Here is a 121,896-nt window from a genome sequence, read left to right on the forward strand (position 1 = left end):
GTAAAATACTTCTTAGTAACTAACATTTGAAATTTTATTTGAACAGGGTATTTTTACAGTTGTAGGATGGCTTATTGTCTTGTGTCTGTCCTATTGTTTTGTCCATCTTATCATCTGCTTTTGCTCAGTTATTCACATTCACAGCAGGCATCACTAGTTATTGACTAATGCATTACCCATATCCTACTTTTTCATGCTATGCACTTGCATCTGGACCTGCGATTTCACAACATCTGCTCAGTCAGTGAGCCTCAGGGCCTCACCAGATCAGCACTGGTTGAACTTCTATACAGGTCTGAGCTCAGTCATACAATTGTAAAAAATAATAATGTATTTTTTTCAATGGAGCACATTTAAATGGGTCATGATATGCCTTTTTTTTATTATCATTTTAACATGTTCCTTGAGGGTCACTTTATGATATTAGTAAGATTTTGCAAAAAAAAAAAAAAAAAAAAAGGCAAACCTTTATAAAACATGAACATTTTCCACCCTCATTTTGACCCTCTGTCAGAAACACTCAGTTTTGGTGCTGCTTCTCCTTTAAGATTTGACAGTAAATGCCCACTGTTATATTTGGCTCTCTGCTCTTTACTGACCTGGGCTGTGTTTCCCAAAAGCATCGTAAGCTTAAGTTGATCGTAGAGAAAAGACTGCACCAATGGTTTCTACAATCTACTTAGGCTTACGATGCTTTTGGGAAATGCAGCCCTGCTTTCTCCTTGCCATCTCACTGTTCACCGCTACTTGGCAGGCTACGGAAGTGATAAAGTATTCGTTTGAGATCACAATATGGATGAAGTAGAAAACAAGTCGTTTTGGCAGCTTGGTTTTAACAAATGTTCTTTTTGCAGTGAGGAGGAAGTTTTGAGTTCTGAAACTTACAGGATGTTTTAATAGTACAATGACCTCTTATATTTCAAAAGATAGAAAAAAATATATATTCCTAATGTTGGGACCCCTTTAAAATAATGCAATAACCCTCTTCTTATAATAATAACAGCACCGTGTAACAATTATTATTATTATTATTATTTATTTATTTATTTATTTATTTTTTGGTTCCTGGGTAGTAAGTGTTATTTACTACTTGCTTATGCCTCAAAAGTATAGAAAATGGTTATTATTCCCCACAAACTTTGCTTTTGTGACCAGGACAGTGATATTTTGAAATTTAGCTATTTTCCAGAACATTCCAAATAAATTCAGTGCTGAGTAAACTTTGAGTAACTTCTAGAACTTTCTAGTAATATAAATAGTAGTATAAATACAGCGGCCTTAAGCCAACCAGTTCAGTCTAGTTCCAGCAGCCTAAGTGGATACATATCTGCATTTTTCTGAGATGGCATCAAGAGGCTGCAAGCATTCGGCAGACGCATTTTGCTATGTCTGTGGCCAATTTATCGAGACAAGAGCGAAAAAGTACTCCGTGGAAGCATGAGATGTGTGAGGCCTACAAGACATATTTCGGCATGCCTGTCAGGGATCAAGACAAACCCTGGGCACCTCATTTCACCTGCGAGCACTGCAAAAACTCTGGAAGGTAAGATGGACAATTGTTGCTTGGAATTTTATGTTATAAAATGTGTTAATTTTTAAAATGGTAAAAGTTTTTAATTTTACAATGTTTTACAATTTTTCAATGTTATTGAAAATTTATATCATATTAAAAAGGTATTTTTGTAGGATGGTACAGAGGGGAAAAGAAAGCCATGAAGTTCGCTATCCCAAGAATTTTGCGGGAACCCACTGACTACTCAAGCAACTGCTACTTCTGCATGGTGGACCCTTCCAAATATCAGACTGGCAAGAATGCACCTGCTATCACGTGTCTGGACCTTCCTTCATCCATCGTCCTGGTGCCACACTGCCATGAACTCCCCGTACCCACTCCTTCAGAGAGAGAGCAGACGTCTTTTGAAGAGAGCAGCAAGTCAGAGAGCGAGGAAGACACTGTAGATCCAGATGACAATTTCACAGGTGGAGATGAGGAGAGAAACCCATACTACCCCAACCAAAAAGACCTCAACGACTTGATTAGAGATCTTGGTCTCACCAAGTCCAATGCCGAGCTTTTGACGTTTAGGCTCAAGCAGTGGAACTTGTTGGATGAAAGTGTGCAAGTCGCAGATCAGAGGAAGCATCACAAACCTTTTTCCAGCTTCTTCACCCGTCAAAATGGGCCCTGCTTCTGCCACAATGTGACCAGTCTGTTCGAGGCAATTGGAATCGCCTGTAACCAGAATGAGTGGCGCCTCTTCATTGACAGCTCATCCGGGAGCCTCAAAGCCATGCTGCTCCATAATGGTAACAAGTAACCGTCTCTTCCCCTGGCTCACTCGGTGCACCTCAAAGAGGATTACAACAGCAGCAAGACCTTGCTGGATGCCTTGAAGTATGATGAGTACAGTTGGTGGCTGATTCGTGAAAGTGATTTACAGTATAATCGTAATTCTTGAAAAACTACTCACTTCTAAATCTTTTGTAGTCATTTTTGTATTATTTTAGTATAAATACATGTTAATTTGGATTCATGTGTTGTTTTTTCTGACTTTGTGAACGAAAAGACACAAATTCACCTGTTTTCTCATTGGAACGGATATATCACTGTCCTGGTCACAAAAGCACATTTTGTGGGGAATAATAGCCATTTTCTATACTTTTGAGACATAAGCAATTAGGAAATAACACTTACTACCCAGGAACAAAAATTGTGTTACATAGTGTAATAAAACTACTCCAATTCAATGTGTGATAACGCAATGATTCTCCACCATCCTAAAGTGTGAGTACTTCAAAGTTATTTTTATATTTTATTATCCATGTCTTCATGCCTCACATGTCACATTTCTTGTTCACTGCTTGTCTCTTGCTAATGGCACATCATTCTCTCACTTCAGGCATGGATGGCACATGCAAGAGAGGTGCATCTATTAATAAAGTGAAAGGAAGTGCTGGGGAAGGAGAAAGAGACAGAGAGGGAAAGAGAGGAGGTTTATTATGGGAGAAGGGATGTCACATGCACAGATTTAGAGGGAAATGGAACTGTCATGCATAATGAGTTCTACCTGCCATCTGTGAGTGTGATTGGTGATGTGGACCAAAAGCTGTCATTCTGTGAAGGATTTCTGTAACTTACCTATTCAGGGGAATTAAGTGATTGTCATGACTGACAGTAGGTGGTATCTTGGAGAAGACCTAAAGAATGCCTGAATGCAACATTAAAGGGATAGATCACCCAAAAATTCTCTCATCATTTACTCACCCTCATGCCATCCCAGATGTATGATTTTATTTATTTTTCTGAACATAAATTAAGTTTTTTAGAAGAATATGTTAGCTCTGTAGTTCCTCACAAAGCAAGTGAATGGGTTTCAACATTTTGAAGCTCCAAAAAGCACATAAAGACAGCATAAAACTCTACTCCAGTGGTTAAATCTATATCTTCTATCTTAAGCAATATGATAGGTGAGATCAATATTGAAGTCCTTTTACTTTAAATTCTCCTCCCTGCCCAGTCGGTGGCAATATTCATGAAGAATGCAAATCAAAAGAAGAAGAAAGTGGAGATTGATAGTAAAAAAAAAAAAAGGACTTGAATATCTGTTTCTCACACACACGTCCACCTTATTTTTCAGCGTGACTAAGGTGCTGCCATTATCCTCCTTGAATGTGGACCTCTTCCGGTATAAGCATCCTCCAGCTATTTTAGCGACATGAATACTACATTATGTTGCTTTATATTGCAGGCTGGCAATATATGTCATCGTATTATTATCATTAATCATTATTTTCATAAACACATTTTGTAACGTAAATAGTTTGATCATTTATCGCACGTTGCCATCGTTTTATGACACGCTGTTGCACAGGCAGAATGAATGAGAGTTCAGGCGCTGATCGCCTTTTGAAATTAATAAAGGCATAGGTTTTGGAGATAAATATGAATGGAGGTTTACATGGAGACTCAATGTCTCTTCTCTTTACAATGTCACACTCTCAGTAAAAGCAGCAGATTTTATTATCATCTCTTCAATAACACACAGGAGCAAGTGAATATTTACATGTAATCTTTTACTATAAATGCTGACTTTAGAAAAGTATCCAACATTAGGATATTATTCTGCTGTACATCCTGTGGTTGTGTCATAGTTTAGAAGCCCATATCACAAAAGTCTGGTCTTATTCTAGTTATTTACATTGTGTTCAATTGCAGCGGAACTTTGTCACACTTGCCGGAAACGCAGCCACTTGCTTGCTTCCGCGTTGCAAAATAAGGTGGATATCGCTTTAGATGACATGGATTTAACCACCGGAGTCATATGGATTACTTTTATACTGCTTTCATGTGTTTTTGGACCTTCAAAATTTTGGCACCCATTCACTTGCATTGTGAGGACCAGCAAAACGGAGATATTCTTAAAAAAAAAAAATCGTTAAAAGTAAAAAAAAAAAAAAAAAAGTTAAACACTTCAAAAATTGCGTTGATTCAACTTAGTTTTGTTATCTTTGCTTTGACTCAAGTTATATTGACTTTATATATATAAAAATACACATATAAATTCAGCAAAAAAAAAAAAAAAAGAAACTCCTCTCACTTTCAACTGCTTTTATTTTCAGCAAACTTAATGTGTAAATATTTGTATGAACACAACAACTGAGACATAAACTGAACAAGTTTCACAGACATGTGATACACCCACAGGTGTGATATTCGGATGTACCGATCCTGTGCAGGTGTTGTTACATGTGGTCTGCCACTGCGAGGATGATCAGCTGTCCTTCCTGTCTCCCTGTAGTGCTGTCTTAGGCATCTCACGGTACGGACATTGCAATTTATTGCCCTGGCCACATCTGCAGTCCTCATGCCTCCATGCAGCATGCCTAAGGCACATTCATGCAGATGAGCTGGGACCCTGGGCATCTTTCTTTTGGTGTTTTTCAGAGTCAGTAGAAAGGTCTCTTTAGTGTCCTAAGTTTTTAAAACTGTGACCTTAATTGCCTACCGTCTGTAAGCTGTTAGTGTCTCAACGACTGTTCCACAGGTGCATGTTCATTAATTGTTTATGGTTCATTGAACATGCATGGAAAACATTGTTTAAACCCTTTACAATAAAGATCTGTAAAGTTATTTGAATTTTTACAAACTTATCTTTAAAATACAGTGTCCTGAAAAAGGGACGTTTCTTTTTTTGCTGAGTTTATATATATATTAACTCTAGAATTGACTTGCTTTGTTCAAATAATAAAATAATGAAACATGAATTTTACCTGCTTTAAGCAAAGTACACAGTACATTTTTAGTCTTTTAAGGCATTAGCAAATTGCTGAGTTAACTCAATATGTTAACTATGGAGGGAGGCACAGAGACCTCAACACTTGACACCTCAGTAATGGTGACAATCAACAAACATCATTAAGTAAAACGATGAGCTCTGAACATCATCACACAACTATTAACCAACAATGATGACAAAAACAACAACAGCACAGATAAAGTGTGCAAACAATAAGCCTGTAACACTACTATTCATACCGCATTAAATGCTGGGATCTGGCATTGTTCAATATTAAATATTTTGTTTAGACAAATTAGTTAAGTTATTTGGGACAAAATTTAGGGTGTTATTGTTTGTCTAACGTGATTATATTCAAAGTATTTTACATTTGTCAGTATCAGAGATTTTGCAATAAATTATGAGTTTATTTGATTCAACAAATTTTTTTGAGTTGATTTGGCAAAAACACTTTTTAATTCAACATAAGTATGTAAACTGATTAATTGAGAATGGACTAAAACAAACTCAGATAAATTGATTGAACTGAAAAAGTTATGGCATCATTTTTATATCAACAGAACCTGAATTTGACAATGCCTCTGAATTCATGATCTTGAAAAAAGACTGGGTGTAATTTGATGTTATTGAAAATCTTTGCTTTTAATTTTAAATGTTTAAAATAGGACAAACGGAAACGGAACATAACATGGTTGCTATGACAGCACGCCACTCTTTAACAAGCGTGAGCGCTTTGAGTGAGAAGGAACAAAGTCCCATTAGAAGGGAATGTATGAGGTACATTTTAGGAGAGTTATAATGATGTAAAGAGAAAAGAAAATAGATTTTACAGGTGTACTTTTAGTCTAATACTTTATTTTAATTATATATTAATATAATTATACATATTATATACTCTGCACCCATCTACTGAGGTACTTCAACTTGGGAATTAACATTACTTGCGTTTGAACATCATATTTACAGGCAAATTAGCGTAATTTTTTTTTGGGACATTTCCGTTGAAGCAAAGAATTGTGGGTTGTGAGTGCCCACGAAGGATATACCTCATGCATCCTCCGAATTCCCCTGAAAGAAGGTCGCATTCGAAGGCTGCATTCGAAGTGTCCTACTCGCTTTTATGAAATGAGACAGCCTCGATGACGTATGCAGCTGACAAATGCAACATATATAAATTTACACAAGGTTTATTTCTATTTCTTCTGCTCCAAACTTACTTCAAACTTACTTCTCTGTCTGCTTGTATGAATGTAACACATCATAAGAAAGTGTTTCACCGCTGTTCAAATGCACTTTGGATCACATCATTTAAAGTAATCTCTTCAGTAATCAAAATACTTTTTGAATGTAACCGTATTCTAATTACCAATTATTAAAATTGTAACTGTAGTGGAATACAGTTACTTATATTTTGTATTTTAAATATGTAATCCCGTTACATGTAATTCGTTTCTCCCCAACCCTGGCTATAACAATGCAAAAAACACTTACCAATTTACTTGAAGTGAAAATCAGCCCTCCTTTCCTGTTTAATTAATCAACTGATCGATCGTGCAGAACATCTCAGGTTTTTAAATCCATAAGGATCTCTTTCTCAACGGCAATACCAGCAGTGATGACAGTCAACTCGTCAGACAGCTTGATCTTACACTTTTCGCTCTTGAATTAAGTACATCACTTAAAGCGTGTTTGTGTCACTCAAGGCCAGCTAGAAGGCCTCGACTGGGACATATCCTAAAGACCACACCACAAGAACAAATAAATCAATCTGATTGGCTGATGAATCTGACAATCTGACTTTAGTCGCTCATTCATTTGCACTGTTGAGGGATTCTGTGGAAATTCTGAAGGCCTGATGGGGTGGAGCTCAGACTCACGCGCTTCCAGCATGCAGTTTGTGAAACAGTTGTCACACTTTGCTTGTAAGCATGGAGGAAAAAAATCTGATTGGATATATTTTTAGTTTTTTGCTATTAATTTGTAGATGAATTAGGAGTGGAAAGCGATTGAAAATACATAGGCAAAAAGGTAAATGAGAATGAAAGGATGATTTTTTTTTAAATTTATTAGGCATGTTAGTCCAGCAGAGAAGGCTTTGCTGGCCCTGAGAAATCGACACAAACAATGTCAGGGATAACAGTGTTGGGTGGCATGAGTGTGAGTAAATGATGAGAGAATTTTCATTTTTTTGGGTGAACTATTCCTTTTACATTGGCCTTGCTAGGGTAAACCTGAAGTGCAGGCGATATGTGAGTTGGGGGAAAGAAAGACAGTTTTGACAAAAATAATGTGATATGAGATATTCAGCAATGCCTCAGTGTTGTTGGTGGAGTATTAGGGATGTTTGGCGCCAATGCCTCGCGCTGACAGACAGACTGCTTACGTCTGAACACAAAGACAAAATTGTAAATACGTGCATCGAATCAGCTGTCAGAAAGGTGGAAGCAAGGGCAGGCATAAAATGTAAACGTAATAGCAACAACAGTCGGTAGAATTTATATTTAGTATGGCGCGTGCAAAAAATGCCTGCCTTTACAAAAACAGCAGCATGATACAACGTCTTTTTAGGAGCGAGGCGCGCATCAGAATGGAATATGCGTCTGCTTCTCCTGTGACCGACGAGCTCTAAAACAAGAATTGCGATATTAATAGTAATATCAGCGCTAACTGAGCGAAAGTGCGCCGCCACCGCCGACATATCTGTTTGTCTGTGGGTTGTGCATTCATTACCGTGGAATCGTCTCGCGGTTAGTCTGCAGGCGCTAAGACCATTCCACAATATCTGCATTTGTGAATGGTTCTATGGGCCTGCTTTGAACGGATGTTTTTTTTTCTTCCTCTTCTTTAACGTCGCAGTGAACTGCACCATGGATAGCGAAGCGCTTTCGTGTGCTCCTCGCTGAGAGTGAATGGGGATGAGGATGTTGTTTACAAAAAGCAGCCAGTCGTCAGCCCACTGACGCTCGCTCTCCCGAGATATAATTTGGCATCTAATCTTTTGTGACACGTTTGGAAATTACTGTCACCTCCGTCTTTCCTCTATGAAGAGGGCAATGTCATCGTCAGCAGACCGGCGTGGATTTGTTGTTGTCTGATTTTACTACTAGTCCTCTGCCATTCGACTTCACACCGTTTATGTAAGTCAATCTATTTTGCAGCATTTCATCATTAATTCTGTGCACACAGATATCTTTAAATCATACAAACTGTGACGAAATTCGAACTCAATTGGTATTGACTTGTTTGTGAATATATCATTACAAACATCTGGGAAGGGATATACAATCTCCCACAGAGGAATTGGCCAAGAACCTATAGGCTACCTCCTCTTATGTATGTCAATATATGATTTTTCATGGACAAAATATGTTGTATTTTTTGTCAAATTATAGCCCTGGAAACTGTTGAACTGTTAAACCAGGGGTGTTTCATTCTTATGGCGACGTCTTGTAATTTTCCACCAAAAATAAGAAGTGTCGGCTGATTTGTGCGTAATAAGCCGTCGATGTTTCCTCCGCACAACCCAGCCGAGTCTTTTGGAGATGATGGAGAACAGTCAGTGTTGTTGCTGAGAACCTTTCTCGGCGTCATGCTGTTAAAAAGAAAATGTGTAAAGCCTTGCGCTTGTGGGAATGTGATCATTTGAGCGGAGATAAGTGACGCGTCTTGAGGAGCGTCTTCAGGGATGGTGCAGGGTGTGAGAGTTTTAAGAGTTGGTTGCATTGCTGCGCGGGTGACTTATCAAAGATTACATGAAGTTTATTATTAAGATGAGTGAAGATATAGAGCTCTTTTTCTTTTAGGCCTATTTTTAATTAGTCAGTCATTTGCTTGCTCATTATTTGTGCAAATGGTAACCGGCTTAGCGCACCGGTTGTAATGGTGAAGACCTTTGGGAAGTCTACCGACATATTCGTCTCACGTAATGTCTGCGTGAACTGCGCGCGAATGTGGCATCAGAATGCCAATGGCACGTGCGACAAGCTACAACCGCAGCCAATTTATTACAGTCGTGATGTGATAGTAAGGCGTGGGAGGCGTGGCCGCGTGCGTGCGCGTGTATGTCTGTGGCGGGATTTGTACTGCGCTTGTGCTCGTGTGAACCTGGAGACGACTGGTGAACCGAGGCACCTTGTAATCGCTCTTGTGTATGGCTGGTAATGATTAATTGCACTCAGTTAAATTGACCAACAAAGACATTACTCAGAGATTAAAAGCAAGGGGTTGGCGCGGGGAAAGCCAGTTAGGCGATGAGGTGTAGACTGTAATACACTGCAGACATGAAGAGACCGGCGGCCCCACCTTAATGTCTGGGGGCTCTGGATGTGTGGAAACGTTTAAACAGGGCTTTTAGCAAAAGTGTAAAACAACACGCAACGAATTTGTGTTCAGTTAGACAGGATGTACCAATTAATCATCATTGGTTTAAAAAAACAAAATGGGGCAAGAAACAAAATGCAGTGAAAATATGCTGTATTCTGTATTTAAAACAACATGTGAGAATCAGTTTTACTGTCAATCAGTCCTCCAGTTAATCATTCAAACAGGAATTAAAGGAATAGTTAACCCCAAAATGAAAACTCTCTCATCATGTACTTACCCTCATGTCATCCCAGATGTGTATTACTTTCTGTCTTCTGCAGAACACAAATGAAGATTTTAGAAAAAAATCTCAGCTCTGCTGGTCCATACAAAGCAAGTGAATGGTGACTAGAAATTTGAATCTCCGAAAAGCACATAAAGGCAGCATAAAAGTAATCCATAAGACTCCAGTGGTTTAAGCAATATCTTCTGAAGCAACTCCTTTTTCTATGTACATCTTTCCATTGCAGTCTTTAGGTAGGATCATGATTTCAAGCTTGATTAGACTTCATTGGGGTTGACTCATGCGTAGAGCACTAGAGAACGCTAGGAAGTGTAATAAAGTTTGAAATAATGATAACCAAGGAGACCGCTGATGTCAAGATTTATAGTGTAAATGGAATTATATTTTGGTCTGTTCTCACTCAAAACTGATTGGATCCCTTCAGAAGACATGGATTAAACCATTGGAGTAGTATGGATTACCTTTATGCCTTTTAGTGCTTTTTGGAGCTTAATTTTGGTCACCATTCACTTGCATTGTGTAGACCGACAGCGCTGAGATATTCTTCTAAAAATCTTTGTTTTTGTTCTGCAGAATAAAGAAAGTCACACTCATCTTAGATGGCATGAGGGTGAGTAAATTATTAAAATATTTGGGTGAATTATTCCTATAATATAAGTAGTTCAGTGATATGGATTTCCCTTTTGGGAGTAGAATTAAAGGGATAGTTCACGCAAAAATCACTTACTCATGTTGTTTCAAACCTGTGCAACTTGCTTTCTTTAGTGGAACACAAAATGATATGTTAAGCAGAATTTTAGCCTCAGTCACCATTCACTTTCATTGCATAGCTGAAGCAAACATTATGCCTAATATCTCCTTTTGCATTCCATGTTAGAAAGACAGTCATATAACTTTGGAACGACATGAGAGTGAGTAAATGATGACATAATACAAATTTTTGTGTGGACTAAATTTAAAATGATATGTGTTAGGTGTGTTCTCAGATTGGAGTTAATCTGTGTGTGCTGGGTTTGTTAGTTGAGTATTTGTGGGCATGTAAATGAGCAACTGTAATTGTGTTGTGTGTGCTTATTATTGTTTTTATGAGTATGTGTGTGTATGTATGCAGGCTATATCTAGTAACCTCTGTGTGTGAATGCCTTTTAACTACATTCTGGCCACAACTTAAAAACACGCAACACGATCATAGTGACTTCTAGTGGCTGGAAAGAGAATACCTACAGTCCCTCTATCTCCATCTCTCACCAACTCCATGTCTGGTTTATTCACAGCAGCCATTAATTTGTCTTTGATATTTGATGAAGCAGCACATGACGACAGCATGTGGGATGGAGTGAGATGGAGAAAGAGAGGAAAAGGGTGATTAAGAATGAGGGAACAGTAAGAACTTGAGTTATGGATTCTAAAATAATGATCAGATAGGTTTAAAGACTGTGTAATTGGGAAGACAGAAACCATATGACCTTAAGAGATGTAAGGATTAATCAGGAAAGAATTGAGGAGAAGGTGAGACTGGGTGTTTGTGGTTGTGAGAGAGAAAAAGAGGGCTCTGATTAGACTTTGACAGATGCTCCCTTGTAGGCTAAAGCAAATTTTTCAGGTTGGGCTTTAGTCCTGTCGTCTGACTGGAAGATTCAGGCTCAGGATTTACGCTGTAGATTTCCTGAAAGGACCGAATTAAATTTTTATGGCATATTTGCACTTGAGCACCAATATGATGTCTAGTTTAGGTGATATAGGAAGGATTAAGAAGTAGAGATGAATCGAGATGAATCTTCTGTGGCGTGAGACCAAATTAGTAATAAAAGAAGTTGGGTTAGGGGTATATTGGAGTGAACACTTAAAGGATTAGTTCACCCAAAAATGTAAAATTTTACCCTGATGCCATCCCAGTTGTGTATGACTCTCTTTCTTCAGCAGAACACAAATTAAGATTTTTAAAAAAATGATGATGATGTTGGTCCTTATAATGCAAGTAAATGGGTGCCATCAGGCTGCAGGCTATTTGACGGTCCAAAAGTCACATTTAGGCAGCATAAAAGTAATCCACCCGACTCCAGTCGATCAATTAATGTCTTCTGAAGCAAATCGATACGTGTGTAAGAAACAAATCAATAATTAAAATGTTTTTAACTTTTAATCGTTGCTTCTGCCCAGCGCTGTATTGCTGTTTGGAATGAACTAACTCTCGCGTGACATAGAACAGGTCTTCCTCAGGAGAAATATATAAAAAAAAAAAAGCACAGAAGTGAAGGAAGATGTTTGGTAAGAGGCCAACATCATTGAGGACCCTGACAAGCAACATCAATGTTTCAGAGAAAGATTCAATAGAGCATAGCTTGTATACAGACTGGAGGAACAAGAGTGAGGACATAAAATGTTAATGTTTTTCGTTAGATTTGCAGAGCTGGTTTCTACTGAAGGAATTTAAAAGCAATACATGGATGACCACAATAGTTGTGTTCTGGGTCAGGATTGGGAACTGCTCTGTAAAAAGTTCTTTCAGGCTGTCATCTTTTTGGTTGCTCAGTAATGTCTTATGTTTCAGTGTAGAAACACTTTCAGGTCACATCCCATTATTGAGCATGGATGCAAGGAAGTGAGCTCAGGAATGGCTCAGTCTATGTTTGCATTAGTTAGTTCTGCATTAAATGTTTGGGGGATTTGCTTTACTGGATGTGCATCATGTGACTTGATCTGGCATCTGTCAGACACAGGCACTGGGCTGCTGTGAAATGGGGGAGTCCTTTGCAACTGGGACAATGCAGGTTACCATGTAGTTTCCTCTATTAATGGTAATACCTTTTTCTTGTGTGTTTATGTGTGTTTCAGTATGTCACATTTTTCCTTGGTTGCATGGCTGTTTTAATGCATAATAATTAGTGTATGTGTAGGAGGGTAAAGGGGTTACCTTTACTCCTTTACTTTAGGACTGAAATACATTTTTTGCTTTTGTCATCACAGCACCCACTCCCTTATCCTTATCCCACCTTTATGCAATGCAGACACACACAGACAAGCAGTTCTTTGTTCACTTTGTAGGCTTAGTTTGAAATACATAAAAGTCAGAACTTGGAACAGATGTGCGAGAAAATATGCACACACACTCTTACAGTACATTATATACAGAGCAATACTCAAAACAAAGTCTTCCCTTGGGATCAGCATGTGAAGGGGTCCATTACTCCACCGTCTGCCCAGTGGCTTAGCATGTGTGAGTGTGTATCACTGTGTGCGTGTCTGTTTGTGTTTGTGTATATGTACATACGTGCAGTGGGTTTGCACAACACACAAATGTACCATCATTTTCATGCTCTGACCTGCTCCTACCCAAAATTCAGAGATTGATTTGTGAAATCAAAATCATTCGAATATTGTGCCTCGGTGGAAAAAAAACATTAATTAATGCATCCTGGTCTCATAGAATCACGATACTATACCTTAATTTTTGCAAAATGATTTTTTATGTGGCTCGTTTGCGGCAGTTTCCTGGTGAAATGAACACTAGAGTGCTACGACAACAATTACTTTTTTTCACTTTCACACAAATCACAAGTAAAATGGCAGATTATCAGTTCAGTACGTTTCACCCTGTTCCTCACACAATGCTGTCTTATGACATCAAAACACTTTTGCTATAGCATACCAATTGTACAGCGATACATTTTAGTGCTTGCATTACATAACCAACTTGATAGCTCAACTGATAGAGCATTGCACACTTGTGATGTACAGGGCCGGGGTATAAGTCCTGGATAGCCAATCGACATGTTAGCCGAAAGTGTCATAGAAGCATTGCAACATGACTTGGTTGCCTCAGAAATAGCGTTTTACATCAAACATTTGCTTTTATGACACTATCGCCTTGGTTTTATGTCTAAGGTAGGGAGGTCGATTTTGTTCATTTAAAACTCAATAGAGCATAAACATTTTTGCTTTTTATGACACTACCAGTTAGGTTTAGGTTTAAGGTTTAAATTTGGGAGGTCAGTTTTGGTTGATTTAAATCTCAATGGAGCATTAACCTTGACAATCTTATCTGTTTTAGAGAATATACTGTATATATACATATATATAATATAACTTTGCAAAAATGTTGCCACAGTCACATAATTGTCATGAGATCAGAGTCTATGAATATGTATGTTTCAAGAAGTCTTTCATTTTTGGTGTAGTGCTCACCCACGCACACACAAACATAACAATTCATTGTCGACTTCATTGACCAGTACAGATAACTAGTGGGGGTGGCTGATGATCAATATAATGAAGTTATAGTGTATATACTTTATGTGATATAGGCTAATAGTATTTAATTATAATAATTGAGATGGACACAGATGCACTGAATTTTCACATAACATTTACTTTAAATTCACAAAAATATTTTCAAACAAATTGTGCATTATGCATTAAAAAGCCTGTTAGTAGATTTTGTAACTGACATACGGAGTAACTTAAGAGCCGTTCACACCAAATGTGTCATTGTGTCTGTCTGCGCTCTTATTCCATAGTTTTTCTATGTAAACAAGTGTTAGATGGATGTTTTTGATCGTTGTGCCATGCCCAGCTGTTTTATCAGCGTCTTTCGTCGCAGCAGCTCCACGTTTTTTAAGATGCCATTGTAAAATGAATGTCAACTTTCAATAGTGTGTCTTGAAACACCTGCGTTCTGTTATATGCATTGCGCCTAGCTTTTTTTAGTGTAAGAATGCATTCTGTCTGAACGGCCCCTAACACTTCTGTTAGTCGTCCAAGTACTGAAGACACAGTTATCGGCCGATGCAGATAATCTCAAAGTGGCCAAACATTTGGTTCATCATTATTTAAAGTGTGAGAGTGTGTTGCCTTTCGTTGCATTTTGGATTTTTGCTCTGGCAGGATGTTTCGATGTTTGTGTGAGTGTGTTTGCTGTATGTGTTTGCATATGTGTCGGCATGCGTATGTTTGTGGTGCATCACCTTGATTACTGCAGAATCCAATGAACATCATGGAGCCAAGGGCAAACTAGGAGAAGGAGAGAGTGAGAGAACAAGGGAAGGAGAGAAGGAGGGGGAGAGGAGGTCAGTGAGTGCTTCTGTGAATAAAGTGAGAGCAAGTGAAAATTGGATGCGGAGAAAAAGCGAAGAAGAGGGTAAAAGAGCAGTGGAGAGGAGAGGAGGACTGATATAGGGTCATGGAAAGGAAAGATGTTTTGTCAGATAGCAGAATAAGGCTAAAACACACTCGGACACACGTTAAGATGAGTGGCGTGTCTGAGGAAGGGGCTGCTCCTCCACTGCTCCTCACTAATTGGCAGTCTGCTGCAGAGCTCAGTGTGTGTTTGCGTGTGCTTGATTGTGTGTAAGGGGGTTTTCCAGATGGTGCAAACACACACAGCTTCCCTCTCACCGGAACATTACTTCACTGGACAGACAGACTGACAGCCTGCAGCTTGTGTGCACTGGGGTTTTCAGTTGCCCAGAGATGCAGAGTATTAGTGTGAGAGATAGCAATCTTGACAGAGTGATAAAGAGAATGCAGGTTTATTTTTAGTTCAGACTTTATTAAATATTAATTTATTGAATTTGTTGTTAAAATGTGTGGTAAAGGAAGAGCAATAATGTTTATTTGTCTGTGTGTGTGTTTCTGTTTCACCTACATTGTGAGGATCTGCCAACTGTCCTAATTCAAACAGCTTAGTAGAGGGACTAAAAAATGGTTTAATTAAAATCTAAAAATGTCAAAAGATTTCAGTTAGGTTTAGGGGTAGGTTTAGCGTATAGAAAATATTGTTGGCTCACTATTAAAACAATAGAAGTCAATAGAAAGTCCATAATTTTAGCAATAGTTTCTATCTTCTTAAACAATATGGTAATTGATCATTTTTACAAATTTTTTTTTTACACTTTTCTTGTGTATATTTAGTATTTTTGTATAAATAAAACGTTATGCTCATGTTAAATATCATTTGTCTACGGGATCTACCAGTTAACTTATTAACTTTTTTTTTTTTTAATTACCGTTAAATTATGAAGATTTATTTAGTCCACACAAGCATAGTAAAGCCTGAAATCACCTTCACTTTCCATACAGAGCTATGGTACTCTCTGTACCCCTAAGGAAATCATATATACTGTATAAATCATATATACTATTCAGTGTTGGCAACATATATGTGTTTTTTGTGAGGGTTAGGTTTAGGGGATAGAATCTGTAGTTTGTACCATATAAAAATCATTATGTCTACGGAGAGTCCTCATAAGGATAGCCGCACCAACTTGTGTGTGTGTAGGTTTCACTATATTTGTGAGTGCCAAATAAAAAAAAAAATAATGTCCTCACTAATATTTTGAAACTTGTTGAGAACCCACTAGTGAGGACAGTGGTTCTCACTAGTAAAAAAGGCACATAATTTGGTCAAATAATTATATATCACACATATACAGTGAAATTCTTTTTTTTCCACATATCCCAGCTAAGCTGGGGTTAGAGTGCAGGGTCAGCCATGATATGGCACCCCTGGAGCAGATAGGGTCAAGGGCCTTGCTCAAGGGCCCAACAGTGGCATCTTGGTGGTGCTGGGGCTTGAAACCCTGACCTTTTGCTCAGTAACCCAGAGCCTTAACCGCTGAGCCACCACTGCCCCTAAATAATGTTTAGCTTTAAATCTACTGATGCGCACAGGTTTCTGTGAAGGTTAGGTTCAGGGGTTAGTGTTAGGAAAAAGAAAATATCATTAGCCTGCTATGAAATCAATGGAAGTCTATGAGATATCCTTACTTATATAGTGAAACAAACGTGTGTCCCCACAAGGATAGTAAAACCTGATATCACCTATCTTGTGAGGCCCAGCCGGTGGTCCCCACGCTTATTAAACATACCAAATGATTTTTTATTTGAAAATGTACAAATGCAAAAAGGTTTCTGTGAGGGTTAGGTTTAGGGGTAGTGTTAGGGGATGTAAATTATCTTTAGATCTGTATAAAATGCATGGAAGTCTATGGAGAGTCCCACAATGATATAAAAACAAGTGTGTGTGTGTATGGGAGAAACACAAAAAACTGTGATTTCGGGTGATGTAAGGTGTTGCATTAATCAACAGACTGAAAAATACAGGGATCATCCCATAATACCTCCCATAAACAAGCACTGAATATACAAATGTTGCTGCGTGAAGAGAGAGAGGGCAAGATGAAATGAGATAGGGGAAAGAGAGGAAGGTCAGATAGGAGAATTTCTATTAGCATAGAGTGTTAACATTATACAGTACGAAAGGACCTGATCAAAGCAGGTCAGTGTGCCACCATTAGCACTATGCTGACAGAACACTCACATGCACAAAAGGCCACAGCACCAAGCCAATAACCTGCAATTATACATTTTGAATTTGGAGTTTGGGAACTTCCAAATTTTGATGGTTAAAATATTTATGTTTGTGGGAAATTATACACTCTGACCTTTAAACCTTTCCTAACACAGAAACAGAAGGTTGTAGCAGCATTTATTATAAGGAATAGTCATCATTTACTCACAATCATGTTGCTCCAAACCCGTATGACTTTCTTTCTTACGTTGAACAAAAAATTTCAGCAGAATGTCCAAGCTGTTATTTTCCATACAACAAAAATGGATGGTGATCCACCAACATAATTACGCGGAAAGACGAGATGTTGCTACCGAATGTTCTGTATAGCCTGTCATAGACCTTGTTCTGCTGAGTTACTGACAAGCACCATCTCTCATCAGATATTTTTGCATCAATTCAAATTTGTTTACCTTTCTCTGAGGCACTGCTGAAAGTGGTTGTGTCAGCAGCTTCAGAGACACAGGTTCTGTTCCCATAAAAACCAGGAAGTGCTTAAGTTCACATAATCAGTGGTAAGCATAATTAGGAGGTTGCATTTTCAACTGAAGATTTTAATGGTATGGTTTAGGGTTGGGGTTTGGGCTAGGTCGGTATGGTTAATAAAATATGCATTCCTCTTCACTGTATTACAACATTTACAACTAAAAACAACTCACTTTATAGCTCGCTTTTGGTGCCACTCTGTGGACATTTCATCCAGAAACTGAAGCTCATGTGTGTCCATATTACACTTCCCGCTTCAGCCACTGGGGGCAATGGTTTAGTCATTGAGCATTTTCATGCACGTTCCTACACGATTATGCTTAATAAGCTGACAAAGCGTGTGGTCATGTAAAAACAATAAACAGTGTTCCTTTATAGTGTAAGGTCATAAATTCCGTAAGAATAAACTGATCGACATGGGTAGATTTTGCCCATTACGCCAATTGCGCATAGTATGTAAACATCTTAACCGGCATTGTTACGGTTTATCCAGTGTGCGCACATGTTGTGCGCATGCCTCTTCCCAGTTTGACGTCGAAAGCAGAGAATAATGCGATGATTTCAAATGCCTTATAAATACGGATGTCATGCTTTATCCGATTTTTTAAATAAGCTGAATTTTGGGAGTAATCAGCGTATTGGTGTGCATGTAAACATGCTCATTTTCATTCAACATAGACTGATTTTAGTTAAAAAAGTTTTGACCTACTGTCACCAAATTCACAGTGAGATGACACTGTTGAGCTCCAAAAGGACGAAAATCTATATTTTCTGATACTATATTCCAAGTCTTCTGAAGCCATACAAAGCTCTGTGTGAGGACCAGACCAAAAATCAATATTCACTGAAATTCAATTAGGGGACGGCACTATATTTCCCTCTCTCGAATATAACTTAATGTGCTACATTTTGTTTTAAATTAGGCCATCACACACACATTAACATCATTCTAAGTTTGCCCTATTCCATCTGTAGTCTGTATTTTGTTTTCCCACACATTGCGGTTTTTAGCACTGTGTGTCTTCATTGTAGAAACTGAGTAAAGAGTCCCACAGCACACACACATCATTCTTGACGTTATGTTTGCACAACATTATTGTACCTGTTTGCTAACATATGCATACTTATGCTTCATTGTGTATGTAATAATTATTGACTTCCCTATGGGTGGCATTCCTAGCATGTCCCTTGTGTCTTTGCTTTTTCTTCTTCCTGCTTTTGACTGTAGTACATGTGACAGTTTTGTCTGGTTGGGTTGGTGAGTATGTTTTTAAAGCACAGTTGAAGGCTTAATAGAATTAGTGACTCTGTAAACTAAAAGTAAAATACAGAGACAATATGCACCCACACACACATACACACACATTCTGGAATCCTACAGTGTGTGCATTGATCTAGAAGCGAAGAGAGATGTGGAAGGCAGTAGACACTGTTGCTAGGAGACCGCACACAGTGACTGGTGTGAGAGACACCGTACCACATCCCTCCCCCATTCCTGCAACACACTTCCTATTCTCTCCGTCTGTTTTTTTTTTTTTCATGTCCATTCCTGTGTTCATTGTCACCATATTCCTCTCCATTCATCTTTCTGCAGTTGTCCCCCAGTCTGTCAGGTCTCATCTTTTTATCTGCTCATTTCTCTCTTCCTTTCTGAGCACCTCCTGCCAGACTCTTTAACCTTCCCCAACATCTCAGAGTCTGTCTTCTCCTTCCTTCCTTCCTCTTTTTTTTTTTTTGTACACCTCTCTGTCTGCTCTCTCTCTCTCTCTGTGTCTTATAAGTCTCTGTCTTTCTCCCTCTTTCATTCACATTGTTGTTTTGAACGAAAGTGCTCAGAGGTTCTGAAGTGACAGGAGAGCAGTCGCCAACGCGACAGCTGGCCAGTCACCATGACAACAGCCAGGTGCAGTATAAATGAAAAGGACAATAAGTGAGTAACGGGTTATGGGACTTTACGCACATAAATCGTATTCAAGTGCATATAGCTTTTAAGAACAACCGAAAAGGTGACTGCAAATTCAGAAAAAAACTTAATTGTGCGCATACAACAATCAAATGTGCATTTGTTAAAGGGATAGTTGACCCAAAAAATTCAATTCTGTCATCATTTACTCACCCTAATGTTGTTCCAAACCCAGATGACCTTTTCTCTGTGCAGCACAAAACAAAATGTTAGGGAGTTGCTTCCTTGGTCACAATTCACTTTCATTATTTATTCCATGAAATGAAAATCAGTAGTGTCTGAGGCTGTCATTTAATCAAACATCACGTTTTGTGTGCCATGAAACCTCATACAGGTTTGTAACAACATGAGGGTATAACAACATTTTCAATTTTGGCTTGAATTATTAAGTTTGTTTTAATTTTTTGTCTATGTCTTTGTGCTTTTTTTCTTTGTGTGTTGTTTAGTCTCTGTGTGGGTGTGCTTATTTATGCAGAGGATGTATTGGTTTGTGTGTGTATAATGTGTGCACATTGGGGTCCCATCTGCTCCTGAGCTTTAATGATCTGTATGAACTGACCTTGTGACCCACACATCAACAAAACAAGTGTGTATATGCCTTAACTGGACATAGCAGCTATGTAAAAAGCCTGAAGGAATGTTATGTTTAACTATGTATACAGCATTTATGTACAGTACATAAATAAGGCTTATGTGAGTGTCTGTATGTGTGAGGCCATGTTTTTATCTCTAAATACAGTTGTCTTCAGGCCTATTCACCAAAGCAGTAATGATATAAAATTAGAGCAGTCAATCAAAAAAATGTAATCAAATTATTTACATGATGCGCTGATTAACAAAATGAATCACAAATAATCGCAAAGTGCAATGATTGCTGAAAAAAGTCCACAAATGAAGATAATTCAAAGACATTATTGTGGTAGACAACTAAAGCACTGAATATACATGACAAAATGTGGCTTTTAAAGTCAACGTATTTGTTTTTTATTTTCATATAATTGAATATAAGTGTATCACTGGCTTATTAAGCGTATCTACAGTCCACAACAATGCATTTTGCAACAAGTTTGTCAATCTTAACCTCCTGAGACCCGAGCACGACTGCTGTGTGCATTTTCCATTTCCCTTTTTGATTTGTATCTAGTAGCCCCTTATAAATATTAAAAACAAAAATTAAGAGCAAATAGTTTTCCTAAAAACTAAAAAATGAATGTCCTCATATGGGGTGAAATTTTGTGAAATTTAAAATAATACCAAGCTAACAAACAAACAAGTGATAGCCAGTGCTGAAGCATTTTACCAGTCAGAAAGTAGCATAATGAATTCTGATTCAAAGTTATGGCCAGTATCGTGCAATCACTGCCGACCATGTTAAAATTAAATTTAGCATCATAAATTCTGAATCTATGTACTGCTTACCATTGTCCCATGTCTGCCAACCATGTTGAGTGGTGCAAAAATCATCTGAAGCCTGAAACTGAACTTTTGACTGGAAGTTTGGAGTGTATGCACTTGGCTGCATAGGAAATCTATAGGATGCTCCCTTGCTCCCTATTTAGTGAATGACTTAACCTCCAGTGTGCTGTCTGTCTGCACCAGTCTCAGTTTGAAATGCACCTTATTTTCATCCTAACTGCGTATACAGCCTCTGAAAGCAACATTTTTCAGATTTTGGATGCATCCATTGATTCTCAGTGTGAAAATGCACAGTGAAAATAGGATTTCAAAAGGGAAAATAGTCCTATAGTCCATGTCTGCGGTCATTGTGTTTAACAGCGTGCCATTTTGTGATAAATCAATTACATTTTCAAAATGGCATATTGGATGAACCTAGAAACTCAAACATGTTTCAATTTAAAAACTTAATGAGGTTTCTTACCAGATGTAGTTTTGTTATCATTTCTACCAAAGACAAACTCTGCTGTGATCAGCACATGTTGTTTTGTCACATGACTTGGTGACAAAAGTTTAACCCTTTATTGACAGCCCAGAGTGTCCTGAACTGAGATCAGTCGATTTAAATGAAATTAAATTATGTATAGTGAAGACAAAACATAATGTACGCACATGAGGACGCGGGGTCGCAAGAGGTTAAAAGTGTTTATTGCATTCCATTTGCTTTGTTTTTAAGTTGTTTGTCTATTTACAAAGTTAAAAGTAGTTCAAATTTTTAACTATTTTTGGGAGTAGCATACACCCCCCTAAAGTGGCAGATACTCTTGAAGTGGTGATTACTGCTTTTGGAAAAGGTCATGAGGCATCAGTGTATTACTCCCTGTTAATTCAGAGTCTGGGGGACGGAGCTTCAAGTTCTCTCAAGAGATTATGGGAGAAAGATTTAAACTTGGTATTGGAGGAGGGAGAGTGGGCTAGGATTCTAAAAAACATCAAGTCTGTATCTAGAGATGCAAGGGTGCGCCTTATGCAATTCAAGATTTTACATCGATTTTATTGGACCCCCCTCTAGATTGTATAGGCTTGGTCTTAAAGACACACCCACCTGCTGGCAATGCCAATCAGAGGATGGAGACATAACCCATGTCTTTTGGGGGTGTATTAAGATCCAGGAGTTTTGGTTGAAGGTTCAGAGTCTTGTGTGTGATGTATTTGGCACTCTGCTTTCATTTTGCCCCAAACTCTGTATTTTGGGCGATGGGGCGGTCATTGACATTGAGAATAGACACATAAAGACTTGGGTCTTAACTAGCGTTATGATCGCCAGACAGATTCTTTTAAGGGGTTGGAGGTCAGCTGGAGTACCCTTATTTCAGGAGTGCTGCTCGGAGATGGGGAGGGTGGCTGCCTTTGAAGAAGGGTCTTTTAGAAGACTAGGAAAATTGAATTTGTTTATGGAGAAATGGGGGCAGATATCTGACGTTGCTGGATGTGTAATTATTATTATTACTATTACTATTATTATTATTATCTTTTTATTTTTGTGTATATAATCATGTGTATATACTCATATGTGACCACAGGGATGTTTGATGGGAGTCAGGGCGGGGTTGGGGATTGGGAAGGGTGGTTGTGGGGTTTAAATGTTGATTCCATATATATGTTTTGCTCTTGTATATATGTTTTGTAGGAATCAATCAACATTTTTAATTACAAAAGTAGTTCAACTTTTTTTAAAAAGCATCTCAAGACCCCATCATTCTGTTCCATTCCGCGGCATTCCATCTTGCTGTTTTAGAACACTGGAACACAACCTGTGCGAACGGCTTCTTACTCGTTTTGTGCTGCCTACTCACTGTATGTGTGGTTTGGCAGGTCAGGGGTCATGATCAAATGCGTTATAAATCCATATATCCACCCTCTGTGTTGTTCAAAGCTGTATGTGCTGTATTTCTGCTGAAGTAGCCAACATCTTTGTATAGATTACCATGGGAACAGTTTGGCTTTGTTACTTTTTGCACTGTTGTGTTTGAAAATGTATCTGTGTGATGCTATGTTTGGAATTAGTCTTTGTGCTCAGTATAGTAACAATATCTGTGTGGTTTTTTTTTTAAGGCTCTTTTTTATGTATAGTATCATATTCTATGTTGTTGAAAGTTGAAATTGATCTCTGAGTGTGGCATCAGTCTGTTTTGGGTATAATGTTTGAGGCTTAAAACAAAGGTTTGAGAGAAGCATTTTCATGTAATCCCGCCACGCAAAACACTAAGCATACAATTCTTGTAATTCTCCTAATATCTCTCCTTCCCTGCAAATCTTGCCTGTATAAACATAGTTATAGCCTAGAGGGGATCTTGCATTGGTTCCCATTTTCAAGTATCTCTCTTACAGACAGCAAAACAAACCTGTCTACCCCGATCCACAGCTCTCATATGTTTCATGGCCCTGTCCCAAATGGCACCCTAAGCCCTTGCGGTCCTCCTCTGAGTCATGACTTTGGTGACGTAAGCGAGTGCAGACAGAATTATGACCATACGTCCTCTTTTCACGGATGTTTCCTCTTTTTGTCTAACCTTAAAAAGCAACCAGTCTGGATTTCTAGATTCCCTAAATGTCATATTGAACTGCTAAAAAAAAACCGAATTAAATCTAGCACATCATATACGTGAATACTCTCTCTCTCTGTGTGCTGTATGTCTGTCTGTCTGTCTGTCTGTCTGTCTGTCTCTCTCTCTCTCTCTCTCTCTCTTTCACACATACACACATATATACAGGACGCATGCAGAGAGCGCTAGAGCTCAGTAACTTTACCATTTTTAAATGTGTGTGATTGTGTACTTATCTATTCAGGAATTGCCGTCGAAACAATGTCCACACGCGGCCTTTAGTGAGAAAGGGATTTACGTTAAGTAAACACAGACTGTTCACTCGTTTTTGACTGTTAGTGATATATCAGTGCTTGGTAATGGGAATAAGCTGCGAAGCAGAAGTCTGAAGTCTGGGTAATTTTGCTGCCTGTGGAAAAAAGTGGATACATGCAGTTTTACAAATGAAACATTTAAAAAGTTATGACATTGATAGATAGGGTGAAGGACTTTAACTCTTGGATATATATATATATATATATATATACAGGGTTGGGAGGGTTACTTTTGAAATGTATTCCACTACAGATTACAGAAAAACATGCTGTAAAATGTAATTTGTAATGTATTCCGTTAGATTACTCAAGGTCAGTAACGTATTCTAAATACTTTGGATTACTTCTTCAGCACTGGTAGATTTTTTCACTTGTTTTAACTATAAAAACTCTGCCAGTACAGTAAGACAAAATACACATGTTAAAAATACATTCTCTGAAAAACATAAATATCTTATGCAGTGTTGTTTGTAAAATAAGATCAATCAAATGTATCTTGTTTTAAGGATTTTTAGATATTTTTACAGGAAAAAAATACAAAAATTATTATCAAGAATATGATTTTTGCCCTAATATCAAAGGTCTTACTAAAAAAAAAGAAATTATGATCCAACGTGAATTTTCTTGATAAAAAATATGATCATGCCTGGTAACGTGCATGTAAAATGGCTAGAAATAGCATTTTAGCTTAGCATAAAGCTGACAATTTACACAAGGTTTATTTCTATTTCTTGTGCTCCAAACTTACTTCAAACTTACTTCTCTGTCTGCTCGTATGAATGTAACACATCATAAGAAAGTATTTCACCGCTGTTCAAATGCACTTTGGATCGCATAATTTATATGTATAAATGTTTTCCATCTGAAAGGACTAAATTTTAAATGAAACAAATGACAATAAAATGCAAAGTAATCTCTTCAGTAATCCAAATACTTTTTGAATGTAACTGTATTCTAATTACCAATGATTTAAATTGTAACTGTAGTGGAATACTGTTACTTATATTTTGTATTTTAAACACGTAATCCCATTACATGTATTCCGTTACTCCCTAAACCTGTGTGTGTGTGTGTGTGTGTGTGTGTGTATATATATATACAGGTGCATCTCAATAAATCAGAATGTCGTGGAGAAGTTCATTTATTTCAGTAATTCAACTCAAATGTGAAACTCGTGTATTAAATAAATTCAGTGCACACAGACTGAAGTAGTTTAAGTCTTTGGTTCTTTTAATTGTGATGATTTTGGCTCACATTTAACAAAAACCCACCAATTCACTATCTCAAAAAATTAGAATATGGTGACATGCCAATCAGCTAATCAACTCAAAACACCTGCAAAGGTTTCCTGAGCCTTCAAAATGGTCTCTCAGTTTGGTTTACTAGGCTACACAATCATGGGGAAGACTGCTGATCTGACAGTTGTCCAGAAGACAATCATTGACACCCTTCACAAGGAGGGTAAGCCACAAACATTCATTGCCAAAGAAGCTGGCTGTTCACAGAGTGCTGTATCCAAGCATGTTAACAGCAAGTTGAGTGGAAGGAAAAAGTGTGGAAGAAAAAGATGCACAACCAACCGAGAGAACCGCAGCCTTATGAGGATTGTCAAGCAAAATCAATTCAAGAATTTGGGTGAACTTCACAAGGAATGGACTGAGGCTGGGGTCAAGGCATCAAGAGCCACCACACACAGACGTGTCAAGGAATTTGGCTACAGTTGTCATATTCCTCTTGTTAAGCCACTCCTGAACCACAGACAACGTCAGAGGCGTCTTACCTGGGCTAAGGAGAAGAAGAACTGGACTGTTGCCCAATGGTCCAAAGTCCTCTCTTCAGATGAGAGCAAGTTTTATATTTCATTTGGAAACCAAGGTCCTAGAGTCTGGAGGAAGGGTGGAGAAGCTCATAGCCCAAGGTGCATGAAGTCCAGTGTTAAGTTTCCACAGTCTGTGATGATTTGGGGTGCAATGTCATCTGCTGGTGTTGGTCCATTGTGTTTTTTGAAAACCAAAGTCACTGCACCCGTTTACCAAGAAATTTTGGAGCACTTCATGCTTCCTTCTGCTGACCAGCTTTTTAAAGATGCTGATTTCATTTTCCAGCAGGATTTGGCACCTGCCCACACTGCCAAAAGCACCAAAAGTTGGTTAAATGACCATGGTGTTGGTGTGCTTGACTGGCCAGCAAACTCACCAGACCTGAACCCCATAGATAATCTATGGGGTATTGTCAAGAGGAAAATGAGAAACAAGAGACCAAAAAATGCAAATGAGCTGAAGGCCACTGGCAAAGAAACCTGGGCTTCCATACCACCTCAGCAGTGCCACAAACTGATCACCTCCATGCCACGCCAAATTGAGGCAGTAATTAAAGCAAAAAGGAGCCCTTACCAAGTATTGAGTACATATACAGTAAATGAACATACTTTCCAGAAGGCCAACAATTCACTAAAAATGTTTTTTTATTGGTCTTATGATGTATTCTAATTTTTTGAGATAGTGAATTGGTGGGTTTTTGTTAAATGTGAGCCAAAATCATCACAATTAAAAGAACCAAAGACTTAAACTACTTCAGTCTGTGTGCATTGAATTTATTTAATACACGAGTTTCACAATTTGAGTTGAATTACTGAAATAAATGAACGACATTCTAATTAATTGAGATGCACCTGTATGTATGTATGTATATATATATATATATATATATATATATATATATATATATTTTTTTTTTATTGAATGATTCCAAGCAACACACTGACATTAGAGTATTTAATCAAGAACCTTGAAAAAGAAAGTGCACATATAACATACAACAACAACAAAACCCCATCATTTTAAATATTTAGAGAACAAATAAACAAGATTCAGACACCTGGATTGTTGCAGGCAGGTGCTTAGAACACAGTTAAATGTATAGAAAGAACATACGTCTCACATACCGCCATAGATCGCAAAAATCATTATTAAATGCACACAGCCACACTTCTTCAGGTGTATACTGTATATTGCCAGTAGACCGAACATAGCTATTTAAATAAATATAATTAATCTTAAAATTTTTCAAGCTACAGCTATGTGCAGGAATGTTCTCCCTCATGTCTTAATCCTCTTTGAAACAACAATAACAAAGGTTTAGTGTTAGGTTACGTACTTTTATAAATGTAAAACTCCCCTCAGAAAAAAAAAACTATTCAATAAAAACTGAATAATTCTGAATAAAAAAAAAACTAAGTTTTGAGCCATTTATACACATCAGCCCAGAATCAACCACCTGCTCCCATGGCGCACTGTGAATGACGCAAACGAGTCGGTCTCCCTTCACCCTCAAACTACTTATTTATTTGTATATTGGGATATTTTGTAATAAACATAAACTATATTGGTTCAATACTTATCAACAACCTAAAATCAATAGTTTTATATATTTCCATCACTTTAAATACGATTACGTAATTTGCAATAGTTCATGGATTTGTAGTTCAAGCCTTAGTGAAAGACGGTAGGTACACAGTGTTGTACCATTGTCTTTTTGTCAGATTTTCAAATACTTTTTTGCTTCAAAACAAAGTTTGTAATGTTGTGATTCTTCTCAGAGCTAGTTGATTTGGTTCATGGCTTAGAATACTTTTATGAAGAATTTTATGAATAGGAAATATACTTCCGGAACCCCGGTGGCTGAAAAAGTGGGTGGGCACTGTTACGCTCTATAAACTCTTTCCAAAAATAGAAACCAACTAAACTATTTTAAACTCCACTCCAAACTGATTAAACATCTCCCCTCCCTGGTTTTTATCCCTGTGGGTGCAACCATTTTCCCGAACCAAAATAATTAATACATTGCAGGAGAACATTATCATCAATAATTTCATACTCTACACATCATAATTAATATTATAATATACACAATTCTTCAACATTAGATGTGAACATTTTATATCATTATTAAAATATTTATTTTAAAAACCACAAACAACACCTGTTCCATCCATACCTGGTATTTCCCCTCTAAGTTGAAGCAACACCCAATATATACTGTAAGACTTTTTGGGATCTTTTAATCATTCCTGCAAGATGTCCTGTAGCTCATCTGGTATAGCATGGCACTAATAACCCCAAGAGCATGGGTTTGATTCCCAGGGAACACACAAACTGATAAAATGTATTCACTGAATACTCTATAAATCACTTTGGATAAAAGTGTCTGCCAAATGCATTAATGTAAATGTCTGCCTCTACATACTGTACCAGTCCTGTCTGTGCACACTGTTATGAGTGTGTTTAATCAGTTTAGCAGCTGGAACATTTCTTAATCTCTAGGCCCTCATTGGGGCATCAACAAAGTTTTTAAACTAAGTTTAAGGTTACATGCATAATTTAAGTGGAACATAGGAAATCTGGAAGGAAACTGAGCTGATGTAAGTAAATCTAGAGGTGTCCAGGGGAGGTATAGCAGACACTGGTACTGCGAGTTAGGTCTTGACTTGGGGGAAGAGGAATTCGGTCTTGTCAGGATTGAGCTTAAGGTTCTGACATTGCAGATGCAGATACACAATGAGGAAATCATTTGAAGAATTTAGAGTCATCAGCATAGCAGTGGTAGGAGAAACTGTGTCAATGGACCATTCCAAGCAGTCTTGTTTGGAAGGTGACAAGAACGGGTTCAAGCATTGATCCCTGTATTATTCAAGTGGTGAGCATGCAGGAGTTATGAGAGTGAGCCTTTCCAGCTGACTTAGTAGTACACATTATTTGAGTAGAACATAAACCACTGACCAAGAAATGGCAATCTAGCCTGGAGATCAGAAGTGTGTGATTTACTGTCAAAAGCTGCAGATAGCGCCTGCAGAATTATCGCTAATTTAGGGAAGAACACACTGTAGAGTAGTAAAACTGGTCAGTAGTTTCTGCCTTCAAAAGAGTCTAAGTTGTTTTTCTTGACTATTGGGGTTATGTTGGCTGGAAGGAACAGTGGAACAGCTCCACTAGACAAGGATCATAGATGTACTGTATATGGCAAAGCTGAGATGCCAACTCTGGACATACGAAGGCACTTACATTGGTATAATAAATGGTTTATGGTTTACTTATGAATTCATTTGTGGTTTAACACTCATTTATTTATCATCTTCCCTCTTTGTTAGTATTGGACATTACAATTGTCACTCAATCAGCACTGTACTTTTCAGTGCTGTTCTGCTGTACTGCACACAGTGTTCAGACAGAACAATGGCAAAAATGGCTTTCATCAACCTACAGGAAAATGTAAACTATACACTTCCATCACTGGCTGAATTAAAGTGCTTGTAAAAGATCTTGAGGGCAGCTCTTGGGAAATAGTTCTTGTGATCACTGAATTTCTGGCATTTTGTCCATAGAATCTTTTATTTTTAAACCTCTAGGGGTGGGCGATATACCGGTAGACATGATAAACCTGTAGAGATTTGGCGACCGGTATACATTTTGGATTATCGTCTGCATAGCTGTTACGCAAAACCACCACAGCATGGCAAGAAATGTGCACCTCATTCTGTTCACGTCACATGAACGTGGTACACATTCGGTCAGAGAAATGGAGGAGGAAGGCAGAGCGGCTTTATGTGAGACTGAGAGAATTGAAGAAACAGTGTTTTTCAGGTATTGACAAATTCAGTGATATCAATCTCACATTCTGAATATGCTTCTCATCAGACACAAGCAGCTGTGTTAGCATGAAAGTGCACGCGAGTCCAGCAGGCTTCCAGATTCCATGAGTCCGATCTAGGGCTCTGCAGACACTAGTGCTACTCAGACGGTTTCTCGCTATCGTGGCACAGAATTCAAATCCTGCATGACCCGTTTGAATTCTACTGAGTTTTGAGGGGGTTTTTTACCTTAAAGCGCTATGGAGGAAGTCAAACATCTCAAACCGCGAGAGAGCCTGACATTCTAATCAACACTGACGAGGATAACAGCTAAAACAACGTGTCATGCGCCAATTATGTGTTATCTATAATGAGGATTTTTTAAACTACACGTTATCACCCTTAATAAAATTCAGTTTGAATGATGTTAGATATTAGAAAACAAACCGGCTTTGCTTTCAGATAATTAAACCATTAAGAGCCTAATAAAGTGTTTTATAATAATACAAGTCAACAACATCAGACTGAAATTTGAAATTTAGCATTGTGGTAAAGTTGATTACCACTTTTTGAATACCACCAATTGTTTTTTTTACTATGTTTGTCAAGTCCCAAATAAAGAGAAAATTATATAAAAGGAAGTAGTTTTCATTTATAAGTATATAATTCAATGAGTGGATAAATGTTTTTTAAAAAAAAGCATTACAATATGGTTAATATAAAAAAAAATTATTGATTTTTTTTGGTGAAACATTTAACTATATCTTGATATAAACTCAGCAGTAATGAAACGTCCTCTCACTTTCAACTGCTTTTATTTTCAGCAAAATTAACATGTAAATATTTGTATGAACATAAAAAGATTCAACAACTAAGACATAAACAGAACAAGTTTCACAGACATGTGACTAACATAAATGGAATGTGTCCCTGAACAAAGGGGGAGGGGCGGTCAAAAATCTAAAGTAATAGTCAGTATCTGGTGTGGCCACCAGCTGCATTAAGTACTGCAGTGCATCTCCTCCTCATGGACTGCACCAGATTTGCCAGTTCTTGCTATGAGATGTTACCCCACTCTTCCACCAAGGCACTTGCAAGTTCCCGGACATTTCTGGGGGGAATGGCCCTAGCCCTCACCCTCCGATCCAACAGGTCCCAGATGTGCTCAATGGGATTGAGATCCGGGCTCTTCGCTGGCCATGGCAGAACACTGACATTCCTGTCTTGCAGGAAATCATGCACAGAACGAGCAGTATGGCTGGTGGCATTGTCATGCTGGAGGGTGATGTCAGGATGAACCTGCAGGAAGGGTACCACATGAGGGAGGAGGATATCTTCCCTGTAATGCACAGCATTGAGATTGCCTGCAATGACAACAAGCTCAGTCCGATGATGCTGTGACACATCGCCCCAGACCATGATGGACCCTCCACCTCCAAATCGATCCCGCTCCAGAGTATAGGCCTCGGTGTAACACTCATTCCTTTGATGATAAACGCGAGTCCGACCATCACCCCTGGTGAGACAAAACCGCGACTTGTCAGTGAAGAGCATTTTTTGCTAGTCCTGTCTGGTCCAGCGAAGGTGGGTTTGTGCTAATAGGCGACGTTGTTGCTGGTGATGTCTGGTAAGGACCTGCCTTAAAACAGGTCTACAAGCCCTCAGTCCAGCCTCTCTCAGCCTATTGTGGACAGTCTGAGCACTGATGGAGGGATTGTGCGTTCCTGGTGTAACTCGGGCAGTTGTTGTTGCCATCCTGTACCTGTCCTGCAGGTGTGATATTCGGATGTACCGATCCTGTGCAGGTGTTGTTACATGTGGTCTGCCACTGCGAGGATGATCAGCTGTCCTTCCTGTCTCCCTGTAGTGCTGTCTTAGGCATCTCACAGTACGGACATTGCAATTTATTGCCCTGGCCACATCTGCAGTCCTCATGCCTCCACGCAGCATGACTAAGGCACGTTCTTGCAGATGAGCAGGGACCCTGGGCATCTTTCTTTTGGTGTTTTTCTGAGTCAGTAGAAAGGTCTCTTTAGTGTCCTAAGTTTTTATAACTGTGACCTTAATTGCCTACCGTCTGTAAGCTGTTAGGGTCTTAACGACTGTTCCACGGGTGCATGTTCATTAATTGTTTATGGTTCATTGAACATGCATGGAAAACATTGTTTAAACCCTTTACAATAAAGATCTGTAAAGTTATTTGGATTTTTACAAAATTATTTTTAAAATTCAGTGTCCTGAAAAAGGGACGTTTTTTTTTTTTGCTGAGTTTATATCGTTATCGTGATATAAAATTAGCACTGCAATAACATTTTTTCAAGACAAGTATTTTTGTCTTGTTTTCCAGTAAAATGATCTAAACATTCTTAAAATGTGATTTATTTACTTGACAAGAAAACTTCCTAAAAATTTTAAGTCTTGTTTTGAGAGAAATCGAACCGAATCCAGTAAGATAAATGTTTAAAACAAGAAAAAACTGTTTGCAAATGGGGTAAGAAAAATAAACTCAATTCAAAGGCAAAAGTTAATTTTTATTACCCCATTGGCAGATTTTTTTCTTTTTTTTTTTTCTTGTTTAAGTCTAAAGTTCACTTAATTTTGTCAGATTTATCTTAAAACAAGACATATTATCTTATGCCATTTTGCTTGACAAGTAAATAAATCATGTTTGAAGAATGTTTAGATAATTTTACAGGCAAACAAGACAAAAATACTTTTTTGCAGTGAGTGATATAAGATTTTGGTCATATCGCCCACTCCTACTTTCATCTTTTATTTCTGTTTTTCTGTAATTGTCATTAACTGATCTGTTTTTTATGTATTTTTTTATTCTTCTGTTGATACAGAGAGTTTAAAAGGGCAATGAACTGGTCAAAGGGCAGCAGGACGGCTTTGAGGATACAGCAGAGAGGGCATCAAGTGTTGTTTAGAGGATGGAGTTCAGGGTGAATGTGGACATGTCAGAGAAAGTCAATGAAGGTGATGGTGGGGAGTGCTGAGGAGAAGAAGGCCTCGAGGTTCTTGAAGAACATGGGTGTAATGGGTGGGAAGAAATTGAGCTATGTAAGTAAAAGTACTATCATTTAAAGATCAATGAAGGAAATGCAATCTCCTGGGAAGACTGAGAAGAGTGTGCAGTACATCCGGAGATGTGCCATGATGGCCAGGGCAGATAACAAAAAGACAATGTGTAATGGGATGGGTGATAGTCAAGATTATGAGATTCAAGGGATCAGATGGTGAGCAAGATATAGACCTTTCATGATGGTGTGTTAAGCAGACCAGTACCCCAACCACAACCTGATACCATGGGGGCGTGAAAGTTGTATGCTTAAGTTGAGTTGCTGAAGTTCCTGAATCATTGAGTGGCCGCTAATGATTGGGAGTCTAATCTATGTAGAAATGTTTAGTGAAGGACAGAGGAGGTTAAATGGGTTTCAGTGGTGGTGGCCTGAAGTCGCATCACTTCAAGTTGGGTATACGACAGCAGGAAACAAGAGCATATATTCTCTTGCCTGTTGCTAATAGTGATGGGTCATTCATGTCGTTATATGACTTGGAATAACAAGTAGCCTCAGAGAGTGATAAGTTCATTTTGTCTTGGCCCGCATGCGCAAAATCCGTGCTCATGTTTCATTCATTTGATGCAGGAGAGTCGCATAGGCTCTGTACAGGAAACAGAAATGATTAGTTCACTTCATGAGTTGGTCTGAGTCTTTCGTTCATTGTTACATGACAGCTGCATAGACTCTGTATTGGAAACAGAAGATTAGTAAATACTCCCAACCTTCCTTAAATACAAGTGGTTAGTTTGATTGTATTTTTGCCTTTACAGTTTCACGAAGCGTTTCTGGTCTTAAATTTGAGCTTCTTTATTACTTGCAGTGTATACATTTGTGAACGTTTCTGTCATGATGGTTCTTTTCCATAAAGATTTGTTCATTTTGCTGAATGAGATTCAAAGATCAAAGTCAGTAAAATGATCTGATCTTCCCATCACTAGTTGCTAATGGAAAAAGCAAATGAACAACCATTCAGTTGAAGCGCCAACAATCCAAATCCAGTTAAAATCCAACATTCTGTTTGGAATGTAGTCACAAAAGGTCAACATGTATTTACTGAACTGTATCTTTTTTCCTGGACAAGAATAGTGGACATGTTTGCAGATTTTTTTAGCCAAGACTTTGAGGTATGTGGCTATGCAGAAACTGACTTTCAAAAATAAACCTACTCTGAGAAATATTCACTGGAGTGAAAAGTGCAGCAACTAGTCTCAGTCTCCCCAATAGGCCATTGACCACCAGTGTTCCATCCATTGATTTCCAGGCCTGGAAAGGTTAAAACATTCACTGTAGATTCTAGTTGATCTTAGCTTTAAAGTATGTCAGTAGATAAATGAAATAAAGTCTCTATAAAATGCTTTTTAAAAACCTTTTAGTGATCACAAACAACTGGAAATGTCATGCCATGGAAATTCATTGGTTAAAAGTTGTGGGAACTGAATATGAATATGTTTCTCCAAAGCTTTCATTTTGAGCTCCATCCATTCATGTGTTGAGCACAGCATCAGTCTCTGTTTTGGTACAGTGTAAATGTCATTGTTGGGTCATTGATCAGTTTCTGTTTTCTTTGCCAAGTAACAGCATCTGCGTTTGGTGTTGTATCATTATCTGTGTTGATAACTTATTTAAAGCCCCTAAATGCAAATAAATATAAGCTGCATATCTCTATGACACTCTTTATTGCTACATATTCTTCTCCAGCTCCTCTCTGCTGTAAGCTCTGACCCAATTTATTATGAAGTTTAACTTTCAGGCATGGGTTAAATAAGTTATTGTATAAATTCATACATTTTTCATTCAAAGCTCTTCTAAAAGGAAAAATACTGGAAATGAAAACTTTATTTGTGATCTAAACTAGACTACATTTGTTTGTGTGCATAATTTGTGTGTTTGCGTGTGTGTTTGGTCATGTGAGTGAGTTTATGAGCATGTTAGCAATGCATGACTGCATAAGTGGGTGCCTGGATGTGCATGAATCATTGTGTGGTGTATGTGTATATAATAAATGTGTTTGTTGACAATAGGACAATAAAACAGCCTGAAAATTACAACATGAGGCATTCACACTTCTATATTTCCCTGCTCCACAGCAATACTGCTGATGCGCTCTGCACACATACACATATCTGCACATTCAGCAACATACTCATCTAGCAACATAAACCCACTCACCTTCTTCTCGTCATTGCTCTCTATCTCTCTCTTTCTCTCTCTCATCCCCTATCTCTCTTTCTCTCTATCCCTCTCTCTCTCTGCTGGGAAAAACACTGGAAAAGCACAGCAGTTGACAGCTGTATCCTTTTTAGCCAATCAGAGCTCTTTCTCGCACTACCCGGTGCTCAAACTCAAAGCACTCTGTAGAATATCTGCCCCACAACAAGAAGCTCGAATGCTCTCCCTCTCTCTCCTTCTCTCTCTTCTCTTGCTTTCTCACTCTTGCCAGAAAGCCTGTGTGTTCTACATGTGACAAGCTGCATTAAAGACTGCAGATATTTACACAGGCACAGTCAGGGCAGCCTGGGGGCCTGCAGCCAACTGAGCCTCACATGCTTTCTTAGAACCTTCCACAGAAAGAAAACTTAATGGTACATGGACTTTACAGGCTGCTGTGATGAAGATGAAGGTGTAGTGCTGATGGGGATGCAGGAACATTGCATATGAAGGTTTACATTTTTAGTTGAAGTTGAAATGTGTAATTTCTGCGCCACCACACAAAATTGCAAAAATAAATATTGTTTCCAAACAGCTTTCCAGAATAGTTCCTACACCCTTCCGCTGATTGAACCCCAAACTCATGTCACTGGTTCAGTCAGTGTTATGTGTCAGAGGTCGGGATGCTCAAACACACAAAGCAGTATTTTTCATAGCGCCACATAGACTCTGTATTTACAGTTTTCGAGGAAATCAACCTACGAATTACCTACTTATAGTTGTCTATGCACAAGGGCCACAACCTGAAGTTTTTCCTCTTGTACATATGTAGTACATACATTTCAAAACATTTAAAAAATTGTTCATTTTCATATTATGTAACATACATTCTCCCAAATAATAGTGGAATTTAAAAATATTTGCATGTATGCTCAAATATATGAACTATAATTTTATATATGTTCATATATGGCCATATATCTGATATCAGTAAGGAATTGTCTCCAATGTACTGTATGTCATGTAGACTACATGATAAAGTGCAGACAAGTACATCACTCGAATGCTTATAGTACAATACTGTACATTTCATTGCATTTTTCAGCATGAACACTCACATTTCTAGTTCTGCTATGTTTTAATACCTGCACATTTCATGCTGCAGCAGAGAGTTTATGATTGGTCTTTGGGTTTCACTGGCTGCTGTAATGTGCCTTTATCTCTTCAGTCATGTTTATGCAGGACAACCATATCTGAATTAAAGCTACTTCTCATTGTGTGAACTAAAGGATTATGGGAAACCTCAGCAGAAAGCTCTAGAGACTGCTTTATAAACCAAATATAAAACCACTGGAGCTTAGGAGAATATTGAAAAAAGGTTTTGAAAACTTTGTTTAAACTAAAGCAGGGGATAGCATTTAGCATAGAACTAAATGGAGCTCCTGAGGACATTTTTAATGAAAGCATGTGCTTGTAATCCACTAATCACGATAACAAGGGTACATCAACAGCTATTTACCTTTCAGACAGTTCTTCTGGCATCCCTCCTCCAGCCCAACTTGGTTGGGATTTTAGGTTATCAGAAATATTGGAATTACTGTGCATCATATTGGATAACTAATAATCAACTGTATTTCTCTCTTTTTCAGGTAACTGGGACGGGGAAAACTTTAAAATCCCCCCCCCCCCGATCCTTACTGGTCCTCTATACCATGAGCTCTGGCTCCGCCCAGGATGTGGCGGTGGAGAATTTCCTGCGTGACATAGAGAGGCGGGGCCAGTGGCTGCACTGTGCTGTTATTGGCTGTGAGGAGGAAGAGGAGTATCCCCGTGGCGACATGAACCTGCTGTACCGCAAAAGTCGAGTGGACTGGAGACACAGAGACCAGGAGGGCAAGAAAAGGTAAGAGGGAAAGATGAGATGAGCTGATCAATAAACACTGATTTTTGGAGGAGGTCTATAGAGATGCTAAATAATAAAGGAAGGAGTGATAAAGAAAAAGAAAGAAAGAAAAAAGAAAGAAAGCACTGTAAGGAGATCGTAAGATTGAAGGGGTTACAGATGAAAGGTAAAAGAAAGAAGGGTTGGAAAGAAATTAGCAAAATTCTCACTTTATAGAGAAGGTAAGAAAAAGGTCAAATGGGAGGAGGGGAAGAAGAAAGACAATAGAATAAAAAAAATAGAGAAAGAGTGAGATGGAGGAATAATTCCTGATTAAATTAAGAACAGTCTTAACTAAACTGAAATGAACACTTTAGTCTTTCATATTTTATGCAAAGCATCCAAATCTTCCTTCCAACTCAATAGTGGAGAGTGCAGGATTGTAGCCTGAAGTATTCAGGGACAGTCTGCCCCTCTGGTGTCCCAGTAGATCAGCAGACCCTGGCATGAAAAGCAATCAAAAACAGCTGGAGGTTTTTAAAACAGACTTTTTGTTTGCAACTAAAATACTTACACTTTAAATACTTTTCAGTTCCATATTACAGCTTATGCATTTATTTTGGTATTTTCTTAAGTAAGGTTTAATTCTATCAATAAATCACTTAATGTTCCATTCATTAATATTCAATTAGTCTGCTGAATTTTAGGGATGCACCGATACCACTTTTTCTCTTCCGATCCGATTCCCATATCAGAAATCTCAGTATCGCCCAATACCGATCCGATACCAGTGTTGGTTTTATTTTGCATAATCAGTTTAGAATATCTTTACATTATTGTGTGGATCTAATTGGGTGTGCTCTTTAATATGTAAAGAAACACAAACCTCTAACTGCACATTATTTCAGTATAAATGTATTATTTATCAAGAAAAACTTTATTGTTAACTAGTATACTGGATAATGTAGCAGCAAAATTGACAGTAATTCCAGTATAAGTCATTTCAACTTGTATCTGGACTTTAAAGGATTCAGATGTCTTTTTTGTTCAATTTAGTTGTAAGATATCAGCTCAATTTTCATTCACACAGTTATTTTTTGGAACCCATTCAACTTAAATATTATTATAATTTGTAAACAAATGATAATAATAATAATATATTATAATAGTAATATATATTAAAATATCTCAATCCTGCACCTTTAACTTTTAAACCCTCACGCTTTTATTATGACATTCTGAACTCTCCAGGAAGTCCTGTAAGTGTGTCTGTTTGTAGGCAAGTTCACAGTAGTTTAATTTGCTTCTTATTCAATTTCTGGTAAAAAAAAAAAGCACCTCCAGTGCCATTCTAAATGCATATTATAAGTGAACCGAACTATTGAGCATCTACATCTGAGATGTTGTTCGTGAGTAGCGCTCAAATATTGTGCACCGTGTGAAGGCTAAAAATAGCCGCGAGTGTGTGTGTAAACAGAGCAGCGCCATTCACTGACGCGCTGAGCTGCGTGTGCATTTTATATATTTACTTATTAAACACAGCCTTTTGTGATTCACAGAGCTATTGCACATCTTCAAGTGGCTTTGAATAAAATGCACGAGTCATATGAACTACTTTAATTGTGTTTTTATGGTTCTTTTATGTCATATTTTGATCTTGACAGTAACGAACATGACTAACACACAGTATTGGATTTGGATCGGTCTCGTCGGACCGATAACTGATCCGTCTAAAAGCTTCAGTATGATCGGTGCATCCCTACTGAATTTTAATGCCATTATTAACTACACACATAAAAACATGTCTTCACACATCCTTTTTGGTTTATGTGTAACATGGCAAAAGTGTCTTGTTTTCTGTCCTCCATACACATCTATTCTTCTTTTTATCCACCTCTAATTCTTTTCTTCTGTTAAAACACTCTATGCATCCTTGACACTTCTATTGCTTTTATGTCCATCTCTTTTGCACTCACACCACATGGTCCTTATGTAAGTCCATATAATGCCTTAAAGGAATGTTCCAGGTTCAGAACCATTTAAGCTCAATCAAAGAATAGGAGCTGAGCAGAACCTTTTCTTTAACAAAAGGAATGCGGACTGGGCTCACGGGAATATGGGGTTGACCTTGTTAGGATCCATACAAATACCCTTGGACGAAATAATGAATCCCAGAAACAGAACCGACTGCGTGTGGAAAAACGCACTACATAGGTCCAACTTTGTAAAAATAGTCGCCCCCTGAGAGTTCGAAAGCTGAGGACATCAACGGCAAAGGATAGCGATTCTTTACCATGATGTCATTCAGCCTACGATAATCAGGGTCTGAGCAAACCATCTTTCTGCTCCACAAAGAAGAACCCCGCCCCCACCGGAGAAGTGGAATGACGGATGAGACCGGCTGCCAGAGACTCGTTGATATAACTTCATGGCCTCCCTCTCAGGAACCGAGAGGGTGATGAGGAGGCAGGGAACCGGCATGGGACTGACTAAACACCGCCCCCAGGTCATGATAGGCAATTGGCACCCCGGACAGATCAACCGATTCACCCTGTGACACAGAACAAGACTCGACGGGGGAACAACAGATGACAGACAATTAGATAAACAATAAGGATTCCAAGCCAAAACAGAATGGGATGACCAATCAATATGAGGATTGTGAATTACCACAATACAATGTTAGCATCCTAACATGACAGGAGGAAGATGAGTCAAGGAGGAGGAAGGTGATGAATTCAGTGTGGATTCCAGAGACGAGGGAGAGAGGCCCAGTGGCGTGGGTAACTACTGACAATGGAGTGCCACATAATGTGTGGGTGGTGATGGGCTCTTCCAGATGGACAGTGGGGACATGCCACTTGGGGGCGAGTTGGCGGTCCATGAAGTTGCCCTCGGCTCCGGAGTTGACCAGGGCAGAGATCTGGTGACTAACCGACCCCCACTGCTGCCTATCAGGAAGAAGTGTTCTTGATGCAGGGGATTTGTTTAAAGGTGTAACGCTTGCCAATATTCCCTCCACTACTGGCGAGCTGTACCTTTTAATGGACAGGATGCGGAAATGTGGCCGGGACATCCACAGTAAAGACACAAGCACTGGGAGAGGTGACACTGCTTCTTCTCAAGAGGTAGACAGATCCATGTGACCTGCATGGGCTCAATGTCTGATGAAGACTCCAGCAACCCGGCAGCTGACGGAGATGGGGAAGGACATGTCAACTCACCAGGCTTGGCAGTGCCCCTCCGGTGGCGTCAGAGGTGGAGCCATTTATTTACTTGTGTGGCCAAATCCACAAGGTTGTCAAAACGTGGGGGAAGGTCCATGGAGTAAATTTCATCCAGGATACTATCAGCAAGACCATGCAGGAACCAGTCCCACTGAGTCTGGTCTTTCCAGCCTCGAGAGTGTGGAACTCAATGGCAAAGTCCACGATAGACCGATCACCCTGAGTTTAACTGGAGAGGGCTCTCGCGACGTCTCTTCCCTGCGTGGAATGGTCGAATACCTTGCGGAACTCATCAGAGAAGGCTTGGAACGACACGCAGCAAGGATGGCGGTTATCCCACATGGTGGTACCCCACTCAGGAGCCCAATGACATAGGCAATCTTGGTAGTATCTGATGGGAAGGAGGAAGGTTGCAAAGAGAAAAACATGGTGCATTGTGACAAAAATGACCTACACGAGCCATCCTCACCTGAGTAGGGTGCTGGAGGGTGCAACCGAGGCTCGGTCTGTCCAGGCATAGGGGGTACTGCCAATGAATAAGTGGGAGGCTCAGTGTGCAGACCGGCATCAGAAGGGGAATGAAGCTGCTGGTGAACTGTCGTCAATTCTGCCAACTGTGAAGTGATCACTTCCAGGGCTTGTTTGGTGGAGGCGATATGCTCTTGTTGATGTCCCAGCAATGCACCCTGTTGTGTGAGGGCAGAACGGAAGTTGGCTTCCTCTGCTGGGTCCATTGGTGGCTAGATCGTAATGTCACAGTGGTACAAGGAAGGACCCAAGATGCAGAGGAACAGTTAATGCAGTTTAATGACTGTGATGAGGAGGAGGGTGTGGCCCGGCCGTGAATGAGCATGGCTGGCGCTGAATCATCTGATCAGCAGGAGAGTGAGATAAGGGGCAGCCGGAGACGCCGGTTTGGGAGAGAGAGATGCACGCGGCCACGCTGCACGTTTGTTTATGTTGGTTTTAAGTTTACCATTAAAATTTATGTTTACTGTTCAGCCGGTTCCCGCCTCCTCCTTGCCCATCCTTTACCTGTTACGGTGGTGCCAAAACCCGGGAAGGAGGAGGGATGCACTGCCGTGGAGTCCTCACCGCTTCCATCTGCCATGGGGAGCAGCTGTGGCCATCTGCCTGGGGATGGAGGGGTCGCTGCCGTCCACCAGGGGCCAGAGGACTCGCTGCCGTCCGCCGGGGGAGGAGCGAGCTGGCATCCGCCAGAGAGCGGCGGAGCGGTTGAGGACCAGGCACCAGCACATCCGGGAGCCGGCGAGCAAGTGCTTCTCTCTCTCTCTCCTCTCTCTCTATGTGTATTTCCACTTGCCCTTTCCCTCTCCCCACGTTTTCCCTTGTCTCTTCCCCCAGGTTCACAGTAGGCGGGTGGACCACTGGCTGACAGAACGGCTGGAAGAGCAGCGTTAGTCAGAATGGTGGTGCCCCAGCCTGAATCGGGCCGGGGAGGAGTGTGACGAGGAGGAGGGCATGGCCAGGCCGTGATGGGACATGGCTGGCGCTGAATCAGCTGATCAGCGGGAGAGTGAGATAAGGGGCAGCCGGAGATGCTGGTTTGGGAGAGAGAGATGCACACGGCCGCGCTGCACGTTTGTTTATGTTGGTTTTAAGTTTACCATTAAACTTTGTTTACTGTTCAGCTGGTTCCCACCTTCTCCTTGCCTGTCTGTTATGTGTTACATTGACAAACAGAGAGGCAGTTCAAATAACTGAAGAATATAAGTCCAAAAGGCTGCATTTAGGGTGGGGGATGAGGAAGCGGCTGAAGAGTGATCAGTGCGAGGAAGGGCTTCGATGGATCACCCCTGGGGGCGGGAACAGGCGAGTGGAGAGACTGGTGGTGGCACGGGCAATAGAGAAGTCCAATACAGGAAACTGTCAACTGACTAGAGCCAGACAAACACTGAGAGACATCACAGCTGGACCGAGGCTGGAGAGTAAGGTAAGTAGCACTCAACACAAACTATGATCTAGCAATGAATGAGACAAACACAGAGGTATAAGTAGGAAGAGGGAAATAGAGCACAGCTGCCACTAATAAACAAACGAGCAGCATGATCAGCATTGCCGTAGCAACTCTAATCACGAATGAGAAGCGGCAGCTGGGGAACATGAGGGAGAAGAAAAACAAACACACAGAACAAGCCTGATGAACCAGCCTGTACTGTGACAATGTGAACATGATTTTAGTGTGATAAAATCAAGGATTTACCTGCGTTACAGCATTTTGCCAGATTACAGGATTTACCAGTGTTACGTCACCATGACAAAAAACGTTAAAATATCAGTTATATCTACACAGTAAGATTAGTTAGCTATTTTATCACATTGAAATCATGTTAACATGTATAATGTTCACATCTTGTGTCTATAGTTTTGAATACGTGTGTATTTTAACGTTTATTGACTGGCTCCATTTACTTGGATTGTAAGTGTATTATTGTAATTGCAATCTTTGCTTTTTTTTAATTAACAAGGGACGATTCAAAATTACTTTTGTGGTAACCATCATTATGTCACAAATGTTCTCGATTGACCTTAACTTGTATTGAATCTGGAACATTCCTTTGTATCTACAGTTGTGCTCAAAGTTTGCATACCCTGGCAGAAATTGTGAAATTTTGGCATTGATTTTGAAATATGATTGACCATGCAAAAAAGTTTTTTATTTAAGGATAGTGATCATATGAAGCCATTTATTATCACATAGTTGTTTGGCTCCTTTTTAAATCATAATGATAACAGAAATCACCCAAATGGGCCTGATCAAAAGTTTACATACCCTTGAATGTTTGGCCTTGTTACAGACATAAAGGTGACACACACACAGGTTTACATGGCAATTAAAGGTTAATTTCCCACACCTGTGGCTTTTTAAATTGCAATTAGTGTCTGTGTATAAATAGTCAATGAGTTCGTTAGCTCTCACGTGGATGCACTGAGCAGGCTAGATACTGAGCCATGGGGAGCAGAAAAGAACTGTCAAAAGACCTGCATAACAAGGTAATGGAACTTTATAAAGATGGAAAAGGATATAAAAAGATATCTGAAGCCTTGAAAATGCCAGTCAGTACTGTTCAATCACTTACTAAGAAGTGGAAAATTTGGGGATCTCTTGATACCAAGTCAAGGTCAGGTAGACCAAGAAAGATTTCAGACACAACTGCCAGAAGAATTGTTTGGGATACAAAGAAAAACCCACAGGTAACCTCAGGAGAAATACAGGCTGCTCTGGAAAAAGACGGTGTGGTTGTTTCAAGGAGCACAATACGATGATACTTGAACAAAAAGGAGCTGCATGGTCGAGTTGCCTGAAAGAAGCCTTTACTGCGCCAATGCCACAAAAAAGCCTGGCTAAAATATGCCCGACAACACCTTGACACGCCTCACAGCTTCTGGCACACTGTAATTTGGAGTGACGAGACCAAAATAGAGCTTAATGGTCACAACCATAAGCGCTATGTTTGGAGAGGGGTCAACAAGGCCTATAGTGAAAATAATACCATCCCCACTGTGAAGCATGGTAGTGGCTCACTGATGTTTTGGGGGTGTGTGAGCTCTAAAGGTGCGGGGAATCTTGTGAAAATTGATGGCAAGATGAATGCAGCATGTTATCAGAAAATACTGGCAGACAATTTGCATTCTTCTGCACGAAAGCTGCGCATGGGACGCTCTTGGACTTTCCAGCATGACAGTGACCCTAAGCACAAGGCCAAGTTGACCCTCCAGTGGTTACAGCAGAAAAAGGTGAAGGTTCTGGAGTGGCCATCACAGTCTCCTGACCTTAATATCATCGAGCCACTCTGGGGAGATCTCAAACGTGCGGTTCATGCAAGACGACCAAAGACTTTGCATGACCTGGAGGCATTTTGCCAAGATGAATGGGCAGCTATACTACCTGCAAGAATTTGGGGCCTCATAGACAACTATTACAAAAGACTGCATGCTGTCATTGATGCTAAAGGGGGCAATACACAGTATTAAGAACTAAGGGTATGCAGACTTTTGAACAGGGGTCATTTCAATTTTTTCTTTGTTGCCATGTTTTGTTTTATGTTTGTGCTATTCTGTTATAACCTACAGTTGAAAATGAATCCCATAAGAAATAAAAGAAATGTGTTTTGCCTGCTCACTCATGTTTTCTTTAAAAATGGTACATATATTACCAATTCTCCAAGGGTATGCAAACTTTTGAGCACAACTGTATGTTTCGTTTACATCTTAAATCTTGTTCTTTGTTGAGTGCCGTTTGCGTTCTGTTATTCCTCTCAGCTGGGCAGGTTTGGATCACAACTTTTACTTTCCTCTCTCTCTCTACATCTCTGTGTTTCTGGATGAAGAGGAGAATGTATTTAGATTATTGTCTGTGACACCTGTGCAAATGGACATCAAAGCGCTTTTCATCCGTGCCGTGTTCTACATTCATGACACACGCAGAACCCCCAACACATCCTGACCTCAAAAAACATGCTTGCTTTTAGCTACCTTTGCATAAATTGCTCACAAATTAACACATATAGTGTACATACAGATGTAATGTCACATCACACATGTACACTCATGTGGACTTTTATGTGTGCTTTATGCAGTTGAATGCATGCAGTTATCTTGACTCCCTCCACTCTTTACAAACGTAAAAAGATACACAAGAGGTCACCTACGCATGCTCTTTCTCTGTCTGGAGGATCCATCCATTTCCTCTCTCATCCTCCCACTCCTTTATTCAATCCCTCCATCCTCCTCCTCTCTGCTGCTGAATGCAGATGATTCTCATTCAGTGATACATCTATCCTTGTACACCTTTTCCCTTCTTTCTTTACACATCCCTCTCAGTCTTTATATTTGAGTAGAACAAATAAATGAATCAGTCAAGTTAGCTAATCAAGTTAGGAACAGATACAGTAGTTCTGATTGGATGAGCCACATTCAAAGCACACCATACATTCATATAAATGCACACCTGTGACTGCACATTTCATATTAATGCGCCAAGTGGCTACATTGCTTAACAACTGCAAACTTCTCCTTATAATATGCTAGTACATTTATACCATTTATACAATTATATTACTTACTATATTTTTTATATATATTACTGTATAACTATAAATTATATTACTAATAATAATGTAAGTATTAATTAAATTGTTTAACCTGGTTTTTATTAAAGGAATAGTTCTTCAAAAAAATAATAACAATCATGTTGTTCAAAACATGTTTTACTTTCTTATGTGGAAAACAAAAGTAATCATTTTAATTAATTGGTCCAGAACACAACCTGATTTGGTGAGAAACAACCTGACATTTCAGTGATTTTCAGTGATTTTATATTACACTAGTACATTTATACCATTTACACAATTATATTACTTACTATATTTTTTTATATACTGTATTACTGTATTACTATGAATTACATTACTAATAATAATGTAAGTATTAATTAAATTGTTTAATCTGGTTTTTATTAAAGGAATGGTTAAAAATGAAAATTTTGTCATAATTTACCCTCATATCGTTCAAAACTTGTGTTACTTTCTTATGCGGAAAAACAAAAGGAATCATTTTAATTAATAAGTCTGTCTTTTTAATACAATGGCAGTGGATATTACCTCACTTTTAAGCTTAAAATAGGAAAAGTATCATAAAAGTAGTTAATGTAGCTTGTGCGTTATATTCCAAGTCTTCTGAAGGCATACCTAAAGAAATAACATGACATTTTAGTGATTTTCAGTCAGATTATTGATGTCCATGAGCCTTATGAGAGAAACTCGTTCACAGTGGCATTCACGAGAGAACCTGAGTTGATTTTGCGCTTAACATTGTAAGTTCTCTTGTGAATGTTTGAGACACTGTGAAAGTAAATATTTATTGAACATTGGTGTATATGTATATCACATTGCTGTTGCTGCCATTTTATAAATGTCCAATTAAGTTCAATTAGGAAACTCTGCATGGCACAGGCTGATAGGTTCAGTTTCTGACACACCTCTACGTAAACCAGTCAGGCAATTACAACCTTCTGTGAAAACATATAAAACTGGTTCTCACCACAATAGCTTTGATTCAAGTCCAGCAGCACAGACTTTGCAAAGCATTTACCCTCCTCCTCCCCAGCTTCACAGGTCTAGATCTGCTTTACATAAGGGGAGTTAAGTGATTTTGTTCAGCAGCATGTCTCTCTTGTCTCAGTTGCAGCACATTTCCAACAGCAGCAGCATATTGACTAATGTCAAGCAGTAGCATCAGCAGTAGCAGCGTACTTAAAGCAGATCTAGTCCAGATGTAATTTAGACCAAACCTATTCCAATGTCATTTACATTAATAAAATATTTAGAAAACTACTCAGAATGTTGTCCTAACTGAATAGCAGTAATCTACTTTTGCCTGTGGGCCCCATTTTAAGAGCGCTAAGTGAACTGAGTTTGGACTTTGCGCCAAGATTAGACATAAACGTCTTAGCGCAATGACCAAATTGTGCTTTGCATCACTTCATTAACATATAATACACCCACAGTTTGTGTGCATACACCCACAGAGAGCACAAACTCTCCCACCCACGCCCACTTGCACTTCACGTTGGCACGAAAATTGCACTTAGAATTAGCACTCTCACGAAAATTTGATTAAAATTTGTGCAAGGCTGGTACGCATTGCACTGCGCCTAGCACAGTCATGAAAATAAAGCCCTATGTGTTACATAGAAATTTAACAACACTTATGAGGTGTTCTTTGGCAGCAATTGAAACAAAGTCTCTAAGAACACCCCTTAACTATGATAAAAATACTGTAATGCATGGTCCCTCGTGATTGCTTTATTAAATTTCAGACTCCGAGAAAGCCATATAAGAGCCATGTTGTGCAGCCTTAAGCAAAACAGCATAAATATTCCTCCCCCTGCTTATCAGAGCAAACATGAATCGCTTCAGTTCCCTGTACCAATGAGCTTTTATTCTACCATGTGAAGTATCGTGTCAGATGAAAGTGAACAACCTATCTCGTGAACTGAGTGAAGAGGAGATAAAGAGAAAACAGAACATGTGCAGCTTACATAGAGCATACCTCATGTGACTCAGTCTGTTCCCTCTTACATACAGCTCTTCATCAGATCAGAAGATGCACTGACCTTGCTGTATGTAGTTAAACACTGATCTGGTGTGGAATTAGAGATTTATGAGAACTGGGAATGTCTTCAAATAAACATAAAATCATAACTTTGGGGGGGGGGGGGTGCCTTCTAAATGTTTTAGTATGAAGTGTGTGCAGCTGAAACCATGTGTCCTTCATGGATGTAATGATGGGATTATTAAAAGGGATAGTTCAACCAAAAATGAAAAATATGTCATCATTTGCTTCAGCATCATGTTGTTCCAAACCTGTATGACATTCTCTCTTTTATGGAACATAAACCTAAAAAGAGATATAAACTTAATATCCAAACTGCTCTTTTCCATACAATGAAAGTGTTTTATTGTATGGAAAAGAGCAGCTTGGACATTCTACGTTACATCTCCTTTTTCTTTTTTCTTTTTTCCTCCATACTAATAGAAAGTTTGGAACGACTTGAGAGTGAGTAAATGATGACAGAACTCATAAACCCAAACTTTTCTCTCCAATTTCTGACCAGGAAGATGGCTGTACTGTAAAGCCTTCATGGCAAGCTCATATGCTATGTATCCTTTGCATCATATCCTGGTGCTATTTTTTTGTGTTAGCATGTGTCACACTCTACTAGCTCAGCATCTTCTCTGCCCTCTGCCTGACAACACACACATGAACACTTAAACATACACACACACACACACACACACTGCAGAACAGTATATTGGTAAGTTGCTTCCATCTGGGCCTTTTGTTTGCCAACCTTCATAAAGGTCAGAGGGAGAAAGAGAGGGAGTATACGGTTGTCTCTAGACAATGTTTACACATCTTATAATTTGACAGGAGAAAAATTATGAAATTTTAATATGACAGTTATGCCCGTAGGAAAGAAAAATCACAAAGTAGATCTTTTTAAAATCTCTATTGTTTCTCCTAGACAGCAGTGAGATTAAATGGAGAGCAAATAGAATATTTTTCTTAAGTTTCCTGCTTCTCAGATACTGAGCAAAGACCCCAATAATATCACATATAGAGAATAGTCTCCTCAAGAGTGTAACACACTGTGCTTAGATTTGCCAAGACACCAAAATATGCAATCAAAAGTCAGACATTTCAAAATGATCTCAATCATTTATCATTAAATACTTCCAAGACCTATCTTGAAGTAAGCTTATACATGCTTGAAACAAGAAAAAAATGTTTGCCATTGGGGTAAGAAAAATAATCTTAATTCAAGATTGATTAATTTCTTTCTTACCCCATTGGCAAAAAGTTATTCTCGGAAAAAAAGTCTTAATACCTCCGCAGTTTTGCTTCTCAAGTTAATTCATCTATTTTTAAGGATGTTTAGATATTTTTATTGGAAAACAAGACAATAATACTTGTCTTGAAAATAAATTTTTGCAGTGTGTCTCATTTGTGTTTTTTATTTTTCCAAGTAAATTTTAAGAGAAACATCTGAGCAAGGTTCTCGTGGTCATGGAAACTGAAAATATTAGGGAATTTTAAAATTGTGATTTCTAGAACTGGCAAAGTCATAGATAATAAAATCTGAAAAATCATGGAAAAGTCAGGGAAATTTCTGTAATGAAAATAACATATTATAGTTATGCTTTTTTCTTAAATATTTCATCAGCTAAGCATTACTCTTTGTGATACTAGTGATTGTGAATAGTAAAATTTGGCCTCGTCCATTCATCCATTGAGCTACATTATTTTATTTGTTATATTTTATTAGAGACATTTGCAATGCATACTAAGTATGTAAATCTATTAATTAAAAGTATGTAAACATTCAAATCTGTTAATTGGAAATTTAATGGAATGTAACATGTAAATATGCCACATTAACCTCAGTAAAAAAGATTTTTAAAACCTTATCTAGTTACCACAAATGACTGGACAGGTCATGCAAAAGTCGTGGAAATTCATTTGTCAAATGGAATTGGAACACTGTCTGAGACAAAGTGAATACTTCACTAAAACATAACTACTTAAAAGCCTTTTGAGCTATAAAAAGAGCAATATCTGACCAACATAATTTTTCTCAGAGTGATTCTGTTAAATGGAAATAAATTCATCTAATTCACCCTTATTATATCCCAGAAAACTTCATCAGTAAATGTCTTCAGTTAGTGTGTGAGTTTCCACTGATAGCAACCCACTACTTTCCACCCACAATATGCTGTCTTGCCACACCAGCCTGTGTGTGTGTGCATGACCCGCCCCCTCGTCATTGTCGCCACGCCTCTTAAGGCCGTCCTTCAGCCATGCTCACAGTGGGAGTGGGCTGTAGAGAGGAGAGGTGCAACTTAATGAGCCTCGTTTGGGCAGCAGATGATGAGGCACACCTGATGTCAGTGGAGCCTCCTCGCTGCTGCTATTAAAATGCAGAGCATGTCTCTCCTCTGGAAACTGGCTTCTGTCTCCTTGTGTGCACACACTGGCATCCTAGCAGGTCCAGGAGCAGAGCGGGGAGGGTACCGGCCGAAATTGATGCACCGCCAGACCTGCTCCCCGTACCCCTAGCGCGAGTTAAAGCTGTCGCCGGGGTTGACAGCACGCATTGCAGCCGACAGGCATGGATGCAATGCCCTTCCCCTCACACACCACAGCCTCAGGGAAGACAAGCTGCCAGAGAAGTTGCGTCCCCTCGCGTCCCTGAAGGAGGAGAGCATGTGTGGCCATCGGACCTTGCCTCCATCCTGGACCATCCTATGGACACTACCACTGCCATTCACCATGAGGGCACCAGATCCCCCTTTATTTTGGACACTTACCCCTTGGACACTTTTTCCCCCCTTTTTAGACATTTTTATGTTTATTATTAATTCCAATATATGCCCCTCCGAGGCCTGACGCTACACCAACTTTGCCTGTCTATTGCTCACCCCGCCACTGTGTGTGTGTGTGTGTGTGTGTGTGTGTGTATACGTGTGTGCATATGCCAGTGTGTGTGTTCTCAGTTGTGTGTTTAGAGAAGAAAAAAAAATCAGCAAACAATAAACAAATGACAGGCTAGTTGCCATGGAAACAGAGGGAGTGCATGCTTGCAGATACAGGAGAATGAGAAAAGATGCAGAGATAGACACGGCCTGTGGAAAAGGTCTTTATTTGTTTATTTGAGAAAGAGAGAAAGGAAGAGAGTGAAAGATCAGCTGATTAAACAGTTTGGGAATATGTAATAACTGAGAGAGATTAGTAAAGGGTTAAATATTAAAGGGTTAGTTCACCTAGTAATGAAAATTATGTCACTGTTTACTCACTTTCATGTTGTTCCAAACACATATGATTTTCTTTTTGCCGTGAAACACAAAAGGAGATGTTATGCAGAATATTAGCCTTTGTCATAAAAAACAATACAAGATGCAGTTAAAGTAGCTGAGGTCATGTCTAAAATTAATGTAATAGATTTAATGTAATTAAATTAGCCTTTTTAGGTGAACTATCCCTTTCAGGATGTGGGAATGATATGAAACATGGGAGAGTTGAAAATTGAGAATTTGAGAAAGAAAAAATGAAAAGAATAAGAAAGTGGGACTGAGGATAAGAGAGGAGAAGAGAAGGATGGGAGGGTGATGGAGGAGGAGGCTGTTGTGTTTCTCGCAGGCTGGCATGAACCACTTCCTCTCTCATCATTCATCCTGACCGTGTGTGTGTTTTGTGTGTAGGCATTGGTCTGTGTAACTGTGGTAGTGTGTGTGGTGGTTGGGGGTATGTTTTAACTCAGAAAATGAGCAGAGGAGAGTGTAAAACAGGGGCTGTAGAGACAAAAATGAAATTGTCTGTGAGCTATTAATAGACCCTTTTAGTAGGAACTCAGAAAATGAGGAGAGAGAGAGAGTCAGAGAGAGAGAAAAGAATAAAAGGTGGGATGCCTACAGCACAATGAGAAACAAAGGTATTCTAATCTCATAAAGCTCTCCACAGAGAAATAATTCCCTTTTACCTCAATTTCTGATTCCATCTCTCATCCCCAGACCTCAATTTCTTGTCCTCTCTCTGTATTCCCTTAGCTCCAGTTATAAAGATGCCTCCTCTGCGACTGTTGGGAAGGTTCGTGATCTGGCGTCATTCCGCCGTCATTTCCGAATGGGATTTATGACGATGCCGGCATCTCAGGATTTGTCGCCCCACTCTTGTGCGGCCGCCATGGCCCCACGCTCCCAGTCCTGCCACGCTGTGGGCACCGGTGAGGGAGAGGAACTGGAAAATGGTTATTATCCAAACTCGGACTCCCAAAACCAATCAAATCCATCCCGCTGCCCCCCAGCCAAGCCTAAACGCCACCCCAATACTCGTCTCAGCTCCACACCTCAGCTGGAGCATCCTGCCCGTGGGGTCCATGGACCACCTGACACTCCGCCACCTCCACCTCCTAATCACCCACCCAAACACACAGAGAAGCGCAATGGTAAGTGAGGGTGACTGAGGCATATAGAGTTCCAGTTTCATTATCAAAATCAATTGTACATTCATGTTAAAATTTGTATTCATAAAGGAATAGTTTTGTCATTATTTACTTACTTTCATTTTGTTCCTAACCTGTACTTTGTAATCCATTCAAACACAACTTACTTTCTTTGATGGAACACAAAAAGAGATTTACTCAGTCACCATTCACTTTCAATATATAGAAAAAATATGCAATGAAAGTGAATAGTGACTGAGGCTGTCATTCTGCCTATCATCTCTTTTTGTGTTCCGCATAAAGGCTAATTCATATTTACTGGGAGAACAGGCTTCTTTTAGCTTTTGTTCTGATATGGTGTTTGGTTGGTGACATTTTCCCTGACATCCCTGAAATTCTTGACCAGGAAAACTTGGTTTGTCAAAGAGCATTGATGATTGGTGGTTTGGACATGACATTCTTTATTTATTTGCCACAACAAACTAATTTTAAATTGAACAACATGAAGGTTAGCACATGATGACAGGATTTCCCTTTAAGAATTGACAGAAATAACAATCCGACTGGTTATGTCGGTGCATAGATGAGTGAAACTGGATATTCAATTAGAAAAAAAAAGTTACATACCAGAATACAGCCAAATTGCTGGAGGGGAGGAGTTAAAAAGTAAGAGTGCTTGATCATGCCAGCCAAAAAAGAAAGCTGTTTCAAAGGTACAAAGACAAACTTTTTTTATTTAGAGTAACGTGCACCCATGAATTATGCACAATATGAACAGGAAGGTGCATTAAAAAAGTAAATAATGTCATGTTTGATTTCTTGTTAACTTGAAACATGAATGATAAAATATGTGAATCACAAAGCCGTACACACATGACCTATGATGTATTTATTTGACCTATTTTTCATCTTTTTGTTTTCTTCTGCTTTTCTTTGATTGTCCACTTGAATAGCAATGAAGAAGTCAGATTCAGGTGAAATGTCAGGACGGAAAGTTCCTCCATTGAAACCAAAACGGAGTCCAAGTACACAGCTCTCCTTTGACCCCCCGCCTGCTCGAGTCCCACCCCCAACCACGCCTCTTAACTTCCAGAGCTCTGAACCCTCTCCACGGGGTGAGGGGGGAGACGATGAACCTGTTTACATTGAGATGGTGGGCCAGGTGTTCACCCGAGAGACTCACTGTGCTCCCACTCCTCTCCCCCTCACACCATCTGCCACCACGCCTGACTCAGACTCAGACCAGGGAGAGGCCATCTATGAAGAGATGAAGTATCCACTACCAGATGAAGCAGCTCGAGATGCCCACCGCCACTTGCCACTCAAACAAGAGCGTATCAAGTCCTCTAAATCTTACCACTCCTCTATCATTTCATCTGCCTCTTCCTCCACCTCCTCCTCTCTCCCGCGCCCCTCATCCTCTTCTCCGGCCTGCTCCTCCTCCAAGCCTAAAGTGACTGTCTCCACCTCTCATTCCTCTCCTCTTCCATCATCCTGTTCTTCTGCATCCTCCACTCCCATACCTCAACCCCTCTCCTCCTCACCTCACCCTCCCCGTGCCCCCACACCCTTCCTGTTGCCAGGAGCAAAGCCTGAACATGAGTCCAGCTCTAGTAAGATTCCAGCACCCTTTCCTAACTTGCTTCAGCACAAGCCCCCTCTTCTGGCATTTCCTCAGCCAGCTGCTGCCTCCAGTGGAGTGGGGGCTCAGCACAAGTCCAGCTCGGCCAAGATCAGCGTGCAATCAGCCTCCAGCCTGCCAGTGTCAACCAGCACCTCCTCCGGCACTAGCTCCACCAGTACTTCCAAAGAGTCCTCTGGAATCGAGAAGGAAAAGGAGAAGGAGAGGAGGGATGGACAGCTGGGACCGGCACCGGGACTCAGAGCCCGGAGTCATTCCACTCCTCTTCCTCCATCGTCGAAATCCTCCTCTCCATATTCCCACCACCATCATCATCATCACTCACACCACCGGCCTTCCCACTATCATCATTACCGCAAGCCTGAAAAAGAGGCCTCGTTGACAGGCAAAGGGTCAGGGCAAGCTCAGTCCTCCACCCAGATTCAAACACAGTCTAAGGAGGGCAAGTCAGTCAGCTTCCTGCTCAAGTCCGAGAAACCTGAGCGAGACAGGGAGAGGGAAAGAGACAGAGAGCGGGACAGAGAGAGGGATCGTGATCGAGAGAGAGACCTGAGCACGCCATTGTCCAACCACTCGGATACCCCATCCTCAAACACATATACACACACTTCTCAAACCGGTACTAGCACCACGCCGACCTCGAGTCTACCACAATCATCAACAGCAGCCACAGCACCTTCCTCCTCCTCTTCTTCCTCCACCCAACGTCCCCCGTCTCGTTCTCATATGCACCGTTCACACACACCCCACTTGTCTCATGGCCTTCCTGCTTACAAACCTCCCTCCGCCGACAGTCCCCTGCTCTGGACCTACCCTTCTGTCGGTTTCCGCCGCCCACCTGCCTACGACAGCCTGCGTGGGGGCTCGCAATTGCCATCCTTGCACACAGATCCAGCAAAAACTGGATCTGCAACCCTGGCATTGCAGGCCAAGGCCGGGTTCATTCCTTGGGAGAGTGCAGCTGGAATGGGGCTCACCGATGAACAGGCTTACTGGCCCATGCACAGAAAATTATCATTCAGTCATGGGAGCCGAGACACAGAGAGTGAGTGATGGGGGAGAGAGGGTGAAATTAGAATGAATGATGATGGAAGAAAGATTTCATAGAGGGGGTTATTGGGTATGAAAGATGGTAACTTTAGCACAATACATGTTTGGAAAGTTTGCCTTTAGCTTTGTGTTTAGTAAAATTATTTGCAAATTATATACAATGGCTCCAAGTTGTAACTGGACACTTTTAAATACTTTTTAAAGTCTTCATGATATTGTATTAGATAAAAATATGAAATCAAGTTGCATAAGCAAGCAAATAATGCTAGACCTTATAACTCTCAGAACTAAATTCACTTGTTTTTTTAACCTCTAAAAATGACTTCGACACCAGCTTTTAATCACTAAAATGGCTTTGACTCCAGTTTTAAACCAGTAACCACTGTTTTAGTTCATCGCATTAACTATAGTATGGACAAGTTCCACTACGTTTGAAAACCAGAAAGTGTCCAATTACATTTTCTTATTATTTATCCTTTGAAACCTAACACATTTCTTTTTTATTGTAAAAAGTATGTATGTGCTGTTTCATTAAAATACAGTTTTTGAATACATATTAGAATACATTTTGTTTTATTGAATGTTTAATTGTGTATTCACTAATGCTGTGTAGAGGAAGATGGAAGCGTGTGGAACGGCAGCTCAGAAGCTCCTATAAGGAGAGAAAGGGATGACATAGGAGCAGCCATGCGGGGTGGAGGACACTCCGGGATCCCTGTGCGGGCAACAGGGAGACACAGTGAAAGTTTGGCAGGGGCGGACGGACCCCCAGGGCTGAGAGGACTGATACGAGCAGGACTGCCCTCACCCTGCCAAACCTTCCCAGCATGCCGCAACGGAGGTGAGATCCAATTGAAATGACACAAGGGCAAGTCTTTATCTCGGCAGTTAATCAAGATCAAGGTTGTTAAGGTCAAAGATACATTTGAATATTTGTAGACTTGCTGCTGTGATCATGTTTGCAGTGATTTGTTTGGAAAGCAAATAAAAATAAAAATCCTGTAGTCTACAGCAGGGATCCTCAAAGTCTGGCCCATGGGTCATATCGGCCCCCCATTGGCCTGTCCACCAAAATTAAAACTGTTAGAATTTATTTGAGAATTCAGTTGCCACTTCCATCTTGCACTGCAACAAAACTAGTACACTCTCATTATAATGAATTGAAGCTGTCAACACTGAAAGCAAGCATTTTTATTATAATGCATGGTAGACATTGTCATTGATTATGATGGGAGTGTTCTAGTTTTGCGTTGCTCACTTGCAGAGGAGTAAAACTTATATTACATATTTTACATAACTTACATTGAATTACATATATTAGAACTTAATTCACATGTGCTTGGTTGATTAATCCATTTAAATCGCAAAAGCTGTTGCAATGTTTTGAAAAACCCACAGTCAACCTCAGGAGAAATACAGGCTGCTCTGGAAAAAGAGGGTGTGGTTGTTTCAAGGAGCACAATACTTGTTGACCTCTCTCCAAACATAGCGCTTATGGTTGTGACCATAAAGCTCTATTTTGGTCTCGTCACTCCAAATTACAGTGTGCCAGAAGCTGTGAGGTGTGTCAAGGTGTTGTCGGGCATATTGTAACCGGGCATTTTTGTGGCATTGGCTTCTTTCTGGTAACTCGACCATGCAGCTCATTTTTGTTCAAGTATCGTCGTATTGTGCTCATTGAAACAACCACACTGTCTTTTTCCAGAGCAGCCTGTATTTCTCCTGAGGTTACCTGTGGGTTTTTCTTTGTATCCCGGACAATTCTTCTGGCAGTTGTGGCTGAAATCTTTCTTGGTCTACCTGACCTTGGCTTGGTATCAAGAGATCCCCGAATTTTCCACTTCTTAATAAGTGATTGAACAGTACTGACTGGCATTTTCAAGGCTTTGGATATCTTTTTATATCCTTTTCCATCTTTATAAAGTTCCATTACCTTGTTACGCAGATCTTTTGACAGTTCTATTCTGCTCCCCATGGCTCAGTATCTAGCCTGCTCAGTGCATCCACGTGAGAGCTAACAAACTCATTGACTATTTATACACAGACACTAACTGCAATTTAAAAAGCCACAGGTGTGGGAAATTAAACTTTAATTGCCATTTAAACTTGTGTGTGTTACCTTGTGTGTCTGTAACAAAGCCAAACATTCAAGGGTATGTAAACTTTTGATCAGGGCCATTTGGGGGATTTCTGTTACCATTATGATTTAAAAAGGAGCCAAACAACTATGTGATGATAAATGGCTTCATATGATCACTATCCTTAAATAAAAGACAGTTTTTTTGCATGATCAGTCATATTTTCAAAATCAATGCCAAAATTTCACAATTTCTGCCAGGGTATGCACTGGTTTTGAGCACAACTGTATATATATATATACTGAACAAAAATATAAACGCAACATGCAACAATTTCAAAGATTTTACTGAGTTATAGTTCATTTAGGGAAATCAGTCAATTGAAATAAATTAATTAGGCCCTAATCTAATCAATGCGTATGGAAAATTTCTGGGATCTTTTATTTCAGCTCATGAAACATGGGACCAACACTTTACATGTTGCGTTTATATTTTTGTTCAGTGTGTATATATATATAGATATATATAGATATACAAAATGGACAGATAAATTTGCCTTCATTTTACCATTTCATTGTTATCCTAAGCCACTGAATCAATTACTATGAGAGAGCACCACCCATAACTTTACATTCAATGTAAATTTGTGTTCATGAATATGAGGTATAAGATATATTTGCATCTAAAATAAACATTATTTATAAGTAAAATAAAAATAAAAAAGTATTGTTACCCATTAACAGGTCATTTTAATAATTGGACCCTGCTCACCAAGCATTTCCTAAATGTGGTCCCCAAGCTAATTTGAGTATCCCTGGTCTACAGTGTCATTGAAAACAGCAGGTAATATTGAAAAACACACTCTGAGCTTACTGAAAAAAACCATGAAGGAAAAGTCAGACTTACCCAGACATTTACTGTATTATCCACAATATTGTAGTTTGCTGGCTAGCTAGTGTCCTGTCTGTCACAGCCATAGACCTCATGAATCTCTGAATATTAAACAAATAATAATTGTACCACATGATAAATTCAGGGGTGAATGCTCTAAACAGTTTTTTTGTGCACAATATTTCAGCACCCACCCTTTGTCAAAGTCCAACTTAACCAGACTGATTCATGTTCCTGAATCCTACATGGCAGTGATAGAGCAATGCTTTAAAAGTCCTATTAAAGTATGTCAGAACATGGTAGTCTGCTGCATTCTCTGCAACCTAGCACTTACAACTGGCTTGCAAATTGTGATCAGCAAATGTTTTGCAGATTTACCTGATTTGCATGATTCCTTTTGTGAATCAGATGTGAAATAACACAGACAATGCACCCAAATCACCAGCGCTATCAGCAGGCACAATTCATTCTCAGTGAATTCCCCCCTCAGTTCTTCTGAATGCTGCCATGTAGAGTTTAACCATGTTCATTTTGTGAACCAGCAAGATGGCAAAAGCAATTGGTTAATGTTAGGTTATGTTTATGTTTATCGTCTATACTGTAGATAGATTGATAACTAGTAACTTTAGATGTGACGTCATTTACACCATACTTTAGACCAGGGGCCGACAAAGTATGGCATGCGTGCCAGCATTGGCACACAGAGTGGTAATCACTGGCACACCAGCAACGGCGAGAGAGGAATAGAATATTTTATTTAAATAAACTCCACACCTGCATTCCAATCTACATCTTGATGTAATCATTCCTCGTGATCACGCAGCTTGTTTTCATCAGCTGAATGGGAGGCTACTCAAAAAGTTAAAATGTGACGAGACTGTAATATACCCTACAGACTCGTGCAGCGCGTGCAAGCCATTCGCGCATCACGAGCCGGCAGTGCTTCACTTTCAGTGAATCACGTGAGTAAACGACTCCCCCCCTTCCTTCGGTCAGACTGTATGGATGACAGTCTACATTCCGTATTTTATTTGTTTCTTTTTGCTTTCAGAACAACACGTCATGTAATAAGGAAAACACCACGATTAATCCTTGAGATTTCCAGCATACAGGTACACCCTCCTCAAACCATGGTCACACTCAAAATTACATTAAACAATTAAAAGAGAAAACATAAACCCACATCATGGGGTTCAAAAATCTGAGTCTATTCAAAATATACATTAAACTTGGAAATAAAGTTTTAGGATTTTGCAGATGTGATTCACTGAAAAGGGCTAAATAGTTGATCGGGCTGTGATGCGCGAATAGCTTGCACGCGCAGTGCGAGTCTCGTCACACTTTAATAGTGTTTAGTCTCCCATTCAGTTGAAGAAAACACGCTGCGTGATCATGAGGAAGGATAACATCAAGACGTAGATTGGAATGCAGGTGCACAGCCATTGACCAGGAAAATAATAAATTGCACTCCATGTCAAAAAATTTGCCGCCCCCTGCTTTAGACTTAACATGAGACATAGACTTGTGTTAACTTGAGTTATGACTTGTGATTTGATTTTTGAAAAAATAGTTTTCTTGAGACTTGAACTTGCCAAACAGTAACCTGGCTCTGTGTCTGTAACCTTTTATAGAGTTGGGTCGCCTTGGCAGGTCATCCTCCACATCAGGAGTGAGGCAAGTTGGGGGTGACGTTCAAAGGCAGAGCAGTCTGCCAGCCAGAGAGGCACTCAACCAGGTAACACATGCCAACACTGCTTAAACTGTCACTATTTCGGCATAAACGCACACTCAGGGAGTTTTTACACCTGCAGTGTTATTTTTATCCTCAGCTCTCTTTAAACACACATACCCGGGTAATACGCACATTATTAAGTAGTCCTATAGCCTGTTTAAACACAGTAACTGCCTAAACAACAGCACTATTAAAACCATTAACCCTTGGCACTTGCAAAATAAAAGATTTTGGTGTGCTGTTTGCTGGAAGGGCCTCATCCTGTTGTTGTAAAAAAACAGAAAAGGTGCTCTTTGGTTAGATTTTTTTAGTCATTCATTGAATGTGCAAAAATATAGTCCAGTGCACTTCATCTGGTCTAAAACTTAAAGATCCTTTATATCAATTTGTCTAGCAAAGCATTGGCATCTAAAAAGTAGTATTCCCATGGTAATTCCCATACTGTGCAGTGTTTTTAACCTTTCCAGTGGAAGTAAAGGCATTTTACTTTTAAAGCAAAAAATTGCCTTGAACTGTCATTTTTCTACAGTTTATGTATTGACATTAAAGGAAAATAAAAATTCTGTATTCAATTACTCACCCTCATGTCATACCAAGTATAATTTAGACCCTTTTTATTAAAAAAAATATACACACTGTTTCAAATGTATAGCCACAATACATAAACATTATGCATGTTAACATGATTTTAGTATGATAAAATCAAGGATTTACCGTAGTTTCAGAGTTTACCAGCATAATGTCGTCATGACAACAAAGCTATAATATTTGATATAACTTTACACAGATAAGGTTAGTAAGTGATTTTATCACACTACAATCATGTTAAAACATTTAATGTTTAAGTCTTGTGACAATACATTTGAAACAGTGTGTATTTTAAGATGTGGATTCATTTCCATTGTAAGTGCCTTACTGTAAACACTATTTTTTTTAATAAACGAGGGATGAGTCGATATTATTTTTGTGGTAATCAACACTATACCATTCCTTTAACCCTTTTAAACATATGTGAATTCACACTAATGTTCACCATTGTTGCTAATAATACTGTGGATGCTGTTGCAATGACCTTTAAATCACCTCATCCACCAACCTGACACACTGAGAAAACCCCTGTCTGGAGAATATTTGCATTTTGTGCTTTCAGAAAATACTTTGAAATGGTGCAGCCTCACTCTATATAGACACTGCAGTAATTCATTAAATTTAGTCCAACTGGTTAACATGCATAAGTGTAATTGACACCGGGATTGACAGATACGGCGGGTGATCTGTAACTAATTTCATTCGGTTTTGTGCCCCTGTGGCTGCTCCTCCAGACAGTCATTAGGTAAATCTCTGAGCCCATTGAGTCACCATCATCCCCACCCAAACATGTCTGTAGCACTGCACTCCACTGCAGGGTCAATGAGTGCAGAGAGAAAGGGGGATGAATACAAAGAGAGAGAGAGAGAGACAGGGAGGGAGGCATTGAAATGCAGCAGAGGAAAGACAGAAGGAAGAGGAAGAAAAATGCTAAACAGAATTGAAAATAAGGGTGACAGAGACACAAAAAGAGAGGAGACAGATGCAGTAGACAGGTGGAGAAAACAGGTGCAGCTGTAAGAAAGTGTTTTTGAGTTTCTGTGTTTTGTCACTCTGTGGCAGGCAGACAGACAGTCTGTGTGAATGATCATACTCAAAGCTAGTGCTGCTGCTGGTGTCTCTCGGCATCAGTCTGTGACAGGCTTTGATTCTGGCATCAGAGTGTCTCAGTCAGCGGTTCTGTTGGAGAGCCATTTTGGGAGTTTTGTATGTTGAATGTGTGTGGAGCGCACTCAGTGTGTCAGGGAGGATCCAGAGTGTCGAACACATGGAGTCGCCAAATGTTGCGCATGGATATTGCAGCTCCTATAACTCTAGTGGTGTGTGGGTTGTTTTTATATACATTTAAGTAGATATTGTTTCACATTTTAAAGGAATATCTCACCCAAAATTTAACATTTTGTCATCATTTACTCGCCCTCATGTCATTTTAAACCCATATGACTTTCTTTCCTCTGCAGAGCTTGAAAGGAGAAGTTTTAAAGACTGTTTTCCATGCACTTTTGCATTCTTTTTTGAAGCTTGAAAGCTTTAGTCTCCATTCAGTGAAATTGCAGGAAAAAGAGTGACAGGCACAGTCTTCAGAATTTCTACTTTTGTGTTCCAAACGACATGTGGGTTATTAAATAATGATAGAAATGTTATTTTTGGGTGAACCATCCCTGTGTGGTGTGTGGGTTGTGTTATATGCACCAAGAGTGACTGCGTGAAACTGGCAGCACATGCAAGAAAGGATCTTTTATTTTCAATTTGCAATAGCTTATGTTAAACACTGTGCAAGAGCCTCCCTTCTTTTCCCCTGGTATACTGCTGTCTCTTGGCAAAAGTTCATATGCTGACGCAGTCATTGTGCGTGTGTAGCACAGAGTTTGACTCAATGAGCCGATTTGACCTTCCCTCTCAGTGCAGGGGGAAGGGATGGATGATGGGAGTTGGCGCTATGCCGCTATCTGGTGGCGTTCTTTGATATAGAAAAGAGCAAACACCTATCCAGGGTTCAATATTAACACTTGTTAAACAGCAATTGCGAGTATAGATTGGCTTTGGTGAGCATATAAAACTAATTACCCGTCAGTTGTCTGGTAACTTTTGTTAGGAACTGCAACCTGACATTAAATGGAATTGTAAGAACAATAGTCTTCATGTATTTGTGGCAGGTGCAGATTCACCAAAAGACGGAGACTAGCTTGTCTCATAAATGATACTGCGAGTGACACAATCAGTACGTTTACATGTGCAGTTATAATCAAGCTACAATGGGTTTTTGTGCAGCTGAGCTACAGTCTTCATCTGTCTGTCCAGAAATACACCGATCAGCCACAACATTAAAACCACCTGCCTAATATTATGTAGGTCCCCCTCATACCGCCAAAACAGCGGCAGACTTGCTGGTTTGAGTATTTCTGTCTGCTGATCTCTTGAGATTTTCACACACAACAGTCTCTAGAATTTACTCTGAATGGTGCCAAAAACAAAAAACATCCACTGAGTGGCAGTTCTGTCAACAGAAATGCCTTGTTGATGAGAGAGGTCAACAGAGAATGGCCAGATTGGTTCGAATTTACAAAGTCTATAGTAACTCAGATAACCACTCTGTACAACTGTGGTGAGATGAATAGCATCTCAGAATGCTATTCAGAGATGCGGGTTGGTGCTGCTTTGACATCATGAGGGGGACCTACACAATATTAAGCAAGTGGTTTTAATGTTATGGCTGATCGGTATAAATGACACAATGCAAAATCGAATATTTAAAGGAAGGACATCTGCTGAGGAAGTGTTAAATACACGTTGTTCATCACCTCTTTGGCGAGGCCAGTTGGGGTCCAATTACTGTATATATTATGGATGAAGCTGAGCTACAATTGCATTAACTATGTCTGTTATTCCGGCTTCATTTCAGTCAGACTTAAGCGGTTACACGACATTCTAAAAAGACAAATTGACTGAAATCAAACTTTTAAAGTGTATGTAAACACACTGAATGACCTGTGTTGTATGTCACTAATATTCAAGAACAGAAATCTAAATAATCCCATTGTAATCCCAAACAAATATATATTTTTAATAAAAAATTTAATAAAGTTTCACTTTCACGGCCAGTGAAAATATTTATGGCTAGTAAATGTTCTCAATTCAACTGCCACTGGACCTGCACCCATCCCTCACATGAGAAATACTCATCACAGCATAAATACAGCTTTAAACATCCTGTGGTACTCCTTTGTTTTCAACACACAGCAAATGTTCAGAGATGCTTATTCACTGTCTTTTCTGATGAAGAGAAGGGGACAAAGCAAACAATCATACTCTGTCTCTGTTCTATAACCTAGTGAGCTCCCTTGCTACTAAGTCAGCATCCAAAATAGGATGGAACCTCATAAGGGACAGATTTAGAACGCTCCAGCCAGGCAGCAACTCCACGAACCACAGAACCGCAGCCTCCATGTGGAAGACTCAACACTTGATGCCAATAGAGTTTGGTGTAAAATAGTAAATTTATATGGATAGATGTCAGTGTTGAATGAAATTTAAATATATTCATAATCAAAATTATTTCTCACACTTCTGTTCATCATCTTGCTGTTTTTTTTTTTTTTTACTTGTTGCAATGCCTTCTTCACGAGGGGTGCAGGCAATGCTGTCTTAGGGGCTGTTCAGAATGAAAATTGCATTAAAAAAAACTAGATGCAGCATAACAAATGGAACAGAATGCAGTTGTCTCGAGATGCATTTTTAAAAGTTTAAGTTCTTTTAAATTGACAAAGCACCTTGGAAATGTGGCGCTTATATGCGAGACCCTGAAAAAACAGAGAGATGCAGCATAATGGCCAAAGACGTCCGTCTAGCGTGTTTACATGTAAACAACACAGATGGATGCAAAAACGTGTTCTGTGTGAACAACCACTTCGAATTAGACTTAAAGAAGATATCTCAGAAGGCAGCATTATCATGTTGCCAACATTTTGTAACAGCCTTTGTGTCTGGAGCATGCCAATGATGCCTTAAAATGCTGCATAATGAGGCAGATCACTAGGTTTTGGAACAGAGCGTATTACACATCTGCTGTGTTGAATTATGAAAATTCCTTAAACCGTTTTCTCACCCTTTCACTTCTCACTTTATTTCTTTTCTCTTTCTCTGTATCTCTCACTATAGTTCCATGCACTCTCCCAGGTTCATTCTCAGGCTCCCTGCAGTCCGTCAATGACCCGGCAGCAGTACCAGCACCAGCAGAAAGTTCAGCTCCAGTTCCAGCAGCTGGCTCAGCTCGCCGCACAGGCCCAGGCTCCCATCAACGCAGGCTCATCCTCCACAGCCCCGGCCCAGCGTGATGGAAAGCTCCTGGAGGTGATTGAGAGAAAGCGCTGCCTGTGTAAGGAGATTAAGGCTCATCGCAGGCCGGATAAGAGCTTATGTAAGCAGGACAGCATGCCTATTTTACCCAGCTGGAGGAGAACACCGGAGCCACGCAAGACTGGAACACCACCCTGCCAGAGACCACAGGCTGTGGTGTGGGACACGGCCATCTGACCAAGAGGGAAGAGAGATGATGTAGGAGGTGGGGAGAAAGAAAGCCATGCAAATGACTGAGAGAGATACAGTGAATGAAAAGATACAATGGAAATGAGAGAAGTGGCCTTTGAATGAAGAGATTATAAAACGACTAGAAAGATGGCGGGGAAGATAAAGCGAGAGAGAGGGAAAAGAACGAGTTGTACTGAAAGAATAGCATGATTTAGATTCAGTCTCTCTGTAGAGGCTGGAGAGAAATCGTTCACGCAGTGTTTATGTGCCATATAGCTCCAGCAGCCTAAACAAACACTCAAAAAACACACACTGGAGAACTACTTCAGTTTGAACTCTCTCTGACCTGCTGCGAATATAACCTGTGCTGTTGAGTTTACAACCTTTTCAAAACACTGGAAAGCTTTGGAGCACCATGAACATGAGTGAGGGGGAGAGATGTGTTCTTTTCTTTTAAGGAATAAAGAAATAATAAAAACTTAAAGAAGTGTAAAAAACCAAGAGACGCTACAAGATCATAGTGTGTGTTTCTTCATATCATAAACTGTCTGTGATTTTGGGCTAGTCTGTTTTTACTGACCAGACTTACTCAATTATGCTGCTGTTTCTGGGCACCCACTATACTAATGTTTTTTACATTCCAGAAGAGTGTCAGAATGTGTGCGCACGTGTGTTTGTGTGTGTGTGTGTGTGTGTGTGTGTGTGTGTGTTTGGTGAACTTCATAGATGTGCATTAGAGGTGTGTGAGGTTGGATGCAGACCAGAGAGGAATAGAAATGCTATAGAGAGCGCAAAATGGCAATCTTAAGAAAAAAGTAAATAAAACACAAAACTTTTCTGACATATGTATATCATAAAAAGTCATAAACTCTTGCTAACACGCATATACACACATTCAGACACAGTAATGGATGATGAAGGGTGTTATGGTGCTGTTGTAGTTTGTAGAAGAGTGATTTTTCTAATTACTGCCTATTAATTGAGTGCCAATTTGCTGAGTGTGGTGGCATGTGAGTCTGCATATCTGGGTGATTGAAGAAAGCAGTTCAGCAGAAGTTCTGACTTTTGTAGCAATATTTGTTAAAGCAGATAGTCTAACACCCTCAAGATAACAATGGAGAAAAAACAATAACCAGTTACATCTTGGACAGATCTTAATCATATTATTTCACAAGGACACAAAATCAGTCTTAACAATAACTTGAAAACATCTTGAAAATAGCAACCAATAAGATCACAGGAAGAGCTTCATTAAAGGAATGACTAGTGTGAAATCTTTTGTCATAATTTACTCACCCTCATGTTTTTCCAAACAGGTGTGACTTTTTTCCCTTATGTGGAACACAAAAGGAGATGTTTTAAATAATACCTTAGTGCATCTTTACAATACAATGGCAGCTGATAAAGACTCCATGCAACTCATACGTCATACACTATTCCATGTCTTCTGAAGGCATATTCTTTCACAGTGGCACACATGTAAGTCAGTAACTGTAATCTAATTAAAATAATTTAAAAAGTAATGTGTTGCACTACTTTTTGACTAAAAAGTAAAAATATACTTTGTAATCTGATTACACCCAACACTGCACATAGCACTCATGAACGTGTAATGGATGTCAAGATTTTCACAAAAAAACGTACTTGTATTTTAAAACAAAATCTCACCACAACCAATCATATGACCTTAGAAGACTTGGATTATAATGCAGGAGTTGCATGGACTACTTTCATGGTATTTTTTTATCCTTTCTAAGTGAGGAACTATACACTGCCATTGCACTGAAAAGACAGACCTTGATATTCATAAAAAATGTTCCACATAAGAAAGAAAGTCAAACAGGTTAGGAAGGACATGAGGGTGAGTAAATTATGACAGAAATTTGATTTTCAGGTGAACAATTCCTCAAAAAAAAAACAGCTAAAAATGTAAAGACCAATATACAGGCTGCTTTAACACAAAGTGTCATTGCATCACTGTTCAGCTAAAAACATTCGTACTACCACAATTTTGTATCTGTTTACATTCAATCCATATCAGAATGATCATACCCTGACCCATCTCCGTGAGCTAACGTCCAACTTTCAGTCTCAGTCCATTTGACAGCATAGCCTAATGTGTCAATCACACAGGGTTGCCATGGGGTTAGGCTTGAGAATGGGAAGGGTATCCATGACAATAAGATCACATATATGTAAGGTCTTTGTCAATCACATTCTATTACAATCAGGGTGAGCTGTCTAGTAACCCCCCGTTTCTTTGAAAGAAAAAAATTTTTTAGAGCAAACTTCACCTCACACAGTCCAACACTCACACACACATGCATCTACACAACATACTGGAACTTTCCACACAAAAGAATGCAAACCACACAACAAGCTCTCAAGATAAAAAACAAAACAAAAAAAAACAAGTGTTAAAATCTGTAAAATAAACATGTACAACTGTATTGATTATGTAGCAATTATTTCCACTTTCATACTTGTAACCAGTAAATATATTGTAGCATATGATGTATAAAAGTACAAGGTGTGTGTTTTATAAAGAAATTTAGTAGTTTTATCTGTGGCTACCTGTCTACACTGTACTGAATGGACCGCTGAAAGGCGAGCCTCTCTACTAAAGGCACAGTCTCAGACACACACACCAACATTTTTTTCCGGCTAGTGTCATGCAAGTCCCTTTAAGCAACTTAAGTCTGATTGCGTTCATACCCTCACAAACATACTCTCCTGTTTCTGTACAGGTCCACACGGCTCACTGGAATATCACTTGGATATTTTTTAAGTGCTTCTGCTGCTATATTGAATTACTACTGTTGCTTACATATCCCTCACTGCTGTTATTTAATTTATTTTGTTCATTCTTTTTAGTACTATTTTGTTTTTCTTGTTATCATATGGGATGGAGTTTTGGGAAGTGGATCCTTCTGTAACCGTTGGCAATTGAATGTTTCTCAGTTGTTGTAGTGGTTGTATTTTAAAGTTGTTGTTATTTTTAGAGTAGTTAGCAGCACCAACCTGCACAGTTCTCACCCTGGCAACACTACTGAAATATATTGAAGGCAATGTTGCGAGGGTTTGACCTGTTGTCACCTCGACACCAGGGTTTTCATAGCAACACTGCACCACCCAGGTGGCCATTTTAAATACAGTCTTTATCGAACAGTACGGAGGACCACAGAAGAGGAGGGCCGGTGCAATGGATGCTGAGAGTCCTTGAAGGATTCCCTTAAACATTCAGTAAGGTTGGACTGCATCCCAGTCTATTTAAATTGTGCCCAGTTTGTACTTCAGATATACTAAATAATCATCTAGTGGCAATTTATTAAGATGAAAAGGGTAACTTAAGTATTATTGGGTAAACTAGTTTACAGAAACTGTCGGCTTTGCGTGTCTACATAAAAGGTGGCCATATTATGAGTGCCATAATATATTGGTATGGTAAGATACGGTGTAACTTGGAAATCACTGTAGTGCTATATTTGCTTTGATATCGTCATTAAATAAATTTTATATGATGAACAGAACATTGTGTTTGTAAGTTAGTGTTTGTGAGGTGGGGGTAGGGGGTGTTAAAGAGATTGTGTTGCAATTCAAATGTATTCTTATCTTATAGATCACAAAATAAACAGTATATTTAGACCTAATTAGCCAATGGGATGCCATCACAGTTTCATACAGTAATGTTTTTTATTTATTTATTATTATTCATTAATTCACTTTCTCTCCATCTTGACCTTCTGGCCTGCTGTTTCAGCATCTTATTACACTGTGGTGAATTCTTCGAGAATAATATTAGAACAGAGGCTGTGTAAACTCTTTCTGACTATCATGTGGAGCATAGGGGGTGCCAATCAACACTGTGTATCATTATGTCTAAATTATTGGTGTGAACGGTACTAGAAAGAGCTTGTGTCTGCATTAAAGTGTCTCCATTAACACTAAAATAGAATAGAATAGAACTGATGGTATTTATAACTTGTTTTATGTTAGCATCATGAATACAACAAAGGGTGCTGTAATAACACAGACAGTTGCAGAAATGGGATGATGACTGATTTGTTGTTTACTGATGTCCAACCGGTTTTCCGTCTAGAATCACTTTCCAGATGATAATTGAATATTATGATGTGAGATATGTTCCAAGTCATGCCAGTAGAATGATTTTATATATATACAATGATCAGCCACAACATTAAAACCACCTGCCTAATATTGTGTAGGTCCCCCTCATGAGACCTGCATTCTTAGATGATATTCTTCTCACCACAATTGTACAGAGGTGTTATCTGAGTTACTGTAGACTTTGTCAGTTTGAACCAGTCTGGCCATTCTCTGCTGACCTCTCTCATCAACAAAGTGTTTCTGTCCACAGAACTGATTTGAGTATTTCGGAAACAGCTGATCTCCTGGGATTTTCATGTACAACAGTCTCTATAATTCACTCCGAATGGTGCCAGAAACAAAAACATCCAGACAATTGTGGTGAGAAGAATAGCATCTCAGAATGCAGGTCTCATGAGGGGGACCTACACAATATTAGGCAGGTGGTTTTAATGTTGTGGCTGATCGGTGTATATACATATACACTACCGGTCAAAAGTTTTTAAACACTTACTCATTATATATATATATATATATGTATACACACACACACTGGCGGCCAAAAGTTTGGAATAATGTACAGATTTTGATCTTATGGAAAGAAATTGGTACTTTTATTCACCAAAGTGGTATTCAGCTGATCACAATGTATAGTCAGGACATTAATAACATGAAAAATTTATGTTAAAATTTGAATAAAATATTCAGAACTTCTTAAACTATTTCAAAGAGTTAAAATCACATGCAGCAATGACAGCTTTGCAGATCCTTGGCATTCTAGCTGTCAGTTTGTCCAGATACTCAGGTGACATTTCACCCCACACTTCCTGTAGCACTTGCCATAGATGTCTTGTCGAGCACTCCTCACGCACCTTACAGTCTAGCTGATCCCACAACGGCTCAATGGGGTTAAGATTCATAACACTCTTTCTAATTATCTGTTGTCCAATGTCTGTGTTTCTTCGCCCACGCTAACCATTTCTTTTTGTTTTTCATTTTCAAAAGTGGCTTTTTCTTTGCAATTCTTCCCATTAGGCCTGCACCCCTGAGTCTTCTCTTTACTGTTGTAAATGAAACTGGTGTTGAGCGGGTAGAATTCAATGAAGCTGTCAACTGAGGACATGTGAGGCATCTATTTCTCAAACTAGAGACTCTGATGTACTTATCATCTTCTTTAGTTGTATCTGGCCTTCCACATCTCTTTCTGTCCTTGTTAGAGCCAGTTGTCCTTTGTCTTTGAAGACTGTAGTGCACACCTTTGTATGAAATCTTCAGTTTTTGGGCAATTTCAAGCATTGTATAGCCTTCATTCCTCAAAACAATGATCAACTGACGAGTTTCTAGAGAAAGCTGTTTCTTTTTTGCCATTTTTGACCTAATATTGACCTCAAGACATGCCAGTCTATTGCATACTGTGGCAACTCAAAAACAAACACAAAGACAATGTTAAGCTTCATTTAATGAACCAAATAGCTTTCAACTGTGTTTGATATAATGGCAAGTGATTTTCTAGTACCAAATTAGCAATTTAGCATGATTACTCAAGGATAAGGTGTTGGAGTGATGTCTGCTGGAAATGGGGCCTGTCTAGATTTGATCAAAATGGCATTTTTCAAATAGCGATGGTGCTGTTTGTTACATCAGTAATGTCCTGACTAAACTTTGTGATCAGTTGAATGCCACTTTGGTGAATTAAAGTATCAATTTCCTTCCGAAACAGCAAAATCTGTACATTATTCCAAACTTTTGGCCGCCAGTGTATAATACATGAAAAGGCAAATATCTATTAAAACATATGTCCTTATAGACTTATACATTTGTCACAACATGTACATACACATACATATTAAATAATAACACAAAAGGAAATAGAAAAACAAATAAAATAAAATGTTATATGGGTTGAATTATATAAAACCATATATATCAAAAAGACAAGACGTTGGCTTGAGAATTTTTTTTTAGTATTTTTAAGCCATCAAGATACTGGAACAGATCAATTTAAAAAAAATGCAATTGGGGTGCTGTTTTTAAAAATCTGCATTTAAAAAATTATCAAATATAATTAAATTATTAAAAAATACATATATTTTTTATACTTTTTTATTATTATTTTATTATTTAGTGAAACATCTACAGAGAATCTGAGCACTGATTGGCAGATGTCAGGGTAGACGCACTTGGACAAATATGGAAGCATAGTAACGACAAATGTATTTGATACAAAAAAACAAGCATGCTGAATTGGACTAATGAAAAAATAAACACATTGCTTTAATGGTGCTTGCACATTTGGAGCTGTAATTTAATATGATGGTATATTTAAGCTGTGAATATTTCAACTGAAATCGTTTAAAAAAATTGTGATGAAGTTTGGTGTGAAATGTTTTAAGTTGTAACATTCACATCTTAAATATGCAACAATATTAATGCAAGCACTTTTAATCTAATGTGTTTGTTTTTCAATAATTGTAATTCAGCATGCTTTTTTGTATGTAAGACATTTGTCGTTAATATATTTCCATAGATATCTGGACTTCTGAAGTTCTATAGACAATTTCAAGGATGTAAAGTAAACAATATCAAAGGAATTTGAATGCAACTGGCCTTTGAGCACTTCAGGTCTCATTACCGGATCCTTTAATTAAGGCTCTGAGTTAACATATTTTGAGTTAACAAAAACATCAAAGTTTACCTGAAGTGACTTTTCCAGGCGTGTTTTTGATACTGAGCGTCTACGCGAGAGAGGCGATGAAATTGTATGGTAGTTTGGGTGCTCACAATTATTTCCTCAACAGAGAGATCGGGCATGTTGGATCGCTCCTATTATAATCAATGAAGCCGTTCAATGAAGCTGTCTGCGTGACCTGTAGACAAGGTAAGGATTTATTTTTTGTGTGTTCCTAATTCATAAGCAGGTTTGGGGAGTAACGGAATACATGTAACGGGATTACGTATTTAAAATATAAAATATAAGTAACTGTATTCCACTACAGTTACAATTTAAATCATTGGTAATTAGAATACAGTTACATTCAAAAAGTATTTTGATTACTGAAGAGATTACTTTGCATTTTATTGTCATTTGTTTCATTTAATGTTTAGTCCTTTCAGATGGAAAACATTTATACATATAAATGATGCGATCCAAAGTGCATTTGAACAGCGGTGAAACACTTTCTTATGATGTGTTACATTCATATGAGCAGACAGAGAAGAAAGTTTGAAGTAAGTTTGGAGCAGAAGAAATAGAAATAAACCTTGTGTAAATTGTCAGCTTTACTCTAAGATAAAATGCTATTTCTAGACATTTTACATGCACGTTACCAGGCACGATCATATTTTTCTATCAAGAAAATTCACATTGGATCATAATTTCTTTTTTCTAGTAAGACCTTTGATATTAGGGCAAAAATCGTATTCTTGATAATAATTTTTGTATTTTTTTCCTGTAAAAATATCTAAAATCTTTAAAACAAGATCAGTTTGATTTATCTTGTTTTAGAAACAACACTGCATAAGATATTTAGGTTTTTCAGAGAATGTATGTTTAACATGTGTATTTTGTCTTACTGTACTGGCAGAGTTTTTATAGTCAAAACAAGTGAAAAGATCTACCAGTGCTGAAGAAGTAATCCAAAGTATTTAGAATATGTTACTGACCTTGAGTAATCTAACGGAATACGTTACAAATTACATTTTACATTTACATGTATTCTGTAATCTGTAGTGAATACATTTCAAAAGTAAACCTCCCAACCCTGTTAATAAGTCGTTTTAAATAAAAGCGTCAACTAAATGACTAAATGTTCATGCAAGTATCTCCTTGGAAATGGTCACATGGGATACTGACGGACGTTCCCACAAGTCTCAACCATCATAGGCTTTTCGATTTGTCACTTGCTAAGGAGGCGGGCCTGAGTGCGCCGCATGACTCTGTTATTGGTGAAGAGGTGACTTGAGTTTTGCACGGGGAGAGAGGGGGGTGGTGTGATCAGGACTGAGCAGGCAGAGCTTGTTTTACTGCAGTATCGGCACATTGTTGCTGCACTGCTCTTTCTCTCTGCGGTATGCGCACTGCACTGGTGGGTGGGCAGAACGCCGGGATTTACAGAGGGAGCAAGACAACCTGTGCTGCACGCAAACTGTGACAAGATCTACTTTCACTCATACCGCCTTTTAGTCCTAGCTCGCTTGAGTGCTCAGGTTTCGGCAGAGTGCCTTGGGAATCGATTTATACACACCGCATACATTTTCCATTTAAAAAAAGGCTTTCCATTGAGACCTAAAAGATCGTTTTAACCCATTCTCCACACTATTCAAGTGTTGAATAGCTCTCATCTCCTGCATTTTATTACTCTCAAAGAGAGTGTTTGCCCCGAGGCGTTTGACTCTGTGAGTGCACATTTATTTCGTCCAGGACCTCAAGCAACAAAATGGCAAAGGATGGTAAGAAGAGCGAATGGAAAGAGTTCATCTGGAACCCGAGGACCCGTGAGTTCTGCGGTAGGACCGCCAGCAGCTGGGGTAAGTCTGTTCTTACTGTACTGACAGGATTACACCTTGTAAACATGCCGTATTTTAAATGAGTATCACGTGATTTATGCAATTGTAATGCTAACTAACTAGTTATGCTGACGTCTAATCGTTAGTATAGCGAATCTCACTCTGTCAGTGCAGAGAATTTTAATGAAGAGACTTGTCCCTGTCCGAGGTGCTGAAACACAATGCAAAGTGCTGGGCTGCACTCTGTAATGCGGCACACACTTTTATTACCTCTTCGCAGCGCGTTCATGCAGCTTTAAGGGGCCGTTCGCACCGAGTTGGGTTTTGTGTCCCAACTGCGCTCTTTTCTCGTTGTTTTTCTATGCAAACACGCGCTAAACTCACGTCTTTGGCAGTTGCGCAGCGTCTGGCTGTTTTTTCCCCCTCAAAGTCTCGCACAAGAGCGCAGCGTTTTTAGACGCCCTGTCAGGTAAAAAAAAGAACGGCAACTTTTAAAAGCGCATCTCGAGACACCCTCTTCTGTTTTTGTTATTTATATATGTATATTATTTTAGCGCAATAACGCGTTTGGCCTAACCAAGTGTTTATCTTAGTCAAATGACTGATAATGCTTGACTATTGGAGCTCTCTTAGAATCGGATAACTGCGCTCACTGACGCTGTACTTTGTGGATTGACATGTTAAAAGCGCGCCAACAGTTAATGAACACTATGAAAAATTTAGTGTGTCGAGTCACTGCAAAACTCCAGAATGCCCGTGGCTCTTAACGCCGGTAGAATGCCGGTTCCATACCTCAGTACTTCACTGCACCACACTGTATGAAATGTTTTGTGTAATGTACCCTAAAAATATGCTTCAGGTGGTAACATCTAAATTAACTGGTTTAATTCAAATTAAAAAGTTTATTTAATCTGATTAAATTTACCTGACAAATAAGGTTTCACCAACGAAAGTCATTTTTATGGGTTAAATTAGGTAGGAATTGATTCTTTTTTCTGATTAACACTTTTGAATCAGAAAAGCAAAACATATATTCATAGAATCAACTATAACCCCCATTATCCCCTTCCCCCCTCCCAATCCCACCCTGACCCTCAACAAATATCCCTATGTTCACAAATTGAGTTACAGATAAAAAAATAAAAATAAAAATAATAATAATAAATAAATAAAATTATATATATATATATATATATATATATATATATATATATATATATATATATATATATATATATAAAATAATCACACACATTTAAAATTGCACTTCTCTCTCCACTGCCCCTCCTTGAGAGTCCTGGCCAGATAGCAGCCCCATTTTTTATTGAACAAATCTAAGTTGTCTTCTATATGACATCTCCTCAAATGCCGCTACCCTGCCCATCTCTATGCACCACTCTTGAAATGAGGGCGCTCCAGCTGACTTCCATCCCCTAAGAATGATCTGTCTACCCATCATAACACTGGCTAGGACCCAATTTTTTATGCATTTATCCCCTATATTAATGACCACCCCGTCACCTAAAATACAGAGTCTTGGGCAAAATGAAATATGTCACACATAAAACTCTGAACCCTCAACCAAAATTCTTGGATCTTAACACACCACCAAAAAACATGGGTTGTGTCCCCATCTTCTGATTGGCATCACTAGCAGGAGGGTGTGTATTTAAGACCAAGCCTATACAATCTAGAGGGTGTCCAACAGAATTAATATAAAATCTTAAATTGAATAAGCTGCACCCTTGCATCTCTAGATGTAGACTTGACATTTTTTAGAATCCTAGCCCACACTCCCTCCTCCAATACCAAATATTAAATCTATTTCCCATAATCTCTTGAGAGAAGCTGAAGTTCCGTCCCCCAGACACTTAATTAGCTGGGAGAAATACACTGATGCCTCATGACCTTTTCCAAAAGCAGTAATCACCTCTCCCAGAGTATCTGCCGCTTTAGGGGGGGTGTATGCTACTCCCAAAAATAGTACAGAGCAGGTGGTGCAGCTGTAAATACCTGAAGAATTGAGACCCGGAATCCCAAAATGCTGAACCATATTTTCAGAGGATCTCAACACTCCACTCTCATATAGGTCACAGAGCGTATTAACCTCTCACACAATCCACTCTGTCCAGCAGAAAGGGGACTTATTAATACATAATTTGAGGTTCAGCCATATGCTTGAAGCAACATTTAAATAAATGTCAGAATTAAACACTCTGGACACTTTTGTCCATATCGCGTACAAATGCGAGATAACGGGGTGCAACTTAACTTCTCCGGTTAGTTTGATAGAAAGGCTTTGCAATGACGAAATAGGGGCAAGAATTTCCTGTTTAATACAAAACCAGGGAGGGGCTCTCTCAGGTGGAAATGACCAATGAGCCAAATGTCTGAGACCGAATGCATAATAATAAAACAAAATCTTGGGTAGGCCTAGCCCAACTTTGTCAATCAGCCTATCTAAATTATTGAAATGTAATCTGGGATGTTTACCATTCCAAATGAAGGACTTCGTTATGCTATCAAATTGCTTGAAATAAGAGAGGGGGACATCTATAGGGAGAGATCGTAGCAGGTAGTTAAATTTTGGAATAGTTCATTTTAATAACATTAATCTTCCCAATCATAGATAAATGTAATGAAGCCCACCTGCCCACATTGCTCAAAAACCTTTTTTATTAAAGGGTCAAAATTAACTCTAACTAAATCAGACAAATTTGCTGGGAATAAAATGCCCAAATATTTAATGCCCTGTTTGGGCCACTGGAAGCGCCTGGCTGAAAAGCCGTTACCGGGCAGTACACTGTCAGAGCCAAAGCTTCGGATTTAGACCAATTAACTTTGTATCCTGAGAACTTCGAAAAGGAATTAATAATTCTGTGGAGGCAAGGCATAGATCTAGTGGGGTCAGAGACAAATAATAAAATACCATCTGGGTAAAGCAGAAGCTTATGCACCACACCTCCCGCCACCACCCCTGGAAAATCATCTTACCTTCTTATCGTGGCTGCTAATGGTTCCAGGGCAAGACAGAACAATAATGGGGAAAGAGGGCGACCCTGCCGGGTGCCCCTAGAGTAAAATAATCTGAAATTAATCCATCCGCTTGAGTAGGAATTGATTCTTGTAACAATTGCTGGTTACTACTTTTTAGTGCAGTGACAAATTTATATTCTGAGTCTTTAAACCCCTCATTAATCTGCCTATGTAATTCTATATGAGCTTTCTGACAATATACATGTGGCCCATCAAACAAGACTTTTTCCCCTGTGCATATTTTTACAAACTGTCTTTTGCTGTGACATTGAAATGATTTAGTCAAAGGCCAAAGGGGGTTTGTGAATTAGTGTAAGATGTAATCCTTTTCTAATAGGCTCATTGGTTGCCTTGGTGAGGCTATCATGTGGAGACAGCCTATTCAAAGGCCATAGATTAATTTAGGAAGTGAATGTATCTTTTAATCAGAGCTAGGTGGCATGAAAACTAAGCACTGCAAAATTGCTTCTCCGGCATTAATAACTGAGCTGTCGGTGCAACGGGTTAATTTACTCTGTGTGTGAGCTTCAGAATGAGAAATGCTAGATCACTGCCTACAAGACTTCCATCTTTGCTAGCACATTTTGCTTCAAAGGAGCTCAGCGTGTGGCACTGGCACCTCATTGTGTGTGTGTGTATGGGCTGGTTTGGTTGGTTTACAAGGACATTTTTTTAGGTTACAAACTGGTAATTACAAGGGTATTATGCTATAAATGTGGTTTGTGAGGACATTTCTAGTGTCCCCAAAATTTGCTTAAAAAACAAACTAAACTATGTTTTATTGAAAATTTTAAAATGCAGAAAGTTTTTTGTGAGGGTTAGGTTTAGGGGTAGGGTTAGGGTTAGGGGATAGAATCTATAGTTCATACAGTATAAAAATCATTATGCCTATGGAGAGTCCTCATAAGGATAGCCTCACCAGTGTGTTTGTGTGTGTGAAAGCTCAATGTGGGATGCTCTAAGGACTAGCTGCCTTGTTAAGCCAGCATGCTCTCTAAGACTCCTTAATTAGTCTATTTCTGTCTGTGCCCAAACCTATGTGAACCTGGGTATGCTTAGATTCTTTAACAAAGTACATCCTCATTACTGGAGCTTAATAGTTACCTATAGAGGACACTGGAATCTGGAGTTACATTCATATATCTGTGTCTGTTATTGAAACGTAACTGGGGTTGCTTTCAGACCCCTGGGGCACAGAGAGGTCAATACATCAGATAAAAACAATTAAACCTGATCTCAGCACAGCTCTCTGGAGAGTCATATGGAGCTATACATGTCCCTGTCTTGTTGTTAAACATCACCCGTGCAAAAGCTCTATCTGAATCCCTAAATGACTCCTGAGACTTACAGCTGATACTGCAGCAAATACCTGAAGATCTTAATACCTATTCAATGAAGTATACAGCTTAGAAACTGGCTAGAAATGAACTGGCTAGAAAAGCCTCAGAGATTTGCTAGCACTGGCTGGATGACATTCTGCATTTTAAGATTCTCTTGGTAAATTTAAGCATGGCATTCCTGTTGCTCAACTAGTAGAGCATGGCATTAGCAATGTCAAGGTCACAGTTCTAATTCTCAAGGGACCCATACTGGTAAAATATATAACTTGAACTTAAAACCTATAAGTAGGTTTGAATAAATGTGTCTGTCAAATGCATAAATGCAGCCCACATTGTAAAAATGTTTTGTCAGGTAACCTAAATATGTGCTTAATGTGGTAACATCCTAATTAATTGGTTTAACGTTTTTACTTTAATTTTTATTCATTTAAATATCTGATTGAAACATTGAATAACAAAGGTGGGGGTTATTAAAGACTTGTGAGTGGTCGCTTCACGATCACTGGGTGCTAGACTTTAGGACCACATCAAGGTAGTTTTTAAAGGTCATGGGGTTGGCCACTTTAATATTGCGGGGTGATTGACCTTCGGACCCCTGGGGCACCTGTTCAGTGCTTTCAATCAGATAAGGGGCACCCAAACTCAGTGTCAAAATTGACATTTTTCATTTAAATACCCGTTCGAAACATCTGAACATGAAAGGTGGGGGTTATTAAAGACTAAGTTAGTGATGGCTTCAAGATCACAGGGTGATAGACCAGGAAGGTGGTTATTCAAGGTCGGGAGTGGCCATTTCAGTATCACGAGGTGATCGAACTTCGGACCCCTAGGGCATCTGTTAAATTTTTGTCTTTTTTAAATTAGACAAAAATCTTCTTTAGTGATATTAAAAGTTACTTTTATGTATTGTTTATTTTCTTTAAAATTTCCATGCAAAGCCCTATGAATTACCACAACTTGTCTTGCCTAATTCAAGTCAATTGTACTGTTTAACATGACAAATTCAGCCTGAATACATTAAGTTGCACTAGCAAAAGTCATTTTTAAGGGTTAGATCAAACAGAAATAGATTGCACATTAGCAGTTTTCACAGTGTAGAATTTTTTTTTTTTAGAATTTAATGTGTCCATTCTTAGATAGTAACTATCTCTGTAATAGTGCCCACCAAGTTACTGCCAAAAGTGGAAATCAATATTCACAAATGACAGCGGGCCTTTTGCTCCCTTTTGCCGACATTACAGGTCACAGTTTCCTCTGAAGCTGTGTTTGATGGTATGGTGGTCTGTTAGGTTTGATTAATTTTGGAATTAATGAATCAAATTAGAATATAAAGGAGGTGGTTAGATCTAAAGAGACAGTTTGTGAGGTTCTTGTCTCTATTAATCCATGTGAACATGCAAATAGCAGATCACAGCAGCCCACTCTGTTCGACTCTTTCAGGTTGTGTTCAAATTAGGGGGTTGAAAGAGGGAGGACAACTTTCATCATGATGAGAGAGATGTAGAGAAACAGATGCACAAAGATAGCGTATCACTCTCACTCTGTGCAGTATTTGGTACCAACCACACACACAACACACTCAGTAATAAGTAAAACAATGTAATTGGTGTTACCTTGAGTTTTCTATATCTGATCTGAAATACTGTATATAGGGAGAGGGGAAAACTCAGTCAGAAATAACTATATAAATATTTAATTTGACTGAATTTTGACTGTGTTTCAGAGCTGTAGTGCAGTGTTCTGTGTACAAGAACTTTTGGCTCTCTGAAACCCAGTTAGAGTCCAACCTGGGTCATATATAAATTCCATTCCCAGTCTTTCACCCCTACTTTCCTGTCTACACTCCACCTTTGTATACTTTATAAGTAAAGGCAAAAAGACCTAAAAATGAAATCATCTTTTTTACTTATATAAATAAAACCAATTAACTTAGATGTTACCACATGAAGCACATTTTGTAGGTTACCTGACAAAACATTTTGCACTGTGCACATACTGTACACATAGACTGTGAGGAGAGCCAGCACAGCATATCAGGACATACTACCATGTTTTAATCTGGTAATCAAGTTCAGGGAGTGATGTTTGAAAATGCAGTTACTCAGTATTCTCAGCCTTCTTCCAGAGAAAGAACGTTGTTATTTTTAGTTCTTGTGAAACAGCCAGTTCTCCTGCTGTGAAACTAAGTAGTGCTTAATGGTTTGATTATTTGGGCTTTGTAAGTATCCCTGCATAAGTCAACTTTCTCTGTTTCACACTTAAACACACATACACACCGTATCCTCACTTACTCGTCCATTGCATCATTTTTCACTCTCTCGCTTCCAGGCACACACACTCGGTATCACTCGGCAAGAGTGTCCTGTGTGTGTAATTCTAGCCTGTAGTGTAACCTCCCATTGCCCTCGTGTTATTGATCAGTGAAAGCCTGTGTGTATGGTAAGCTCCAGGATGCAAGAGAGCAGGGGGCAGGGATCCGGTGTCCCTCCCCCCTCAGCCTGGGGCAACCTGATGGACTGTCCCCAGGGGCCTCCCTGCTTGGAGCTCATGTGTCCTGTTTAGCGTAATGAGCTCTCCTCAGGCAAATACACTGCTGCTATCCACCACAGCATCAGAGAAAATGTTTATACACAGAGAGGCATTACATATCTCCGGAAGACACATGCATGTGCGAAACATACAGCTTTCTTAATGGAATGATATATCCTGTTCTGGTTAAAGCAGTGGTATTAATTATTCTAAATATTGGTGAATGTATTTTGAAGTTTGATAGTTTACAACAAAATTGTCAACATCCCTCACCATACTTTGTCTCTAAGAGTATTTGTATAGTTTCATACATTGTAAAAAGTGGTAACCTGCATTTGTTACCATTTGTTATTAGCTATTTCTAAAGTACCTGATCTGACCCTTAAAAAATAATTTTGTTGGTGTAATCTGTTGTATATGGGTTGAATCAGTGATTTTAAAGATTTTTGACTTGAATAAAGCCAGCTAATTTAGATGTCATGTTACCACATGAAACACATTTTTAGGTAACATTTTATTTAGTGTAGAACCATTTGTTCAACTCTTGTTGCTAGAGACACTCGATTGGGCAAAAAAATAAAATAAAATGCTTACAGTATGGACTTCATTATCTATAAATAATGTAGTAATATTAGTTTATCAAAAATGACTGGTTCTTCATAAACCATGCTATTCCACATTATATAATACATTACAATACTACCAATACACATTATAAACCACATAATTACTTTGCTGTAAATTAATCTCCTTTTAGATGACATCACTGGCATTATGGGTTGATATTTGACATTACATATGTGTTTACTCAAGTGACATTCCTAATTAATAAACAGCCAGTGGCATGGCAGGTTGTATTTATGGCATTATTTATTAGTTATAGGATTTTCTTTAGTTAAGTAGTTAAATTATGTAACAGAAAAAATCAACTCATTATGCCAGCGTTGCAATCTGAATGGAGTCTAATTTAAGGATTACCCGACTTCCTGTGTGAAAGCGGTTTAATGAAAGTGTATGAATGTAATGTATAAATATATGAATGAGAAGAGGAAGGGGGTGGGGCTCTGGTGAGTAGTTAAGAGAATTACTACTTTTCTTTCTTTTCTCAGTTACATAAATGGATCATATTCATATGATCATATTCACTGAGAGACTACATGGAATATTTGTACTCAAAATTGTATTTGTCACCCCGCAGGACTATTGAAATGTGAATGAAGTGGTGCAATGGGGACCAGTTACAGGATCTAAAAATATACCCTTTCCCCTATACATTTATATGCATCTTAACCTAAACTCACTATGTTGAAAAACAAAGCTTAAGTCATTTGTAATGCCATGTTATTTGTCAACTACCTGTGTATAATTCCAGTGTATGGTAAAATCAGCATATATATGTTTGATAAGTTTTTCATATAGATTTCTGCAGCAACACTGAATATGTGTGTTAATGTGTACAGTTTCTGTGTGGGTTTCTGTGTAGGTCTGATCCTGCTGTTTTACCTGGCATTCTACATTTTCCTGGCTGGATTATTTGCTCTCACCATGTATGTAATGTTGCAGACACTCGATGACCACAAACCAACATACCAGGACAGACTTGCAACTCCAGGTAATACAGTACACACACACAAACTCGTTCACCTGTAATAGTTTTTAAAGTAAGGTAATTATAACTACTTCATCTTTACATTACCCCTTACAGACACCTTTAACATTATTTGGCCCATTTTTAAATGATTCTTATTCTTATTATTACTATTTTACCAATGAGCACAATACATAATACAGTCTTAAAGATCACACAGAAATGACTATTTTCATTCCAAACCCTTTCTGTCTTTGTTCCATAGAACACAAAAGGTGAATTTTTAAGTCTTCAAAAGGTTTCGCAATATAATACAATTGAAAAATGGTGGCCCTGACAAGAATAGTTTAAAAAATGCAGATACACACATCCACATTTAAATTCTTTATTTTGCACAAAAATATGTTTCACTTGTCCTGATTTTTGTTCTAAATGTGTAACTTAACCACAGCACATCTGTATATACAGTATAAAGGAAACAATATTCAAACAAATTAAAGTGCATACACCTCCTATTACCATATGCATTTGTGGATAAAAATAATAGCATCTCCTTCAAACTGAAAGACTTCTTACACAGGATACAGAACAATGCCTACAGTAGCAATAACACCCTGAAACCTTTTAACCACCAGTCTATGCACATGTCTCAGGCCTCCAAACTAGTAACTGGCATTTGTACCCAAGCTGGTGTACAACAGATGCTAATGGCTGGCACTTACTGTAAATAATTTATTCAGTTAGGCCTCTTCCATTGAGGTAGTATCATATATATATCCCATCCCGGTTCTGAAAACGCCCGTACAGGTCCCATCACTCAACTGAATCTGATGTATTTGTACTTACTAAAACCATCTTCACTCTTACAGTTATACAGACATTATAAAATAAAACCAACAAATCATTTCTGATGAGGACTTTGGAGTTAGCTCAATGAAATATCACACATTAAGGTACTTAGACTTACAACTGCTAGTTCAGCCAACAAGTTTACACATCTCTTTAGACCAACAAATATTACAATGTCTTCAAAACAAGCCTTTACAGGTTGAGACTTCTTGAGAGCAACTGACTTCTGTGCATTGACTACTTGCTCAGTGAGGTTCTCACTTGAAACCGAGGCAGACATTTGTATTCAGGTCACAGACAGGAAATGTGAAATTATTAGAATCTACACACAAATAAATGTTAGACCAACAATACCCTGATGTTGGTGCAACTAGCCTTACATAGGCAGAAATGAATATTATCTGCTGTTTTTATTTCATGCAGTAATTGTTTTTGTTATCATTGTTTTTCGTTCGTGATTGTCAGAAATCATCTTTTATGTAATGATGTGTACTTTGATTGTTACCATTATTGAGGTTTATATGTTAAGTGTTGAGGATCTATGTGTATCTTATTAAAATACAGTATATAACAAAAATAATGTGTCTTCTTTTGAGACAAGCAGTCTTGTAAGATACTTTCTTCTTTAGAGGCAAGCACTCATTTAGAACCATGCATGATAAAGGATAAAATAGATGAAAGTTATCTGTAGTTGCTGTGACAAGAATTTATTGGCTAAAAGGAGACATTTAGCATTTAATGAACAAAGAAAGCCAAGTTGTCTAAAGTACTATATGGATAATTATGTTTGTTGAGAAAATTAAAAAAACAAATCGTATCACCTTATTATCTTATTTAGCATTCTTTTACATCCTATTTGACTGATTAAGATAGGAAATTACCTCTGAGGGCAACAAGCCCACAAGTTGGTCATGCCTAGTTATGTATATATTCTAATGCTTTATTAGATGAAAATGAGAGCAATGATTTCCGTAGCACATTCATATGAAACTTGATTTATGCTTAACAGGATACCACAGAGGTTGAGCATAATGGGAAACACCTGTTGCCTGGATTTCACTGTGCATGTTAAAATGTCCCCACCGATTGCTGGGACACCATATGGTCTGTAGTTGTGAAAAAGGGCAGATTCCCCTGAAATTTTTAGTCATACCCCAGACACTTACTCAGACTCTCTCTTTCCTTTTCTCTCTTTGTGTTTTATAGGGGTGATGATCAGACCTAAAGCAGAGCAACTGGAGATCACTTACAATGCAGAGTACACAGAGACCTGGGAAAAATATGTCCAGGCCCTTAATAACTTCCTTTCACGTGGGTACCATGCTTTTAGCTGTGCATGTTTAGGTGAGACAGTTTATTAAAGTAAAGGAAGTTTACAGTCAATGCCAAGAGTTTAAAAAGTATACATATGTCTCACAAAACCTAGCACATCCATTGTATTTTTGAAATAATTCAAAATAAACATAAAATTACAAATGTGAGGGTGAGGAGGACTATATGGAGAATTTCTGAGTTTCTTCCCATGCAAAGAGCTTCAATTAAAAAGTGTCTGATTATTCTTTACTGCAGCTTACAATGACTCAGTCCAGGACCAGAAAAATTATGATTGTAAACCGGATCAGTACTTTATCCAGGAGGACAGTGGCAGTGTGACAAACTTCCCCAAGCGCTCCTGTCAATTCAAACGTTCCATCTTGGAGGAATGTTCAGGTATAATGGATCGTTACTATGGTTACAACTTGGGCCAGCCTTGCATCATCATCAAGCTAAACCGAGTAAGTAATGGAATAGAATAGATGAAAGAGTGAAATGTTTGTGTCAAAAAACATTTGCCACTGGCATAAGAATAGAAAAATTGACTAGGTTGTGTGTGTGTGTGTGTGTGTGTGTGTGTGTGAGTGAGAGAGAGAGAGAAACGCAAAATAAATACTGAGATCTTTCCCACCAAACCCTGCCAGAATGCTTTGGTGCCTCTAAATTATTTTATTTGACCTTTTAAGGAATATTTTATCTCTTTATTTATTCTTATTTTTAGTCTTACTTCTTTTGTAGTGGTGATGACTTTGACCTGAAAGCACAGAGCCTAAATTGAGCCTTGTTAAAGACAGTGACCTGATTGTTTATAATTAATTATTCATCAGAGTTCCTTTAGCTCTCTAATGAGACCAATCTTGACATGACTATCTCTTCCCTTTTGTCTCTTATTCTTTTTCTCCATCTCTCATTTCAATCTCAAATCCCGTCTCTCCCTTTAACAGCCTCAATCTGTTTTGTTTTTTCTCTTTGCAGGTGATCGGTCTGTTACCTGGGAAGGAAGGAGAGGCTCCTTTCGTCACATGTGGTGCTAAGGTTAGAACTCTCTGTCTTTCCCTCTGTCTCACACTCGCCTTATCCTTATCTCGTTTACAAAGGATTGATTTCAGATTAAAGTTACATGAGCCATTCAACAAGGTCTCCAGATTAAATTAGCTGGTAATTAGAACTGTGGCCTGCTTCTAAGAAAAGCTGCCATGAGAGAATCTGTGGTGCTGATGATTCAGTGACATGCAAATAGACAAGAATAAACAAATGATAACTAGAAGAAATTAAGTGATATTGCTGTGTTACTCATTAATTTCTGAGTTTGGATGTGTTAAGGATTTACCATCCATCCATTAAGCTGTCTTCAAAATCCATATTTATATTTGCTCTATATTTGCTTGTAACACATCTCTGGAATACTTGATTCTGATTGGTAAATCACAGCATTCTGCAATCAACTGTTTTTGTAAAATGACCACTACTGTGGTCAGAACTCCACAGTCTCTGTCTTCTCACATAATAAAATAACTTAGATCAAAATTGAATGTCTATTTATTTGTTTATTTGGTAAGTAGCCATGTAATAAGGGGGATATTGTACAGTCGGTAGGTCATTATCGCAAAACAATTCCTAAAATGGTGATCAGGTTGCCAACATGAAGCAGAGGGATCCTGTTTCCTCCTGAAGGGGTTTATTCTGCGAATATTGTGATAGTGACTGTCTGACTGTACATTATCCCTTGCATAGTTTAGAGGAGGTTCATTTTTTCCCCACTTTAATGCCGCACTTTGTAAATTAGATAGCAAACTTTGGTTTAAATTGCTAAAGTGAAGTTTTTACTGCTGCTTTCTGGAAATGTCTCAATAATGGTGTGCCCCGTGCGAGTGTGTCCTGTCTAAATATTGGGTTATTTAAGGGGTTCTTAAATTGATTGCACCATTTTAATTTCACAGTTTTATTTCACAATTTTATTTGATTCACAATTGTTCCCTCTATGAATTGTCCTCCTCTATGAACATCTTCTTTTTCTGTTTGTTCCTTCATTACTCCCTCGTCATTCTTCCTCCAATTTTCTGTATTGTTGTCATTTAATTGTTGTTTTAGAGTTGTTTCAGTGTTTGTTCAATGTTTGTCATTTTACACAATTGCTCATAATCTCTTTTTATGTTTTTTTTTTGTTATTTTTTTTTTTTGTCTCATCTGTTCTATCCTGCCATTCTTGTCAGAAATACAAAGTTGGGAAAGATGAGTGGGTAAGAATATTGGACAGTGCCATTAGAGTTGCAGCATTAGAACCTACATTAAAATTATTTTAACAGAGGCAGAGAATTCAAACTGTAAATTACAGTTTGATATTTTGTAGCCTTCTTTACCACTGAAGGTGAAGAGGGCCCGAAGCAGAAAGCCAAACTAATAATAAATGAAAAACTTTATTCTTTAGTGAATTTTAGTGGCGAAGGATTAAGTGATTATTCATACAATCAGATCATATGCTAAAAACTTAAGTCTTGTGTTTTATAGTAATAGTACAATTCAGTAATAGTAGTTTTGATATTAGAACAGGCTGCCCTCCTCAGAACAAATGCTGATATTAACTCACAATACCCTCCCTCTTCTATAGGCTGATGACTCAGATAAAATCGGTCAACTGATGTACTTTCCCGCCAATGGCACCTTCAACCTCATGTACTACCCATACTATGGCAAGAAAGCCCAGGTACAACACACACATACTGTACACGTTGATTTTACTATCATGGTGGGGACTTCCATTGACTCATTGTTTTTGTACTTAGCTAATGATATTTCTATCTCCTAACCTTGCCTCTAAACCTAGCTATCAAACAATTTTCCATTATTCAGTTCGTTGATTAAGCTTTTTTCATTGTGGGGACTATTGGCTAGTTACTACAATATACTGCAGGCAACACCTGACCCAGAAACATATTAGCTTATAGACAAACAACCACACAAACACATCTTACATACGCACTTAATAAAAGAAGCAGACAATGACTGTTCTTAGAAAACCTTGAATAAACATGTCCTTTCTAATGTGAAGCTCACTCCTCTTTTGCTGCAGGTAAACTACTCTCAGCCTCTAGTGGCCATTAAGTTCCTCAACATCACAAAGAATGAGGACGTCAACGTGGAGTGCAAGATCAGTGCTAACAACATTCCTGAGGGCAGTGACCGAGACAAGTTTGCTGGACGCATTTCCTTCAAACTGAGGATCAACTCCAGGGATTAATAAGAAGAAAGTGTGTTCCCTAATTTTACACAGACACACACATGCACACACACATCCTCTCCATCTAACAGAGTTTATGACTATGCGCAGAAGACACAGTGAGACATTGGCCAGACACAAGAGTGCTCAGCCCATACAGAACAGAGATAACGGTTCTGTTTTGTGTGTATTTATGTGTGCACATAAATGTCTGTGTGTGTTTTTGCATGTGTGATTTGGGATATTATTTATTTTCTTAAACACAAAGTTTAATTGCATGCTAAGCAAAGACATATTAATGAAAAATGATATACTAAATTAAAATAATATTAAAAAATAAAGGGATATAATTTTTTAATGGAGAACAATCAGTACCTAATACAAAATGCTAAAAATGATTCCATATAATTTCAGAGCAGATGTCTAAGTTAAAGGGATAGTTTACCCAAAAACAAAAATCCTGTCATCATTTACTCACCCTCGTGTTGTTCCAAAACTGTATGACTTTCTTTCTTTCTTCTTTTGGGGTTTGGGTTAGAAACAACATGATAGTAAGTAAATAATGACAGAAATGTCATTTCTGAGTGAACTGTCCTTTAATGTGCTAGGATGGCATGATCTTGCGTGTTTGGAGCATCTGTAACTGCTGGGGATTTTTTCATTTTGTTTTGTTTTCAAGAGTGTCATTGAAACTCTATGGCTGTATTGCTAAAGAGGATATTTTATAGCAACACGTAGATAACACATTGCATGATGAACATAAGCTCTGCAGAATATGCACAAACACACATAAATGTGACAATCAGACAAGCACCTGCACACTGATCCATTCACAACCATTTCTGCATTCCTATTCATTCCTGCATTTCTTTCAGACTGTACTATTATATGATGAAATGTATCAAACCTGTGCTTCATTTATCATCAGACATGTCTATTTAAGTTTGTTTATATGTATAAATAGGTCTTTTTCAGTATTTTTCTTCTTTCTTTCCATGTTTAATCCAATTTGTCTGACATTGTGAGGGGTTATGATATTTTACATTAATTTGAAGCAGGCCTGGGTGCTGTTCAGCAAAATGGGTAGATAAAAAGTGTGTTTGAGATGTGTGTGAGAATATGTGTGTGTGGATTTCTGCTTGTGCATGTGTGTTTTGTTTGATTTAATTTCTTGTTTTATGTAAAACATCTCTGTGCACAGTTTATTCTCTGAGTACTTTTTCATTATGTTGTAAGTTACTCAAAGCATAACTATAGAAACAAAAAGCGAGAGCAGGAACAGCAGGTTTATGTTTCTGCTGATGAGGAAGATAGAAGTGAAGCCACACCAGGCCTCACCCTGCATGAGTCAATAAAGCAAAAACAAAGTCACCCAATTTATTTTGCATCATTTTATGTCATCTCTGTCTTTTGAGTTTCCTTAAAGATATAAACTTCTAAACAGAGGACATAATCTCACCCCCATGTAGAGGGTGTGTCATATGTAGAGCTCCATGGCCTGAGGTTGTATCTGGTCTACAGTCATGCAGAGAACTAATACCCCATAAGAAAGAGCACACTGCTGCTCAGTGTCATACAGTACATCCTTTGACATGAGTCTGCCCAAATACACTTCCTCTAATGCCCTAATCCTTTAATTTAATTGGATAATCCTAAATAGGTATGGTGCTTTACACCAACATTTGCTCAACACAACCATTCATCCATCCATCCATCTAATTATTATTCACATGCATTAAGGTCACAAAGTTAGGTGTAAACTGACTTACTGAGCAATATTCAATTTAGTGACAAAATGCATTACATTTGATCACATTCACTAGTTTGTCTGAATATTACATATTTTATGTGTGTGTGCACAGTGCAGGTGTTATCTGATCCATCAAAGAAAGGTTCAAACCCACAAAATTAAATATTCATTTACCTCAAGATCATATATCATTAACTCAACTCTTTACAATAGTTTACTTAAAAAAATAGAAATCAAAACAGGGTCAGAAATTAACAGGTGCAAATAATGCCACCGAAAGAGAAAATAATGCCACCAAAATACAAAATGTGGGTTGCCCTCATAATAAATGTATTTATGTTTTATTTGTGACATCTGATATATTATATTCTAGGCTTAAGTACACATATTGTAGCATAAAATATATGATATAATTACTCATATTGATATTGTTAAGTATTTAACAAATTGATGAAACACAGTATATGATTATAAAACAAATGTTCTCATTAAGGTAAAAAATATTACTGAAAATCAAATCAAGTGGGCAAATCTTGCCCTTTCATGAAAAATTGAATTTCTGACACTGAATCAACATCATTATTCTAATTATTATTAAAATTTCTAAAGAATACAGTTAACTTCAGCGTGATAGCATACACAAAAAGTCAAAAGCAAAAAAAAAAAAGAAGAAGAAATGGATACATTACAAATGCAGCATGCAAGCTATGGAATAATGGGCGGAGTTCGGATTTTTTTTTTTTTTTTTTCGGAAAAGACATGGTTTTATAAAAACTGCCCCTGGAGCAACATTTGTGCTAGCCCTCTCTTATGCTACCAAATTTTTCTATGGGTCAACTACACATTCGTTTTAATATACAGGAATCTTCTTAAAAGCAATGCACTTATAATTTGGGTCCATTTTATGCATTTATAAAAGTCAAAAATATGTGTATTTTCCTTATGGCTGATCAAGAAGAGAATGATGTATTAGTATTTAAATGAATATATAGATGACAATGGCTATATGTATTTTAAAAACATCATATAGAAGAGATTCTATATTTTTTAAAACCTTCTATTTTATTGGTCATCTATGGGAAAAAAACAAAACATGTTTCTGCTTGGGAATGTAAGATGGATATTTTGACTTTAGTCCCAGCGGAGTGTTTTAAGCTTTGCAGTGCTTATTGTAAAATACAGGGAGGTTGCCAGACTTATCAGCACAGGAATGTAATAAATCTTTGTTGCTAAAATAATTTGGATCTGATTGTGACCTTTACAATACCAAAGTACATACAACAATGCTTCATATACTTACGAATGTAACACTGACAAGACAGGTCTTGATATGTAATGCTGGTGATCATACTGAGATCTGTTTTGATCTGTTTTCACTGAAAAAACAGTGAACAGACAAGATGTTATCAAGATCAAATGGTCTTTCCTTTCTCAAATTCTCCAGTGAACACGATAATAATGCTTTTGGAAGCAAGATTGGATTCCACAGATTCACTTAATGTACATTAAGCATTATGTATATTAGTGCTGTGGTTTGGATTTGATGCATCTGAAGTGATTGAGTGGGTAATGTGAACAGGTTCAGGCTTCAACAACATGCACATGAACACAACTGCAATATTCTTTCAAGGTTCATACAGTGTTCACACAGCACTGGACCTTCACACAGTAGAATCTGGGGTGAAATGTTTGATGAACAATAAAAGACTGGAATTTGTTTTTGTTTTGTTTTTTATCTGAAACTGTAAACTAGTTTAAGTCCATTCTATTAACATCTTATATATCTCAATACGCTAAATCCAATGTAGTAAAATATCAAGTAATAAAACTCAAGAAAACACTGTCTCACTGTCAATTTTCATTTTATTCTTCAGAACTCTGTTTATCTACAGGAAAACAGGCTTGAGTTTCACAAGTTTCATGAAATCTTTGAGTGAGGTAAAAGTAAACATAGCTGGCTGTTGAGGCTCGACTCAAAATCTCTATATGCATAGGTGAATTATGGACCGGGCCAATGGGGCCAGTGCCCAGGGGCCCTCGACTACCAGGGGCCCTGGGCTGCAAGGTCTCGCGGCTGAATCCGACCTGTGCGTGCCTGGGAGAGGGAACAAAATGAAAGAGAGGAGAAAGGGAAGGGGGGGCGGGAATAACAAATGGGAGAGAGAAAGCAGATAGAGGAGAGAGTGGAGAGAGAGAGAGGAGCTCGCTGGCCCCAGATACGCCGTCAAGTAGTCCTCGGCCCCGCTGTCCTGCTTCTGTCCGTGATGCCGGGTGACGGCACTGGACCCCTTAGCCGTTCCTTCTGGTTGCCGGTTGACACGGGGCTCCAGCGCCACCGGATCGAACACTCCCTTGGCGTCGCAACCCCCAGTCAGTGGCGAGGACTCCTTGGATGCCGCATCCTTCCACCAGTGTAACAGTTCGTGGAAAGGAGGATGCTGGGGCCGGCTTGATAAAACACGTAGACATTTATTGTTGCAATTTTCAGTCGCACACATTAAGGCCACTTTATAGCAGTGCACAAAAGGTTTGCTTTTCAGCTCAACACACTACACACAAATAGCTTCAAGCGTCTCTCTCTCTCCTGTCTGCCGCAATCTCTTCTCCTTAAGTACTCCCGCCACCCCTCGCTGACCGGTGTGGCATGCAGGTGAAAGTCTTTCGCCACTTATCTTCCCGGCCTCGCTCTGCCCAGACGCCGCTCGGCTCTGCCCTGCTCACCACAAGGACCCTTTTGCCTTCCTATTTCTAATTACATTTCTTGAGCCACTCTTTAATCTTATAATTCCGCACATATCATATTTGATACATGACATTCTAAAGCCTCTACATCATCATGATGTTTATGAGATGTGTACTGTCTCCTGGTGAAAGTTTCCATGCTCTTCCTGAAGTAGAAGACCTTGTAATATAATTTCAACAAAGTAAAATTAACAATAGCCTTTAAATTGTTACTAATATGTCAAAATTTGTATTTATTGAATTCAATTAACATGGGCTTAAAATTTCCTTATTTTAAAGAAAAATAGGTTTAAACAGGTTTAAAAATATACAATTTACAAGTATTATTTCATATGTTAGACTTTATGTTGTTAAGCTTTATTCTTTGTATAAAAGGGCTGTTGAACAAAAATGTTTATTATAAAAAAATTATTTTAACTATAACTGCATGTATGCCCTACATTACAAAACTTGGTTAGGAAAAAGAAGATATTGATATTTAATTTTGTGTGGGACAAAAGTACTGATTAAACTAGTTATGTAAAGTTTGCCGAGACAAACTACAATGTTGGTTTGACAAAACCTTGTTTGAAAGTCTAAAATAGTTTTAAATGCTTGAAGTTACAACATTTTTACAGGTTTGAAAGAAAGAAAGAAAAAGAAAGAAAGAAAAGAAAAAGAATGAAAGAAAGAAAAAGAATGAAAGAAAGAAAGAGAGCATCTTAAAGTGGGGGCTAAAAGAAAATTGGCCCTGGGGGCCTTGCTAGTCATAATCCGCCCCTGCCTACATGGACTACATAATTCATGAAGATTATAATGTTAATGGATAACAGAAGGGAACAGAAATACAGATGGAGTTAGCATGCCAGAAAAAGAGTCACAGCGACTGTTTATACAGCCTTCCTTTGTACTGTCATAACAGCAGGATTAAATGAACATGCTCCTCCCAAATGTTAAAATCTTCTTGACACTTGTTTTCTACTGAATAATTTATAAATTGGATACACTTCTTTAGGCTCATTTAACTGTCACAAAACACACACAGAGAGAGAGAGAGAGAAAGAGAGACTTATTTATGCATTTCAATTTCATAGCAAAATTCCATTAGAGTAATTTTTTATAAAATTAAATAAAACAACTTAAATATTTTACATTTTATTAATTTAATTTTGAAAAACATGACACAATTCACTTTGGGAGCCAGAAACGTAATAACCTGAGCCCTGAAGAGAGTGGTCAAAACTTTCGGAATGTAGCCTTCCCTGAGTTTAAGGACGGCTTTTGATAAGCCTGGTCCAAACTCTAAGCAGAAGTCGTTGACCGACAGCACTTGAAGGTCCCCGACATATTTTACCAAAACCAAAGTGAGAAGCAGCGCAGTCTTCAATGAGAGTAAACTCACTGTATCCAATGACTCTAACCACAGGCCCGTGAGTGCTTTTAACATAAGCGCCAAGTCGGGCCGCCTTGCACCACGTAAGAATTTCACAATCAAAGGATGTCTGCCTATTGATAGACCACAGAGTGTGGTATGTCCAGTTGCTATGGCAGCAACATACACTTTGAGCGTAGACGGGGTGAGACATGCATCGAAATGCTTTTGTAGAAAGTGAAGTACAGGCTGTTCAGTGCATTGTACAGGGTCCTCGTCTCGAGAGGAACACCAATCAGCGAACAATCACCATTTGAAGTTTCTAACGCTTCCTCAAATGCAGCTACCCTCCCCATTTCCACACACCACTCCGAAAAAGAGGGTGCTCCACTTGACTTCCAACCCCTTAAAATTACTAGCCTGCCGATCATGAGACTGGTCAGAACCCAATTTTTTATGTGATTATCCCCTAAATGCATGACCGCCCCATTACCCAAAATACAGAGTCTGGGACAAAGCAAAACCTGAATGTTCAAAACGTCACACAAATAACTCCGAACCCTCAACCAAAACTCCTGGATCTTAACACACCCCCAAAAGACATGGGTAGTGTCTCCAATTTCTGATTGGCATCACCAGCAAGTGGGTGTGTCTTTAAGACCAAGCCTATATAATCTAGAGGGGGTCCAATAAAATCTATGTAAAATCTTAAATTGCATAAGGCGAACCCTTGCATCTCTAGATACAGACTTGACATTTTTAAGAATTTTAGTCCACACTCCATCCTTCAATACCAAATTAAAATCTTTTTCCCATTCTCTTGAGAGAAGTCAAGGCTTCATCCCCCAGACTCTGAATTAGCAGGGAGTAATACACTGATGCTTCATGGCCTTTTCCAAAAACAGCAATCATCTCTCCCAAAGCACCTGCCGCTTTAGGGGGGTGTGTGCCACTCCCAAAAACAGTGCAGAGTAGGTGGCGAAGCTGTAAATACTTATAAAACTGATATCTGGGAATGCCAAAATGTTGAACCAAATTTTCAAAAGATCTCAATACTCCACTCTCATATAGGTCACCAAGTGTATTAACCCCCCTCACAATCCAATCTGACCAACAGAAAGGGGACTTATTAATACATAGTTTAGGGTTCAGCCATATGCTCGAGGCTGCGTTTAAATAAATATCCAAATTAAACACTCTGGACACTTTTGTCCATATCGAGTGCAAATGCAAAATAACGGGGTGCGACTTAACCTCTCCGGCTAGTTTGATCGAAAGGCTTTGCAGTGGCGAGATAGGGGCAAGAACTTCCTTTTCAATACAAAACCAGGGAGGGGCTCTCTCAGGTGGAAGCGACCAATGAGCCAAATGTCTAAGACCGAACGCATAATAATAAAACAAAATCTTGTGTAGGCCTAACCCACCATTGTCAATCGGCCTATGTAACTTATTGAAATTTAACCTGGGGCGCTTACCATTCCAAATAAAGGACTTCGCCATGCTATCAAATTGCTTGAAATAAGAGAAGGGGACATCTACAGGGAGAGACTGAAGCAAGTAGTTGAATTTTGGAATACAATTCATTTTAATAACATTAACCTTCCCAATCATCGATAAATGTAATGAAGCCCACCTGCCCACATCGCTCAAAAACCTTTTTATTAAAGGGTAAAAATTAACTCTAACTAAATCAGACAAATTTGCTGGGAATAAAATCCCCAAATACTTAATGCCCTGTTTGGGCCACTGGAAGGCGCCCGGCTGGAAAGCCGTTACTGGACAGTACGCTGTCAGAGCCAAAGCTTCGGATTTAGACCAATTGACTTTGTATCCTGAGAACTTGGAAAAGGAATTAATAATTCTGTGGAGGCAAGGCATAGATCTAGTGGGGTCGGAGACGAATAATAAAATATCATCTGCATAAAGCAGAAGCTTAGGCGCCACACCTCCCACCACCACCCCTGGAAAATCATCATCTTTTCTTATCGCGGCTGCTAATGGTTCCAGGGCAAGACAGAACAATAATGGGGAAAGAAGGCAGCCCTGCCGAGTGCCCCTATTCAAAGTAAAATAATCTGAAATTAATCCATTTGTTTGTACCGCTGCTACAGGGTGTCTATAAAGTAACTTAATCCAACCAATAAATGTACTCCCGAACCCATACATTTCCAAAATCTTAAAAAGATAATCCCATTCTACCATATCAAATGCCTTTTTGGCGTCAAGTGAGATGGCAGCGATCGGAGATTGATCATTCGCTACTGACCACATGATATTGATGAGACACCTGATGTTATCAGAAGAGTTACGGCCCCGAATAAACCTCACTTGATCTATATGTATAAGAGATGTCATAACCTTACTTAATCGGCTAGCCAAAAATTTTGACAATATTTTTACATCTAGTTGGATCAGGGAGATTGGATGGTAACTTTTACACTCACTTGGATCTTTGTCCTTTTTAAGAATCAGACTGATCCGGGCTTGTGTCATGGTTGGAGGAAGCTTTCCATTATTTAATGATTCAGTATAAACTTCTAACAAAAGTGGAGCCAGTTCTGTAGCAAAAGATCTAAAAAATTCTGCGGCAAAACCATCTGGCCCCAGAGCCTTGCCAGTAGGTAGGGACTTAATTACCTCGTCAAGCTCCTCCAAGGTTATCTCAGAATCAAGAGAGTTTTTTTGCTCAATCGTCAGTTTAGGAAGATCTAATGGTTCCACAAAGTTTCTAATATCTTCATTAGTAGACGAAGATGTGGAACTATAAAGATCAATATAGAATTCTTTAAAGGCATTATTAATATCAACGGCTGAGGTAAATATTTCACCACCAACAGATTTCACTGAGGGAATGGTAGAAAAAGACTCTCTCTGATTTATATGTCTAGCCAAAAGCTTCCCTGCTTTGTCACCCGACTCAAAGTATGACTGTCTTGCCCTGAATAACCAAACTCCACTTTCCGCGACAAAATAGTATTATATCTATATTTCAATCGGGTCAATTCTCTGAGGCCATCAGCTGACATACAGCACTTCAGCTCTGCCTCTGCACTTTTAATATTTCCTTCCAACTCCACGAGTTCTCGTGCTTTGGATTTTTTGATGAATGAGGCATATTGTATGATCCGACCCCTAAGAACCGCCTTAAGTGCCTCCCAAGCCATGCCCACAGAGGATACTGAGGACCAGTTGGTCTCCATATATTCACTGATTTCAGTCTTTAACATTTGTTGGAAATCAGGATTTTGCAGAAGGGATACATTAAGGCGCCAACTATATGATTTATTTTTCTCTATATGTGGCATCACCTCTAAACTCACCAGGGCGTGATCTGAGACTACAATGTTTCCAATTGAGCAATCCACAACAGATGAAATGAGGTATTTGGATATAAAAAAATCTATTCTAGAATAAATCTTATGGACTGATGAAAAAAATGTATAGTCCCTACCAGATGGGTTCAAAAGTCTCCAAATATCTGTAAGACCAAGATTTTTACACATCCTGTGATGCGTCAATGTTGCTCTAGGGGGTGTACACACTATTGCTTCACTGTGATCAAGGACTGAGTCCATCAAAAGATTAAAGTCTCCTCCCAATATTATATCATGAGGGGTGCCAGCGGTTTGCAACATCCCTTCAACATCTATAAAAAAGCCATGATCATCAGTGTTAGGTGCGTAAATATTAGCCAAAATCAACCTTTGCCCTTGAATTTCAGCTAAAACAATAATGGCTCTCCCTAATTTATCTTTAGTCTGTTTGAGACATTTGAATTGTAAATGTTTATTTACAAATATAATGACTCCCTTGCTCTTACTTGAGCCAGCACTAAAAAAAATATGTCCACCCCATATCTTCCCAAATTTTCAGCTTCCTGCGGGGAAAGATGTGTTTCTTAAAGAAACACTATATCATATTTCTTACGTTTAAGAAAAGTAATAACCTTCCTTCTTTTTATGGAATTTTGATATAATAGAAAAATTTTATTGTGTGTCAAAAACAAGATTATACAGACCACATTCCCCATTAGTGAAACAATCAACCCCCGAACTTCCCCCCGAACAAAACAAACAGAAAAAAGAAAAACGTGCGCATTAACCCTGCGCACGAAAGCGCCAACCGGCGACAATCCCTCTAAACTCAAAAGGTCCTTGAACACCCACGAGCCCCCACGACAACTTTGCCATTGGATTGCTCAATTTTGCCTCACAAATTTGTGAGGCAAAATTACATAACAGAAAATACTTTGTAAAATAAACCCAGTCAATAGGAAGAATGAACACAAAGAATGTGTAGATTCATTCACAGAACTGTCTCAAAGGTGTGATCTTCCACAAAACAAATTCCAGCTGATATAAAATGTTCAAATATGTTCAGTGAGCTGGCTGTTATGAGTTCAACGGATGACGTAATCATTCCAATGTCCCGGAAAAAAAACTCAAGACAAACTACAGCCAGCAGGAGGAATAAGCACGAAGAACAAACAGATTAATCCACATCTGTTCCAAAGGAATGTTATTCAATAGAACAAGCTCCAGCCACTAGGCGGAACCAACACAAAAAGAAACAAAACCGGCATCCCGGTTCCCCGGATGATCGAGTCAATTCATTCAGATGCCGCATAAAAGTATATACCATGACTTACACAATCCATTAACTTTATAAAAGACATCCTTTGTGTGAGCATGTAGATATTTTGCGGTCATCTGTAGTGTCCACTCTCAAACTGGCCGGAAACTTCAATGCAAAAGTAATCTTTCGTCAATGCAAAAGTTTCTTTAAGGTAACTGTTATTCACAAAACAAGCTCCAGCCGCACAGCGGAGCCAACACAAAAAACCCAAAATGTCGCCCAGCTTCCTCAACAGTAAGTACAGCGAGTTGACCCACTCACATGAGAAACATCCAATGGTTTACTCAGCCACTGATTCAATAAAAGACATTGCCTGATTGGGACATGTAAATACTTTGCGAACGACCTTTGTTTCTATTCTCAGTTTGGCTGGAAACATCAGAGCAAACGAGATCTTTTGCCGATGTAAGAGTTTCTTAGATTCCTTGAACCGATCGCGTTTCTCTCTTGTCAAGTTCACAAAGTCCGGGAACAAGAAAATATTATGGTTCTTCCAAGAAAGCTTCCCTTTGCTCCTCGTCTGGCGCAACACAAGATCTTTATCAGATGATCTCAGAAATCTGGCCAGAATCGGTCGGGGCCTATCTCCCTCAGCAAATCTGTGAGCTGGGACTCTGTGAGCTCGCTCGATTTCCAGCTTGTGGCCTGTTATGTTGAGCAGACTCGGGAAGAGCTTGTCTAGGAATTTCACCATATCTCTGCCCTCCTCATGCTCAGGAATTCCAACAATTCGAACATTATTCCTGCGGCTTCTATTCTCAAGATCTTCAAGCTTTTCAAGGAGATGTTCCAAATCAACTTTGGTCGCGGGTGGATTAGCGGTTAATTTCCTCTCCGAAGATTCCAGACAATCGATTCGTCTCTCAACATCAGTCACTCTTATAACTATCTCAGAGAATTTTATTTCCATCGCCGTAATCGATCGACATATTACAGCAAGATCCTCCAAGTCAGCAAGAACCTTTGTCAACATGACTGTCATGTTGGACAACTGACTCTGGATCTCCTCTCCCGCCGCGCCATCCAAATCGAGTCCCCGGTCTGTAGGCCTGTCGGGGCTTTCATCCTGAACACGTAAGTGTCTTTTAACGTCTCCAGAGCCCGAGGATTTTGACTTCTTTGCCATGTTTTGCATCAAAGAGCAATTGTGTAACTGGGTGTGTCAAATTCATCAGATTATAACATGAAAATAATTGAAAATTTAGCAAAGTGTGCAGAGCTCGTCGCTCACATGTCTGCTTCTTGCATGGCGTCACGCGACCCCCTCAATTTACAATCATATTTAATCAAACTACACAATGATAATTCTAAGACTTTATTATTTTGTAAGTGCATAGTGTATAATGTGTCGTTTGGGACACAGCTAGAGTGTGCCATTTCCTCTGTAATGCAGGATAGTTCGCCCTGTTTTTACTATGGTTGGCAACATGCCAGGAGAAGGCCTATGTTGCAACACAGAGCTTTTAGGCATCTCCACGTCACCTAATAGCTATCTTGCTTTCCCTGCCGCTGCGAGCCGGGAATGAGTTAGTGCTTTTTTACTGTTGTTGACACCATGCCTGAAGATGGCTGTGCCACAACGCAGAGCTTTTAGTTGCCTCAATATTGCCTAATAGCCCTTTCACTTTCCCTGCTGTCATGAGCTGGAAGTGAGGTTCTATGTGCTCGAGTGCAACTATGTGCTACGGCTCGCGAGGCTATCACCTCGTTTCAACAGTGTTCCTCCACTGTAATGGTGCAGGATGCACACGTTCCCCGTTCAGAGATATTAACTCTTGCAAAAGATGCAATAGAGATGGTATTGATGGACGATGCTTACAGTGGATTTTACAGCGCTACTTTCTAGTTGTAAAAAAGGAAGGGGATCACATCCCATTTTGAGTCTGAGATGCTTGAACCGAGCACTCATGAGGTTTCCATTCAAAATGATTACTCAGAAGCAAATTCTCATGTTCATCCTTTGGACTGGTTTGTGTCGATCGACCTTAAAGATGCTTACTTTCACATGAACATAGCCCCATATCAGGCCATTCTTGAGATTCGCTTTTGAGGGGACTGCTTACTAGTTCTAAGTCCTACTTTCAGCTTTTCCCTGGCTCCTTGCACATTCATGAAATGTGTCGATGCGGCACTCATTCCGCTGAGGCTGAGCGGCGTTCGCTTTTTTAATTACCTTGATGACTGGTTGCTCTTTGCACAGGCAGGGATAATGTTAGTGATATAGCACCCCTCTAACTATAAACTCTGCAGAATGTGACTGCATCATGCGCAGCGCTCGCAGATTATCACGGCCGTAGTGGGCAGGTGAAGCTGCTTTACATGCAGGAGAGAAATGCATGGCACGAGCTGGTGACAAAATATTCTCAACTTCTCCGTGCTCTACATCCCGTCCTCATGTGCCTCCCGAGTGCGGTCCCTCGGGAGCAGTAGAAAGAGTATGGTGGGAGGACAGGGGACTGACTTAGACTTTCAGAATGAAAGCAAGCTCAGATCAAAGCATTTTGACTTTTTATGTGCCCACCAAAAATGCAATCAAACTCAGCAAGCACTGTGTCTGCCCAGGCAATCACAGGCTTGTGCTTAACAGGCGAAGACTGATGTAGAGGAGAGGAGAAACGCAAGGCATGAGCCAGCACTAAATACTCCTCAAATCTCCATGCTCTAAGACCCGTCCTCAAGCGCCCCCCTCATGTGGTTCCTCGGAAGCCGCAGGAGTACAGTGGGAGGAGAAGGGGCGGCTTCAGCTTTTCAGAACGAAAAGAGAGCCGAGAGCAAGCGTCTAGAGATTCATGCATTTACAGTGAACACAGTCAGTCCCAACGAGTGTCGTTGTACTTAAAACAGCACTTGTGACTGCTTGTTTGTTTTTGTGTGCTTGTGGAAACATTAGCAAAACACCATTTTCTGTTCAGGCCCATAGTCCGCAGAATAATCCATTCACTGTGAAGCGGTGAAAACGGCGAAGATGTCTCATCTGCCCGCTGTCCCACAGGAGTAAAATTCCACACACTGCTGTTCTCCAACTGTGAAGGTAGTAATCCGTGATCGCCGGAGCACCACAGGGGGTAGAAGATAACTCTGATCCACCTGCTGTGAGAGGTGCAGACCTTGATAGCGATTGTAGTAGAGAGAAATTAAAGTTTTGTGCAGAGTACGAGAGAGAGATATCGCTATCCTGAGAAAGAAAATTCAGAAGAGATAGCACTGTGCACCGCCATTATATACGCCCACTGATGCAAAGAGGGAGGCGGAGCACAAAGCGCTATCTGCCAATTAACATTTTTGAGATTTTAAAGAGTTTCAGAGATTGGCTACACCTGCAGGGATAAACCCACAGTGTCAGCGACACAGCATTGACATGACCGACTTGAAAGTGAACGCATTATTCTCTCCGTTCTTGTCAGAGAACATTCTCTCTAGATCATCATTGATAAACATCAGTGAAGTCACTGTGCTGCCATTTTGTTATGCCCAAACATTCTAATGTGCTTACTGATTTAATAGAAATTATTCTTTTGTCAGTGAGCACACATTAGTCATTCAGTCAGTGATTTTATATGTGAAATCTGCCGGTACATCCTTACAACGCAAACGTCCCACATATGAAATTATTTATTTCTGTTTCTTGAAAGCCAGAGCGAGTTATGTGTATCTATACCAAACAGTATACCTCAAACTAACTTCAGTGGCGAACAGATCAGCTGAATGTAAACAAGTTCACTGAAACTGAGGTAAGAAGATACAAACAGACATATTTATTGCGAACATGCAAGTGTTAGTTCGGAGATATTTGATTTATTTTCTCATCAAAAAGTGCCTTTTTCTCGCGGTCAGTTCACTAATATCGGTGCGCACTTTCTCTCTCTTCCTCTACCACATACACGCACCGGGCGCGCAGAGAGTGACGGAGACAAGCCAGGTAAAGATAGGTCAAACTAGACTGATAGGCTAGGTTTAAATGGCAAACAGGCACGTAATGTATAACATGTATCCATGTATGACTACAGAGAGCGCTTCAATATGAAAACAGGCAAATCCTGGGCATTTTAGGTGATTTAAAAATCCCGGTTTGACTATTTTAAGGACCCCCCGGGGGAAGAACGTTTTGTCACCCCACAACAAGCAGATATTACAACGTTTTCTACTTACATTAAAACTTGAGGACAGTTTTGCTGCTTCCCTTGATAATCGTTGTGCTGCACTGATAAGCTGCACACCAGGAAGGTGGACGCCCTAGCATCACGATCCTCGTATATCTTCTCCCTCTTAACGAATATTAACCATAATGAGCAAATTAAACATAAAACACGATTGTCACTAGAGGGCGAAATGCGACTGTCCTATCCGGAGATCAGAGATGGTGAAACGGGGGCGTTTGCACCTGTCAGCATTGGCTGTGTCTCGTTTGGCTGCGCGCTAGATAGGACGTGTCCTTTGAAGGCTGCAGTATACTGAGTGTCCTCCTTTAAACAAGCCTCGTTTAAACGAGACGGCCTTCGTAGGACAAACGGAAACGGAACGTAACATGGTTGCTATGACAGCACGCCACTCTTTAACAAGCGCGGGCGCTTTGTGTGAGAAGGGAACAAAGTCCCTTTGGAAGGGAATGCATGAGGCACATTTTAGGAGAGTTATAATGATGTAAAGAGAAAAGAAAATAGATTTTACAGGTGTACTTTTAGTCTAATACTTTATTTTAATTATATATTAATATAATTATACATATTGTATACTCTGCACCCATCTACTGAGGTACTTCTACTTGTATCGAATAATTCTGAGATTTGTTGGTAATGATTCCCATAGTGATTGTTGGGGAGTCATACCTGCGTCTGACGTAATTATTCAGATCAAATGGGGTAAACAGTCCCGTGCTTTCGCGGCTACTAGCATTTTTTCTGCAGCCCTGAACTCTTTTTCTCACCGTGATAACCGTCATCTGTCCCTGCATTAATGTTATTAATACGTTAGAGTTGCTGTGTGCCAATGCAGATGCTATAGTGTGGAGCAGAGACAGCGAGGCAACATAGTGAAGCTATTTCAAGCTTTGGGCATCTTCTGCACAAAAGCTCAGCTGAATCAGGTAAACAATGTTTGTGGCCAGGTAAACATGTGATGCCCTGCCGTTTTGTTAGAAAAACCCAATGAAAGAAGATAAAAGTTTGATAAAGATAATATAAATATGTAAATTAAGCTCTAACTTAATTGGGACACTGGTTATGAGCCAGTTAATTTGGACATGTATAAAGTCAGCACACGTCACTCAGAAAGCGGTTTCTTTGATGTCATCGGCATATTAGGCCTATCTCACTCCATAATCGCTAGAATAACTACTCCACCACAACTGGGAAATACAGTTTAACATTAAGGCTTATCGCAGCACAGAGACACAACTGACTAATCACACATAAGCTTACCTGGTATGATAGCCTACTATTGGATACAGGCTGAGTGTCCCGCGTTGTAAAATGTACAAATTAAACATGGCGAAGGTATGCATCAGCTACAGTGAAATACTCAGGGGGGACCCACCGCTCCGACAGCGATATTTACACAGAGAAAATAGGATGCATTTGACTAAAATTCCATTATCTTCAGCAAGCTAACAATAAATGTGTGGAATAAAGTTAAACAGCTATCCACCTTTTTCCTGGGGGTCTTACTGGGAAAACGAATGTGGGTGGGACTTCCGCCGGAAGTTGTTCTACAGCATTCCCTAGCTCTGGCTGCAGTAATTTTAAAACCCTGTTTACAGCTAGTAATAAGACGCGTTTCAGATGGTCCGATCGTAAATGGTCAGACATCTGAAGCTGAACTAACAGAGATACTCTTGAAATGTTGCGTTTGTGCTTACATTAAATCATCTTGGTTACGTACGTAACCTCAGTTCCCTGAGACGAAGGGAACGAGACATTGCGTAGTAACGCATATGGGGAGTGCCTTCTTACACAACCTAGTTGAAACCTCTCTACAATAATGCCAATATTCTAACATTGGCTATGGTGTTTGAGCCCCGCCAGTTTTAGCGCGAAAAGAATAGAAACTTTGTGCTATAAAAACAGGTGCACAAACACCATTTCCTCAGAATTTCTGACTGAGAACAAGGAGCGCATCGCTCATGCCTCAAGAACTCTGAGTCTTGTAGTGTGGATAGCGTTCGCAGTGTCTCATTCCCTTCGTCTCAGGGAACCGAGGTTACGTACGTAACCGAGACGTTCCCTTACGACTCAGTACACCCAACATTGCATAGTAATGCATATGGGGAACAGAATCCCATCACGCCGCACTACACGACATAACTTCCCAGTGAGGAAATATGGCACCACAGTCTTTTGGGGGGACAACCGACTTGAGTATGCTGCAGTGAGTGATCCTCATTTTGTTCAGGAGGGGAGCAGTCATAACGAATATATGAACTATAGTCATATAGTATGAATTAACTCCTTGTGAACCCAGTCGGGAAGGGAGTTTATTTATAATGAAAATGCTTGTGACTTTATGGTAAATTATAATGGTCTGAATGCAGGTGGTTGTGTAAATAATGGGGAGCCGGTACTTAAAGGGAAGGGCATAAGTATGTATATATTTGGCCAATGAATAGCAAGTGCTCTAAACAGAGGGGACTTGTGAAGAAAGAGACGTTATGTCTAGGTTGTAAAACCTTGCGAATGTCTTTTGAGAGGACCATCCTGCTGCAAAACATATGTCTTGTAAGGACACACCATTCATCCATGCCCATGAGGAAGCCATGCCTCTAGTTGAGTGTGCTTTAACACCAATTGGGCAAGTCTTACCCTGCCAGGGCAATTACATTGACAATCCAGTAAGAGAGCCTTTGCTTGGAGATGGACATTCCTTTTGTGTGTCCTCCATAGCATATAAAGAGGTGATCAGACAGTCTGAACTGGCAAGTATTCTCAACGTATGCATGTTGTGCCCACACAGGGCATAACAAATACAATGATTGTTCCTCATCCAAATTAAATGGAGGGAACAAGGCCTGAAGTTGAACCACCTGCGCTTTGAAGGGCGTGGTTAGGATCTTGGGTACATAGCCTTTCCTGGGTTTGACAGTGGCTCTTGCAAGACCGGGGCCAAACTCCAGACATGAATTGTCGACTGATAGTGCATGCAGGTCACCTACCTGTTTTACTGATGTCAGAGCCAGCAGTAGTGCGGTCTTAACGGAGAGCATGCGCAAATCAACAGAGTCCAAAGGCTCGAAACGGGGCCCTGCGGGAGCCTTTAGGACTAAAGTTATGTAACAAGTCGGGACTGTAGCCGGCCAAGGTGGGTTTAATCCCCTTGCTCCCTTTAGGGACTTTATGATTAAATCATGCTTGCCTATAGAGGCGCTGGCTTCATGTGCGTTATACGCAGATATATTTGCCACATACACTTTGAGCGTTTACTGGGTCCTTACCATGGCAGAGACACCAATCAAATCAATCAAAAATCAAATCACTTTATTTTCACACAGCCATATACACAAGTGCAATGGTGTGTGAAATTCTTGGGTGCAGTTCCGATCAACATAGCAGTCGTGACATATACCAATTTACAATAACATCAAATTAACACAACGCAATTTAAACATCTGTTATACATAATTAAACTCAACTTAAAACATCAAATTAACACAAAACAATTTAAGCATCTGTTATACACATAATTACACTCAACTTAAAACATCAAATTAACACAACACAATTTAAACATCTGTTATACATAATTACACTCAACAATATACAAATAACATACACTGTACAGTATACAATATGCTGTTTTTTTTTTTTTTTACTATATAGATACACATTATTCAATAAAAATTAAAATATATATAAAAAAAGTATATATATATATATATATATATATATATATATATATATATATATATATATATATATATATATATATATAGAATGTACAGTATTGTACTGTATTGACATTCAGGCTGTCGGTTGATAGTCAGTTGTTAAGAGAGACATAATATAATAACAGTAATATAATTTATGACAGTCCGGTGTGAGATAAAAGAGTAATAAAGTGCAGGGCTGATGTATTTTGATCGTGGGAGATCAAGAGTTCAAAAGTCTGATTGCTTGGGGGAAGAAGCTATCATGGAGTTGGCTGCTGCGGGTCCTGATGCTGCGATACCGCCTACCTGATGGTAGCAGTGAGAACAGCCCATGGCTCGGGTGGCTGGAGTCTCTGATGATCCTCCGAGCTTTTTTCACACACCGCCTTGTATATATTTCCTGGAGGGAGGGAAGCTCACCTCCGATGATGTGTTTGGCAGTTCGCACCACCCTTTGCAGTGCTTTGCGGTTGTGGGCGGTGCTATTGCCGTACCAGGCGGAGATACAGCCAGTCAGGATGCTCTCCACAGTGCAGGTGTAGAACCGTGTGAGGATGTGGCGGTTCATTCCAAACTTCCTCAGCCGTCTCAGGAAGAAGAGGCGCTGATGAGCCTTCTTCACAACAACTTCAGTGTGGACGGACCATGTGAGTTCCTCAGTGATGTGGACACCCAGGAACTTGAAGCTGCTGACTCTCTCCACTGGTGCTCCATTGATGGTGATTGGACTGTGTTCTCTGTCTTTTCTTCTGAAGTCCACCACAAGCTCCTTTGTCTTACTGACGTTGAGGGAGAGGTTGTGCTCCTGACACCAGTGTGTCAGAGTGTGCACCTCCTCTCTGTAGGCTGTTTCATCATTGTCAGTGATCAGACCTACCACCGTCGTGTCATCAGCAAACTTAATGATGGCATTGGAGTTATGTGTTGCCACACAGTCATGTGTGTACAGGGAATACAGGAGTGGGCTGAGAACACAGCCCTGCGGGGCTCCAGTGTTGAGGGTCAGTGATGAGGAGATGTTGCTGCCTATTCTAACCACCTGGCGTCTGCTTGACAGGAAGTCCAGGATCCAGCTGCACAGCGAGCTGTTTAAGCCCAGAGCCCGGAGTTTCTTATCTAGCTTAGAGGGCACTATGGTGTTGAATGCTGAGCTGTAGTCTACAAACAACATTCTCACATAAGTGTTCTTTTTTTCCAGGCGGGAGAGAGCAGTGTGTATTGTAGATGCAATGGCATCATCAGTGGAGCGGTTGTTGCGGTATGCAAACTGCAGCGGGTCAAGATTGAGTGGTAATACAGAGCAGATGTAATCTCTGATTAGTCTCTCAAAACATTTGCTGATGATGGGGGTCAGAGCAACAGGACGCCAGTCATTTAAACAAGTTATTTTTGATTGTTTTGGAACAGGCACAATGGTGGATGTTTTAAAGCATGTGGGGACTACAGACAAAGAGAGGGAAAGGTTGAAAATGTCCGTAAAAACACCAGCCAGCTGGTTCGCGCACGCTCTGATGACGCGGCCCGGAATGCCGTCTGGAACCGCGGCTTTGCGGATATTCACCCGTCGGAAGGATCGGGTTACATCCGCTACAGAGACGGAGAGTGAACTAACCTCTGTAGCTTCGGCCGCGAGAGCTCTCTCCGCGAGGGCGGTGTTATTTCCCTCAAAACGAGCATAAAAAGTATTTAGCTCATCCGGTAGAGAGGCAGCGGTGTTCATGGCGGAGTTTTTATTCCCTTTAAAGTCCGTGATGATGTTAATTCCCTGCCACATGCTTCTAGAGTTGGTGGTGTTAAACTGTCCTTCAATCTTGCTCCTGTACTGGCGTTTTGCTGTTTTGATAGTTTTTCGGAGGGCATAACTGGCTTGTTTATGCTCCTCCGCGTTCCCGGAATTAAAAGCGGAGGTCCGCACATTAAGTGCCGCGCGAACATCGCTATTGATCCACGGCTTCTGATTCGGATAGATTCGCACAGTTCTGGTCGGAATCACTTCCTCTACGCACGTTCGACTTACGCTATCAGCGTAAAGCTCGATGTTGTCATCAGAGGCGGACCGGAACATCTCCCAGTCTGTGCGATCAAAACAGTCTATGTAGCATAGAGTCTGATTGGTCCGACCAGCACTGGATCGTTCTGAGGGTGGGTGCTTCCTGTTTCAATTTCTGCCTGTAAGCTGGCTGAAGCAGAATGGAAGAGTGGTCCGATTTGCCAAATGGTGGGCGGGGGAGGGATTTGTAGCCATCCCGGAAAGGAGAGTAGCAATGGTCCAAAACCCGGTCCCCTCGTGTGTTGAAACTAATGTGCTGGTGATATTTTGGTGCGACTGATTTTAAACTGGCTTTATTAAAGTCCCCGGTCACAATGAATGTGGCCTCAGGGTGCGTGGTTTCCTGCTCACTTATACTCCCATACAGTTCCTTGAGTGCCCGGTCTGTGTCGGCTTGTGGGGGAATGTACACAGCAGTGATAATGACCGCTGTGAATTCCCTCGGTAGCCAGAATGGTCGACACAGAAGCATAAGAAATTCCAGATCAGGAGAACAGAAAGACTTGATGGAATGTACGTTCCTCTGATCACACCAGGATTTGTTGATCATAAAACATACACCACCTCCTCTAGTTTTACCTGAGAGGTCTTTCGCTCTGTCCGCTCGGAGCATGGAGAACCCCGCGGGTTCAATGGCTGAGTCTGGAATCTCCGCAGACATCCAAGTTTCCGTAAGGCAGATAATGCAGCAGTCCCTCGTCTCTCGTTGGAAAGAGATCCGCGCTTTCAGCTCGCAGAGCTTGTTATCCAGAGACTGAACATTTGCCAGTAGAATAGTGGGTAGCGGGGGTCGATTTGCGCGGCGTCTTACTCTGCTGAGAACGCCGGCTCTGTTTCCCCTTTTCCTCCTGCGTTTCCGCGGCCGTGCTGCCCAGACAAAGGGCTCCACTTGCGTGTTTGTAAAGAGCGGGTCGGCATTGAGGAATGTGAAGTCCGGTTTTCGGTGTGAGATCGCTGAACCAATGTCCAAAAGTGTTTGTCTGTCGTAGACAATAAGGCAGACAACATCCAAGACAAAAAACATAAGAATTGTAAACAAAGCAAACAAACCATTGCTATGTTGTGTCGGAGCTCGCAACGCAGCAGCCATACTCGGCGCCATCTTGAGTCCGATCAGTGAACACCTTCCATTTTAGCGCGTATAGGCATCTCGTGGACAGTGCTCTGGCCTGTAAAATGGTATTCATGATTGAACACATCAGTTCTGGTGTACTGTACTGTACAGCATCTCCATTTCCGGAAACCATGGCTTGGGCCATTTCGGCGCAACTAATAGAACCATTTCCTTGTCCTCTCGAACTTTGCATATGACAGAGTGAATCAAGCATACTGGGGGAAATGCATATTTGCATTTCGCTGGCCATTTGCGTGCCATTGCATCCATTCTCAGTGGGGCTTGGGATTTCGAGTACCAGAGGGGACAGTCTGCTTTGCCGAATATTTCCCAAATCCTCAATACAGTTTGAGGTCTCCATTCGCCCTGCATCACCCCTTGGCATGACAGTAGGTCCATGCCGTAATTCAGGCAGCCTGGGACATATGTCGCTGTCAGGGAGAGGAGATGATGCTCACTCCATAGGAGGAGGTGACATGTCAGTCTTAACAGTGGCGGTGAATGAATTCTGCCTTGGTGGTTTATCTATGCCACAACTGTCATGTTGTCTGAGTGAACCAGGACATGACAGCTCGCTATTTCTGACTAAAAAGCTTTAAGGCTAGAAATACAGCTGATAGCTCTAGGTGGTTGATGTGCCACGCCTTCCTCGCACCTGTCCAGATGCCGAAAGTTAGGCGTCCATCGCACACCGCGCCCCCAACCTGTGTTGGTAGCATCCGTGGTCACCACTTTCTGCCTGACAACTTGGGACACTGAGGCAAATAGATCAATTTCTGCTTTGCCAAATATTTCCCAAATCCTCAATACAGTTTGAGGAAGTCGTCTCCTGAATTCCGCCTTGGTGGTTTATCTGAGTGAATCAGGACATGACAGTTTGCTATTTCTGACTGAAAAGCCTTTAAGGCTAGAAATAAGGTAGATAGGTCTAGGTGCCGCGTGACAACTTGCCCCAGCGTGACACCTCGCTGGTAAAATGCAGGAGCTGTCCATGGTGCTAAAGCAGCTATACGGCGGCGGGATATAGTGATGCGCATGCACCCTTGGCGCCAAGCACATCATGGCACACGACGCTTCAGCCAGCACTGAAGAGGTCTCATGTGTAAGAGACCTAATGGAATGATGGCGGATGCCACTGCCATAAATCCCAATGCTTTCTGAAACAGCTTCAGTGGAAGTGTTCTCCCCAGTTTGAACCGAGACAGACACTGTAAAATGGCTGAAGCAGTAAGTCTCTGTGCTGGCATAACGAAGTCTCTGATTGTGCCAGTAAGAGCCAATCGTCGAGGTAGTTCAATATGCGTGCACCGCACAGTCTCAGAGGGGCGAGAACTGCATCAATGCACTTTGTGAATGTGCGAGGAGCCAGAGACAGTCCGAAGGGCAGGACTTTGAATTGATACGCTGTTCCCTCGAACACGAATCTCAAAAACATCCTGCGATGTCGTACAATTTGGATATGAAAGGACGCATCCTTTAGATCTATCGACGCAAACCAATCATGTGGGCGTACATGCAATAAGATCCGTTTCTGTGTAATCATTTTGAATGGGCGCTTTATGAGTGTGCGATTTAAATGTCTCAGATCCAGGATTGGCCGAAGTCCTCCGTCTTTATTTGGAAGAAAATAACAGCTGTAAAACCCTTTTTGTGCTTGACAATTTGGCACAATCTCTATTGCATTTTTCATGATGAGATTGTGTATTTCGGCTCGTAACACTGGCGCGTCTTCAGGTGAAACTGTGGAAGACAGAGCGCCATTGAAACGGGGTGGCCGGCATGCAAATTGGATCGTATAACCATGTTCGATCTTTTTTTGCACCCATTCTGAATTACCCGTTAAGGCTCGCCACGCATCAGCGTAATGGGACAGAGGGCAATTTGGTTTGCTCATTGTATGATATGACGCAACACTCACTATAGGGAAGCGGTTGTGCATAATGTGTGTGCTTTGAAGAGGAAAGGGCTCTTTTTTGAGAATGTGTGAGCATCTCGTGCATTTGCAACGAATGCTGTATTCTTTTTTGCACTTATTGCATTTTTCATTGAATTTATTATTTATTTGAGTGCAAGACACAGAAACAACATTTTGAACAATATTGTGAACAACAATATTCCTTTCCTGCCAAACAGTAGTGGGGAGATGGGGAAGCGTTTTGTGTCACAGGTAATCGCACATGCTCAATAGTCTCTCAAATACACATCCTTGTTTCTCCAAAGACTTTGAAACAGCCCAAGGTGTCATTTCTAGTCCTAAAGTGGCGTATTCGATTTAGTAACAGAGGCTTGCGCACATCTTTTGAACTATCAACGGCAGATCCTGATCTGTGGTGTAAGAAAGTGTGTTTTTTGTGACAGTCCTTAGATTTTCCTCATTTTTTTTTTTTATTTACTTGTTTGTTGAGCTGTTGTATAAAAGCAATATCACATTCACAATCGTGCTGTATGGCCCTGGCTGATGTAGGCCACAACATTAAAAGCACCTGCCAAATGTTGTGTAGGTCCCTCTCGTTCCGCCAAAACAGCACCAACCCGCATCTCAGAGATGCTATTCTTCTCACCACACAGAGCGGATATCCAGGTTACCGTAGACTTTTTCAGTTCAAACCAGTTTGGCCATTCTCTGTTGACCTCTCTCATCAACAAGGCGTTTCCATCCACAAAACTGCCATTCACTGGATGTTTTTTGTTTTTGGCACCATTCTGAGTAAATTCTTGAGACTGTTGTGCGTGAAAATCCCAGGAGATTAGCAGTTACAGAAATACTCAAACCAGCCCATCTGGCACCAACAATCCTGTCACGGTCCAAATCACTGAGATCAAATTTTTTTCCCCATTCTGATGGTTGATGTGAACATTAACTGAAGCTCCTGACCCGTATCTGCATGATTTTATACACTACACTGCTGCCACACAATTGGCTGATTAGATAATTGCATGGATGAATGTTGGTGCCAGATGGGCTGGATTGAGTATTTCTGTAACTGCTGATCTCCTGGAATTTACACACACAAGTCTCTAGAATTTCCCCTGAACAGTAATTAGGTATCAGTTGCACAGTTATAAAACTGGATTTGATAAGCATGTGGATTGTAAAAAATGTTCCTGTTTAAACAGCACTTATATAACATAGACTGCCAAAGCACAATTAATTGAGCCTCTCAAGTTTGCTGCGCTTGCATTGCTGCATCTTTCACAATCTACCAGTGCACCAGTACTATCATGATGCATGCCTATTGTGCTAACATCATCACAAGAATCAATGCATTGCTTTGTGCACAGGGGTTTTGAAGGTCCGATGTCTGTTCAAAGATACATGCCTAATATCTGTAATAATCTATATTTGAAAAGTAATTTTAGTTACAGTCACAGTAGGCTAAAGCATTTTTTTATTTGGTCTTTTAGGGTTTCCTCTAGGGGGTTTTTCTTTTTTGGTTATAAGTAGTAGCATCTAGCCAAACAACTATAAATGGAATCAGTGTTAATATCTTTTCTACCTTTGACTGGCTATTAGAATTTACAAATAAATATGTGGGAGCAATACCTGCAAAATGCTCACACACAATGAGCACAGCATGTTTGCTAGATGGAACAGTCCATTTCCTCCATTATAATTTTGTTCTGTAGTTCCATAGACCATTTACATGTGTGGAAATACAGGAGCTGTAATTCAATAGTAATGTAAACCAAACAGTACCTTATTTTGTACTGTTTATTAAAAAATGACTTTCTAATATCACCCTTTTCAAAAATGTGAAAGTGTTGGTCATAGTGGATTTCATTTACAAATTTCTGCATCAGCTCTTTCTGCATTCTGAATTCACATGTTCGTTATGGAAGTGTCTGTTCGATTGTTTTCTCACTTGGAGAATTTGGTCACTTATAATTCTTTAAGAAAATGTACCATTCATGGAGTATATTAGTAAGATCTAAAGCAAATTAGCTTCTGGGTATCCCTCCCAAAATGTCCAAACCCACAGGTTTCATGTTCATATACTGCACTATACCCAAGCCAACATGTTGGCCCCGCCCAACTACACTCATGAGTGGCAAGTGTGATCCTGACAGTTCTTCTCTTTATCTTCCCTCTCTCTTTCTATGTTCATGGAAGGTCCAGCATTTTGTGTTCATCAAGAGCTCCTTCAGTTCTCTCGTACACTTCTTCTATTGCTCTCACCACCCTATCTAGCACCACAGCTGCTTCTGCCTGTGTCTCCACACACACCAACTGGTAGAAAAAAGGTCTTTCAGGCATTGCGAGAAAGGCCAGCTCCGCTGCTCTCCTCACCAACCATGTGTGATGTTGGGCAAGTGTACGTTGGTAGGTCTCTTTGCAGAGGTCAGAAGGTCTACGTAGATGCCCTCCTTCAGATGCATCCTTCCCCAATTCATGTAGGAAGTTTTGCAGCCAAAGCAGAGCACGATGCAAACGCAGCAGAGTCCTGCAGCCTGAGATTGTATACTTCTGGAAGTCTACCAACCCGTTCTTCATCTCCCACTTAATCATAGACCGAATAGAAATGTAACCAAATGTTTCATCTGAGAGTATGTGATTAATTTTAGGAGAGTTTGAAGGTCTTTTATGAGGTATCACCATGCCTGTGTCTCTCCCCACAGTCATTCTTTTTTTATCTTTCATTCTATTCTCAGCTTCTTTCTCATGTTTTTTGGTTAGATCACGGATGATGGCAGTCTTTGATTCAATTTCTTGCGAAATTAAACCCACCATTGGCCCCAAGGCTTCCATAAACCTTAAATGAAGGAGAGGAGAGATATTTTGAACTAGTTATGTAGATTTCTTGAAATGTCATATGTATACAGTACAGTATACTAATGATGATATATCTAAGTAAAGCTCTGTGGCTACTTCAAGGAATGTTCCAGGTTAAATACAAGTTAAGCTCAATTGACAGCATGTGTGGAATAATGTTGATTAGAGATGAGCCAAAGCCTACATTCACACCACAGCTAAATGTGGCCAAAATCTGATTTTTTTTGTACAGTAGTTCACACATTTTAAATGTAATACATATCAGACACCGGACTGAACAGCCGACGCTCGTTAACTGACCTGTATACATATAACACTCCCTGAGCATGTGTACAACAAACCCTGACATGTTTATTATTTTAATGCATATAATGAATGAACAAATTGTTATTAGCAGTTTTTTTTTTTTTTAATGTTTAACCCAAATAGGACACTTAATGACTATCTAGTAAAACATCAGCAAGTGATGGAAGACCAGATAGGTTAAGTAATTTTAAATAAAGTCATTTGCAGTTGTTTGGTGGAATTTAATTACCACTGAAGCTCAAGGATGCAATATTATGAACGCGACAACATAAAATCGAAGGACAGCAGGAAAAAGTGGCATTATATCTAATTTCCAATAGACTTGCTTGAATTCATGTTTTGATACAGCTTGAGAAATACAGAAACTGTTTTCTGCTCTAGTGACATGAGCAAAGGGCTTTACATAGGCTAAATCTACCTCTGCATTATTTCATTCGCATATTTTACATATGTGAATTTCAAAAGAACCGCTGAATCCAACTGTTGAAGCCTATAATTTTCTTTTCTTAAAAAGGAACAATGCATTAACTATAAAAGATAGGACTTGAATTTAAAAGTTTTAAACCATAACAGACATATTAAGCAGTATATCAAGCACGCAAATTGAGAATGTTGAATTAGATTGATGTAAAATATCACATTAAATCTTACCTGGCTGTTCAGACTAAAGGCACATTGGAAAAAAAACAGATCCGAATCCAATTTATTTCCACATATGTGGCTAAGGTCATTTTGAAAATGTCAGATTCAATGTGCTTGTGGCTATTCACACTCTCATCCAATTAACATATCTGTCACATGTGAGAAAATTTGATTTGGGCCACATTCATCTGCGGTGTGAACTTAGCCAAAATATTTATTTGTGGTACAATAATTTATCATTAAAAAAAAAAGAAACCAAAAAAAAAAGAAAATCAAAATACAAAAATCACCATTACAGTCAGGCACTTAAAATGGAAGTGAATGGGGCCGGACCATAAACATTAAAATACACACTGTCTCAAAAGTATAGCTACGAGACTTAAAAATACATGTTAACATGATTTAATGTAATAAAATAGCCAACTAACCTTTTCTGTATACAGTTTTTACAATTTACACTGGTAAACCCTGTAATCTGGTGTGTAACTAGGTAAATCCCAGATTTTGTCACACTAAAATCATGTCAACATGAATAATGTTTAAGTCTTGATAATATATTATTTAAACAGTGTGTATTTTAACATTTATAAACTGGTCCCTTTCACTTCCACTGTTGAAGTCTTACTGTAACTCTGATTTTTGCTTTTTTATTATTAGCCTATAATAAACAAGAGGTGAATCAAAGTTTTTGTAGTAATCAAGATTATGCCACAAATGCTGTCGATTAAACTCAAGTTGTATTGAACTTGGAACATTCCTTTAATTTTTTTATGTTAACATACTTGATAAGCTCATCCCAGCTTGCCAGATATGGCTTTAGCAGCACATCATTGGTGGAGACTGGTGCAGCCTTCAGGTGAGCCAGCAAATTAGCAACTTGAAACCTCTGACCAGGACACACCTTCAGTGGAGCTTCACCATCCTCTGACCAGTTAACTCTGTTCAAAGAGACAGCCTGAGAAAAACAGAGAGATGGAAAGTGAAGGTTGAGGAATACATTTCTAAGGGTGATATCATAAATGAATGGCAATATATGGGTAAAGTTCTTGATAGCATGCACAGACACCAACACAAGGGGTAAAAGCACGACTATTAACAGCCTCACTTTTATGATAGCGTGTTCTCTTTTTATTTCTCCACTCTTACCTTGTTTTTCGGAACATAAATTTTCAGACAAGTATCCAGGTGCTGGTCCAGGCTCCCATCTACAATGAAAGGCAGAGGATGAGAAACAGAAAAAGACTGTGACAAGGAGAACATTTTAATAGAAACTGGAAGGGAGAATGAAAAAAATAATAATAATAATAATTCAGCAAAACAGTTCACATTTTTAAGTTCACATAGATAAAATCATCATGTATTACGTAATGATCAGCATGAGATAAAGTTCTCTAATGTATATCTTTGTAAATTAATTTATACTAAGTTTCAGACTGTGATCAATAGTAAAGGTCTGGTATGTTCAAATCACAACCACATAATCAAATCTCAGTGTATGGAGAACATGGGCTAAGTGGTATTTATTGGAAATGCACAATGGGACTTACCAGCTTTTCTGTTTTTTCTTTCTTTATTTTTTATATTTGTGCTGTAAAAAGTGGTAACCTGCAATTGTTAGCTTATTTCTACCTGATCTAATCCTTAAAATTAGTTTTGTTGGTGTAACCTACCTAATGTATTCATGTTGATTTAGTGATGTTACATAATATTTATGACTTGGATAAAAACCACATGAAGCACATTTATTTTAACACTTCAGTCGAGCTAATGAATCAGCCATGACACGTGGTAAAACTATAATACAAAAAATATAACACAAAATCAACAAAGTCTACGGATATAAATACAAACTTAATGAAAACAAATACAACCCCAATACCAAAAAAGTTGGGACAGTATGAAAAATGCTAATAAATACAAAAAGGAGTGATTTGTAAATTATTTTCACCCTTTGCTATATTGAAAGCACTACAACTAAACATTACATGATGTTTTAATCTGTGAATTTCAGTGTTCAGAGATTTTTTAGTCCGATGAGTCCACATTCCAAATAGTTTTTGAAAAAGAAAAACAGCCATCGTGTTCTCTGGGCCAAAGAGGAAAAGGACAATCCAAGCTGTTATCAGCTTCAGGTCCAAAAGCCAGTGTCTGTATGGGCTAGGGGTGTGTCAGGGCCCATGGCATGGGTAACTCACACATTTGTGAAGGCACCATTAATGCAGACAGATATGTAGACATTTTGGAGCAGCATATCCTGCCATCCAGCTCCATCTTTTCCAGGGATGTCCCGGCGTTTTCAGCAGGACAACTTAAAACCACATACTGGCCGGATTACAAGTGCATGGCTGCGTAAGCAGAGAGTGCGGGTGCTAGATTGGCCTGCCTGCAGTCCTGACCATCTCCAATTGAGAATGTGTGGTGCATTATGAAGCACACCATACGGCAACGAAGTGTGCAGCTGAAGACCTACATAATGGATGAATGGGGGGAAATTCCACTTTCTAAACTTAACAAACTTGTGTCTTCGGTGCCCAAATGCTTAACAAGTGTTATTAGAACAAATGGTGATGTTTCACACAGAGGTGTAGTAAAGACCCGACCCTCCAAGACCCATACTAGACCCCTTGAGACCAAGACAAGACCAAGACTAGTCACTCCAAGACCCAGACCACGTTTATATGGTCTCGAGACATCTTGAGACCAAGACCACAAGATCAAGACCCCACCTCTGGAAAATACCCCTGTTCATTAACAAATCAAAATATTGTAATATGATAAGAATTGTCATTTTCATTGAAAACATGGCTGGCCTAAATTGCCTTGTGATGATAGTCATCACTACTATGAAATCAAATATCATTTTACATAATTTTCATTGTAAAGAGTTTGCAGATTGGTAGGCATTGTTTTGTACTTTAATATTGTTATATGTTAAAATTCTCATTTTAAGAAAGTTAGCAGTCTAGCAAATGGGAAATAATAATACAAAAAAAAAAAAAAAAGAATTACCTATTGAATGATGATGCTGTACCATGTGCTTCACTTATTAATGTGTGACATATTTTGCAGGCTGCTCTCCATTTCTTATTTTCAGAATCTTCTTCAACATTTTCAAATTTTCCAGACTGCTATATAGAGAAAACAGTCCAGTTTTACGCGATGCCTTCGTAATCCAAAAAATGGGATGAGTAGCTAATATATAAATTAATTTACTTCCCAAAGGCATGGTTAATTGAGAAATGTGTTTCATATGCATTATTATTCTAACAAAAGAATACTGATTTTTTTTTTTTTTTTTTTTAAATCACAGACATGTCAGCTGAGCACATAAATGCAACGACCAATCAGAGGCGTTTAAGTCACGGGCTCAGCCGTTGCTCACAGACTGAGCTAACTGCCGCACTCTCAAGCAAGGAGTAAAAACGATGTAAAAAAAAAGATATTTATTGTGCAATTTCGACAGCTTTATTAATTCTGAGAGTTTTGGGGAGAGTGCAGAACCCAGTGAGCTTGCGTTTAACTTAAGTGATTGACAGCTTCAAATGGAGCGCGTTTTGCTCGCTTTCTGTATATAATTTAATCACAATTTTAAATAAGTTTTATTTCATGCTGCCAAGAGGAGGAACATTGTAAAGTTGTCCGTTTGGTCACTGTCTTAATTTAGGCTACTAATGAATAAATAGAATGAACTAATTCAGGAACATAGTTATCAGCTTGTTTGGGATGAGTAGCTGCGTAAATATGGCATGCAATAAAATGATAGTAATATATCTTATTAATAGCGATTACAATAGCAGGGGAAAAAAACTTTATGATATTAGTCATAATCATTCAGCCCTACTCCCGCCAATAAAGAACACCTCGCAATGTAACAAGCTTATTGGGTCTCGCGATTACCCCGTGTGAAGTCACGGCTTCTACATGGCAGATGTAATCATAAATCATTAATGTTTGCTTTGTGTTGTTAAACAATAGTTCTTGCACTTACATTCATGTAATGAGAGATGGTGCTTGCCGACACATGCGGTATGACTGAGGCAGAAGTACTGTGCTTGCAAATTCAGTAATGGAAAGGTGCAGCGCCAACTAGTGGCTGAAATAATAATCGCATTTAGTGCACTGGTATACACAGCGGTCTTGACCATCAAGACCATAGGCCGAGACCCAGACCAAGACACTGAGTAACGAGACCAAGCCCACGTTTATATGGTCTCGAGACGTTTTGAGACCAAGACCACAAGATCAAGATCCCACCTCTGGTTTCACAGTGGAAAACACTCAGCTGTCCCAACTTCTTAGGAGCGTGTTGCAATCATTTGATTTGAAATTACTGTACATTAAAAATAAATAAATAAACAATAATAATAAAAAACAATGAAATTCACATATCATATCATATAATGTGTAGTTGTAGTACTTTCAATATAGCAAAGGGTGAATATAATTTACAAATCACTCCTTTTTGTTTTTATTAGCATTTTTCATACTGTCCCAACTTTATCGGAATTGGGGTTGTACAATAGTTTTGATGAAGTTCACACTTTATTGATCCAAAATACCTACCACGCAATTGTTAAAAATGAACATTACAGCATCCACAAAGCAGGATGAAATGGCTTTGGTGTGTGCCAGTCTGGAATAAATAAAGGTAATGTTTTCTTCATTAAAAAGTTTTGAAACATATGTATAAAATCATGACCACTCATATGAGATGAAGAGTCCAGTCATATCAGTAACCTTATAAAAGCTGTTTTATTCTACCCGTAGATGATCTCCTCATGGGGGCTGCCATGTTACGATCAAATGACCAGCCGAATACTACTCACTTAAATCTCAGTAACTGCCCTGTTATTGGCCACTTTCTCTCATGCACTAAATTTATCAAGGCTGACTGTGAAAAATTAATTTCTACAATGGCATTGGTAACTAAAAGTTGTTGTGTTTGAATGATGCTGCTTCCATCCACATGTGACAGTTTTTGTCTGGTACAACATAAAAATACTCAATGTAACTTTAAACCAATTCAGCCAATCAGATATGCAACAGTCAGTCTGCACAGTAAAAAATAAATCTTTGTCAGGTAACCTAACAAAAATGTCCTTCATGTGGTATGATCTAAATTAGTTTTAGTAACTGGTTTTATTCAGGTAAAAAATTTGAATTAATAATATGTAAATTGTAAATGTAAATTAATAACTAAATCAACCTGATAAATTAGGTTACACCAACTAAAGTAATTTTTCTGGTTTAGATCAAGCAGAAATAGTTCCTTGAGGTAACAATACAGGTACTTTTTTGTCAGTGAAAAACATTTTAGAAATGAAGCAGTAAAAATGGGAAAACTTACGTAGCCACATGGTGCCAAGCAAAAGGAGGATGAGGACGATGGCTGCACAAGCCTTGCATTTGACTCCCATAATGATCCACTGTCCTCCCTCTCGCTACGTCTTCTCAGGTGTCCCCTCTTTCTTTCTCAGTCTTTGTGTGCCCACTCTCTCTCGTCAGCAGTCATTATCTCTGTGCTCCTACTGTAGTGGTCAGAAAGTTTCCTCTCTTGCACAGTTTGTTTTTCAATGTTTTGACAGAGTTTCGATCTTCAACTCACCAAAAACTGTCAGGCAAATCCTTTTATACTTTACACACTGCTGTACAGACTCACTCACTACTTTTATTCTCTACATGTACAGTAACTTGCAGTAACTGGTTTTGTTACTATTCTCCTACCTCTGTTCAATTGAATCCCCCCACCTTCTCTTTTGCTATGTTGATTCCTTTATTTCTTTCACTCTCTTTTTTCATCTTTCCTGCACTCTCTGTATAGTCAGTCTCCAGCTGCTCAAAGTCCATAGATTAATCAAGCACAACATATCACTCCTTATTAGGCAAGCACTAAGCAACCTGTTGTAAACTTTACACAGACATAAACACTTGCATTAACAAGCACCCATCACAAATATCTTTTTAAGTCCTAAAAAGAGCTACAACTCATATTTGCCCAATATGAATCACCACATGCATTTCTAAAAGAAAAAGAGTGAGTGAGAATTCTTTCAAAGGAAAATGGCTGTTTGAAACATTCAAATGTCCCATTCAAATGTGTCACATTCAAATGTTGAATTTAAATGTTCTGACTGGGAAGCTACAGTAAATAATGGTGTATTGTTCCTTTATAGCCATTCATTTAGATTCACATATTGGAACCATGTTAGTGATCTCATGATACCAATGTTTATCAAATAAACACTGGAAACTATCATTATGACCTGAAATGTCAGTGAACACCTTAAAAAAGCAATAATGCCCTAAAAAAAAAACAACAACCTTCTGATGGAAAGCAGATTTTCAATGCCTCAGTTTGGCAGAGTAAACACATCTGTAGGCAATAGCAGTTAGTCTCTGTGTCACTATATTTAAACCCAGCTTCTGATTTATAGATTTAAATTCATTCACATAAAACATAGTAACTGATCAAGGCCATCATTATCATACATTCATTGGTTATGAAAACAAACACCATTAACCACCTCATGATTATTTATATATATTTATTTATTATCTCTAAAGGTGATATATTAAAAAGTCACAAGTTTTGAGTAGTAGGAACTCATTATTAAATGGCCTTTTTCTTAGGGTAAAAACGGCATCAAAGATGAATTCTTGTTCTTTCTTGAAAGTAGGTCATACTTTCAAGAAAGAACAAGAATTCATCTTTGATGCCGTTTTTACCCTGAGAAAAAGGAGCATGTGTTTGGTTTTTATTCATAGTGAAATCAAAGCATCTAACCTTTGCTGGAAGTATAATCTCTCATTCAGCATTTCCAAACACATTTTTTATTTGTGCTGAGCTTGTTTTGTATTGTGCTGGACCAGCATTATAGTTTTAAAGCATGTAAGGACAAGCAGTCTATATTACAATTTTATTGTGAACTTTGCACACTTGCTCTGAGTCGCTTTAAGAATGTTTACTCTCTCTTCTTCTTGGAATCAACCATATCTTCCATTGGTTGTACAAACAGACAGTCCCACTCTAAACGAACACATTTGGACAAGCTTGCTGCCGGGCAGGAAGAGCCAATCAAACAAACAAATTAATGTTTTTTCACTTAGACAAACAAAGGAATGCTCCCCCCAGTCATTTCACAAGTATGAGGATTCTCTTATAACTGCCAATTTATTGAATCATGACATAAGGATCACCATCCAACTCAAGATGCAGTGAGAACTAAAATACAGACAAGATATAAAATAAATACAGGATATAAAAGGACATAAACAATTAACAAAAAATAAAAAAATGATTTTGTAAATTTTTCACAGTCATGTCTCTTCACTGAGTTAAATTCACTTAACAGCATGACAATACTCAAATATCGTTCTTCTCAGTGCATTATGAGCATCCGTATGAAATAAAACACACAAACACTGAAACAAAACAACATGTTGAATATGCCAGTGCAGGTTATTTAACAAGCCCTAACAACAGCACATAAATCATATATCAAAAATAAACCGGAAAACTTACTTCGTTGGCTGCTTATTACCAAAGGAGAACTTAATCTTGCATCTTTAAAACTTCTAGGCTTCAGATAAGTGGGATAGTTTGATGAAACAGTAATGGAAATGTGGATCACTCTCCAGCAGGTGTCTGGCAGCCATCTTTGCTCTTAGCGTTTCTGTTACTGTTGTGTCATAATAAAAGTCCTTGCTACAAAAAATATTGGAAAATTATTTAAAGGAGCATAAATAAATCTAAACTGACTTTGATGCCAGTTACACATATAAACCCATGACACACACACACACACACACACACACACACACACAAATAAATAAATAAATAAAAACATCTGAAAAACAGACATCAGCTTTAAATTTCTCCAATACAACAGAGCTGTTCAGCCGTGACGTTGATTTGTTGGTGAACCCAAAATTCGCCATTGGGTTTTAATAATGGGGTTTTAAATTTATGAATAAAATAAGCTCTATGGTAAATTACTTGAAGATACTTGGATGTTTTGTTCTACAACATAAATTACCATTAAATTGTGAATTATGAAGCAGCCAGGTTTTTAAAATATTTTTGTTGGTAACGTGTTGCGGCTAAAAAAAAAAACACAAGCATGTGAATGAACGTGCCCAACGAAACGGAAAGACAGTCGTTTTTATCTAACAACTTGTTAGCAAGCAGCATACACA

General features: G+C 39.2%; 3 protein-coding genes across 4 annotated transcripts; 2 read left to right on the forward strand and 1 right to left on the reverse strand.

The window, feature by feature from the left end:
• The first annotated feature begins 36,566 nt into the window (after window positions 1–36,566).
• On the forward strand, window positions 36,567–66,558 carry LOC127433119 (neuronal tyrosine-phosphorylated phosphoinositide-3-kinase adapter 1-like). The gene is made up of 6 exons (XM_051684786.1): window positions 36,567–36,757; window positions 51,093–51,490; window positions 52,441–54,174; window positions 54,793–55,020; window positions 58,780–58,883; window positions 63,627–66,558. Exons 1-6 carry the CDS (start codon window positions 36,567–36,569, stop codon window positions 63,999–64,001), a joined length of 3,030 nt encoding a protein of 1,009 aa, XP_051540746.1. The 3' UTR covers window positions 64,002–66,558.
• Window positions 66,559–72,079: 5,521 nt separating this feature from the next.
• On the forward strand, window positions 72,080–90,074 carry LOC127440197 (sodium/potassium-transporting ATPase subunit beta-2-like). 2 transcript variants are annotated; one of them, XM_051696660.1, is made up of 8 exons: window positions 72,080–72,629; window positions 80,997–81,125; window positions 83,157–83,261; window positions 83,520–83,725; window positions 84,240–84,299; window positions 85,478–85,504; window positions 85,873–85,968; window positions 86,335–90,074. In XM_051696660.1, exons 1-8 carry the CDS (start codon window positions 72,539–72,541, stop codon window positions 86,500–86,502), a joined length of 882 nt encoding a protein of 293 aa, XP_051552620.1. In that variant the 5' UTR covers window positions 72,080–72,538; the 3' UTR covers window positions 86,503–90,074. The 2 variants fall into 2 exon arrangements, with proteins under 2 accessions (XP_051552620.1, XP_051552621.1); XM_051696661.1 differs by lacking the exon at window positions 85,478–85,504.
• Window positions 90,075–111,366: 21,292 nt separating this feature from the next.
• LOC127439614 (ceramide-1-phosphate transfer protein-like) lies at window positions 111,367–119,704 on the reverse strand. The gene is made up of 4 exons (XM_051695810.1): window positions 119,048–119,704; window positions 114,847–114,905; window positions 114,483–114,655; window positions 111,367–112,732 (listed from the first exon to the last, which is right to left on the reverse strand). Exons 1-4 carry the CDS (start codon window positions 119,115–119,117, stop codon window positions 112,084–112,086), a joined length of 951 nt encoding a protein of 316 aa, XP_051551770.1. The 5' UTR covers window positions 119,118–119,704; the 3' UTR covers window positions 111,367–112,083.
• Window positions 119,705–121,896: the final 2,192 nt, after the last annotated feature.

This window comes from Myxocyprinus asiaticus, chromosome 4 (assembly GCF_019703515.2).
Source record: "Myxocyprinus asiaticus isolate MX2 ecotype Aquarium Trade chromosome 4, UBuf_Myxa_2, whole genome shotgun sequence".
NCBI lineage: Eukaryota > Metazoa > Chordata > Actinopteri > Cypriniformes > Catostomidae > Myxocyprinus > Myxocyprinus asiaticus.

What these genes read in the sequence shown, in the direction of transcription:
- LOC127433119 (XM_051684786.1), top strand. Translation starts at nt 36,567, where the DNA reads ATGAGCTCTGGCTCCGCCCAGGATGTGGCGGTGGAGAATTTCCTGCGT. An exon ending in TGGGAGCCGAGACACAGAGA is followed by an intron (nt 54,175 to 54,792) that starts GTGAGTGATGGG and finishes AATGCTGTGTAG; the next exon opens with AGGAAGATGGAAGCGTGTGG. An exon ending in CCCAGCATGCCGCAACGGAG is followed by an intron (nt 55,021 to 58,779) that starts GTGAGATCCAAT and finishes AACCTTTTATAG; the next exon opens with AGTTGGGTCGCCTTGGCAGG.
- LOC127440197 (XM_051696660.1), top strand. Translation starts at nt 72,539, where the DNA reads ATGGCAAAGGATGGTAAGAAGAGCGAATGGAAAGAGTTCATCTGGAAC. An exon ending in GGACAGACTTGCAACTCCAG is followed by an intron (nt 81,126 to 83,156) that starts GTAATACAGTAC and finishes TGTGTTTTATAG; the next exon opens with GGGTGATGATCAGACCTAAA. An exon ending in CCTTAATAACTTCCTTTCAC is followed by an intron (nt 83,262 to 83,519) that starts GTGGGTACCATG and finishes TCTTTACTGCAG; the next exon opens with CTTACAATGACTCAGTCCAG.
- LOC127439614 (XM_051695810.1), bottom strand. Translation starts at nt 119,117, where the DNA reads ATGGGAGTCAAATGCAAGGCTTGTGCAGCCATCGTCCTCATCCTCCTT. An exon ending in GCTTGGCACCATGTGGCTAC is followed by an intron (nt 114,906 to 119,047) that starts GTAAGTTTTCCC and finishes CTTTCATTGTAG; the next exon opens with ATGGGAGCCTGGACCAGCAC. An exon ending in AGCTGGGATGAGCTTATCAA is followed by an intron (nt 112,733 to 114,482) that starts GTATGTTAACAT and finishes CCTTCATTTAAG; the next exon opens with GTTTATGGAAGCCTTGGGGC.